This window comes from Indicator indicator, chromosome 2, assembly GCF_027791375.1.
Source record: "Indicator indicator isolate 239-I01 chromosome 2, UM_Iind_1.1, whole genome shotgun sequence".
NCBI lineage: Eukaryota > Metazoa > Chordata > Aves > Piciformes > Indicatoridae > Indicator > Indicator indicator.
The window spans coordinates 50860292-51004470 of NC_072011.1; the positions used below are offsets into that span (position 1 = coordinate 50860292).

At 38.9% G+C, this 144179-nt stretch overlaps 2 protein-coding genes across 3 annotated transcripts; both read left to right on the forward strand.

Annotated features, from left to right (window-relative positions):
- The first annotated feature begins 36688 nt into the window (after positions 1-36688).
- Positions 36689-91887, forward strand: SYT14 (synaptotagmin 14). 2 transcript variants are annotated; one of them, XM_054395953.1, is made up of 7 exons: positions 36689-36848; positions 42730-42948; positions 69041-69309; positions 71237-71686; positions 87830-88019; positions 90360-90416; positions 91574-91887. In XM_054395953.1, exons 1-7 carry the CDS (start codon positions 36737-36739, stop codon positions 91885-91887), a joined length of 1611 nt encoding a protein of 536 aa, XP_054251928.1. In that variant the 5' UTR covers positions 36689-36736. The 2 variants fall into 2 exon arrangements, with proteins under 2 accessions (XP_054251928.1, XP_054251936.1); XM_054395961.1 differs by lacking the exon at positions 90360-90416.
- Positions 91888-119995: 28108 nt separating this feature from the next.
- SERTAD4 (SERTA domain containing 4) lies at positions 119996-124359 on the forward strand. The gene is made up of 3 exons (XM_054399157.1): positions 119996-120164; positions 120704-120819; positions 123610-124359. The coding sequence occupies exons 1-3, from the start codon at positions 119996-119998 to the stop codon at positions 124357-124359; spliced, it is 1035 nt and encodes a 344-aa protein (XP_054255132.1).
- The last annotated feature ends 19820 nt before the right edge of the window (positions 124360-144179 follow it).

Sequence of the window (144179 nt, forward strand, 5' to 3'; positions counted from 1 at the left end):
TGCTTCTTGGCTTTTGAAACAGTATGCACAAAGCCCTGGAATAATTGCAACATGCCTAGTTATTGCTGGGGATATAACAGAGGATGCAGTGGGGTCATCCCACTGAGGAGAGAGATGGAGGTAAGTGGTGAAGAACTATGTCAGCAGAAAACTTGCTTTAGTTATTAGTTTAGCATCTCATGGAAAAACTGGCATGTCCATATGGATTTTGGACTAATTTGGCGCAGACCTTTTTTGGCACAACTTTGTTTTATGATTTCAGTGGTTCGTAGGAGCACATGTACTCACCAATAGGCACATTTCTTTGGAACTGCTGCTTCTTCATGGTACTTTTCCTTTTTGGAACACTGCAAGGCACCACACTGGAATAATATTTAGTTTAGTAACTTGAGCCAGTTAAGGGGTTTATGACTGTACAAATAAGAGTCCTTATCTAATTATACAGCTCTGAAATTTGATGCTACTCATGGCTAAGTGAAGAGCAGTTAGAATAATTAGGTATCCAAATCACATTTTTATTTATACTTACAGGGTTTTTTTCCATATTGAAGGTATTGCCCATAGATTAATTATGTGAAACTGAACAAAATTTTTTGCTTTTTGCCTTAGTTCATAAAAACTTTTCCAATTGTATCCTAGTTAGTAAGCTGACCTTGTGGAGTTCCAGATTTGGCAGAAGGAAAGTGCTTCTGGAAAGACTCTTTCCCAGTTTCTCAATTGTTTATTCATGAATGTGAAGTTACACACTGAGTCATATTTGGCCAAATAATTTCCTTCAAGTGTTGGGCTTATGATCATTTTCCAGCAACTGCAGACTTGAGAATATCTGGTAGATCACTCTTACCAGATGTAGCTATGCAATTTCTGCCAGAGGGCCCAGGCTGCCTTTCCCAGCTTTCAAAAACTATGAGAAGCTCAGTAGGAGTCAGAGATTATTCACTTACTGCCAACAACTTCATAATGCAAACCGTAATATCGAGAGGTCAGGTATTTAATGTTGTAATAAAGAACACTTTGTGGGAGAAACTAATCTGGATGAATGTTAAATTGCAAATCTGATTGGCAGCATTCACAAAATTGCTGCCAAAAATTCTTACGGAAAGTTGTAAACTGATATCTCAAATCAAGTAGGGCACAGCACTTTTATAATTCTCAGCCATCTTTTCATCTGCTGAAGCAATAATGTCTTTGGGAGATACCTCTTGAAGATTTTTCAGAGTTCATGTTTCAACTTCAACATTATGGGTTAGAGCTTTTGAGCTTGTCTGTTTGTTTCAATGTCACCACACCAGATTTTTTTGCATTCTTATAAATAATCCACAGGGGTAGAATACCATGTAACTGTACATAATTCTGCTTCTTGCTAGGAATTTTCTAATCTTCCCAGTTAAAAACAAACAAACAAACAAAAAAACCCCAAACAATTTAATTTTTTGTGGGAGTTTTGATCTATTCCTTCAAAACATGTTTTCAACCACAGAAAAGGCCACACACACAGAGTGAGATGTGGATGTGAGCTCACACACACACTTGGAACTCTGCATTAAGTGAAATTTTGACAAAGCTTTGCATTTTCTAGATGAAAGATCTTTTACTGATAAAATTGAAGTGTTCACTTAAATGTCAATATGATCTTAAAATATAATAAAAAAGCTTGAGATTAAATTTTTTTTCTGAAGTATAAAGACCTTGCACCACATGCTCTTGATTTCACTCCCCAGTGGCATTTCAGCAAAATTATTATGTTTCTGCAAAGTACCTACAGCTGAATGAAATGGCAACATTCCACTGGAAAATTTGAATCCAGCTGTTTGAAGATTTCTTCCACTGTTTGTTTAATAGTGAACTTCCTTTGTTCACATACTGACAATTATAGATATCTATGTGGCATCTAAATTAGAAGATTAATACTCTAGAACTCCAAGTTTTCTGGTTACTGGTAGCCTGTGTTTTCTAAACCTTCAGTTAGTCTTCATTAAGCATAAGCTCTTTAATAATATCCGTTTTAATATTAAGATTATGGCTAAGGTGGAAGAGAAAATCCAAATAGGGTTGTCTTAGATCATGCCTTAAATGAGCAAAGAATCAGTTTATAACCAAGTGGCTTCACATCAGTGTGGTGGGAGAAGTTTCTCCTGTGTAGGTCGTCTGTTTGTGTTGAAAATTCAGGGCTTCCTCAATAAAAATTATCCTGGGTGTGTTAGCTATTTGTACTGCTGTTAGCAAATCTGTTGTGACAACAGGTGACATGCCTTTCCTCTGATAGGAAACTCTTCATAACCTGTGAATCTTTTGTTCATTATGGATTTATCACCATTACTTCTGGTCTCATGCTGAGCTGTAGTCACATTTGTGTGCAGCTGTCCTTTTCTGCAAACAGCAGACTCATAGCATCACATGTAAATGATTTCAGCAGAATGAATTGCCCACTGGGGTTAGTAGAAAGCTTCTGACACATTCAAACTGATCAGCTGTGCTCCTTTTATGCATGGAATGGATGGAGCTATAGCTTATGCTATTGCAATTATATCATGGGAACAAACCAAAAATAGTTGAATTTTGGAAGTTTCTTCAAGATTTGTCCCTCCTGGTAACGCTGAGAAATGAGACACTTATGATGGTGGGCAGGAGTATCTGATGTTTGAATAAAGCTTAGAAATGTTAAACATGTGCATGTGAAACTAAAGCACAAATGGAAGTGATTTGATTCAGCATAGCACTGAAAAGTCATGTTTTGATTCCTCACATATACTTTTCATACCATGTTTCCTCCTTGTGTCCTGAAATTGTTTTTCCAAACTGAGCAAATCACTGCTTTGGTAGAAATTATGTGTTTGGTTTGTGTTTTGAAAATCAAAAGTCTGTACTAAGTGTTCCAATCATAATGTTACTAATTCACAAACATAGTCATTCCTCACCCTCAAAAAGAGTTTGTCCAATGATAGGAACTTCTGCATCCTACTATGCTAATTGCATACATGAATCACAGAAATGTGATGGCATGTGTGGCTCTCCAAAAATTTTAGATGACTTTTAAAACATTTTACAAATTTAATCCCAGATTCTGTATGGGTATATGTCTGTTCCCTAGAACATTTTCCTGACATCAGTGACTGATAGTTCTTTCATATGGGGATCCTGCCAAAGCAGGGTGAGAAATAGGAAGAAATAGAGAAGAATAATGACTGTTAACTATGTACTTGATCCAACAGGAGTCTTCATTCATGCATATGTGCTTAAAAAAATAGCAATATCACCAGAAAGATGGCTATCAAGACAAATTGTACAGAAACCTTCAGGGCTGGAACACTTCTCTGAGAATGAACAGAAAAACGTCGCAGTATCTCAGATAAATGTCAGTGCTGGTACAGAGATATATATTTGCCATTAAAATCTGCTGACATTTTCTCTTTCAAGATTCTTTTTACACTTACTTCTTGTCTGGACAAATGTCTGTCATTTGGGACTTGTGTTTTCCAAGATGGTCATTTTGCTCAAGCTGGCTTTGCTTTTAAACTCCTCACTTTAAAATCGCCTTCTTTTTTTTATAATTAGGTGGAAAATGGAAGTGAGAAAACACAGTGATTTTTTTTCCATATGACAAAACATTTCTGAAGGCTTCTAGGATGAAGCAGATTAATGCTTCCAGGACTTGAAGAGTGCGTTGACATTTGGCAGAAATATTATATTGGTACCAAAGATATTCCTCCTAATGTTCTTGGGAAAATTTTCTTACATTTGGCCATCCCGTATGTGTCTGAAAAACCTGTTTGCATGTACTAACATGTTCTGTTTCCCTATAGATCCAAATGCTAGCTGGATTTTCTTACACAGCAGCAGAGTTTTATGTATATCCTGTTGCCTTTCACAATATAAAATCCATAACACAGCCAACCTGCTTGGTTGTTTTCTCCATTAGTCCTACTACCACATACGGCTCAGACACCCTTCTGTCTCCCAGGATCCCTGTCTTTGTTCACCCTGCTGCTGCTTTTGCATGGAGCTGCTGGGAGGTGAAGAGGAGAGCACAGAAAGAAGGATGCCCTGGGTGGGACAGCTGCAGGCCCGCCGAGTGAGTGGGGCTGCTACAAGTGTGAGGGAACGACGCCCTGGGTGGGACAACAACTGCAGGCCCCCAGGATAAGTGTGGCTGTTCCTAGTGTGAGGAAGTGGAAGAAAAGACATGGAAGGGAAAGGAAGGACCCGTGACAAGTGGGACAGAAAAACAAAGTAGCAACAGAGGCAGGACCTCGTAAGTGGAAAGGAAGAGTGAACAGAGGGTGTAACCACAGGAAAGTGCCTGCCACAGCTGAGTTTCAAGGACAAAAAGCACACACACAACCCCCCCACACCCCCACTGTGTAAAGTACTGTAGATCTCATTTCTTCAAATCCCCTTTAGCATTAAATTCACTCCAAGCATTTGTTGAAGGCTGTTATAAATTCGAAGGTACCAAGCCCTCCTGAAGGCACATAGAGTGCTTCTGCATGTCAGAATGCTCAGTTTTACACCCCCAAAACTGTAGCAAATTGGATGCTGCAGTCACAGAACATCGCAGTTGGAAATGGGAGCCACCAAACCTGAGTTTTATGGTATCTTTATTCACCACGGGATCCTGATTCACTCACAAATGCCATCTGCCTTGTGCACCCAAAGGTATGCCAGGAGGAAAAGTAAAGTATGATTGTGGAGCAACACCATGTCATGATGGTGTCACGAAGGTATTTCTTACCTTCGCTGTGTAGAGAGCGCACAAAGGCTTCATGGATAGTTTTATAGCTGACCTTTCCTATCTGTCAATTGCTTTACTTCGCAGAACTACGACCTTTTTTATTGTTTTCACGGGGGTGTAGAAGCAGCTGTATGAACACAGGGAAACTGAGCACACTGGACTGCAGGTACTGGGCACGCAAAGTTCTGGAGATGTTAGTAGAACCACAGCCTGACTGACACCAGTGCTTCAATAGCTTTGTTTTCCCTTCGATTCAATAGCTATGGGAAGCAAACCCACGAAAAAGAATGATAGAAGCGATGTGCTCCTCCTGCAAGTCCGGAAGGTTCTCAGGGCTCACGCACCGCCAGCCACTGAGGCTGAGGTCGCGCCGGGGCAAGGAGGGGCTGGGAGGGGGTCTCTAGCCCGTGGTGGGCGGGAGCGCGCCCGAATCATGAGCCAAACCCCTCCCGCTCGAGCGCGCGCCCGCGCTCGCAGGGCGTTGGCGGCGGCGGCGGCGGCGGCGGCGGCGGCGGGGAGGAGTCACGCGCCCCAGCACGCTCAGCTGGCCCGGCCCCTCTCCCCCCGCCACGCCACGCCCCGCCCCGCCCCGGCCTCGGCCCCGTGCGGCTCTCCCGTCTGGCAGCCGCGGCGCTTGCCAGCGCCTCTCCTGCGTGCGCTCCACTTGGTACGGCCCACCGCGGGGATCATGGCGATTGATGGTAAGTAGGCCAATAACCGGCTCCTCTCGCCCCGAATCGCTCCCCTCCCCCAGCTCCCTCCTCTCCCTCTCCTCCCCCGGGTACAGGCAGGGGGGCGGTGGCTCCGGGTGGGGAGGGTTCCCACCGCGGCGAAACCGAGCGGCACCCCCGCCCGGCTGTGCCCGGAGCCGGGCTGAGGAAGGCGGCAGCGAGGCGCCTGCTCTCCTCTCTCCCCCCGCTTCCCTCCACCCCCTAGGACGGCCCCGCCGCGGGGTCTGCAACGGAAGGGGTTTCGTTCGTGGGGGAGAGCCGAGTGTCACTGCCCCGTTTCTCCCGTCTCCGTGCCTGGCAGCCGGGCAGGGGTAATTAATCCCTGGAACGGTGGCCGGCATCCTTTCTCTCCTGCCTCCACCTGCTCCAGGGATGCCGGGCGTGCGCCGCGAAGGGGACCAGAGGAGGTCGAAGACAGCCTTTCCGTGCTGTGAGCCGCCCTTGCTCTATCAGGGTGGTGGGGGCGAGCAGCTCCCTCCTGGTCCGGCTTAGGGGCCGGCTTAGGGGCCGGAGCTGTGCCGCCTCTGCCCGCCGCCGGGTCCGAGGCTGCTGGAGCGAAGGGGTGTCTCCTGCTTGTAAATGTCAGTGTGCTCCGATTTATCTGTCCTCCCCGGAGAGACTTTGCTAAGTGCTTTAAAAGTAATTGTCTCTCCTGGCCCCGAAGTCTCCGAGAACCTATTCCCCAGGCGAGGGAGGCTCTCCCTGCCGGTTGCCCAGCTGCTCAGAGCTAACATGCTGTGTAGAAGCTCCTGCCCGCAGATCTTTCTAGTCATCACTTGAAAACAACAACAAAAGAGTGAGGTGTACTAGACACTTGTTGGGAGATGGTCATCATAGAAGGCAAGGCTTCTGAGCTTCGTTTTGAAACCTTCACTCTGTTTTGAGAGTAATTTCACAGCTGGTTAAGAAACCTCTACAGAAATAATAAATAATCCCAGAACTTTATTTCCAGCAAAAGAAGGTTCCAAGGGATGATGCTACCTTGACTGCAGTGTTTCCTTCTGAAAGCATCTGTTGTTATAACTTGAAGAATCTATGAAAACAGTGAGGGAGAGGGAAAACAAACTGTTCCTGGTTGTTTTACATGTGGGATGGTTCAGTGCAGTCAGTTTCCTTGAATTAGTAATTCAGGCCTCTATAAAAGAGAAGTTGCACCGTGCAGACAAAGCTATGTGTTCACCCTATCTTGTAATCTATGCACACTATGAGTCTAAGTTGGCCAGCTTTAAGTTGGATAGGTTCTTTTGTGCTGTTAAGCCTTCTTAATATTATCAAGAAGATAGCAAACATTTCTGATGGATCTAGATTTCTGTGTAACTCAAGTTCAGAAAAAAAATATTTATCATTCCTTCAAAATCTGCCTCTCTTCTCATTTTAGGCTGCATCATCCCAGAAATCTGAAAGAATGTTAGGTCTGAAAATATTCACAAAATGTGAAATTTTTAATAATTTCAGAGAATTTAGAGTCTTACTTCTTAAAAGTTAAAACAAATACTCATGAATGAATAAAGCACTCTAGCCTTTGTGAAAAGCACAACACTTTTCATTAGGGCCAGCTGTCTTGTGGACACTTAGGTGAAATTGCCAAAATGAGCCTGCAGCTCTTGAGAGTATAGCTATGGTTAAATGTGAAGTGGGATAAAAAAGAAAGCCAATCGTGAAAGTGATCTGTCAGGCTTTGGTTCAGTGCTCTTTCTGAAGACAGAAAGTGCAGTGTATTTTTCTGCTGTAGTCTGTAGTAGGGATGCAGGATCCTCTTGGCTTTCAACTGAGTAGCTGATTGCTGTAGCTTTGTTAGAAGGTGTTTAAAATTTTTATTCCTCATCTTGGTGTTCTTGCCCTCCTTTTTGTGCAACAGTACCTCTCCTTTGCTGTTTAGCAGTAATATTTCATGGCCACCAATGTTTAAAAATGCAGTTTTAATTTCAGTGAATACTAAATCTTAAAGTCAGGATCAAAGTACAGGCTTTTTAGTCTGAAGTGTCAAAATACAAGTAATTTTGTAAATGTATTTAAGTAAACAGAGAAAATACTCTGCTTATTTTAAAGACACTGTAATCGTCCTAATTCTTTTTTTGAATGTTTAATTTTTTTTTGTAAAGGCGTGGGAGATAAGCAAGATTAAAAATTTCTGTTTGAAAACAAATCTGAAATAGTTCAAAACTCCATTAAAGCATGACATACATAGTTTTATGTAGAGTGCAAAAATTTAAGAGCTCAAATTAAAATGGGATTTGTTAGTTGCAAAACATTAAGTGCTTTTGGCTGGTGTTAAGAATCTGTAAGTATCGTTTCTAGTGTCACTTCATTGGCATACTACTTTACATAATTTCTAATACTACAACCCAAAGCTTTTGTAAAATTTTTTTTTTGTGTCAAGAGAACCTGGGAGCCATTGGCTATGACTGGTGACTGGTCATTTGGGTCAGTGACAATGCTTTGTTGCTTTTTTGTATTATGATTGCTATTCTTCATGTGACCAAATTCAAAGCCCTATTTAGCTGTTGCAGTAACAATTACATCTTTTTCTTTTGAAAGTTGATTTGTTAAACCACGTTCTTCTTAATTTCTCTATAAGGGCATTGGGTTATAGTTTGCATAGGTCAGGCAATCTCAGATTTGGTAGGAAGCAGCAGAGGGTAATGCAATTGGAAAAATTTTGCCTCAAATGAAATTAAAAGCTCTTATTTACAGTTCTTATTACTGTATTTTTTTCTTCCAAAACAAAGTTAGTAATAAGTAGGAGTATTGTTTTAAAATGCAAAGTTATTTATTGCTTAATAGTTCCACTTTTTCATAGGGAAAAGTTAAATTAATCTACTAGGGAGGGAATGGGGACAATAGCAAATATGTAAGAGAGTTAGCCCAAACTCAAAGCATTAGTAAGACCAGACTGCTAAGCACTCTGAGATTAAGATCCTCTCTCCTGCAGCAGCCTGGGTCTGGGCTTTTGTGACAGTTTGCTGGGACTGGGAGGAAAGAGTTGAAGAGTCACTTCCGAGAATCCTTCAGTATTGCTGTGGTAATAGTCCTCATGGCATCATTAATTTGATTTCTTTATGCTGCTTTTTCCCTTTTGAGCAATAGTATAACTTTGACGTCTGTCAGTTTTCTTGAATTGAGATCTTGCTGAGGAGCTAGCAATGGAAATCACACTGCAGTTGCATAGAGGGAAGAGAAATGTAAAGGTTGCAGCACAATGCTTTGTAACGTAAGGCAGAATTGCGTATCTTGCATGCCCTCATGAATCTACTTATTCTGGTTTTAGGGATGCACCTGAATATGCTATAATGTGGTATAGGCTATACAAAAGTGTGTGTTTCTCAAGGAGGGAAATACATTTAGAGAAGAACCTTTTCAGATTGAGTTTATTTTTTGATTTAAATTCTTTCCTATGAACTCCTGTGAGGAGTTCAGCATTAAGAATTGAGGAGTAGTATTACAGAAAATAATTAGCTATACAGATAAAAGGAATCTAGTAAAGAAGAAAGCATTGATGCTGTTGTGTAATTACTGTTAGAGTAAAAAGACTGATGAACATGACTTCCCACGTGATCCTACCAGTGTAACACTAGCCCTTCCTGATGTAGTGTTATGAGGTCCTTGTCATGTATCTAGGCATTTGAATACCTTTCATTTTGTCTCTGCATCCTCTTGAGTGTCTTTGAAATGTCCCAAGCTCCCTGATGTTTCTGATAAAATTGTCCTCCTTCTTTCCTCACTGACAGCTCTTTGGTTGGTAGCAGGCAGCTGTGTGCTGTGTAGCTATGTATTGGCTGGTTGGCTGTCCCTGGGTTTGATGGGGTTTGTGTTGTGTTTAACTGCTGATTTTTTTGTATGAAACATAGAATCCCAAAAATATTAAGTTCTTAAAGTTTTCTGTCAATTTTGGCTTCAATTAGCTAGTGGATTTGTAAGTGGATGGGGTAGGGAATGAACTGTTTAGTTATATCACACTAATTTCCTTGGGAAACAAAGCAAAAATTACTGAATGAACCTTTTTGTTTACAAATAAGAGAGAGGATTTCAAACATTGCTTTGTAACTGGTTACGTGAGAACTATGTCTGGTTACAAATTTCCAGAATCCAGACTAGGAGACAAAAGAACAATAAGCCATGTACAGTGCTTAGGTAGGGTGGGTGGCTCATAGGTTGAATCTGGCCTAGGGAACAATTTTGTCTTGTCTCCAGGTTACCTGGGATATTCAGGTGTATGCATGTATGCAGCATGTACTAGAAGGATGTAAGATGACATAGACGTCCTCAAGTTAGTGCTGACTTGAATTGACAGTGGTGCTTTTGAATCCAAGTTGGTGCAGCCAGGGCAGGGGTTAAGCAGCAGCAGTATTAAATAAAGCCTAAACATAAGAAGCTGTGTTTTGTACTTAGGCCCACTTTTAAGCACATTTGTTAAATGTGTGGTGGATCAAATGTCAGGGTATCAGATTTGATCACCCACACAGCATCTTTTAACGTTGTCTTATGGTCTGTCGTGGAAATGCTCCAGTGACTGTTACCTGGTATTAATTTCGTTTATTGCCACTGTAAGGGTGGCTGATGACAGTAAAACGTTGTGCCATATGCAAAATTAACAATTTCCTGGTTGGATTTGTGTTACACCGTCATCATGGTAGCGTTCTGGATCTACTGAAATGAAGTTAGATCTTTGTCTTCTTTTAGGTATTAGAGTGAACTACATTTTAAAAAGAAAAAACCCAAAGAAATCTAACCTCTAATGCTCTACAGACTTCTTTTGAACAACCTCCCTGTGGACTGTGATGAAACTATCATTCTTGATATATGAGAAGCTGATGTGTTCAGAGGGAAATTCTTCTTGCATTTTGTTTGTTTTTAATGCTTAGCACTTTTGCAAGTTGAAACTCTTGGTATCCAAGATGGACACGCTGGAAAGCAAACATACAGTTGCTACCTGATTAAAAATGTTGGCTTATGTTACTGTCTCTCAAAATACAGGGGATCTATAAGAGAGGAAGGAGTCTTACTATCTTCCAGAGAACTTTCAGCTACTTTAACCATCAGGTCATATTTTCTCTTCACCTTATTCTCAGCCTCATCCACTTCTGCTTCTTCCATCTTTTATAATGAAAGATGCAAGGAATCCACAGCTGATACTCTCAGGCTTTTTCCTGAATATTGTCAGGTTTTGAATTGCGTGAGGCAAAGGTCTTATGTTATATACAAAACTAAATGTGCATCTGGGGACTGAAGTGAATTTCAAGTCAGCATTTAATCCTTGCACTTACAAGTTTTTGACTATTTAACTCTTGTATATGGGAGGTGTTTTCTGATTTCTATGTAAATCTATCTCTAGAATAAAATGGAGAAACTTTGGGATGGTTTTGAAAGTTAATTGTAAGAGCAAATGAGCATTGAGTGAACTGATAGGTTGCATTCTATAGAGGTGCATAGTCTTCAATTTGAAGAGTAGTAGGTTTAGTGTGATTGATACACATCTACAGGTTTGGGGCTTTTTTTTTTTTTTTTTTTTTTGTGGTCTGAAATAAGTAGTTTTCCTACTAACTGGGATCTTTTGAAATAGAAAGTCTTTGTAATAACTTCCCTTTTATTACAAACTTACCTTTATGTGAAATACGAGAAATCTAGCTGATGATACTATTTCTTTGAGTATGTTTTTTCTCACAGTTTCTTAAGTAAGTATGACAGTTGGGGCTGTTCAGCCTGGAGAAAAGAAAGCTCTGGAGAGACCTTATAGCAACCTCCAGTATCTGGAGAGGGCCTACAAGACGGCCAGGAAGGGACTTTTTACAAGGACTTGTTGTGATAGGGCAAAAGGGAATAGATTGAAGCTTGAGGAGGGTAGATTTAGACTGGATATTAGAAAGCAATTCTTTCAGTAAGGGTGTACTGTAACAGGTTGCCCAGGGAGGTGAGCAACTTAATCTAGTGGAAGGTGTCCCTGCCAGTGCCAGTGGGCTGGAACTAGATGATTTCTAAGGTCCCTTCCACCCAAACCATTCTATAAATCTATGAACTATAATTATTAAAACGTATTCTTTTAAAAATAATTGCACACAAAAGTCTGTAGATCATTAAACATTTTTAAAAAATATTTCTCAGCTTACTTTATGTTGTGAAACTTTGCTCTGGAGTGCTGATTCAGTGGTGTTAGCTAGAAACTGTAGGAATTAGGTAAAAGTCATACTGATTTTTTTCATCGTCCCCCTGCCTTTTTTTTTTTTTTTTTTTTTGCTATCAACTTTTGATCTTCCTTTTTATGTTCAGGGCATTTGATAGCAGCAGTTTTATTTTTTGAGATGGCAGGAGAGAGGGAAGACCAAAACTGAACAAAATATACAAGATGTGGGCACAGAATAAATACATAATATATCAAATCTGATTTTTTTTTTTTAACTTTACTTGCCGTCTCTAATAAATTCAGCCATCATTTGATTTCTAGCTTGCATTCAACTTTAAACATTTCAGGTTTTTTACATATGAAGTATGTATTTGTAGATTAAAATTGTAAAAAGGGTGCTGAAGGAATGGGAAATAAGGAAATGAGGATGTGCCTATGAGTGTATATAACCTTTTTAGGCAAAACACCATACTAATGCCAGCTGTAGAGTTGCTGTTCTGTGAAAGTCTTTTCAGCTTTTTTCGTTTTGTTTTACAGCTTATCTAAAACCAGATTCTACCTTAAATTCAGTTCATGGTATGAAGCAATTTGTCATGGAGTAGATCTGTTGGTATATGTAACCTAGAAAACATTCATTATAGTTGTCTTTTAGAATAAATCTGTAGTATATTCTATGAAGCAGCCTAGCATAAGAATGGGTTTCCTGTGTGTCTTGTATATATAGTGGAAGTGTTATTTCCATATGCTTCAGACAGGTTGACAGTAACTGTGCTAGGCTTTTTCACATGCACCCCATTTTAGGTTTCTTCACTGTAACCCCTCTGTAACGTGGGGTCACAAGGCAGTAGTGAAGGAGCTCTGCTGAAACACACATCTCTTGCCATTGCCATGTGTGGGCAACAGCTACTCTTCTGTAATTTGCAAGGTGGGTTCTCAAGAGCCTGAGCAAATGCCATGCTCCTCAACCTGCCGGGCATTGCCACTTTGCATGGGGATTTTATGAATTTGTCAAGGGGAAGGGATAGTTGTTTATCATTGAATAAAATGTTAAGTGAATATTTGTTGAAAGTAGTCCAGACTTAGGAAAATGCTAATTAGAATTCAATACTCAGCAGTGAAGTAATTTATCACATAAAAAAATGTGTCCCAAAACTCAGACCTGATAGCAAAGACTTCTGTGATATGGTGTAATATTCTGCTTCAGCTACTAACATGGATTTGTTGCTGAAGAATGATGCATTTTATACACACCACAGCATTAAAACTAGAACTAGGACTGTGTGACGTACTTGTTGAAGGGATGGAATGCATCCTTGCTGAGTTTGTGGGTAATGCCAGACGGGGGAGCAGTTCATAAGGGGTGACGCCAGATAGGGCAGCAGATAATGAGCTGTAGGGCTTCTGTCTGGCAAGTGCTCAGCAGGCTGAAAGAGTGGGCTGAAGGGAACTGCAAGAACTTTAGCAAGGACAAATGAGAAGTCCAATCCTGTGCAGCACTGCAAGCTGCAGGCACGCTGGCCAGGAGCACCACTGCACAGAAGAACCTGAGGGTCCTGGTGAACAGCAAGTTAAACATGGACCAGCCGTGTGCTTCTGGCCTCTATCCAGCTGCGTTAACCTGGTGTGAGAGTGACACACAAACTGAGGAGGCTCCAGCAGAGAGCCACGTAGCTGGTGGGGAACTGGAGTGCATGGCACATGAGGAGAGACTTAGAAAGTATGGTTGTGTAATCTGGGGAAATCTGAAGGGGACTTTTCTTGCAGCCTTTCGCTGTATGAGAGGATGTAAGGAATGGAGAGATGTTCTTCAGGGTGCACAGTGAAAGTACATAGGACAATGGGTGTCAGCTACATCGAGGGAAATCCTGACTGGCGATAAGGAAGAAGTGCAAACAGTGGGTAAATTAGCTTAAAACTTTAAATGGTTAAATAGGGGATCATGTTCATAATAAAGATGAAACAGAATTAATAGTAATTTGTATCGGATTCAAACATAAATTTTAATTAGCTATAACAGTATGGTGAGCTATATTAACATCAATTATTTTAAAGTAATATTTAAAAACTATAGCATTTAAGAGGGTCATACCACTGAACCTTTGGGATCTGTGGGCCAGCTGACAGAAACCCATTCTTTTCATAATGAAACAATGTTAGCAGCTGACATCTTGGTGTTGTGCATATTTCATATTTTCAGTTTAGTTTCCTTCCATGACAAGGTTATTCAAAGCTGAGAGACTTCTTGGAAGTTGGTAAGACAGAAAAACTTGTATTCATTTGTTAATCTGTGAGTAAAAAGCAAGGTGTCAGTAGTGTATTAGCCTTACAGTTTTGAAAAGTGCTAATGAAAGGAAGAATCTGCCCAGGTCACTTAAGGATATTAGTTGTGTTCAATATACTGGATAATTTAAAATACAAAAGATACTTCAACTTCATTTTCAAAATGCTGGTGGCTTGATGTATTTTTATTAAAACACTTGATTTCTATCCAAAAGCTGGTTGAAAAAGAGTAGTAGATTAATCATCTATTTAATAAGAAAGCTCATTCAGCATTTTCAGTACAATGAAAAGGAAAAAATTAAAATCCTGAAGGTAAGCCTTGTGGTCAGTAAAAATAACTTGAGGATAAATGTTAAGTCTTTATTTAGGAGAAACCCATCATATTTTAGCATCTAAACAATTTCTAGGTAAATCCTTTAACTGTCTAGCATCTGCTTAATGAATTTTTTTCTGTGATTATTATTCTTTCTTCATTACTGAGTTTTTATTGGAGGAAAAAGGATTTCAATCCCTCTCATAGTTTCTCTTTTGTACCCTGAAGATGATTACAATGACTTTAAAGAAGATTGTTGTCTCCTCCCAAAGTTTGCTTTCAAAAAATGCCTTGTCATAAAACCAGGTTATTTTTTTACTTATTTGTTGTTATGTTTTCCTTCTAACATGTTTTCTGAATGGAAACAAAATTATCCAATGTCTAGAATGCACTGAAATGAGGGACTTATTATATCACTGTTATAGCTGTAGTGATGACTACAAAATCCTTTAGGTCCTCAGACTCATCGATACTTGAATTCCCATTCAAGAGCATCTTTGGGGCTTATATTTTGTATTACTGAATATGAGAAAAAAGTATGTTGACATAAAATGAGGATTCTTTTTAGTTTCATTCAGACATTTAATTCATTTTTAGAAGAATTATGTTTTACTCCATGTGTTTGGTCCCTTTTATCGTTTTTTCCCCTTGTAATACAATATAAATATAACGACAAATATAGTATCTTTTAAAAACGTTTACAATAACATCTCTTAGTGATACCAATTATGATAAATATATTAGTTGATATTATGTCATAATATCCTTTATCATATGGCGTGGTTCCCTTATTATGGAATGAATCAAAGTAACAAGTGCTCTATAATGTATTTCCACATTTATGAGAGAGGAAGGATTTTGCTGTTTAAAGCTTGTTTTAGTGTGTTGTGAAATGTTTGAAGACCAATAACGATAAATGCATATGGAATTGATGTTTGGTGATTTTTCTGGAACTGTTTTGTTCCTTCAAAACATGCAATTATCTTTTATGCTTGGGAAATTTTAGTTGGCTTCAGTTAATTTCCTTGCATTTATATTTTTATCTATATAAATTCTCTGCAAACCTCTTCAAACTGCACCATCATTAACAATATTAAGCCAAGAGTACGTTTGTTTTCTCCCAAAGACATCATGTATAAATTGAAAAATTGCTGTGTCAATCTTTTGCATTTTTATGAAATTTACATGGGTTTACAGCTTTTTCTTTTACATTGTTTATAAGCCTTATTAAGAAGCCAAATACATTTTATTTGTACTATTTTCTAATTATTTTTTTCTACATAGGTGGAGAACGAACTTGCGGTGTACATGAGCTAATCTGCATTAGAAAAGGTAAGCAGTCATTTGTGAAGTGGAACTTCTTAGCTTATGAATAGTATTGGTGAGAAATCTGCTACCTAATGTTACAGTGTGATGTCTAATAGATCTTAGTGTTGCATCTTTATGTGGCAAAATGTTTTGATGCAACACTATTGATGAGGGAAAAAAAAAGAGAAAAAAGGAGTGAAAGAAAAAAAAAGGAAAAAAAAGGAGTGAAGTGAAACACAAGTTCCAAAGTAAAACTACATTTTTCACAAGGAATATTCACTGAGTTACATGGAATTTGTTAATGTTGAGCTGTCACAGGAAACCACACAAAAATTTGGTGTTTGCCTTGTCCAGATATTTGTAGGATAATTTGATTTCTTTTTAGTAGTAATAGCAAGGTGTGAGGATATTTTAAACAACTGATCCAGGTGGGGGTTGGTCTCTTCTCCCAAGCAACCAGTGACAGAGTGAGAGGACACAGTCTTAAGCTGTGCCAGGATGGATGTTAGGAAGAAATTCTTCACAGAAAGAGTGACTGGACATTGGAATGGGCTGCCCAGGGAGGTGGTGGAGTCACTGTCCCTGGAAGTGTTTAAAATAAGACTGGATGAGGAACTTAGTGCCATGGTTTAGTTGATTAGATGGTGTTGGGTGATAGGCTGGGCTTGATGATGTTGAAGGTCTTTTCCAACCTTGTTAATTCTGTGATTCTGTAACTGGCAATGCTGCGTTTTCAGTTGGGATCCTAACAAATCAAACTTCATTGAAAGCAACTGTATCAGTAATGGAACTGGCAATTGAGAAAGCATGAAACAAAGCTGTCTTCAAGAGAGGACTTGTATGGGTTTAAAGCTGAGCTAGTGACTAAAGTTTTAATTTGAACGAACTGCTCGGCTGATACAGTATCTAGATACAGTTCTGTTTTCTGTCCATTTTGCCAGCTCTATGTTCCTTTCCGTGGCATTGTTGTTGAACCTCTGTGTTCTGACCTGAAAGTTAATCTTAATTAAAACAAATGTAAATAGTTTCTTCATGGATTGGTTTCTGGGACTGACTCACAGTTTGGTTAGAGGAGTCTAAGTCACTTTAAAACCAAAAAAATGCGGTGGGAGAGGACAAGAGCTGCAAAACTCTTGACAACAATGAAGTATTAGACTGGATCAACAGAATTGTCAAACCACATTCCTTGGAAGGAATAATTTTTTTTGGCCTCTCACTAGACCTTAGTTTCAGTTCATTCACTTGAAGGTTTTAGTAAATTTTTATAACAAAAACATTTACTTAATATCTTCTAACAACTGGTTATGATGAAAAATATAGTCACAAGCCAGCTTTTCCAAATATCTAATAAAATAATAATACGTGTGATTTGAAAGTATTGTAATAGAAAACAATTTTCTATTTGTAAACTGTGCTTTTTTTTATTACTTCTTTCTCATTTTGGAAGGGAGGTTTCTTTTTCCTCTTTATGCTATGGGGTGCTTTGTTATATTTTGTTATGTTTTATTTTAAAAAAGGTCTTCTTTATTGCTGTTTGTTTTTCCATTGATGAATAAGTTGGTACATGCAGTGCTCTGAATTCCATCTGTAATAGGCTCTGTTTTTCTTTCTGAATTGTGAAACTCATTGGAAATTCAGGAGGCTGCCTGATAAAGTTTCAAATTCTATTAATCTTGCAAATCCCTATCAGATTACTGTCATGATTTTAAGGAAAAAATATTCTGTGCTGTTGGAGGTTATTGCTGGGAAGATAAGTTGAAAAGACGTGCATTCCTTTTTTAAAGTTTTGTTATGTTTGAACATTAGATTTTAAGCCATTTGTCACTGATATGACATTGTAATTTTTTTTTAAAAAAGTAACAGTTGCACAGAACCTGTGTTTTAGCCCTAGTGGTTATAAATCAGCCTAGGGATAAGTGTGGTTAAAAGAGAAGTATCCTCTTACTGTCATTTATACCTGCAAAATGTTTGGTTCTTTTTTTCTTTGTATGAGTTTCCATGTCTGTTCTAACCTTGTGCACCCTTGTGCCCAGCCATGTCACTGACAAATTTCTCCTTGTGTGTGAAGTGGATGCATTCATATCTGTCTTCTCCTCTCTTCCTACTTAAGCTGTACATATAAAGAAGGTGCTTTCTGTCATACTACAATGTATTCTGTGATTCTATTCCAGTCATGATTGTTTGGGTTGCTTTAAGATTTTACATTATCTGATGTGCATTCAAGATGTTTTTTTGTGACCTATGCCCTGTGTCATAAGGATGACTTTATTTGCTAGTTGTCTTGGCCTGTTTGTTTGCCAGGATCAGAGTGCATGCTTAAGATCCATATTGATCTTCTCCAAATGGGAAGGCATTTTCAGACTGAGAATTCCTGTCTGCCAGCAGTCTGGAGCTGGTCACATCAGACCTTCCAGCTCTGTCCTTAATGCTACTGGGTACTCAGGGGAAAAGTTTTGTGGCGTAGAGTTTTTCCTCTTCATCATCTCTTGGCTGTGCTGTGAAAGCCAAGCCTTTTTTGTTCCGTGAGCTCACTGTGGAAGTTTGATGGACAAATTAATTATTCACAATGACACATGGATGATTCTCTGTAGTCTTGTATGGTGCTAGGTAAGTCTGCACTGTTCCTTCTCCTTTTTCACTGATGTCCATGAGACTGTGGTGCCGGGAGCTTACACCCTAGTACTCCTAGAAATCATGCACTTATTTTCATCAAATGCTATCTATGAGGCTTTGAGGAAGTGTTGACAAAATTATTCTGCATTTGCCATTTGTTTGGAAGCTTCTGATGCTTTCTGCCAGGTGACATACTTAGAGGGCCCATGTGAAACCACAGTATACATCTGGTTGGAAGATCATCCATTCCAAACTTCAGCCCAGCACTGAAGGGTCATAATTAAACCATGTCCCAAAGCACCAGGTACACACTGCTTGAACAGCCCCAGAGATGGTGACTCCACCATTCCTGGGCAGACTGTTCCAATGTTTGATAACTCTTTCTGTGGAAAAAAAAAATCCAAATATCCAGCCTAAACCTCCCCTGGTGCAGCTTGTAACCATTTCCTCTAGTCCTATCACTTGTCATCAAGGAGAAGAGGCTGGTCCTCTCCTCTCTCCAACCTCCATTCAGGTAGTTGTAAAGAGCAATTACATCTCCCCTCAGCGTCCTCCTCTCTAGACTGAACTACTCCAGCTCCCTCAGACGCTCCTCTTAGGTCACAGACACTCCTCATAGGTCGTGAAGCCTCTGAAAGAAATATCAGTAGTAGCAGTAGATCCTGGCAGCTTGTCCTAGGATATTGTCATCTGTTATCTATTCCGTTTTCCTGTATCTCTCTTTCTAAGGGAGTGCACAGCCAGTTCTCTCTCTCTCCTCTCTGTCTCGGGATGCACGTGCCGTTTGTGGTTTGTGGGGAGAGGTCTTCTCCTGGCTTTGGCTGGCAGTGAATTTCCAGCTTCACCACTGGGCCTGCTGCAGCCTGCAGTAGGCCTGGGTCTAGTGAGGGCGCAGTTTGGCCTCCTCTCAGGCCTGCTGAGGCTGAGTGGGGTGGAGGTTTTTGGAAGGCTCTGGAAGTTTTTGGCTTGGTAGGCCCAGGTGAAGAACTAAGCCTAATTTGGGAATACATTCCTTCTACCAGAATACGTTTTGTATATATTTCTAAATAGAATTTCCATGTAGACATCCAATCCAGTGTGGAGCATTTTTAGTTTACTCTTTGGGAAGGGGTAAAATATCCTTTCTGTCCTTTTGCCCTGGGCAGCTCATGGCTCAAAACTAGGACAGTTCTGTACTGAATAGGAAAAAAGGGAAAAGCAAGCAGGCAAGCGTGTGTCTTCCATGAATAATGCAAAGGAAAACTTTCCAGTCTCAAATGATGGAGTGTAATTAGAATTTCTATGGGGATTACTCTACTTGAACAGCACCTGTTGCTGATGGTTAATTTTTATTTCTGGCTAGCAAAGTAACACATTCCTAAATGATCTCTTTTTTTACCTGCCCATTCATTTTTGCTAGGAAAATAGGAACCTTGGGGTATTGCATGATGAAATATGGAAAGAGACCAGAAAAGTCTGTAAGGCTATGTGTTCCCACACCATTTCATTGTTTAATGAAAACCTTTTATCTATATACAAATGCAATGAAAATAATAATAATAATTAAATAAAATAATGATAATAATGAAAACCTTTTATCTATATACAAAGGCAAAACTATAAAAAGAAACTCCAAAGCTTAAAAAACAAAATGTCTGCTCTGAGAATATTCGGCTGCTAAAATGAAAATAACTTGTAGCTTCACTTCTTCTTTTAAATTTTGCATTTCTCAAATTACCCAAAACTGTGGAGGTTTTTTTAATGTTATGTTCAATTTTTAAAATACCCTAGACCACAAGTAGTTGCATTTTAATTTGAAACACTTGCATTTTTATTTAAAAGCATCAGTAAAGCACCTTTGGTGTTAACAGTGCTTCCACTGAAACAAATAGAGCTAGTTTAGTTTGTGGATTTAGATTTTAACTTTCTAAATCTCAAAGATTTTCAAGTGTCAATTATAATGCTTGGTGAATATATGAGATTATCTGAATTCTAGTTTAAATATAGTACCAGTACAGTATCAGTACAGAACTCAGGTTGTCTAATCAGAGGAGAAGCAATTGTCTAGCACAGGGCCTACTCCCATATCACATAATGTTTTTACATCTTCATAGTTAGCCAGGATAGACTGTGGTAGGTCCACTTCTAGTCTGCACAAGAATTACAGTACATTTACTGTGTTTGCTTGATCAGTCTATCTTTAGGAGCTTTATACGTTTTAATGAAGAATATGCAAAATGCTGATCAGAAGTAAGAAGATTTCTTGTAAATGCATAAATATAGGGGACATGTGTCTGAAAATGTGCGTGTTTTGTTGCTGTTACATAACATCTAATAGCTGAGAAATGCAGAACAAGCCACTCAGCTGTAGAAGAATGATCAGTTATGATACAAGTTTGGTGGTACAGCACTGAAATTTGTGACTTGGTTTAACATAGCTCAGTGATTGAACTGTTTGTGTGGTTTTGTATAAACATGTTGAATTCTGAAAATCGGAAAAAGGAAAATATATTTTTGGCTTTATTATCAATGAGCTTCTCATTTGCTTCTATTATTTAATGCAAGTTTATTTTATGTACACACACATATGCAAATATTGCTTGTCTGACAATACAAATTGAAGACTTAGAATCAATCATAGAATGATTTTGATTGTAGAAGACCTTTAGGATCACTGAGTCTAACCATTATCTAAGTCTGGTACTAAAATGTGTTCCTTAACACCACATCTAAGCATATCTTTTAAACGCTTCTAGGGAGGGTAATTCAACCACCTCCCTAGGGAGTCTATTCCAGTGTTTGATAACATCTTCAGTGATGAAATTCTACTAATACCCAATCTAAACCTCCCCTGGTGCAACTTGAGGTCGTTTCCTGTTGTCCTATCATCCTAGTTACTAGGGAGAAGACACAAACATGCACCTTGCTCCAACCTCCTTTCAGGTTGTTACAGAGAGTGAGGTCTCATCTCAGCTGCCTTTTCTCTAGACTAAACATCTCCAGCTCACTCAGCCCCTAACCCTTTCTCTCATCCACTAAGTGGGTCACCCTGTCACAGAGAAAATCATGTTCATCAACAGGACCTGCTCTTCATGGACCCATGCTGACTGAGCCTGATCACCTGGTTGTGCTGCACATGCTGGATAGTGTGCTCAAAATTACCTGCTCCATGGCCTTTCCTAGCACTGAGGTCAGACTGAGAGGCCTGTGATTCTCTGGGCTCTTCTTCCAGTCTTCTTGTAGATGGGCATCAGATCTGCCAGTCTCCAGTCAGCTGAGACCTTCCTGGTTAGCTAAGGAAAGAGACCTGCTTAGTTCAGTTAGTGGTTACTGAGTCATTTAATTCAGTCACTTAGCGTTCTTGACATCAGCAAAAGGTGACAAGGTTTTTCTGAAATTACTCCGTTAAAGGTTTGCCTGTTTCCTGGCTCTCTTCAGAACACACAGGTATTTTTAAGAGAGTCATGGGAATTATGTGAAATTGATCCTTTTGATTATTTGCTGTGGACATAAAAGAATTTAGGGAACTTGAGATCAGACTTTAGAAAAATGTTTTTTGGCTGTGTCACTGTGCAGTGTAGCTAGGCTGCTGGTCTAACTTAGAATTAGCTGTTGTTAGATGTACTAATATTGTAATTAAGGCTGTTTCCAGGTTCTGTTTGTACAGATGAGACAGACTTGTGATATGTGTTTATGATACTGAGCTGTAACTGAGGAAAACCTCTAATATATTCTGATATGTATAATATTGACTGTGTGACATGAGAGTGACATTAAAACAGAAAATATATGGTCTGTATCTTTAGATCTCTTCACCTTTTGTTGTTTATTTGTGTATTATTGAAGTAATGCAAAGTGATAACTTCTAAGTCAGCAATGTATTTTGTATTCTGTTAATGGATTTAGTATCTGTGGAACTCAGATCTTACTTGCATTTTTAAAATTAATTTTTAAGTCCTTTTTTTCTTTTGCAAGATGTTCTTTTCTATTGTTGTGGTTTCACAAATAAAGGAAATTGTTAAGCAAAATGCCTTTTTGACTAATAATGGAACAGAAGTGCTCTTTATTATGCAAAAGAAAGAAGGTGCAAAAAGACAGTGTCTTTGGCTGACAATGAAAAATGTCACTTGTAATAATAATTTTGAAAAGGTAAAAAGGTGTGAATTTTTTGTTTTGTCAGAAGTATATTTTAAGTAGAGCCATGTCCTCTTCAATGTTCTGGTCAACTATTTTTATCCATTTGTATCAGAATGTTATATCACCAGCTGCATTTAATTGAAATTAAAAAAATAAATATTTGAGAGTTTCATTTTACAAGTAGAAACATTATTTTATTGAAGATCAAATGCATCTAATATTCAAATTATATTGCAGTTTTCATGATAGTCTGCACTAAGCAAGTGCCTCTGAAAAAGAATCATAATTTCTCCACTTTCTCTGCTGTCATCCAGCTGGTAGAACTTCTTGTTCTTCATCAAGAGAAAGATGATACTATAGGTGGTAGTAAATTTCTTGAAATTAGGTAACCTCACATCATGTGTTGTTTCTTTTAATTTAAGTGTTCAGATGTGGACAGTACAAACTAAGGTGCATTTTCTCTTTTTACAGAGGTAGGACTGAAAAATCTTTATTAAAAAAATACACATAATTAAACCTATTTTTATGATATATGCAAAAAATCATAATTACTCTGTTTGTAACTGTGTGCTACTTAATTTTAAATAGATGAATAATTTCTTTCCCCCAGGTTAGAAGAAATTTTGTGTGCTTTATCCCAGGAATACTAAACCTAATAGATCTGAGAGACACTATAAAAGTAAGGCTACATATTTAAAAACAAACAAAAACCCAAGAAGTAATAACATTAGGATTAACAACACAAGAATATATACTAGGTATATATGAGTAATTTTTGCACTCTGTTGGAAAGCTAATCTGTGTTTACACATTTAGGTCTAGAGAAAATGTAGTATAAAGTAAATACTTTTCTTTCAAATTTTTGATGCTTACATGGCAAAGTTATGTGTTTTTCTGATGTTTGGAAACTTCTGGAATGATGGCAGCTACTGGGGTCGCTTAAGTCCAAATATTGCAGTACTTTGTAGTAAAGTTTTGTGTGTAAAGATTTTGCTATATTCAACCCCTGGCATATTTTCATTTTAAATAGTCATATAATCATTTTTACTGCACATACTTTGCCATGTATCCTATCTGATTGCTGTGCTGTTCAGAAATCTGGATTCTGGATTGTCTCATGCTGTTGTTAATCGTAGCAGCTGATGAGAAAAATGTGGATTTAAAAGACTTTTATGATAGATATTTTTTCCTGCCCACCCCCCCCTACCCCCCCTCCCTTCCCCAGTAATGGAGAGCTACTTCGGAGTAGCTATGAACTTTTTTAAACCACAAGTCTTTAGATCCCTGTAAGTCTTTAATACTTTTGCACTGGGAGGATTATTTAGGAGTGCCATTAAAAATCTATAATCACTGCTTTTCTCTTACCCAGTACATGGAGAATACAGTCATGTAATACTCTATCTAGTTGCAGCAGATTATTGGGATTTGGAGGTAATCAAGATGATTCTGCGAGCTATGTCGGTTCCAAGTAACAATGCAATGCTTCCTTAAATGTTTATTTTCAGAGATTTCTGTTGTATGATGCTGATTAATAGAAGATTAATTCAGTGTTAGAGAGAAAAGGCATTGAAGGACTGGGAAATCAGCAGGGGTGTCAGCCTGACAACTTCTGCAGCCCATAAGGATTTAAGAATTAAAAGATTTCTGTCTAAAGTTTAAATCTCCATCTCAGGCTATGGTTTATGTTACTTTTTAATTCTTTCTTAGATCAGTGACATTTTGAATACTGGGGTCCTTTTTTCCCTGTAATTAAATTTATCTCCAAAAGGCAGTTTTGGCATGATATTTTAAAAGAAAGGGAGAGGAATCCTGGATATGACAATCTGGAGAGGCAATACTAGAGTTGCTACAAGAATTTTTGTGCAGTTAAATATGTGATTAGTTAATTTGCTGAACCAAACTGATTATAACACAAACTGTATTTTTTTTTTAAGTATGTTGAACTCTACTTGATGTAACTATTTAGTCAAGTAATTTAATTACTCGTAATAAAATCAAATAAATTGGATTTTTTAAATTAAAATACATTCTAGACTTTGTGTGGAGTAAGTCCTGGAATCTAGATGTTAGAATGTATTTTGTCTTACTAGTCCTTGTAATTAGATATTAAAAAAATGAGGAGAGAAAAAAGTTCAGCTATATATCTCTGTAGCAGTGCAGATTATCCTTCAGCTAGTGTGAACTGACCTAAATCAAATGATGAAAAAAGTTGCTACTACTTCTGATAACTCTTCACTGAAATAAAAGTGATAGTGGTGTTAGACTAGTGTAGCTGTCATGATACAGTGATTCCATAATTTTTTTCATGTAAACAAGGACATTTTTTTACTTAAAAAATATCATAGATCTAATATTATAAATTAACCACAAATGGCATCATCACCTTATATAATGTAAGTTTTCAGTTTCCTTAGTATGACTTTGACAGGTTTATAAATAGATATCAATATTTATTTAGTACTTTTTTTTAAAGGGCGTGGTTATTTGAAATAGAAAATTGAATAAACAATTTCATCCTAATTTCATTCTCAGTCTTTCAAAACTTCTGAAAAGTTCATGATACTAAAAACTTAATTTCTTATTTAGGGAATACACTCTTCAGGTTTGCATTGAAGGTTTACATTAATTTATAATTGTGTGTCAGTCAGGGTAGTCAAAGATTCACAGAATTGTCAGGGTTGAAAGGGACCTCAAGGATCATCTAGTTCCAACTGCCCTGCCATGTGCAGGGACACTTTCCACTAGATCAGGTTGCCCAGAACCACGTCCAGCCTGGCCTTAAAAACTTCCAGGCATGGGATTTTCAACCTGTTCCAGTGGCTCACCACCCTTAAAGAATCATAGAATTGTTAGGGTTGGAAGAGACCTCAAGGATCATCTGGTTCCAACCCTTCTGCCATGGCAGGGACACCTCACACTAGATCAGGTTGCTCAGAGCCTCATCCAGCCTGGCCTTAAAAGCCTCCAGGGATGGGGCCTCAACCACCTCCCTGGACAACCTGTTCCAGTGTCTCACCACCCTCATGGTGTAAAACTTCTTCCTAACATCCAATCTCAATCTACCCATTTCTATTTTTTTTCCATTCTCCTTAGTCCTATCACTACCTGACACCATACAAAGTCCCTCCCCAGCTTTCTTGTAGGCCCCCTTCAGATACTGGAAGGCCACAATAAGGTCTCCTCGGAGACTTTTCTTCTCCAGACTGAACAACTCCAACTCTCACCCTGTCTTCATAGGAGAGGTGCTCCAGCCCTCTGATCATCCTCGTGGCCCTTCTCTGGACACGTTCCAGCATATCCATGTCTTTCCTGTAGCAGGGGCTCCAGAACTGGATGCAGTACTCCAGGTGGGGTCTCACCAGAGCTGAGTAGAGGGGGAGAATCACCTCCTTTGGCCTGCTGGCTATGCTTCTCTTGATGCAGCCCAGGATGTGATTGGCTTTCTGGGCTGCAAGTGCACACTGACAGCTCATGTTGAGCTTTTCATCCACCAGCAACTTCAGGGCTGCTCTTAGGCCATTCACTGCCCAGCCTATATCATTATTTGGGATTGCCCCACCCCAGATGCAGGCCCTTGCACTTGGTCTTGTTGAACCTCATGAGGTTGTCATGGGCCCACCTCTCCTGCATGTCAAAGTCCCTTTGGATGGCATCCCTTCCCCGCAGTGTGTCTGCTGCACCACACAGCTTGGTATTGTCAGCAAACTTGCTGAGAGTGCACTCAATGCCACTGTCCATGTCACCAACAAAGATGTTGAACAAGACTGGTCCCTATACTGATCCCTGAGGGACTCCACTTGTCACTGGCCTCCCCTTGGACATGGACCCATTGACAGCCACTCTTTGGGTGGCCATGAAGCTAGTGGTCCACCCATCAAACCCATGTGTCACCAGTTTGGAGGCCAGGATGTGGTGTGGGACAGTGTCGAAGGCTTTGCTCAGGTTCAGGTAAATGACATCAGTTGCTCACCCCTCATCTATTAATGTTGTGACCTTGTCATAGAAGGCCACCAGGTTTGTCAGGCAGGATTTGCCCTTGGTGAAGTGAGCCTTGCTGGTTGTACCCAGTCACCTCTTCATTATGCTTCTGCCTCAGCAGTACCTTCAGGAGTATCTGCTCCTTGATCTTACTGGGCACAAAGGTGAGACTGACTGGTCTATAGTTCTGGGTCATCCTTTTTTCCCTTTTTGAAAATGGGAGTTACATTTCCCCTCTTCACCTTGAAGAGGGGAAGAATTTCTTCCTAACATCTAAGTCTACCCTCCTCTAGCTTGGATCCATTCCCTCTAGTCCTATCACTACCCAGCACCCTAAAAAATCCCTCACCAGCTTTCTCATAGGTGCCCTTCAGATAATGGAAGGCCAAAATAAGGTATCCTCAAAGCCTTCTCTTCTCCAAACTGAACAACCCCAATTCTCTCAGCCTGACTTCATAGGAGAGGTGCTCCAGCCCTGTCTTGAAGGGTCAAAGTCCATGCCCTATGAGTTTAGCACCAGTGAATGTGCAAACCTGGACACTTCCTGGGGTCCAGATGGTCCAGATTAACGTGTAACTAACTTTGTAACACACCTATGAACTGTTTGTGCCCCTGGCCATGTTTGGATATGCCCCATCCTATAGGTTCAGTTATTAGGTTTCTCTGTTACCAAAGGGCATTAATTGTCTTGGGACAGTATTTAAACCAGCCGAGAAGGTAGGCAATTTGCCTTGTTCTCACCAAGCAAGCAACAAGAGCCAAATGCTGCCAGCATTGCAGCTGAAGAGCTTGTCCTAACAACAAATTAAACCTGGGCCTCGCACCTGGACCAAGGCAGAAAGGGGAAAAGCTCCAAAAGAGCTGAATCCCAGAAGAGCCGCGGAAAGGCTACAGCCCAGTGACAGAGCACCCGAGAGAGAGAGGCTCCCTAGCCCTCTCTGGGCCAAGAGCCACTTGAATTCCAGTCACAGCATCTGGGAAGATACCAGACAGAGAAGCACGTCGTGAGTACCCGGCTAACCTGATACAGAATCCCACTTGTGGAAAACCACAGATCGTGGCACCTTTATTTCCAATTTAAATTGCTGTATTGGAAAGTCTTAGATTTGTGCTTAAGTCATTTAACAGTCTTCGTAAGTGAAATGTATCACTCACAACCAAATCACAGAACCTGCAGGTATATTTTGTAAATAAGTTATGGCAGTGTTTGAAGATACCACTGCCCAAAATATTAAATAGTAAAATATATAAAAATATATGTTTTATTATAAGCCCTCTGATCATCCTTGTGGCCCTTCTCTGGACACATTCCAGCACTGGATATAGTGTTGAAATATAGGCAGTTTATGTTGCACGTGATTGGAATTTCTACTGGAGAGTGCTTAAACTTGCTGTAACAAAGTGCAAGATGCAGGAGAAACAAATAGGAAGGAACATCATAAAACTGGCAATACAATGCATATTTAACATAATACTCTGATAAATGTAGCCATTAGATTAGGAAGTCTATGCTGCAGAGGAAAGGTAGAATGCAAGTTTGAATTGAAGGGGTCAGTATCTTTATACAGAAAATTTTCAGTTACCTAAATGTAGCTAAATTTTTAAAAACCTGAATAGGTAGAGTTTATTTGCATGTTTTAAGTTGAGCTAAAACACTTTTCGTGGTGTTTGATTTGGGAATATATTAAAAGAAATAGATAAATTTGCAGTTCCCATATTTTATATGAGAGAAGAAATCAGAATATAAAATTAAATAGGAAGTATGGAAATACATTTGGAGTTTTGTCTTTTGACAGGTTTAATGAAATATTTAGAGGGAATTCTGAATTTGTGGACTGCAATGATTTTTAACAGAAACATCGACTAGTCAATTCTTGTGGCAAAATTGCTTCCTTTTTTCTATGGGAATGTATTCTAATAATTACATCAGCTGCCATATAGACTTTATCTTGTTTGTAAACAGTGCAGGTAATCAAGAATTTGATTTTTTTTTAAAGTCTTCTAACGTAACACTGAATGTAGGTGTAACAGTATTTTGTCTTGTTGAACTATTCACTTGCAATTGCTTCTACAACTACTCCAGCAAACAAAGACAGTAATTCTGCTAAATTACTGTGAAACTTTGAGCATTGAGTTCACCTTGTGAAATAGAAACTGTTTAGAAAGAGCACAAAGTTTTGGGTAGCCTTCAAGTTCAGTTACTTTTAGAGGAAACCATCCTATGCAAATAGTCCTAAACAGGAAACAATATTTACATATAAACAGACACATAGTAAGGTAAGTTCTCATTCCTGATGAGTCATCAGTCAGACCAAAGTATTTTACTTCCCAGATGACTCTGTAGTATAGAGGACTTTGTTTTTTCCCATTATGACATGAGTTGTCAGTGAGAAATTGGTATGTGCTCTTTGGAGATACATAATGCAAGCATGGAGAAAAGGTAATGAAGGCATGAATCTTATTTTCTGGGTCAGTAGCCTGTTCAGCTTTCTGAAAATATGTTAATTTCTTTGTGCAAGTCGGAAAGATGGTATGAAGTGACAAGCAGCAATGAATAGCATTTGGATGAAACTATTTCAGAGCTGGACAGAGTAGGTTATTTTCATGTAATTTCCAGATGTAATGGTGTGAAAACTAAGAACAAGAAATAGTTACTGTTCGGGACTAAACATTCTTACAAAAGAGATTAAAAAAGACTTCAAGGCTATGGGGAGATTTCTTGAGGGCTCAGAAGAACAGGAAGTGTTCTCCCCAATTCCTCTATGTAATATGGAGAGGTTTTGAAGGAAAGAGGAAAACCCATGTGATTAACATTTAGCTTAGAAGCTGGTGCCACCCACGGAACTTTGGGTTTTTTGACCACGGGGAAGTTTTCATGGCACTGGGTCTACTTAGCAAGGGATGGAGTTCTTCTGTCCCATAAGGGGAAAAGAATCCCTGCACATGAGTTGGTGGGGGTCATTGACAAGGCTCTGAGCTAGTTTTGAGGGGAGATGGGGATGTAACTGGTCTTGCCTGTGAGAACCCTGGGTGTAGTAGCGCAACATTTGTAGGGCAGTGTGTTGGCATCTTAGATAACCAGAAGGTCTACTGTGCCTCAAGGTTGAAAACTATGTACTCAACTCCCTCCCTGAAATGTTTGCACACCAATGCACACAGCATGGGCAATAAACAGGAGGAGCTGGAGGCCATTGTACAACAGGAGAACTATGATATATCAGTCATCACAGAACCCTGATGGGACAGCTCCCACAACTGGAGTGCTGCAGTTGTTGGATATTAGGGATAGGCAAGGAAGAAGAGGTGGTGGAGAGGTGCCCTCTATGTTAGGGAGACGTATGAAAGCATACAAATTAATGAAGGTGATGATAGGATTGAGTCCTTAAGGGTCAGAATAAGCAGTTGAGAGGTTTCACAATTGCTTCCCCTTGTTCTCATGGAGAACTTCAGCTTCCCAGATGTCTGCTGGAAATGATATACAGCAGAGAGAGAACAGTCCCAGAGGTTCCTGGAGTGTGGAGAATAATTTCCTGACACAACTGGTGAGGGACCCAACCAGGAAAGGTGCCCTCCTGGACCTGCTTCTTGTGAACAGGGAAGAACCTGTGGGGAAAGTAAAGGTTGGAGGCCATCTGGGGCAGAGCGATCATGAGATGATTGAGTTTTCAATTCTTGGGGCAACAAGGAGAGGGGTTCGTAAAATTGCCACTTTGGCCTTCTGAAGGGCAAACTTTGGCCTGTTCAGGAAACTGGTTGACACAGTCCCCTGGGAGGCTGCCCTGAAGGATATAGGATTCCAGGAAGGCAGGAGATGCTTCAGGAGGGAAGTCTTAAAGGCACAGGAGCTGGCTTTGTGTCCCTGTGTGCAGAAAAGCAAGTTGTCTGGGCTGGCTGAATAGGGACCTTTGGCTGCACCTCAAGGACAAAAGGAGAGTCTATGGTCTTTGGAAGAGGGGACAAGTCTCTCATGAGGATTATAAAGATGTAGTGAAACTATGCAGGGGGAAAATTAGAAGAGCCAAAGCGCTGCTAGCTCAACTTATCTACAGCTGTTAAGGATAATAAAAAATGTTTCTGGAAATTCATTAAAAGCAACAGGAGGACTCAGGAAAATCTCCATCCTTCATTTGATGCAGAGGGGAAACGTTGTGACGAAGGATGAGGAAGAAGCTGAGGTGATCAATGCCTACTTTGTCTCAGGCATTAGTAGTGAAACTAGCTGTTCCCTGGACACCCAGCCTCATGAAGTAGGTGACAGGAGAGGGAATCAGAATGAGGTCATCACAACAAAAGAGGAAGTAGTCAGTAACCTGCTACACCACTTAGATGCACACCAGCCTATGGGGCTGATAGGTTACGCCCAAGGGTTCTGAAGGAGTTGGCCAATGTGCTCACCAAGCCACTTTCCATTATTTACCTGAAGTCCTGGCTGACTGTGGAGGTCCCAATGGACTGGAGGGTAGCAAATATAAAAGCCTTCTACAAGAAAGGCAAAAAGGAGGACACGGGAAACTATAGACCTGTCCGTCTGACATCATACCAGGGAAGGTCATGGAGCTGGACATCTCGAGTGCCATTGTACACCATATAATGGACAAATAGGGGATCAGGCCCAGTCAGCATGGGTTTATAAAAGGCAGATCTTGCCTGCAAAACCTGGTCTTCTATGACAAGATGACCCAACTATTGGATGAGGGAAAGGCTGTTGAATATCGTCTAGGTAGACTTTCAAAAAGCCTTTGACACCATTCCCCACAGAATTCTCATGGACAAACTGGCTGCTCGTGGCTTGGGTGAGCACACACTCTGCTGTACAAGCACTGGCTGGATGCACAAGCCCAAAGAATGGTGGTCAATGGAGTTAAATCCAGCTGGTGGCCAGTCACAAGTGGTGTTCCTCAGGGCTCAGTGTTGGGATCACTTCTGTTTAACATCTTTATTGATGATCTTGATGAAGATATAAGAGTGTGTCATCAGTAAGTTCTCAGACGACACCAAGTTAGGTGGGAGTGTTGATCTGCATGAGGGTAGGGAGGCTCTCCAGAGGGATTTGGATAGATTGGATCAATGAGCCAATGTTAACAGGATGAGCTTCAACAAGGCCAAGTGCCAGGTCCTGCACTTAGACCACAACAACCCAAAGCAATGCTACAGGCTTGGGGAAGTGTGTGGATGGATAGTTGTCTATCAGAAAGGGACCTGGGGGTTCTAATTGACAAGTGGCTGAATATGAGCCAGCAGTGTGCCCAGGTGGCAATGAAAGCCAATGGCATCCTGGCTTGTATTAGAAACACTGTGGTCAGCAAGAGTAGGGAGGTGATTGTCCTCTTGTACTCAGCTCTGGTGAGGCCACACCTTGAGCATTTTTTCCTGTTTTGGGCACCTTGATACCAGAGAGATGTGGAGGTGCTGGCATGAGTGCAGAGGAGGGCAATGAAGCTGGTGAAGGGCCTGGAGAATAAACCTTCTGAAGAGCAACTGAAGGAGCTGGGGCTATTTAGTTTGAAGAAGAGGTTAAGGTGAGACCTCATCATTCTCTATAGCTACCTAAAAGGACATTGTAGAGTTTGGTGCTGGCCTCTTCTCACAGGTAATTAGCAATAGAAGAGGCAATGGCCTCAAACTGCAGCACAGTAGACTAGACGTTAGGAAAAAAATTGTCGCAGAAAGAGTGGTCAGGTATTGGAATAGGCTGCCCAGGGACGTGGTTGAGTCACCATCCCTGGATGTGTTTAAAGGTCATATAGGATGTGGTGCTTAGAGATATGGTTTAGGTTAACTTTGTAGACTAGGGTCAATGGTTGGACTTGAGGGGGGCTTTTCCAACCTGACTGATTCTATGATCTTAACAATTCTATGATCTTAAAAAAAATTGATTTTTTTTTTTTTGGATTGTACTCCTAGTTAATTTGTACGTAAAAGAGATAGTATAGCACTCATATATGTATAATTAAACCATCACTAAGATAACTATGTGGCTTTGTACATTACTAAGTGAATAGTATGATGTGGAGTGTAAAAGCTCCATAGATAATTGTTGGAATATTAAATATAGTTAGGGTACTAGATAGATATTAAAAATGTTAAATTATTTAAAATTAAGTATTAAAAGCATTTAATGCTTCAGTATGTCTGAAGATTTTTGTTATTTTGGTGATATTTAAAGATGCTGTTGTTTTCTGACGAGTTTGACACGTCTTTTGGAAAAGAAAAAAATAATGATGAAGTTATTATTTGAGAAAGAGTTGCTAATTTGATGTTTAGATGAAGAGAATGTAAGTTTCTGTGTTCTAATAATTCTAATTGTAGTGATGATAATGACGAAAGTGAAGTGATCCTAATGTAGTACTTCTCTAATGAGTGCAAATTTTAATGTCATTTCCATAGCCAGCAATTCAATTAGTCCTAAAAACTTTGTACTAAGACATTTGTTCCTTTAGTGTTTCTAAAACTGTGTTGTAGTATTATGAATTTGAACATTCATTGTTTTTCTTAAGAACTGAGGATAATTATGAAGTTTATAAAAGTAGGACATTGGAATTTGAAATATGACTGAGAAAGTACTGCCTTTTTACTAGTTTGTGATTGTAGAAGAAACAACTAGGAGCCTCCTAGAGATTTAAAAATGCTTTTATGGTACAATTAATGCCTGAAACAATCAGAATTTAAGGTAATGTGTTTTGAATCAAAATAATTCTGGTGTTGAATGTGGCACAGATTTATTTTATATACCAAAACCCCCATTTTTTTCAGTCTACAAAATATAACTGACACTTCAACTGTGAGAAACTAATTGAAGGGTTAATAGGATGTATAAAATCTTTCTTCATAGATGGGAGTCTGAACACATTTACATGTGGAAAATTAAGTACAATTTTATTTGTTTGGGGTCCCCCCCATCTTTATGATGGCAATACTTTAAAGTTTTTAAAATTGATAGTATACTTAATGTGCATACAAGCAACCTAAGATTCTTTACATGGATGCAAATTGATGCAGAATTAGAAGTTTCAAGTCCTGTGTTCACAGTGAATTACATAAATAATTAATTAGTCTTTCTGTAGCTAAAGTTTCATTCGTTTTGTAAGGTATCAGCCAATGTATTTTTCTCACTCCAGAAATATGTCATCAGATACTAGGTTTCCATAGAGAACTCTATAGTTTGCATACAGTGCCTTTTGGAACTAATTAGTATCCAGGAAGTACTCAAGCAAAAAACAGAAGCGTTGTGTTTTCAAGTTACTTTTATATTGTGGATAATTTCTTCGAGCACGTATTTTGATGGATCAAAACAGGTGTGATTGCTGAACAATATAAACATAAGTTGAAAAAAAATTGAAAGGTAAGTCTATAATTTTAAAGCATCAAATGTGAAATACTTGAGAGTGCACTTTTTTTCTGAAGGTGTACAATTAATCTATGCTATTAAAAGAAAACATTCACTGTCCTTTTATTGTGAATCACAAAATGACTGGAGTTCAACTCAGTCTCCGGTGTTGACAGTGAGTTTAGACAATGTTGCTTAGGACAACCTGATCCAGTGATAAAGCAATTATCCTCATAGGTAAATTTCTGTGCTCCCACTATCTGTCTAGTCTTTCTAATCTGTCTTCTTTTTCTGCCTTCTCTTCATTTTCCAACTTGTTCTGTGTACTCCATCCCCATGTTGGACCTTTTTCTTAACTCATGCTTCCCATTTCCTCACTGGACATCGTTAATTTGTGCCAAATTGCCATCTTCCACTTAATTCTCACTGCTGTTGGTCCTTGTGTTCTGGTGAATTGCAGTTTCTTCTTCCTGCCATTTCTGCCACTGCCTCAGTGTTTGAAAGGTGCTAGAACTGGAAGTTGCTAAAATAAGAAGATTTTCTGCTTTTGGCTCAGTCTCTAGGCGCATTAGGGTCAGGACCAATAATTCAAAGAAAACTGGATGTTGTTCCAGTACCCCAGATGTTTTCATTTATCCATGTGCAGTCTTGGAAGGGGAGAGAGAATGCCTACTGCTAGCAGAACCTTAGGAGATTTCAAGCTGAGACTTTTGTCAAATCTCAGAGCTTTCCCATGTTTGGGAGGATTCCATGAAAATGGTAAATGGATATCTGACAAATAACACCTGCCACATGCCAGATACTCCTTGCTCTTAATTAGGGCATATTAGGGATTTTAAAAAAATAGTAAACCACTATAGTGGTAATTTTTTTTTCTTCAGCTTGTTCTTCATGGCCTAACTATTTTTTTTTTAACTTTATAAAGGGGTTTTGATTTGTTTGTTTTTTTCATGAGTCAGAATTACCATAAACTTTAGCTGCTGGTTGTGATGAGATTTTGAGCAACTCCAAGCATACTCCTGAAGAGTATATCAGATAATCCTAGTAGGATGTGCAACCATGGTATTTTGTGAACAAAATTATCTCTTTTTTTTTTTCTTCTCTAATATTTGGTCATGATAATGTTTTTTTATTTTTTTTTTAAAGTTTTAGTTTCTTTTCCTGCCTGGTACAGAATCAAATAACATTTTGTTGCTCTGATTCAGCAAGATGTCTCATCGTAAGGGATTGAAGAGGAACTCTGTAACCACATGGGTCTTTGTATTTCTGTCTGAAATGAAAAATACCACATGCTTGCTCCTCCCTGTTTGTTTGTTGGGTGTTTTTTATGGCCCTATTAAGCAGTTATACTGTATTCTTTAATTTTTTGGTCTTGCATTTTAGTGAGTTGAAAGGTTAAGGCCAGATTTTTAAGGTTTCCAATTATTTTTGGCTTTGCCTTCAGTTCTTCAGAAAACTGTTCCAAACTTAACTTAGTTGAGAGTTGCTTGTGTTTTTCCTAACTTCTTTGATATGACCTAGGCAATCTGTTCCAGTGATAAATGCCTCTTATTCTGGATTTTTTCCCCCCCTCCTTTCCAACTGAAATTTTCCTTGTTGCTACTTCAGGCTCTTGTCCTTTAGTATTGCATCTCTGAAAATGCAGAGTCTGTTACCAGCTTTTCAATGTTACCACACAATGTTATACTCTTAAAGTAAAGTACCAAGGTCTTGGCTAATGGAATGTGATGAATCTTAATAAATTTTCCATAAATAGAAAAAGTTTGACTTGCGGGAATGGGACACATGGTAGTGAATAGAAGGATACTTAGGTCTAGCAAATAGGTCAGGAAGAAATGAGTGCAGCTGTATTTAATCCTGAAAGATGTGTGTTGAGGCCACAAAAACCGCTCTTAAGTGTTAAGGTGTCTTTAGAATGTAGATTTAAGACATAACTGATATAAAGGGCTATCATTATTAAAAATTGTTCAGCACACTATTAATAAATCAATTAACATATTAACTAATAAACATACCACTATGAATCACTGATAGTTCTCTAGTGCTTTACACCATTCTTAATTACATGCAATTTACTACTGAATTCTTGTTCTGTAACCTTTCGCTGTAACCTCCCATGATACTTGGTAACAAATTCACAATTCTGTCACCCTTGAAGTTCTCACATCAAGTCTTTCTTAAGTCCAACAATCTACCTTCTGTTCTTGAACTGCTTTAGCAACTCATTCATTATTTCTTGTATTTCTAGAATCTCTTTTTTTTGCTGCCCATCTAGATCCCTGCCCAGTCTCCTTTTGAGTAAACAAGATGCTCCTTAAATACTCCATGCCCACTGGTCCAGTTTGCTGCATCCTTCCCCAGATTTCTTATGTCTAAAACCATTTCCTTCACCTTGAGTTTGGTATCACTGATGTTGTTACTTAGGTACTGATCGGCTTGGACGATTCTGCTGCTGCAAAAGATGCCTGGTACTCTCTTTTGGTATCTGCTTAATAGCAGTTATGTATTCTTTATTTTATACACTTTCTAAGACATGTCAATCTACTTCAGCCTTTTTTCCTCCACCTGATTTTGATCATCTCTATTCCACTTAGCCGTTTCTCAGTTTATAAGCAAATGGCACATGTACCAGGGCAAGCCTCATTCTGCTTTTTTGCTCACACGGTATACTGCTTCTTAGGGAGCAGCTGGTCCCTAAGTAAAAGGAGCCAGGACTTCAGCACAAGGCTGGCAGATGCAATGGTCTCACCGGCAAGGGCTTGGTCCCTCCCCACCAGCGCTATCTTGAAGCTGGCCGAGTCCAGGCAGACAAACCTCCAGTCCCTTCCAGGAGGGAGTGATGCTCTTAGCTCACTTCTAATGTTCTCTCAGATATTCCATCAAAAATCATCAGCCTTGTCACCTGCTGATAATCTCATGTTTTAGAGACCCTGTCTTGTCATGAGGTCCAGTACTCAGAACCTCTTGCCTGTCATGTCAGTCCTCTCTTAGATTGTGACGAGATACTTTTCTGTTTTCTGAAAAGATGATTAAATCTTAACTCAAATTTAAATGTTGGAGTTTTGTAGTTATATCTTACATAGATATTTTGAACTTGAGTAGTATTTATTAATGATCAATTTTGGTACAAGACCGTAAAAAATAATGTTTCTTTCTGTTTCTTCTAGTGTCTCCTGAAGCAATTGGATTCCTGTCTGCTGTTGGTGTGTTCATTATTTTAATGTTGCTACTTTTCCTATATATTAATAAGAAGATGTGTTTTGAAAATGTTAGTGGTTTCCCAGATCTCGATTCAGGATACACTACAAGAAAGAATTCACAAGATAAACTTTGTAAGTATCTGAAATACAGTGTACTAAACTTAATTATAAGATCACACATTTTTACTATAATCATTTGACTCAAGTGATGAAAGCATACAGCTTTTCTTGTGACTGTGCAGTATGTGGAAAGGAAGAAACCTTTGTATTCACATGCCACAGAAATTCAGCATCTGTATAACCAGAGTTGACATTTACTTATGGGAAGATATTTTTCTTGCATTATGAACATATTTTAAATGTTCATTAATTAAGCATAATTAAATCTTCTCAAGTAAATTTGTGGATAGGATTATTAGGTTTTTGCTTGGCCACTTAAAGTCAGCCTTTTGGAGAAGGTCTTGCCTGGAAAATAATGCTTTTCTTCCTAAAAAAAGGGAAACCAAAGACATCTTATCTCTGACTATCCAAGGTCTTTCAGGATAATGGGAAATAAAAAAATTAGACCTTGAAGAAGATGCTGGGAGTTGGTAAAATAACCACTTTCTGCTTTTGGATGGTGGAAATTGAATGGGCTTATTAGTTAGCTGACTTAAGAGGAAGAAACAAGCACCAGAGAACAGAATGGGATATTTGAGGTGTTTTTTTCTCTTCTGCCTCTTTAAAAGGTGCAGATAAATACTTATTTTCATTTTCCTTGGAGGCAGAAAAAAGTTTTCCCCTCTGGAAATGAAGTCTCTCATCATAACTTTCTTTTTGCTATAAAACAAGTCCCCATGATCCAAAATATCTTACTTTATGTAAAACACAACAAACATTTTGGGTGAAGAGGGCTCCATGGTGTGTGTTTTTGTGCAGCTCTTACATTAAAATCTTGTTATGGTCTGGCACTGATGGAAGGACATAATTTAAATGTCTCACAACTTCTTCTTTACAGGTTGGAATAAAAAAATCAAACAGTTGTCTTAGTTTTGAAAGTAATGAATTTTATTATGGCTAGTTGATGGTGCAGTTAATAAAAGACTGTGGTTTTGCAGGTTGATTGTGACTTCATTTCAAGATACTTACTTAGCTGCTTTCTTATTATTTTCAATGCATATTGAATGGAAAGAGCAGAGCTGCAACTTCCCTTGGTAAATACGTTGAATTTGAGATAGGAAAAGCGAATAGCTTTGAAATTGAACTTGGAGAGATGGAGGTGATCTGCTTGTGAAACAGAGCATCTTTTGGAATGAAAAGTTGTTGCTGAATAGATTGGACAAATGGCATTTTTCAGAAGCCTCCAGCAAAATCTGAGCCTTCCCTCTGTGTCTTCTCTGGTTGACACACTTAGCAATGCAGTGGATGATCTGACCAGTGTTGTTGGAGAGGTCAGCTACAGTGTAGCTGATTCAGTAACAGAACAAGTAACAAGTATGATAAATGGCCTTCGTGCAGAAGCTGAAAGCTCCAAAATAGAGAATGATAAACCTGTTGAAGGAAGAGGAGAACATACACTAACTCACTGTCAGGAAATTAATATGAAAGCAAACAGAGGTATTGCCGAACATAAAGAGACTCATTCTGATTCACTAGATTTTATTAAAAAAAATACAAGTGAAAGTGGAGTATCTGACCATGTCATGGACAAAAAACAGTGCCAGTTAAAAGGCACAGATAGTGATAATTATTTCAATAATACAGAAATACCTCAGGATTTGAAGACTATGGGAGGACCTTTAAAAAGGGAAGCAGTAGGAGGAAATGATGAGTGTTCTGTAAATTATAAGTTCTTGAAGGATAATAACCTGAAAAGTGATAAATTTGCAATGCAGCAATCTATTGAGGAACAAGATAATTGTGTGCATGTAGTATCAGATAATTCTAAGATTCACTTGCATAGAAAAATCAAACCACGGTCATCTGGAGATGATTTTAAGGATTCTGAAGAAGTGCACGGTATGGATGTTCCCCAGGTTTTGGAAACAAAACTTGTTGAAGTACAGAAGCAAAAATTAGCAGACTCCCGCTTGAAGAAGATGCACAATGACCGTCCCAATTGCATTAATGAAAAAAAAGAAAATAAATCTGAAGCCTTTTTAGACACAAAAGGAAAATCCATATCAAAGGATGAAGACAATGTATTAACTAAAATTGCAAAAGCGGGTAAAAAGAAAAACAGACAGAAATCAGAAAGAGAGCTATGTCATAAGAAGACAGCGGGAAAAGGTGAGGAGTCCATCAGCAAACTGCATTCTTCGATCTTTCCTGAAACTTTTGATGCTTACTACCTTTTTTCACCTAATCTACACATTTATTAGTAGTGTTTCCTATGGATAAAAGTAGGTCTGTGTTGTCAGTGCTTCATTCTTTAATTACATTGGTATTTCTTGGAAGTTAATTCCTTCTTAACGTATTACTTAAAAGAACTGTTTCATAAATGCCTTGTCTATTCTTTCTTTCTTTTCTTTTTCTAAATACAGGGTTTTTTTATCTTCTTTGCACTGCCTTGTGTGGTTTCTGTTGAAAATTGTGAATGAGTTAATACTGGAAATGAACTCTTTATTCTGTGAAAGCAGTTTTTATTTTGTATATTCTAAAAGCATTGCATAAAATGTGTTACCACTATAAAGAAAAAAAATAACTTCTGTTACATTTACATTATAGTAGATCTTCAGAGTGTATTTACTGGGATATGTAAGAATAATTTCAAGACATAAAACTCAATGAGAAGTGGCAGTGAAGTGATTTTAAGCATAGAAAGAAGTAAATGAGGCTTGTCTTGAAGTTGCAGCCTTGCAAAGAAAACCTGGGTACTGTTGATATGGATGCTGCATGTGCCATCTTCAACATCCGTTCTTAAACAATATGACAGTAGAATTGCAGTTGTTTGTGAGGAAGAAGAAAACCTTGCATTTTTACCCAACTCTTTTGAAAACTTTGTAGTGAATTTTTAGAAGGCAACACAGGCTTTTCTGGAGATGCTGTTTCTGTAGAGAAATTAATTATATCATAATATTTTTTTTTTCTTTCTTTCCCCAGTGTGTGTATTTTCCATTATCTGAAAATTTCAGTTACTCATGTTGTTGGGTTTTTGCTGTTTTGTTTCTTTTAAAATTTGATTGAGGAGGTGGTTTCTGTATTTGGACGATAAACAATGATTTCGTTATTTCTTCACGTTACAATATTTGTGAAGTATATTCTCCATCAAAAAAGTATTGTAGGACACATAATAAGCAAATTATTAGCTTTTAATAGGTTAGTAACTATATATGACCTATTATAATATTTGTGAATACATTTCTTCTACTGATACGTGATGCATCTAATACTGGTGTCTGGCACTATGTCTTGGTATGCGCTGCTTTAATTATAGGTGTGAAAATCTGTGTAAGTGTTCTAGATAGGAGGTTTCAACCTGATGATAGCCATAAGTGATAGGAAATTTTACTCTGTGTAACCAGGAAAGGAGGCTTCTTTTTCTGGGCAGTTTCTTGCAGTGAAGCTGTTATCCAGAGTAAGGTATGATATTTTAAATAAATGACCACTGAAATTGAGCTTGCTTTATAGCCATCCATACAATGGGAAGAGACATGTCTGTTAGACTTGAATTTCAATTGATAGCCTAGAGCTGAAAGATCCAGTTGCTCATTAGCAGTCTTTTAAGACACCATAAATACTAAATTATGTACACATTGCATGTAGAACTGATAGCACCGTCTGCAGTTAAGGTCTCCTCATAGTCTTCCCTTTCAAGACCTTATTTTCAGTTTTCTAAAACTGTATGCCAATTTTAAAATACTTAGGATGAAATTTGGCATACTTTCTCTCGGAGATCTTTTGGGATTTTTTGGGGGTTTTTTGTTGGTTTGTTTTTTTTTTTTTTAAAGCTATGTTTTAAAATTTTTAGCTGTTTCCAGGAATACAGAATGGGAAAAACTTGATAGTTATCTGTGCAAAAAATAAGTATATTTCACATCTGCTTCACTAAGGTGCTTTGTCATCTTTGTGTATTAGAATATGCACTTGAAATGTGGGAGAGCACTTTTCCCATATCAGAGATGCCCATGTTCCTCTGTGAAAAAACATCTAAGTTGGACCAACTTGTAAATCTTTGGAAACTTTGCCTTTTGAAAAGTCATAGTAAACACTTCTCATAATTTGCTTGTTATATTCACTGATCATCCCATTTGCACTCATGCTTCGTTGTAGGGGTTGAAGAGGAGTTGTTATTCTGCATTTGACACCTGCAGTTTCTGAAGGACACTGGAAGTTTGAACATAAATAGGACAGTTAGCATGACTTATGTGACAACAAACTTGATGAACAGATGTGACAAGATGGAAGTGGTAAAGTGAGATTTGAAGTAGGATGAGTGACATCTATGGAGAGAACTGATAACATGAAAGTGGAGAGACTAAGAGTGAAAGAGTAAGCTTACATGAGTAGTTGGTTAGGTGCAAGTAAAGAGAAATTGTGATTGAGTAGACAAAGAGACCGAAGAGGAAATCCTCATAAGAGATCAGAAATGGGTGCTTGGAGCAGGAACCTGGAGTATGGGGCCAGGAGACAGCAACAAGATTCAAGTTGTATAAATGTTACTTTGCAAAAGATTTCTTACCTAAACTTGCAGCACAGGCTTTTCTGTATGAGTGCCAAGGAGAAACAGACATCTATGGGAAGTGATTTTACTCATCTACTCTAGAGGCTTACTGAAAACTGGGAATGATGGACCTCTGTAGCAGGAAGACCCCTAGATGGCTGACATAAATTGAGTTACTTTAATTATAAATTACTGTATTTTGAGAAAGATTAATCCCTCCTTTAGTCATAATATCCAGGCAAAGAGGAGTGAGACTAATGGGGGTGGAAACACAGAACTAAAGCTAAAGACAGGGATGGGAGAAGGACATGAAAGCAGGGAGGGGTGAAACAGTTGAGTGCGGCTGAGTAACATGTTAGACAATACTCCCTTGTGGAATTCAGGAGTGAAAAACAGCATTATGGGTATCTCAGAGCTCTGTTGGTAAGGGAAATCCATTGGCAAATCACAGAACTTGCTCACAGAGTAGGGGTAATACTGACCTTTATTGAGTTTACATGAACTCTTTTAATGCCTGTTGAAGTTTGAGATCTACAGAACCCCTCTGCACGGCATGTTAAATTTGGACAGAATCCATATGAGCTTTGGAAAAGGGAGAGGAAGCTTTCCTTTTACAGAAACAAATATGCTGAATCTTTGATTTGTGGGAGGAAGTCATACGTGAGATGTAGTTGGAAAATGTTTGTCACAGGAGTGGGCATTACAGAAAAGCTAGTATAAGAGAATTAGCTAGATAGACTCTTCTGTGGAATTTTTGCTGCTGCCAGATACGTGCAGTGAGAATCTGCATTCAATTGTTGAGTAAGGGGCTGTTTATTTTAATTTAAATGAAATTGTGCATGCAAACATCTTTCACCAGCACTTTCGCGTTTGTTATTCTAAGTTGAATCACTACTGACATCCGTATCCTAAGACTTTTTTTTTTGTAGGCTTCTCTTTGTAAATCGCTTTCGTTTCTGTGTTATACTGCATGCTCACAGCAATAATCAGCTGAGAATAGAAGATCAGGAGCTGCCTTTTTGATATGTTAGGTATCCAGATGTAAGATTCCAGCAGTGTTGGATTTACCTACCTTATTTTAAGCATTTGCTTACTTAATGAAAGGTTTTAAGAAATTCAGTGTTTGCTGCCCTGCATAAATTGATCCATTTTCTGTTGGATAAGTTTTGGAATGTTTTTCTAGAAAATTAAAACAGTTCTCACCAATTACAAAATCACATCATACTTATAATTACAACAACATAATATTTTAAAAATACTACAGAAATTTTAATTTTAATAACTTGAATATATTCAATGATAACCTCTTATGGTTATTTTCTTGTATTCTGTTTTGAGCTGTAGTCGATTTGCTTTATTTTATTCAAACAGACAACTCTTATATGAGTAAAGACCAGCATGGTTCATCATCTGAGAGTGAAGATGAAGCACTGGGTAAATATCATGAGGCCTTGTCTAGAACGCAGAGTTCCAGGCTGCCAGTGGTGGATGGCAGACAGCAAAAAAACTATATATGGGAAACCAGACAAAAATATAGTCCCCTGTCTGCAGAATATGATGGATACAGTAGTGAAGCCTCAATAGATGAAGGTAAGAGTGATTTAAAAGCATTACTTTTATTCCAAATTTCAGAATTATGTTCTGGATAAAGCAAGTCCTTGACAAGGACAGCTTGACTTGCAAATAGTCAGTGTCTGCAAGAAATATCCAGCTCTCTTTCATATTTGTGCATGCTTAAAAAAAAGGCACAGACTTGTGCACATTCTTTTGGAAATACTCCAAATAATATAACTTGTTATATTAACTATCACACAGTTTTATCATCAATCATTTTAATTTTGGGGTGATTTAAACTGTTTTGATTTAGGAAGGGAACATGGCAACTCCTGATGAATTCTGTGGTATTATAAATACAAAGAATACCTGTTATTCCTCTATTGATAAGGTGTCATAACAGCAAAAGAAAGCAAATTGATTATTGGTTATGGTGCATAGTCATTACAGTGTACTATATCTTTTCTTCTCTAGAAATCACAGAAAGAAATTATTACAAAGATAAGATTAAGGCAAGTTTTTCACGACATTAAAAGTTGGATGTAAACAATGGATATTTTGTGGTATATATTTCTTGATTTTTAACTTAGGGTGGTGACCTCACATAGAGGCTGAGAATTCTCTTGTCAGTATTTTGTTAGCATGCTTTTTGTGCTTGAAAATAGCCGTATGTGGAGACTGTATCTGTAGCCGTTTTCTAGCATGAAATGTGATCTTTTCTTCAAGTTATGTAAAAGTAAGATTCTAATGTAAGTGCTGTGTTATAGTAAGTTATTTGCTGCTTTCCCTTTATACAAGGCTTTTCTAGTGATTGGTATTTTCTAATAAAAAATTGATACATGTAAATTAAAATACATCTGTACTTGAATAAATTCAAATTTTCTACTGTGTGGTATAATTCAGTTATACAAGTCTGTTTGACATTAAATTTGAAAGTAGTGCATGCTTATTCATGATTCCAAATTAAGACACAAAGGACATGAAAGGCATGAAGTGAGTTGCAGAGTAAGAGAATTCTATTCTGATCATCAGAAATTTCAATTCTTTACCTTGCTGTTAAATTGTAGGAAGGTTGGGAGTCCAAGTTTCAACAAATAGGGAGGAAAATGCAGAGGAGAAGGCCAACAAGGAAGAAGGATAATGAATGTATCATGTTTGGGGTTCATGTCTACTGAAACCTGTCAACTGTGTTGGGGGAGAAAATGTGAAAGATAAGATAGTAACTTTTTTGTATGGCTTATGTCACTGTTGGTAAAGAATGGTGATATATATTAAGAGGAGATGGAAAGATCAATCATATTTATTGGCAAATAATATCAAATGCAAATTATACTATATTCAGATACCTTGAATAATGTATTTGTCTCTTTTCAAACTGTTGAGGCCAGTTGTTGAAATATTCATAGAATAATTCTTGTGGAAGGAACATAGAATCATAGAATCAAGACAGCTGGAAGAGACCTCAAAGATCATCGAGTCCAACCTGTCACCCTAAACCTCTTTCCGTGTCACAATTATTCAGATTTTTTTTTTAATTCTACTTGATTGATCTTGTCAGTGAAAAGTTCTCAGTTTATCTGAGCTTTTTACTTTGACCCTATAAGATCTAAGCTCCAAAGTCATTGTCCTAGCCTGTATCCAGTTGTTTGGTTTTTTCATTTGTTTGGGTTTGGGGTTTTTATTAATAATTGTCTTCTGAATCATCCTGTCAGTTCATCAAAATTCATAGTCACTGCCTATTATCCTCTGGTCTGGAAATCTATATCATGGTTTGAATCTAAGGCAAAATAACCCTGTTGCCAAGTATTGCATCACAGAAGTTACAGTTGTTTCTACCTTCCTCCTTTCTCATTTTTTTCTGTTTAATATTAAAGATACCTGTCACCAGCTGCTATCCCTTCTCAACGCTCCTTCTGTTCATGAAGCTTGCGGGATGGAAGCTTGATTTGTATGTGCATACGCATACTCACTCTAGAATTGGTATACAAATTTGGTGAGGCCACACTGCAAGTGTTGTGTTCAGTTCTGGGCCCCTCGCTGGAAGAGGGACATTGAGGTTTGGGAGCGTGTTCAGAGAAGGGCAGCGAGGCTTGTGAAGGAGCACATGGCCTGTGAGGAGCATCTGAGGAAGCTGGGGTTGTTCAGGCTGGAGGAGGCTGAGGGGAGACCTCATCACTCTCTACAACTACCTGAAGGAAGGTTGGAACGAGGAGGGGGCCAGCATCTTCTTGGTGTCAAGCTAAAGGAAATGGTTTCCAGCTGTGCCAGGGGAGGTTCAGGCTGGATGCTAGGAAATAGTTTTTCACAGAGAGGACTATCAAACATTGGAATGGTCTGCCCAGGGCAGTGGTGGAGTCGCCATCCCTGGAGGTGTTTAAGCAGTGTGTGGACCTGGCGCTTAGGGACATGGTTTAGCGTTGAACCTTGAGTGCTAGATCTAAAGGTTGGACTGGATGATCTTTGAGGTCGTTTCCAACCAGATGTTTTCTGTGATTTTGTTAATTTATTGTAATGAAAAAACTTTCAAGGTTTGGAAAAAAACTCTTAAAGCAAGAAGTAGCAAAGCATTTTAACTTAGAAAATTTTAAGTTTTTAACCATATACCTCTACTTGCAAAAATGCTTTAATATTGTCAGTATATTGCTTTTGGTGCTGCTTGTGAGAGCATTCTCTCCTCATGTTTTACAAGGAGAGAAAAGTCAGCAGTGTTATTTATTTGGTAGCCTGCAATCATTCTATGGATTTCTGCAAAATGCTTGCAAATTAGTGATGATTTAGTCCCATTTTTGTAATCCAGTAATGTCAATAAAATTACTTCCAATGCTTTTAAAGGAGTTTTGATGGGGCTTTGAGTAACCTGATCTAGTGGAAGGTGTCCCTGCCTATGGGAGAGGGTACAACTAGATGATCTATAAGGTCCTTTTCAACTCAAACCATTCTATGACTATGTGATTCTGTATGATTCTGTGCTATGGCAACAGATGGACAGCTTCAGTGACCTGAAGGTGGCACAATAGAATAATTAATGTTAGTACTTCTTATGTTCTTCCTAAATTATTTCAAACATAAAAAAAAATTGTGCAATGGTAAAAATCTGTTATACGAGAGAAGACAAAGTATGCTGTGTTCTGTTATGATCATTACAGAAAGCAAACTGCCCAACCTAGAACTTTGATAAAAAGAGGAAGTGGAAACCTCATGAAGAAAACCTGCAGTGAAAAATAAATGAGACTGGCTATAACTACCTAACAGTTCATATGTTTTCAGATAAACAGTTCACTGAACAGGTGACGTTAAAAAGCTCTGATTCCAAGTGGAGAGCATCAACATTCTAGATGTTTCAGTGTAATTTTTAATAATTCAAAGCTTTGCTGTTGCTTAAACTTGCAAAATAAATCTCTAGAAGACTTCATGCTGTAGGAATCCTGATTTTTTTTTTCATTAAATACTTGATTTTTATAGCTGTTGAATTCTTTTTGTGAGAAGTGTAAAGCAAATGCTAGAACCATCTCTTGATTATTTGTATTGGACAGAGGAGGAAGCAGAGTGTTCCTATGTACTTTATTTAAATTGGGAAGCAATTGCCTTTATGTGCTTCTGTTGCTTTATATGTACTTTATCATTTCTATTTCTAAGACTGAAACATATCATCTGTTCTTCCAGCTTAAGGCACAAATCAGTCCATGTGTTGAACAGGGCTTAATAGAGTTTCAGTGAAGTGATGAAAGGACAAGAATTTGTTTTCATCTTATCTCAGTTTCTCCCCCCATTCATTACTAGTAAATAAGCCTCTGATGATAACAATAAAATTCCATCAGAGCTAGAATAATGTGAACAATGAAAATGATATTTCAGTTTTGGAAAGTTCTGTCATTTTCTCTTCAGCAGTTAGTCTCTGTCACATGTATCCTGCAACAGTGTACTGTGTGTTTTCAAAGGAGTCAATAAACACCTTTACTAATAGCTGTTTACTCTGCACTTCTGTTTAGATGTGTCTGTACTTAATTTTGCTTACACAAAATCTAATGAGACAGAATCTTTATATACGCTCTGTAAGCTTTGCATGCACTGCTAAAAACATGTAATATTAGTATATCTGCATTACTAAGACCATCAGAATGTCTAATCTTACTATTTTAAGATTAATTTGTCAATTACATAATTCGTTTATTACATCTATTTTCTGGCTACATGCCTCTAAAAATGTTTTATTTTGAAGCCTTGAAAATACACTTGGTATGTTTTCACATCATTCTGTTCTCCTCTAGATGGCCATATTAATCTTTCTTTTCAGCATATGTATGTAGGACTGGCATGGCATTTTGTGTAATGTTCTTCATAGTTACATGAAAAAAAGAAATTTAATTTGTGGATTTATTTGGTATAATTTAATGATGGAGTATTTTAGTAGCACGTTCGTTCATTCTGTTAAATTTAGGGGTTTAAATTTTGGTTCACAAATAGGTGCTTATGATCAGTGTCCGATCCACTTTATATATTATTATAGCATATTTGTGTAGCATATTTGATGCACTTAGATTATGATGAGTTATAATATGTATTTTAAATGAATATATATATTTAAATGAAAAAAAAAATTGCTTAGATGCAGCGTTTTTTGCAGACTCCAAGCTATTGTAGATATATAACTTTTGCATTGAGCTTGGATGGGCTTAATTCCAGAGTGTCTCTAAAGGAAAATCTAATTAGAAAATCAAAAGTAAAATGTTACAGAATATCAAAGTAAAGTGTACAGATGGCAAAGTGAAATGCACAAATGACCCAAAATTTGTTAATCACAGTAAAGAGAAACCTGTGTAACCACAGTAATTCTTGGTATCTCTGTGTGTGTACGGATTTAACCCAGTCTGTGTGCTTAGGCCCAGAGTTTTAGGGTCAGGTCAAAGTTTGAAATAATTTTTTGTGTTCTTTCTCATATTATCCAGTACAGCATGGATACTTCCTGAAGGGACCTTTTATCCTTTTCCCTGATAGATATCCTGATAATGTTTTTTCAATGTATATCCTCCTTCTTGTGTTATTTCAAGTGCTATTATTGTCCCCTTGAATATGGTGTATTGCCTGTATGTGCTCCAATTATGTGTAATATTTTGGAATGAGGGGATTAATATAGGCTGAAGTATTACACATGTGTTTGAGAAAATAGAGAACAAATGTAAAGAGAAAAAAACCTGAAACCAAATTTTAAAAAAAGGAATAAAGCCCCCATCATATTCTGCTAACATGGAGATGATGAAATAGTGATCTAAGTAAGGAAGTGTGCAAACTTTAAAATTAAATTGGCACTATCCTTTGGATTTTGGTAGTTGGAAATATTTTTTAGTATCTATATTGTTGTAATCTTAAATGGATCATGCTTTCCTATTAACTTCAGTTTAAAAAAAACAAAAACAAAAACAAAATAAACAAACAATATGGCCTCTTTTTCTCCAGCAGAGGGTACTTCCTGGACTTCAAAAACTCAAGTATTATACAGGCAACTTACTGTCTTTGTTATCTCTACAAGCTTCATAGGAAAGTGCAATATATTTTCATTAAGGAAGCACTTCCTTAAATTTCTGGAAATGGAAGTTTCTAAACTTAGAAATGTTAGGGTACATATATTGAAAATGCAATTTCGCAGGCAGATGTCAAAAGCTGTAGGTTCTTTGTTTTTGAAATCAAAATTCTCTAAATCACTTGAGATGCAAAAAGTAGAAGAGGAAAAGAAACCAGGCAGGTTTTCATATAGTTAATTTTTTATTTTCCTCAAGCATGTCTTGCCCAAATCATCCCTTTAGCAACTGTGCAAAATTTTATATTAACAAGCAAGCAAGGGGGACTGATTCCGATTCTCAGGCAGTAAGTGATGGAAAAAAATAGTAAGCTCACTTGCTTATGTAGCATACTTTATTTAAGTATAGCTTACCAGCCCAGTAGAACTACAGGTTCCATCTCTGCTCTATTTTAAAGTATTTTTCTAACTTCTCAGCTGATCAAGCCTCATAGCTGAAGACATGTTTGTTCAGAGGCTCTATTTCTGAGATTGGCCCAAATGCCTTACATTTCACAGGGTTTTCTGGAAACATATGGAAGCACTAAAAGACTGCAGTGAGAAAACATAAGTTCTTTTAAATGAGAATCTGCTGCTCTAGCAGGCATATGCTACTGGATTTTATCCATCTTTTCCATATTGTGAAGGTAGAGTATGATGTTATTTTTGTAGTTTATCTTCTCCACTGTTATTCTTCTCTAGGCTTTCAGCACTTCATGTTGATGTGTCTGTTGGACATATGTTTGCCTTGCTCCTCAGTGTCAATCTTTGCACGTGAAGGCGACTGTTCTTCTGGAATCTCCTGGATCCAATTCTTTATGCAGCTTTTTGCCTTGTCTTTCTCCCCTCTTAGCTTCCATGTCTTGCGAAAAGCCTCTTCAATTAACTACTTGAAGTATAAAGGGAGATTTTTCTTTCGGTATCTTCCCAACATGAACACCAAAAGCTCTTTCATAAGCGCTTCAAAACAGGTGCACATAAAGGTGAATCTCCCAAGTTGGTTACAGCAACCTGGGAGAATTTTCTTTGGCAAATACCTTCTGTAAAGCAGGATCCTACTTCTTCAGACTTGTCTGAAGGTGAAAGCCACTGGCCAGGTTGAAAGGGAAGAATGGACAACTCAGTGATTCCTGTGATAACTGTATGTTTTCCAGTTTACTTTCTATCTTTATTCCTTGCATATAAGCAGATATATTTTCAAGCCAAATGTGAATGAAGACTTTCTGGTTTAATGTTATAAAATAAGGACCTCAGAGTGGTTGAATTGTGTTCAGAAAAATAAGGTCACAAATTCTCTCAAAATTAGTCTATCTCTACATTTCAGATGCTACGAGTTAGAGGCAAAGAAGATGGCTTATATGAAATAAGAGCTATAAATTGGTATTCAGAGTGGAAAACTGAAAGTTTAACTGAATACTGGTTCATAACTTGAATAGTTAGTTCTCTTCTTTTCCCCCTAGGTGTATTTTAGAGGAATTGATTAGAAATACAGTGGGAAGAGTACTTATGAAGAAAGTGGCCACCCCTTTTCGTCTGGTGTCTTTATCACATTACCTGTTAAATTTCTCAAGTATAATGCCTGTTGGAAGAAAATACTCTTTTTGCTCTCCAGCTTTGGATAGACCTAAGGCTTCTAATAGTGCTTTCATCAAGATACTTTGAAAAAGTCTGCAATAATGACACTTTAGACAAGTCTTTAATCTTCACAGTAGTATTTCACTAGTGTTTCAGAGTGTATTTTGAAGGCTGAGTCATACTACAGCTATGAGATATTCCCAGTAGTCACACTGTGTATGTTAGCTGATAGTACTTGTGTACTATCAATTAGTATCATTCTTGATGCTCTTTTTAGAGGTTTTAGAGAGAACAAGGAGGTTTTAAATTAAAATATTTCTTTATTCGATCCAGCTTGCATAGGTTTGTTTTCTGTTATGTGGGCATCTACACTGGACACTATTTCAAGAGTAATTAAAAGTCTTCATGTAGTACAGGAGAAAGTACAATGCAATGCTACCAATACAAAGTTCTGATCCTCAATTATATGTATCTGCCTCAAATTTATTGGCAAATTGGAGTGAGTCTGCACTGGTTCTAAACCCTTAAAAATTGGAGAAAGATCATTCCTTGTGATTTTAAGCCTCTGGGAAGTGTGGCAGTTCAATCCATAGCTATGTCAAGGGAAAGTTTTAGGGCTAGTTTGTGTAGTGCATAAGATACTTTTGTAATTTGAGGATTTACAGAATAGTGTCCAGAGCAAACTTGATTTGAGTTTCCTTCTACTTAATTTCTCTGATGCTGTGGTTTAAGTTTTTTTAGAGTTTCAAAGTAGCTTCTCAGTGCATTTTGACAGTCTTCAATTGCTCTTCTATAATAGTGGAAGACAGACAGTTCTCTAAAGTATGTAAAATTATGATGCATATTTCCCCAAAATATAGTGAACTGAACATTGCAGAGACTAAGGTCATCTCAAGGTTAACTTTCACTCTTTTTTTTTCCCTCCTCAGTTCTACAGAATTCAGATCTTTTTTTGCTTCCCAAGAAAGTGTTATCCTTTGTCTTTTGAAGAGTTCCTGATAGCGAGGAACTTTTCGTACAAGTACTTCACATATAAGGCTGTAATCATGCGGTTATGGTTCTTTACAGCATAAATGGCAGACAAGCATAGTGTTCATGAACTCTGGAGACCTAGAGTGGACAGGATTCATAGACAGGGGTAGAAAGTATGTAAGTAATTCAATATTGTTCTTGTAATTTTCTTGAATGTTACGGAGGTGGCAATATGTAAACATGGGATTTAAATGCAAAGGAGATTTGTGTCCAAGTTTAAACGGTTTGGAAGAGAATGGGTTTACATTGAGAACTTTTGACTTTGACATCATCTGTCTAGCCTCTAAAGTTGTGCACAACCTTGTCAACCAAAGGAAGCCCATGAAAGTGCTTTGTAGAATGAATTTGAATAAATCTTAAATCGTGGATTACCCTGTGATTAGCAGCAGAGGTGCTGGGAAAAGATGTTAAAGCATGCATGTCATCTACTCCTTAGAGAAGTACTAGCAACAAGATTCAGAGTCAGTGATGGTAAGATTTTCAACAGAAAAATTCCTTTTCCAGCTAGACCATCTCTTAAAGAGGAGGAACAATTGTTCTCCAACGGAAAAGGGCTTTTTTTGTTGTTGTTGTCGATATGCGCAAATGAGCAAAACCATCACACAAATTAGGTTCCTCTTGCCAGCGTTTTGAAGCCTTTGAAGACATACCCTTTGTGTTGATGTAAAGGCGTTGAATAAAGTCTCCCTCAGCAATGTGATGTCGGCGAACTGATGTAAATCATTCATTAAGATTTACAAGAAAGTTCCCATTTCATCGTAAACATACTGTGTTACTAAATGTGTCATCTGTTGGAACCTGGAATTTATGAAAGGATCAACATCTGTCATTGACTGGGAAAAGTTTGCATGTATATTTGTGGCAAAAATAGTTCCTGGTGGCATTGTATTTGATACAGATGTTCGACGTTAGTAAAATGTGGAACTGATTTGTGGTATAAACACAAGAGGTAGCAGAAAAGATCACTTCCATGATAAACCTAGCACTTTTGTTGCTTCTGAGTTCACAATGAAAACTGGGTATTTCTTGTACTGATATGATCTAAAAGCTATTGGGTATGGGCACTCTTTTTTCTTTATATTGTGGTAATGTCTAGAAATGTAGGGGCAGGGTTTCTTTGACCTTTATGCAGGTATACTACGACACTTCTTATTCTGAAAGACTCCCACAGAATAGGAAAAAGTATGATTTTCATTAATCTTAACCCTGATTACAGAGCTCCCCTGACTCTGTCATGGAATGAGTAATTAAGAAAGAGGATTGAATAGTAGACTAGGTATCTCTATGTAGACATTTATCAGGTGCAATGGAAAAAGAAATTCAGCCCTGCATACACTTATTACTCTACTTACCTACTGATAATGGTTATACTGCTTGGTCAGCAGAATGGATCAGTAAGTCACATAAGGATGAGAATTAAAAACTTCACTACAACTTCACATAAGAATATTACAAAAAAACAGTTTTCTGTTCTTCCTCCATAGCACCTGTAGATAAGTCAGTCATTCTTCTTAAAGGTTAGAATAAAAAACCCAATAAACTCTAGTCTGGGACTGGGTTTTGCCTCCCAGTTGTTTTTTTTTTCCCTAGTTTAAAAAATTATTACTGGTAGCACTTTTATTTATAATCTGATCATATTATGTTTTACTCATTTCATTGGTAGAAGGACAGTGGGTTATTTTTGTAACTGAACTCTTTGTGTGTTACCTGGTCAGTGTAGATTATTTTCCTTACGCATATGTATCAATTTCATATGCTATAACTATATAATAAGTATTCTCTTGGAATTATTTCATTATTATTTTGGGTTTGTACCAGGAGAACAGTGTTGCCATTTTTATTTAATAACTTATTTTATTGTTAGAAATACTGTTTTCATAGCTACTTTAACTATGTATATGATTTATTTGGACTGTATCATATCTGAGTAAACAATACGAAATTGTGTCTGTAGATTCTGTGGAGGAAAAAAACAATTTTTTTCTTGTTAAAATAAGCTCTTTCAGGCTATTTATAACACTATTGTGTTATAAAGTTATCCTAACTTTTAAGATGTACTGTAATACTTTCCTTGTGGGAAAGGGAAAGCATGACATGTTATGTTACACAACTTGAAGTCTTTTTTATTTGTGTTGTGTTGGCTTGATTGGAGATGGGGTAGGGAGTTTTGGGGATGTTTTTGTTTGCAATTACCTTTCCTCCACAAGATGAACATAGATCCTTAGCTAGTGTAATTGCCATACTTCTGGTCACTTCAGTGGGTGAGGGTGATCTGCTGTTATGGAATCGGGGTATCATGAAAGCACATAGGAAAACTCAAAGGGAAAATTATTTTATTATGAAAGTTCTGATTCTGGTCCTTAGAGAGAAGCTAACAGACATGCTTAACTGAGTCTAAGATTTTCTGTGTGGAGTTACCTATGCTCACTTCAATTAAAGCATGATCTTTAAATTTGTAAATAGGATATCCTGATACATTCACCTCCACACTTAGTATTCTTATATATACATACATATTCTTAAATGTACATATTTGTACATTTTACCTAAAAAAAAAAAACCAAAAAATTACCCAGCCCTTTATTTGAAATCTTTGTGCTCAATCTTGTTGAGCTATTCCAAATTTTGTTCTTAAAAATATTTTGTAAGAGTTTTTCAGTTAACACAATTTTCTGTTTCTTTTAATTTTTAAAAAAGATTTATGACATTCCTTTGCAAATATATCAATTTGTCAGATAAAGGTTTAAAATTAGATACATTTTATTCATGTTAAAGTCACACCCAGCTTATTTAAAGGCAGCTTTGACTTAGAGTTGCAAGCCTGAGGATATTGATTTGAATTATGCATGACTGTCTGGTATGCAGTTCCATTAGCCTGCTGGATGGATAATGTAAACATGTTCAGAATTTTAAGTATCCTATATGAGCAGCAGGTTAAAAATAGAGCTGATAAGAGCATGTGTATCTGAAAAATCCAAATCTTGGAGAATGAAACTACAAAAGGTTCATCTCTTCAAGAGACTGACTTCAGGTGTGATTTTCTTTCCTTTGAAAATGCTCAGCCCAAACAAATATTGCTTATGTATATGACTTGAACAGGTGACATAATTGCTGCTGTTTACTGCAGAGTTGACATCTGTAGCAGAAGACACACTCATAACTGAAAGGTCAGGGCCAACTCTGCATCATTTGGCAAAAAAAAAAAGGGGGGGTAGCACCTGTTCTTGTTTAAATTGATCAAGGTTAACTCTTAGATTAATTTCTTAATATCTTCAAGGAATCTTGTTTAGAATGCTACTTGATTTTGCTTGAACTTCCTGTGGCTTCCAGTGTCTCATAGTTCCTGGTTTTGTCATATCAGATCTATTGTTTGGTTATTCCTGCATTTTAGCAGCCTATAGCTTGGTAGCATGTGTAATGAGTTACAAAACTTTTGTTTGTAAATCCTCAGCACTAAAAACACCATGTTAGTAAGATTTAAAAGAGAATATATTTTCAAAAATTTTTCCAAATTGCTGTGAATTTTAATAGAGAAAAACAACTCTAAAATGAAAAGTCCAATGCCATCTATGTTAAATTTAAGTAAGACTCATTGTACTTAGAACTTTCTGCTGCCTATGTAGCATTTGTGGCAATTTGAATAAACATCAGAAAAATCTGTTGCACTTATTTCCAAGATCTGATACAAACCAGAAAAACAGTTTGGTTTTTTGCATTAATTTGTACCTAACTTCTCAAAATTATTTTGCTTGCAATGGCTCAGGCTTGGCTGCGTAAGTCTTGTGCATAATGCCAGAATTGAACAATGGGAGAGAATAATGATGTAATTTGTCTGGACTTTACAATATTGTTTGTTTACATATTAGTATAGAAATAACAACATCAAAATTTGCAAGTAAAGGTATGACTTAGATGCTCCTCTTGAAGATTAAGTTGATTTTACTGCTCTGATATATTTCTTTTATTTTCCTGTCAAATCTTTGACCATTAATTGTATGTCTGTGCAATATTTAACTAGTAGTAGATGTGGTAAAATTTGCAAGGTGTTTTGAGTTGATGGTCATTTTCCCTTGTAAATAAGGAATTAATCTTTTCAAAAACTAGCATCTAATGTTCTCTAGAGAAAATCATCATCCTGTTTGATAATGGCTGTCATCTTTGACTGTTTTCAGAGCAAAATTCTTTTCACTGGTAGTGATAGCCACTGCTCTGAATCATCTGCTGGTGCCATTTGGTTCCTGTTTGTAAAAAGGGGTTTTAAAAAGGAAAAACTTTGGAATTAAAACCAGTAGTCGTCATCAGTGCTAAAAGGCAATCTGTGGGCCTCAGCGGTGTAGGGTACAACAGTAGCAACTGAGATTCTCTGAAGGAAGTACTTTAGAACCCTTATTAGGAAGGATAACAATGGTAGTTAATTCTTTAAAAATATTGGTTTGTACTTTAATTTTACTCAAAGAGGAATAGGTAATCTTTTTTATGGTTTTGGGTACAGTGCATGTAATCCAGGAGAATATTATACAGAGAAGAAGTGCTAGCATGTGTAAAGGCAGGAGCACAGAGCTCCTGTTCCAGATGCTTGGTTTTTTGAGGAGGTTTTCTTGTGAGTGGTTACAAAATTAAACTACAGAACTAGTAATGTTTTGATAATACAGATGATTTACTATAAATACCACATGTAGCACTCAAATTTTAGTTCCCTTTCATTGGTTTCTAGCTTTCAGTTACTTTTAAAAGAAATTTTCAGGAAAAAGAAAAAGCAGTTGAATGTTTGCATTTAAACTGAGACAGAGTATGGGTACATTCACAAGGTAAATTAAATGCATTTTATCGAATTCCTGCAAATGTAACTTTAACCTACAGTGACACTGTTAGAAAAATGAAAATAGTCGATATGATTTTAGTACATATGTACTTGTGTAAAACCTCCCAGAATTAAACAATTATTTCATAGTGTTAATACAAGCAAGGGTAAGAGTCTGGGGTTTATGCTTATTATCTCTGCTTCAGATACGTTCCAAAAATAACAGTATTTTAAAGCAAGGCTGAGCTTCTGGATGTGGATGAGTTGTGTACATTTTTGGCGTGTGCTTTGCTGGAATACTTAGAGCAGTTTAGGTAATAGGAAAAGGGGCAAGAGCAGCATTTGTTACCCATTCTTCTCTGGCTCTCTAGCTCTTTGTTGCCTTCGTGGCATTCATTTGCGTAGCTGATATCTTCTCAGTGATTCAAAGATTGAAAGTTGGGTGATGGTTATGAATGTGAGTCTATACTGAGTTCATATTACAGTAATTGGGATTGTTCCCCTTTACCTCTCGTATGTTAATTCCAATTATGCTAGTTGGTTTTTGAATCCTGTGTAAATTTTGCTTTCTGAATGGGAGAGAGTCTTTTGTTTTTAAGAAGAGGTCAGAATACAGAAACATAATGGGAAAATCAGTTTACTAACTGCCCTCTTCTTCACTGATTAGTACAAATTATTCTCAGCTTGTTGGAATGCAATTTGCATTTGAAAGTGCCCATAATAAATTGGTATAAAGAGGCCTAACAATTTCTGTGTAAGGGAGTTTTATTTACTCAAGTTTATGCATAATCTGAGTTGCATACAGTGTTTCAGCAACTCCTTCTTGAAATGCTTGCTGAAATTTGTTGTCTTATATATCTCTAGTGGATATATTGATTTAGAAACACTTAAATTCTGTCAACTCAAAATAGCAAAATCAAAATGAATATGTATCATTTTGTTTTCGTTTTAACAGTTTCAGGGTTCATCAGATTCGATTGTTTCCTGTCTGCACCTTTTTTCATTTTGTTTTTCTAGAGAAAAAGTACTAGATTTCAGATAGAAAAGAACCTCTTTATTTCATTACAAATTTTAGTATATGGCATACCACAATTTTTTATTTATTTGGGGGGGGAGAGGGGCAGGGGGCAAGTAGGGGCAAGAGCACTTCCAAGGGGTTAGATATTCCACCTGTATAGATGGTTCAGATTCCTACTGTGTCAGTTTTCTGGTGTTTGATAAGGCACATAAGGCAGTTGTGGGAGAAAGCAGCATATCACTTGTATCCATGGTAACTCGAAAGATACTTTGGAACTCAAAAGGATAGAATAAGCCAGAGTAATAGGTCTCATTATAAGGGCAAAATACATAAAAGGTTCAGGCATATGCTTTTAATTAGTTGCCAAAAATAGCTAGAATAGAATAGACGATGCAATGAACAATAATTCTTAGTGTTAGAAATGAGCAACATTTGAAATCTAAAGATGTGCTCAACCAAAAGGCTTTTATCTTACCATCTTCTGGGTATTCGGTCCATGAATACTAATGGATTTTCTATGGTTTCTTAATCATGCTTAGGACATGAGAGTACACACTGATAAAAGCTACTGCAAGTCTCATATGGCTACAAGTTTCAGAAGTTCCATAGTGATGTTAATTCTCAGGGCTGTGATGCAGCTTCTTATGAATAGCATGTACAAAGAACTCTCCTACATTTTGCAAGTGTATTGCTGGAAAAATAAATGTAAAGACTGCTTCTATGTAGGGATAATAAAAAAAGATTGAAAATGCAGATTAGTTTGAGATTGAAAATAGAGTGGTTTTCAGAATAATTCACTTTAATTTTAAAATAGAAAGGTAAGCAATGGGGGAAAGTGTGAGAATGTAATATGAAACGAGTCGATGGACTAGAATCTTGGAAGATGAAAATAGAACCATGTATGAGGTTCAAGATATAGGATATTTGAATAACCATTTAAATAGAAATATTTTAATACGGTGAATAATTTTAAAGTTTTCTATTTGAGCAGCAGTGTTTGTAAGGAACCATCTTGTGTTGCAGTGCAATTCTCCCTGTTATTTCCTCTGTTGCTATAGAAACTAATTCTAGTGCAGCTGTGATCGCTTATCAGAATTCTAATGTTTCAATACCCATTTCTTATTTTGAGTTATTTAAATAACCTTGTCTTACTTTGAAGCAAACTGCACGTTTCATCACTGCTGAACTGTTGACTGGTCAAAATGTTAATGCCAAGTGATAGCAAAGGCTGGTTAATTTTTGTTGTTGTTGTGTTTTGGTGTGGGTTTTTTTTTCCCTGCCATCTAAGCTGTCATATTTAAAGTTTGAGTAGCAATCAAATTAAGGCTTTTTCACCTGATAAATTATAAAGGTCCATATTTGCTGTCTAGCATCAGCATTTTGTAGTGGATATTACTCCCCCAGTGTAATATTAATTAGATTTAATATTTCATAAGCCTTAAGTTGTTCCTGTTACAGAGATATGGCCATGGACTTTATATATGTGTGTTTACATATATGTCTGTCTGTCTATGTGTAAACTATTGTCAGGATGATTTTGAACTTTAAACTCCATGTGTTAGCATGTTCATGTTATCAAAGTAAAAGTTTCAGTGAAGCTACATTATCTAAAACCAGTTTGCTATAAGGTATACTGCAGCAGAATGTCACCAGTTAACAAAGTATTCTGGATATCTGTTGCTCCTTGTGTTATGTCTTTGGGATTGGGTTTTTTTGGTGGTTGCTTTTTGGGGTTTTGGCTGGCTTTTTGTTTGGTTGCTTTTGGTTTGCTTTGTAAGATTTGGGGGGGGTTGGTTGGTTTTTTTTGTTCTTGGTGGTTGTTTTGTGTTTGTTTTCTTGCTTACTATTTTAGTTTCATTTTAATAATGAAAGTACTGTGCAGAGGCACTATACTTGCCTGTGAATTGTTAACTGCATTGTAGGTATTTGAGATCTCTCTATTTGGGATGATCCTCATCCTTGATTATTAACAGTATTGAATTGAGTTTTTTACTGTATGTTACAGAATCAATGAGATCAATCTACTGATTGAATGACAGATAACTTCAAAATTAGACCAAGTGGCTCAGGGCCATAGCCTAAGAGAGCTTTGAAAACCTTCAGGGTTGTTGATTGATTACATAGCCTCTTCCAGTTTACAGCCACACTAGTTTCAAAGTTTTTCCCTTATTTTAGTCAGGATTTCCTTTGTGGCAATGTACACATACACAATTTATATATCAGTTTTATATATTGTTTAATAAAGTGTTTTATTAATAAAGTAGTTTAAACTCATAATGCTGAGATTTGAAAAAAAATAACATTCTGGTTATGAACCATGCTCATCATCATTCTGCTGAGTATGTTTTCAATTGTAATGTTAGTATCTAAAAATTTTGCTGACACCAAATTATGAGAAAGAGTGGGATGGTAACAGGTCTGAAGACGTACGTTGTAGACTTTCTGATGTTGTAACAAAGTTACAAAAATGTTCCAGTAGTACTTCTCAAGATAATCACTGACTTTCTAATGAGTGTATGCTAATTTCACATAGAGTGAAATAAATAATTTTCAATTTTGAAATTTTCATACAAACATTTTGCAGCTGTAGCTGTCAGACTTTAATTACTAATTAACTGCTGTACACCACCTTTAAGTCTCTTATTCAACAAGCAGTATCAAACAGTAATTTCTTATGGTAGCAAAAATTTATGTATCTAATTTGAAAGTTCCATGAGAAACAAATTTTGATGGATATGCATGTTTTTATTGGTCACAACAGCTCGCCATTTCAGTATTGTAAGTATAACACCTAATGTGTTTGTGACAGCGTAATTTTCCAGTTAATGTTTTGGAAAGTTAAATGGGTTGAGAACAATACACTGCACTCTGATCCTTCATTGTTCAGTGCTATTGTTTCTTTGGGTGGATGACATGGAAGACTGGTTCCTCTCTTACTGCTTGTTGAAGGCTGAAGCTTCATTCTGAAGACCACGTGGGCCCTCTGTATGCAATATGCAGCTTGACCACTGTTCTCTCATCCTTATAACTTCTTGCATAGCTCTTACAACTGGTACAATGGCTGAATGAAAATTTCTTCACAAGCCAGACTAATATTCATCTAGTCCTGTCAAAATGCAGAAAATTATCTGTTTTGTGAATTATATGACAATTGTGGAAACAGCAACAACTCCATCATATATTACATAGAAGCCTAGTAAAGCAGTTCGTCGGTGACAGTGGGAGGTCTCGGAAGTACAAGAAATTTAGTTTTGAATAATTGTGTTTCTTTATGCCTGGAGAAACTTGTCTGTTTTGCCTTTCTGTTTCTGGACACTTGGCTGTAAAAGTCTTAACATGATTCTTAAGCAAACTTTCTATAGGCACTAAAAGCTTTGAGAGGAATTTTTGAGCATATATATAGACAATTTTCTTCTGTTGTCGACTTGTTAGGTACTCCTGGAAACTTAGATTGTCCTTGTTTTTTCTGGGTTCTAGCTGCTTTTTGTTTGGTAAAGTCATGAGAGCTGTTTCAAAAGCAAATAAACCTGTGTATTTTCTGATATACTGCAAGAAACACAGTCCATTTTACTAAAGCAAGTGACTGAGCCAGTATGTCAAGGAAAGAAGTGGGGAAAGTGCGTGAATAAAGACATCAAGGTACTTCGGAATCTCAAAATCTGAATAAAAAATTACCACCATCTCCCCATTCAAAAGGAAAATAATAATAAATCTAAAATCTAAATATAATAATAAATGCTTATTCTAAGAAATGTCTTTACTCTCATGGAATGTAACTAGCCGTGTCCTCTAGGCTGCGCAGATTTTCACCTACAAATATGGATATTCCCACCCATCAGACATTACTTATTTCTCTTTTATCTCTTTGTTCTGTTGACATTACTTTTTTCTCAGATCTGAGCCACTTTTTTTGTGTCATGTGTTGTTTTATTTTCCCCATTCCTTCACCTTTCTTCCTCTGTCATTGTTGCTTTGTTATTGTAGCTGTTCGTAATTTTCATTCCTGTTTGCATCTTGTCTGTTCTTTATTTCTCTGCTCTTTTTCTCATTTTCTATAAAGATCTGCTGCACTTCTCTCCCTTTATTTCTTTCCTTTATTCGTTTACCTATCACTTTTTTGGAATCATTGCACCTGCTTTTTCCTTCTTCCTTCACACACACCCCCTCTCCCCCCTTATTCCTTTTACTTTTTGCCCCACCCTAATATTGTATTTTTTGTTTTCTTGTCCTTCCTTTCCACTACAGATCTGATGATAATGGAAAGTTCTGTGGGGGTATATCTCTTAAGAAGCTAGTGGCTTGGGGGTTTCCATGTTGGTGGTAGTGCACAATTTGGGTGAATTTTAGATTAATAATAATTTACAAGGCTTGAAGGAAAAATAAAATAAACCCAGAAGAGAAAGCTAGCGTACTAGTCTTAAAAGACCTGGTTTTAGTTCAGCACTTCATTGGAAGCTTTCTGTGATTATGAGCACTTCTGAGCTATATTCACAGCAATCTTTATTACTTGTTATTTAAACCTGTACTTTAGTTCTCCTTTTGTGAAATGCCAAACATGTTAACTTCTACTGTTACAGTAGTACCATTACCACATATTATATATTTCACATATATTTCAAGTTAGGAGATGCTCAGGTTGAGATCATGTAAATATCTTAGGTAGATGGGCAGAAAATTTCAACTCGTGCCCTACTGCAACGGTCATGCAGAATCATCAAACACAGCACTATTCTGTGTTACTGACTTGCTCCAAGAAAATATTCTTCCCATACAAAATTGCTGTTAAAACAAGGCAAAACAATCAAAGCGAGTTTGTGTTCCTATTCTGGAAACAGTTCTTGATGGAAAATATCTTTCCTGGTTCATTTTTACTAGTTAGAATAGTAAGAAATAGAGAGCTGAAATACAGGAAGTTTATGCAATTTTGGGGAGGGGGGGAAAAATTACAAAATGCAGCTACCAAGGTGAAGCTGGTTTTGAGAAACCATGAATTCAGTGCATTTTAAGTAGCAGAAAGAGTTCTCACTGAAGGAATTAGTTGTTATGTCATTTAAAATAGAATTATGGGAAAAGGGAATGATGGCATTCTGATAGTTAAGGAACACACTTAAATGTAGTATATAGTGCTCAATGGATCTTTTTTATCTCATCAAATTAATAATTATTGAGATCTTGGAGGGGATTTCTGTATCACTTAGAAAACTTTATTTGGTTGGGGGTTTTTTTTGTTGTTTGGTTGGGATTTTTTTGTTTGTGGGTTGTTTTCAAATAAAAAACCGTAATGTGCCTGAAATGAGCTGCAAAAATATTAAAATGTACAAGCAAATGACACACATAACACATTCATCTTGCTTTCTAATCACACTTTCTTTCCTCCTGTGAGACCAAATAGAATGAGAGAAGGAACATTGTGGGAATATTAGCTGTATGTTAAAATACTTCACTGGGAATTGATTTTAGACCACTGTGGGATCCTTTTCACTATTTCAGCACTTTATTGTGCTACTCAACTTTGTGCTTAATACTGCAGCTGTTAGTAATATTAAACTGGACTGGAGTATGAACTGTAATTTAAAGTGAAAATTGTATTCAAATGAAGTACAACCATGACAGGAAAATATTTTCTAAGCCCACATCCAGCTGCTATTGTCTGGAGTGAACAGAGGTGCAAAGGAATATCTGTTTATTTATGAAATTAGCCAACACAGTGATCTGAAGAGTAGTGTAAAGGAAAGAAACCAGCATGTAGATAGATAAGAGTTTTCTCTACCTAAGAGGTTGAACAAACATAGTACAAATGTTTTACCTAAGGAACTATGAATATGGAAGGGAAGGCAAACAATTATACAGTTTCACTTCTTAAAGATCACCACATCCAGAAAGCTTTATAGTCAGATGTAGTCTCAGAAGCATTTTTGAAGTCTCTTTTAAAAAGTTAAAATAAAAATACTGGAAATCTTAGTTTATTGATATTTACATCAATGAGAGATTGCAGTATTGAAACAATAGGCATAAGCAATATTTAGATGTATTTTGGGCAGCTGCAAAGTATAAATACAGAACCAGGTAGCAGAATTCCTTCCTGTTCAAATTAATAGAAATACTGTGTAAGGAATCGGAGAATGATACTTAAATTGAAAGAAAATTAATTCAAGAGATGCTAATGTATAATTTTCACTGAAAGACAACCAAAATATTTGGGAAGGAAACAAAGAATGTCTTTGACAGTTAGTTCACAATAATACTTTAATAATGTATTTGTAGCTTAAATGTTCTAATTTGGGCTCATTTTGGAAAGAGAGAGTCTCGAATTTTTCACCACTGCAGTGCTTTTCTCTATTCCTCTGTAAAAGAGACTGTTAAGTCTTACAAATGAGCAGTGCTCTTATAGGTGCAGAAAATTTTCTTTTGTCAGTAGACAAAAGTAAGCTGTAGTTCTGCAGATTCATCATGCAAACAGACACCCAAAAGAATTTAAGATTTTTTTTTTTTTTTAAATTACTACTTAGACCTTCCTGAGGAAGAAATTGAAGCTTTAAGGGCTGGGCATGAAGAGAATTCGAGAATTATTTCTCAAATTTTGGATTTGTTTTAGTAAAAATTTAAAAAGAACTTTTTATTGTATGGAGACGAGTAGAATTACTCTTACGAGGTGAGGAAAATCCAGTGCTAAAAACTTCATGTGACATCAGATGTAAATGGCAGCAACACTATTTTGATTTCCACAGGTCTGGGTTTAAGCTCTTAGTGTATAGAATTTTGGAAGTATTAGGGGGAAAAGGATAACTATTTTTTACTGAAGAAAACCCCAACAAATAGATATGATTACTTCTCTTGTTTACCAATTAATTGTCTAATGTAGAAGACAGTTCAGCTGTGAGTAAAAGTCTAAAACATTACAAATGAAGAAAGTGGATAAAAGATTTTTCTTTTCTGTGGTCCATAATGACCTCATACAACTCCTATATTTGCCTTTTTTTATTAAGCAAGACTTGTGCCATAACTCTTGTGGAAAAGAAATAGAATAATGCCAAGGTAATTTGTTTTATTTTTTAAATTATATGTTGGCGAGGTTTTTTTCCTTACAAAGAGGCATGTAAGCTTTTCATTTTAAAGGAAGGAGAGCCCTGAGGTTTCTTTCAATATTTAATATTTATATTTTATGCTCCTTGTAATGTGTGGTAATCCAGTCAACATAATATTTTTGGATGGTAGAAAAATTCAAACATGAAAATTCCATTTGGACTGTCTGTGCTGAAGACTGGAAATCTCTAAGGATATTTAATCATTCAGAGTAAGAAAGGTTTCTTTAATTTTTAAACATATATTTCATTTTATGTTTTATTTAAATTGTCTTAACATTTACATAGAACCCCTTGAAGGCTTGAAAATCTGAAATTTATGTTAGATTTAAAAAAATAATTATCAAGCATAGTGTATGTGGAAATAGAGGAAGAAAATATACTGTTTGAGTATGAAGATATTCTGATAATTACAAAATACGACTGGCAGAGATTATTAATTTATATAGTGATTATTTGTTTTAAAGGAACTGAAAACCAGATTCCCAAAGACGTTTTGTGTTAATGCTGCCTCCCACTGTAGTATGAATATTTATATAAGTAATATATATGAGAAACTTCAAGTTGCAAAAGTGTAGTTAATTACTGCTTATGAGACAGGGGGAATTAAGCCACTAGGATAGCTTCTTCTCCCATAGCTTAAGAGATGGATGCTTTTGGAATTACTCAGGAAATACAGGCTAAGGAAAGATAGGTTTATGCTGCTTATAATAACCATGGGAAATTAATGAAGATGACAAAGTCTAAACATTGTAAACATGGAAAGAAATCTCTCCAACTTCACAGTGCAACCTTGTGCAGCATAGCATGCTCTGCAAGGAACCAGGGCAGAAAAGAAATACGAGGAGCACTGGAAGATGAAAGTTCAAATAGTAATGGGAAACGTAAAACCCCCACATTCGTTACAGTGAGCTTGTGTATCTTTACATTGTGATTCCACTCAGAAAAATGACTGAAAAGGTTTGAGTATTTTCTCACAGTTATCTAGTCCAGGAATGCTCATTTTGGCCTAGGTTACTGTGTCAGATTTTACTGACAGCCCCTTGAGATTGATGGCAAGATATGTATCATCTACCCTTTGCTTTCAATCAGTGTCTTCCACGAAGACTTAGTATTGACCCTTACTGTTTAACAATCAGTAATAAAAGAAGGTATTCATTTACTTCTGACTTAAATGTGCTAATGACTATTTACATGCTGTAATTTCTGAGTGTGCCACCATTTCACTTGTAGTTCTGGTTTCTTTGGCTGTTGAGCAAGGACTTTACTATTACCGCTGTATGAGTATTCTCCCAGCCCACTAACAAATGAAAATTACAATTAAAACAGTTAACACTTAAAAGACTGATGGTCAAATCTGCTAACTGACAGCAATACCCTGTCTTCTCAATTTAGAGTTTATGAAACTTTTGTTACTAAACAACTTAGTTTCATTCTTGTTATCAAAATGCAAATTTATTTCTCATCTTTTGGGTGGAAGACTGGATGTGGGATCTTTGTTCTGGCATTTTCTGAACCTCAGGCTAAACTCAGTTTTGTTTCTCTGTGATTATTTATTTCTTCCAGGTTTGGGATATATGTTGGCTTGTTTTCACCCTGTTTAGCCCAAACCAGTATGGAAATTTGATTATTTTAATTGGGTGATTTGGCATGAAAATATTTTCTATCTGGTTTAAGTGCAAAGTTTCTTGGGAAACTTGCATAGAAACAATGCAACAATTAATTTTAGATTTTCACTGTAACCATTTGCTTGTTAAGAGTAGCTCTTTAGGAGATGTTAACTAGCAATGTTCAGTGGTCATTGGACGGTCTTCCTTGGATTTGACACAGTGTACAAGTATGCACAAGTGTAACTGAGTCTAACACCCTAAATGAAAAGTACAAGGTATGTTACAAACAGTGGTTCTACTGTAAATATGCAAACACTTCAGCACAGGCTTTCCTTTCAGATCCAGATATTTCTCTCCAACACAATCAGTGATAGGCTGGCATGCATTAGCAGTGTTTTTATTTATTTATTTAAAGCTTTGATACATATGCAAAATTTCATTGGCAAATCAATTGTTTGAGTTAGTTGTTACTTCTGTGTAATTTTTAAGGAGAATCCCCAGTATCAGATATTCAGTGTTGCTGTATTCACTTTTGTCTGATGATATACTTTCTTTTATATCATCAGTAATCAGAATGTCTTCATGTAATTCAAGTGTGCAGTGTTCTCAGAGAGCCATAACAAGCAATCATCATTTTATTGCATCATTTACTATGAGGAGGGGTAAATTAATATAAAATGAGGCATTTTCACTTTAAAATAATCTGAAAACATCAATATCTTTTTATGTAGAGAAACCTTTTGTTCAGAAATAGCTTTACACCTGTTTAGACAGAGGTGTCCTTAGACTTTGAAATTTGTTGTAAGAATTTACATGCTATTTCTGTTTGATAAACTAAACTTTAAAAACTAAATAGATAATGTCTGTCCAATGTTTCCACTTTTTCTGAGACTGAGTCATAGCTGGTTAATAAGAATTTTCTTTTCTTCACTTCTTCCCTGCCTACATTAAAAGTACCCTCTCTGTCACACAGCCTGTGCAGAGTTTTCCCATAGGGACATATAATGGAGTTCGTCAAAGTGAAGAAAGTGAGTCACACAGTCAGTTATTTACTCATGTAAGACAATAGTGGTGTTGATAGTTACCCAGACACATTTTCATTTTGTTAGATTGTGGAAAAGCTGTGAATTAAAAGGTCTTTACAGACCTGGTTACAAGTGAAAAGAAATCAGGTTGCAGCTACATGGCGATGTTGTCTCATTTAATAGTTTGTTGCCTTTTACCAACAATGAGCAGAAATGTTGTTCTAAATTTCCTGTAATATTTAATTATACAAATTGTGAAAAGGAAGTTCTGTTTTCATGGGATAGAGAGTCAAAGCATGTGTATTATTGATTTATTATTGATAAAATATGAGGTTATATTCTAAAAACATGTTTCAAGTTTCATGGGCACAAATTGCTTAATATTAAAAAAAAAAAAAAGAAAGAAGAAAACAGTGCTTTCCCATATCTCACTATGTTCTGCACATAAAGCTTTCTCACTCTTCCTGCATGGTGATTTCAAGATTCTGTCTGTACTACCTAGCTCAGTTTCATGTGTAAGCTTTTATGTGTGTGTCTGTTGGACTGATGGCTACATTTTGAGTATGGGATTCCCTGCCTGCTCTATTTTCCTTTCAAGCCATGTGGGGCTGGAATTTCAAGAGTTAGTGACATTGGGCTAACTAAGAGCAGAAAACTTTTTGCAAGAGTACTGTAACAGTAATTCAATGGTAGGCTTGCTCTGATCGGTTTATCAGAGAAGAGGGGATTCCTGACAATGGTATCATCAGGTATGAGTGTTTTAATTACTCTTTGCCTTAGCTAATGCTAAGAGGAGTTACATTAGGAGACCAGTGAAATAGAGAAGAGCCCTGCACTGCCATTATCTTTGAGGCCAGTGTTTATCTGTGCAGTAGATATCCTCCACAATGAGCTGTCCTGTTTCTGGTTTTCGGTTGTCCATCTGGGGATCTACAATGCACATTGGCTCCCTTATAGCCAGCATGCCTGGATTCACCTCCCATGGCAGTGTGCACTGGAAACACTGTGGTTTGGGCTTCCAAACGAAAGAAGAACAAAAGGGAGCCTTTTGATAAGACAATTTGTTTCCCAAGAGAGCCACATTACTGTGTTTTTGACCCTGTTCCATAAAGGGTAACTTACACATACTGTCTTTGCTTATGTGGTATGTTGAACAACTGATAATTACCTAAGAAGCAGTTAAAATGTTGAAGTACTTGGTGACAGTTTAGGACACGGGCAGGGCAATCCTGTGCAAAAATTTGGTGATGGAACTAAAATGTACCACCCTTGTCATCTTGGAAAGATCAATTTCTTTCTTAAATTAATCTGAAATCAAATCTAATACTGTTCTAATATTAATACTTCTGTTAACTTCCTTGTTTGGTTCATTTTTCTGTGAGTGAAAACAGTATGTGGGACACCAGTGAGCACTGTAGCTTTGAATTTTTTAGTATTTTTGTAATGTAATTCTATGTGTAAAAGGCATTGGAATCTTCATGAAAACCTCTACAGAAGATACGAACAAAATGTGATTCAGATTTTATCTATCCTTGCTCTTCCTTTCATTCCAGCTACTGCACACCTTGTTGCCTTTTCCCAATTCTAGTCAACTGTGTAATGCTGCTTAGTAAAATAAGAGATCAAAAATTTAGCTTTAATTATTTTCAAGTAACTTCTTGCTGAGGAGATATATGTTTCTACCTCTGTCTAGTGTGAGAAGCAAAGATGATCAGTGCCAAGTGTTCATCCCAAATACAAGATTGCTCGTGATCCTTTTCCCCACACTGTCTAGCGACTGGATCTAATGTCTAACTTCTAGACACCTTATATGTACCCTTTATCTGTCCTTAACAAGTAACAAAGAATTTGTGACACTGCTTCACTTGTTAAACTCACTAGTGAGCAGAGTTCACTGTTGTAAAAAGGCTTGTGTCAGCCTTTCTTAGTACGTTATTTGTCTTCAGAGTTTAATTTAGTATCTCTTAGGGTGGACAACTGCATGGGAGGTAATGAAATGGGAAGTTTGATATTATGGCTTTAGGGAGTGCATTTGTTTCTCTTAATTGGTCTACATTCCACCTGTACAGAATCTGACTTAAGATATCCAAAGGTTTTTTTACAAGGTAAGCATCCCTGAAATTCAAGGCTAGATTTTTTTTCATGTCATATTTGTGCATTGTTTATTTATATATGGTTTACACAGCCCATTGTGACTATATACTTAATACTTTACATTTATCTAAATCTTTCATTTGAGAAATCATTCATTTCCATTTCTCTTAGCAAATAATTTTCAGTAGTATTTATTATCTACTTTGAAATGTAGTGAAAAGAAAAATTACTTACTTTTTAATACTCTGTCCAGATACTTATACTTAACCATTGTCTGCAGAACTGTTTCAACATTAAATAATCAGAAAGTCATTAAAGAATTTTCACTTATTCTCAGTGAACTGCATTCAGAGGATGAGAAGAACACCTCCACTAGATGAACTGCAGCCACCTCCTTACCAGGATGATAGTGGTTCTCCTCATCTTTCATGTACGCCTTCTGAAGTCGGAGACAGCAAATGTGAATTTTCACAGTGTAGCAACAGTCCCAGATGTTCATATAAGTGCCCAAGTGAGGGAAGCACGGGACACGAAATAGAAAGCTTTCATAACAAAGGATATGAAGAGGATGTACCAAGTGATAGCACAGCTGTTCTCAGTCCAGAGGTAAATGAAAACAGTTGAGTTTCTGAGGCATTGTGTGGTGCAAACTTTTGAGGGCTTTTTTGTCTAAAGATTAATGCACAGTTGCACGAACACTAGCATTCTAGCCTTCAGATAGTTTGTCAGGAAATATTACAATAGGATTTCAGATTCTACTTTATAGTTATCTTTATGGCATCTTAACTTTCAATCAGAGTCCTAGGAGTGAATTGTTTTTTAAACCAGTCAAAAAAACTTCATCATACTGTAAGGACTGTAGTCAGAATTCTTTTTCTTCCACACAATTTTTCAATCAACCTGAATTAAAAAACCAAAACACTCCATTAATGCTTTTCAAACTGAACATCGCATAATATAAAACATCTTTCATGAAAAAAAATTACAAATAATTTTTTAAATGGTTGATGGTAATTTAGAGATGTCTTCCATTTAATTTTCCTTTTTTCTGCCATAAAGGAATTATGGCAGAAAATATAACGATAACTATTTATTTTTACTATGAAGAAATCCTTTTTTCTGACACATATTTCCTTGAAATAGCTTTAACAAGGGTTACTGCACTGACATCTATGGATAAGTCTACATTAGTGATGTCATGTGCAGAAGAGGCTTTTTTGTACAAATCTGTCTTTCACCTCTACAGGACGTTTTGAAGTGCAGATGAGGCTCAGTTCTGATGTGCCAGCTGACATTTCTGTCTTATTTTACCTCGTGCTAAGTTGATGTTGCATACCTGGGGTGTTGGTGCAATATCTGGAAGGTTCAGTTGCAAGGTCCTCCAGTCTCTACCTGCCTATGTTTACCTGGAGATCAGCTAGGACTGCAATCTGTATAAACTTCATTACGGCTAAAGACATAGTGTGCACTTACGGCCCTTGAACCCGAACAGATTGCAGCAAACCTAGTCCTGGTGCTAACTGGTTTGTGCTACACGAGTCATTAATGTAAGCACACTCAATAAGAGTGCAGAATACTGCCAACTTGTTTTATAGCCACACAACAACTTAAGGAATGAAGCTTTTGGAGGCATGAATTCCCATAGCTATGTAACAACCAGTTTAAAATAAGAGCATAACGTTTTTTTAGTCCAAAAGGCTTTATTGTGGCATCTATTAATTTACATGAACAAGTGTATCTGTTATAATATGAAAATGCACAGGAAAAAAAGATTTGGTTTTCATACTTGAAATAACTTATTATATGATCAATGGGTTGATCTGTACTTGTAAAAATAAGTTTTGTTTCAGTATTACTATCAAACTGTTGTAACAATACAGGGAATCAATATTCTGTTCAAAATTTTAAGTGACAGTGATCTTAAAATGAAGTTTAAAATATAGTTCTAGGACTGATGCTGTTCACAGAAAGTTCAAAAGATATGTTCAAAACAGATCCATCTTACATAGTTCCGGTAATATTCTGTTAATATCATGGTATTTTTGGGCACATTCATAGAACTCTTGAGGACTGCAACAAGAGCTGCAAGTGCAAGTAGGTGCTATACTCTTTGGTGGTGCATTGCTGTGCTCTCAATCGCTGTCCCACTCTTAAAGCAATGTAATATGTTGTCTTAAAAATGTGTGCATACTCACACTGAAATAAGGTAGTTCTGTCTCATAATAAATGTATGTACAATATAGCATGTGGGGCACAGAAGCAGAGATCATAAATAACAGCGTAATATAATATGAGTTCTATTTGATTGGCTTCTGGCTTTTGGTGGTATTGTCCAGGTAATGTCTTGATTTCTTCTCAGCTGCTAGTCAGACATCTCCTCAGACTTTCATTGTTTAATTGCCTTGTTTATGAAGTGAACAAAAAGATCGTAGTCTTTTCATATTGCTTAGAGAAAGTCATATATTTCTATGGTAGATTTAGTAATAGAATACAATAAATAAATAAATAAATAGCTTTTATTCTTTTTCTTCAGGATATGTCAGCTCAAGGATCATCTTCACAGCTTCCTAAACCTTTTGATCCTGAGCCAGTAGCTAAATATGGCACACTGGATGTGACTTTTGACTATGACTCACAGGAACAGAAACTTTTGGTGACGGTGACAGCTGTCACAGACGTTCCCACATACAGCAGGCCAGGTGGAAGCTCGTGGCAAGTACACCTAGTTCTTCTCCCTATAAAGAAGCAGAGAGCAAAAACCAGCATCCAACGGGGACCATGCCCTGTCTTCACAGAGACATTCAAATTTAATCACGTTGAGTCGGAGATGATTGGGAATTATGCGGTTCGCTTCAGACTGTACAGCGTACGTCGCATGAAAAAAGAAAGGATTGTGGGAGAAAAGATTTTTTACTTAACAAAATTGAATCTTCAGGGGAAGATGTCAGTGCCAGTGATACTGGAACCTTCTTACAGTGTTTCTGTAAGTATTAACTGAAGCAAAATAAGAATGCAGTGATACACGGCACCCCGAATCTTGTAACAAAAGTGCATTATAGAGTCATCACATCCACTTGATTTTTTTTTTTTTTTGCACAGTGATAACACCATATTAACACAATGATAATTTCCTTAGAGATTCTGTAAGTACATTCATTTCCCACCTGGAAAAGCTGCCTATATTTTTCCTTATAATTAATCAGAAATATCCAGTCTATAAATAGGGATATAGTAGTAAATATATGTATACATGGAAATATATATATGTGTTTCATAATACAATCTTTACTCTGCTATCCACAGCATTTCAATAAAAATTAAAAAAAAAAAAAACAAAAGCTGTATTAGCAAGTGCACTCCATCTGTTGCAATTGAAGCTTGGTTGCAATAGATATTTTCCTTTCAGGAAAGAAAGATATGAAAGAGGAATTCTGAGAATGCAAAGCCATTTTTAATAACTTCAGATTAGAACTTCGTAAATAATTGATTTCTGGTTCAGTCTGAAGTGAAAGAGTGTAATATGTAGTTCAAACTGAAAAGGATTTTTATTTTCTGGAAAAAAAACTCTGCCTATCTGCTGAACAATTTTTTTTTCTCCCTAAATAATTTAATATTTTTAATAAAGCAAAGCCACAGTAATTAAAGGTAAGCTTAAGTATCACTATGAAAAACTGCAAGAGATTACTATATGGGTAGTCATCAGCATCACCTTTTTTCTATTCTTGTAAGTATTTAGGCATGTTTTCATCCAGAAAGAGAATGTTCATAATGTTGTAGTCAGGGCTATCTAGACTTGTAGTGCTCAAATGTTCAGTGCTTAAGAGCTCTGTATGTACTGAATAACAGACAAAATAATGGGGAAAGAGAAGGTGACCTAACAAGGGCATCCTTGTTTGGACATTGTGTGTATTTTGGTGGTGATGGTGTTTCTAACTGTTAATAAAAGAATAAGAAAAGGAGAAAGGAAAGAAAGAAAAATATTTTTTCAAGTGAAACAAGGCAGTTAATGTAGTCTGTATTTTCAGAAGGAGTTTGGACTAATTGAAACTATTTCTATTGAACATGAGTATTGGAAATAACTGAAAATACTGAAAATAAAATACCATTGTGTTTAGTAACTAAAAAGATATTGATTAGAATTAGTAAAAGCTAAGACCAAAACTTAAGTCTGATGGAGGATCAGCTGATAGCTCTTTTATGATTCCTTACAAGTACAAATCATCTATTCCAAGGATGAAGTGGTTCATGCATTTAGTGTGAACTTCCCTAGCACAGAGTTTTCTGTTTTCACAGCTAGCAAAAAAGCACTCCATGAAACGAAGCTTTGAGTGTTCTAAATGTACTTTTTAGGGTATTGTGTGTTTTCAGTAGGTTCTGGTATAAAATTTACTCAAGTCAGTAAAAGAAGCCAATGAACAGGGCAGGCTTTTGATTGGTATAACCCATGTGTGCATTGGTTATTCTTCTGTATTGTTTTCTTGAGCTTTTGTGGTAGGGAGAGTAAAATTAATTCAAGAAGGCATCAAAGGTAAGAAGATTTTTGTTTATTTTCTGTGATGGTAAGGGATGCCATGTCTATGTTTTTCTCTCTTTTTTGAGGGGTGGAAGGGACAAGAATAAGGGGTATTAGTAGGAAGTAAAAGCATATTCCAGAATTTTTTGCTTTAACAGGGCTTAGTCAGATTTATCTTAGGCCTACTTTTTGCTGGAAAAGAGCTTTCATAATCTTGATAGCTTGAATGAGAATCTCTGGTTTTCTGGAACTATTCAAATCAAATTTTAGGCCTTTGGAAATGTACATCTATGTTTATAGGTATTTTGCTGTTCCTGTTTGTAGCCTATATCATACTTTTTCAGTCACCAGATTTATTGCAGGATTTAACATGAAATTATTTTGCAAGAGTGTTAATTTATTGTGTTCATAGGATGTATGACTGGAAGTGGGGGGTATCCTGGGTCTCTTGAATTCAAACCTTTTTTAGTGCAATCAGACAGGTCATTGTGATCACGAATGTACAAATTTTTATCTCAAAACAGCAACTTGCTGCATTTCCAACATGAATTTCATTATGACCAGTTCATTACCATTTGTTCTTATACCAGCATAGTTCTTGAGCTCAATTAGTTCTTACCCTTCTCAGGTGTTTCCCTCTGGGTGTATTTATACACTTTTGTCATACTCTTCTCAACTCTTCTTTTGCTACAATGCACCACCAGCAGTCTTTTATGTCTAACTAATCATAAATGCCAGGCAGGAGTTATTTATCAGGAGAAGGTAAGTGTTTCAATTTGGAGAAATCCAGCTGTTCAGGGATATTTGCAATTGTAGAATCACAGAATCGTAGAATGTTAGGGGTTGGAAGGGACCTCAAGAGATCATCCAGTCCACCCCACCTGCCAAAGCAGGATCACCTAGGACTGGCCACACAGGAATACATCCAGGCAGGTTTTGAAAGTCTCAAAAGAAAAAGACACCACAACTTGTCTGGGCACCCATTCCAGTGCTTTGTCACCCTCACAGTAAAGAACTTTTTTTCCCATGTTGAGGAGGAATTTCTAGTGCAACAGCTGGGTATCTCTAGCCAATTCCGTCTTCTCTTGCAAGGGAGGCAGGGACAAGTGTGGGCAGAGATGCAGCCACTGTGGGGTATTTAAATGCCCCAAGACCAAGGTCAGTCAAAGAGCAAGGTGAGTCATCTGGGTGTGTCCAGGAAGCCTGCAGGTCAGTTGCTTATAGAGATCCAGCCATGGTCGCAACCTGGTCCAAGGCTGTTGTTAGAAAAAGTGTGGACACCCAGACAGAGGCCCCACACAGACAGGTAGGCATCCAGCCCCAGGCTGCAGAGAGTGCCAAGCCTGGCACTTGCAATGGAGGGTGGTGGCGACCACTTAAACTGTGTTAGCTGTGAACTGGTGAATCATCCGCTCAGCGTGGTGGCTGAGCTGAAGGAAGAAACTGCAGGGACTATAAAGGAATGTGAAAGAGAGAGAGACTGGTGGAGCCAGGCTCTGCCATCTCTGAGGGAGGGGGGGTAGCAGGTGTGGGCTGCACAAGAAGCAGGGGATACCGTGTCCACTTGCTGCCTGAAAAAAAAGAGGGAAACCTCAGAGATGGGTGGAAATGGAGGCAGGTCCCTCCCCAGGGAGGCAGGCAAGCACCCTCCCCATCTCCCCTGTCTTTCCAGTTGCCTAGGTGCATCAGGTATAGGGCTCTAGAAACATAGTGCTGGGTGAATGAGGATGGAGATGAAAGTCCATCCATGCAGTTTCCCAGGGTGTGTCAGCCAGTCCTGCAATTTAGGACTAGTGCAATCAAGAAAAAAATAAAGGAAATGGTAATAAGGGATTCCCCTTCTCAGGAGGGGATTCCCTTCCCATATGGGAACTGAGGGTCCCATGTGCGGGCCAGACCCATCCCACAGGGAGGTGAGCTGCCTACCTAGGGTATGGGTGAGTGACATTTCTAAGAAAATCCCCAGTCTGGTGTGGCCATCAGACTATTACCCCCTGCTGGTTACATAGATTGGGAGTGGTAAGTTTATGGACAGGAGTACAAAAGTAGTTGAAAAAGACTTCAGGGCTTTGGGGATATTTCTTGAGGACGCAGAAGAACACTTGGTGTTCTCCTCAATCTGTCTAAGTGGTATGGAGAGATTTTGAAGGAAAGAGGAAAACCCATGTGATTAACACATGGCTTAGAGGTTGGTGTCACCAACAGAACTTTGTGGGTTTTTACGACGGGGAAGTTTTCATGGCACTGGGTCTACTTAGCAAGGGATGGAGTTCTTCTGTCCCATAAGGGGAAAAGAATCCCTGCACATGAGTTGGTGGGGGTCATTGACAAGGCTCTGAGCTAGTTTTGAGGGGAGATGGGGATGTAACTGGTCTTGCCTGTGAGAACCCTGGGTGTAGTAGCGCAACATTTGTAGGGCAGTGTGTTGGCATCTTAGATAACCAGAAGGTCTACTGTGCCTCAAGGTTGAAAACTATGTACTCAACTCCCTCCCTGAAATGTTTGCACACCAATGCACACAGCATGGGCAATAAACAGGAGAGGGGTTCGTAAAATTGCCACTTTGGCCTTCTGAAGGGCAAACTTTGGCCTGTTCAGGAGACTGATTGACAAAGTCCCCTGGGAGGCTGCCCTGAAGGATATAGGATTCCAGGAAGGCAGGAGATGCTTCAGGAGGGAAGTCTTAAAGGCACAGGAGCTGGCTTTGTGTCCCTGTGTGCAGAAAAGCAAGTTGTCTGGGCTGGCTGAATAGGGACCTTTGGCTGCACCTCAAGGACAAAAGGAGAGTCTATGGTCTTTGGAAGAGGGGACAAGTCTCTTATGAGGATTGTAAAGATGTAGTGAAACTATGCAGGGGGAAAATTAGAAGAGCCAAAGCGCTGCTAGCTCAACTTATCTACAGCTGTTAAGGATAATAAAAAATGTTTCTGGAAATTCATTAAAAGCAACAGGAGGACTCAGGAAAATCTCCATCCTTCATTTGATGCAGAGGGGAAACGTTGTGACGAAGGATGAGGAAGAAGCTGAGGTGATCAATGCCTACTTTGTCTCAGGCATTAGTAGTGAAACTAGCTGTTCCCTGGACACCCAGCCTCATGAAGTAGGTGACAGGAGAGGGAATCAGAATGAGGTCATCACAACAAAAGAGGAAGTAGTCAGTAACCTGCTACACCACTTAGATGCACACCAGCCTATGGGGCTGATAGGTTACGCCCAAGGGTTCTGAAGGAGTTGGCCAATGTGCTCACCAAGCCACTTTCCATTATTTACCTGAAGTCCTGGCTGACTGTGGAGGTCCCAATGGACTGGAGGGTAGCAAATATAAAAGCCTTCTACAGGAAAGGCAAAAAGGAGGACACGGGAAACTCTAGACCTGTCCGTTTGACGTCATGGAGCAGATCAGCTCGAGTGCCATTATACACCATATAGTGGACAACCAGGGGATCAGGCCCAGTCAGCATGGGTTTGTGAAGGGCAGGTCCTGATCCCTTCTATGACACGATGACCCAACTATTGGGTGAGGGAAAGGCTGTGGATATTGTCTACCTAGACTTTCAAAAAGCCTTTGACACCATTCCCCACAGAATTCTCATGGACAAACTGGCTGCTCGTGGCTTGGGTGAGCACACACTCTGCTGTACAAGCACTGGCTGGATGCACAAGCCCAAAGAATGGTGGTCAATGGAGTTAAATCCAGCTGGTGGCCAGTCACAAGTGGTGTTCCTCAGGGCTCGGTGTTGGGATCACTTCTGTTTAACATCTTTATGGATGATCCTGATAAAGACATAAGAGTTTGTCATCAGTAAGTTCTCAGACGACACCAAGTTAGGTGGGAGTGTTGATCTGCATGAGGGTAGGGAGGCTCTCCAGAGGGATTTGGATAGATTGGATCAATGAGCCAATGTTAACAGGATGAGCTTCAACAAGGCCAAGTGCCAGGTCCTGCGCTTAGACCACAACAACCCAAAGCAATGCTACAGGCTTGGGGAAGTGTGTGGATGGATAGTTGTCTATCAGAAAGGGACCTGGGGGTTCTAATTGACAAGTGGCTGAATATGAGCCAGCAGTGTGCCCAGGTGGCAATGAAAGCCAATGGCATCCTGGCTTGTAGTAGGAATGTCCTGTCCAGCAGGAGTAGGGAGGTGATTGTCCTCTTGTACTCAGCTCTGGTGAGGCCACACCTTGAGTATTGTTTTCCATTTTGGGCAACTCAGTACAAGAGAGCTATGGAGGTGCTGGAGCAAGTGAAGAGGAGGGCAACAAAGCTGGTGAAGGGCCTGGAGAACAAATCTTACGAAGAGCAACTGAAGGAGCTGGGGCTGTTTAGTTTGAAGAGGAGGAGGCTAAGAGGAGACCTCATCACATTGTAAATTCTGAATTGAATTTGCCTTGTTCGGTTGCAGAGCTTTTTGTTACTGAGAAGTGTTCTTACCTGACAACTTTTTATAAAGATATTTCTTGAGCATATGACAGTTTTCCTGTTTTTTTCTAATTCTGCTTATTGTATAGATTTTATGTATTCAATATACTTTCTGTCACTGAATCTTCCTAATCCATTGAAACAGCTATGCTAATCTCTTCTGCAGAAACTTATTTGATTTGCTTCTGTCTGTGCCTGATATTAATGTGTTTTATTAGCTCATCATCTGCCTTCTGGTTGTATAAGACCAGTTTGTATCCTGTGAAGTTTAGTATTTTTTAAGTTATGCCTAAGGCTATTCACCAGGGAATATGGTTAAAGTTAGACCAGAATGTTCAGTGCCCTTAAACATAATGTCATACTTACATGGGTGGAGCCTGCAATACTCTGGCTGTTGAAATGGGGACAAGTGCACATCATGGTGAGTGCATGAAACTAGTATGTTACTTAAATAGGTTTCAGAGCTACACATAGCTTCAAATTTGCAAATATATTCATAAAGCGTCTTTCTCACCCAAGATTCACCCTGTTCTTCACCTTCTTACACTGTGTAGAATATCTTGCATTAGCAGCTACTATCCCCAGCCTGTTGCCATTTGTCCTTAACAGTCCTGCCTTGCTCTCCCACATTCCCTCCCATGAAGAAGAATTCCTCCACAGCCTCCTTGTTTATCACATGCTTCTTTCGAAGCTCAGTGTATTTTTGAGTGTGGAGGAAGTGACAGGACTAATATGGGCTAACCAGAGTGCACTTGTCACATCACCTATCTGTCCTGTTCAGATTTGATAGAAATTGGTCATTGCATCAAAAGTTAATAGCAAGAATGTACAATTGTGGTTTTATCAGAGTAGAGTTTGCTTAGGAAGGTCTTTTAGAGAAATTTTCCTTTTAGTAAAATGGTAGACAGGTTTTTTGATCCACCATCTTGGACTTCAGAATCTATTACAATGTTGTTTATTTTTCTTCAGGAAATCCATGTGGACTTTTTTGTAGTTGTTCTTCATTCTTCTCACCCAGTCAATTGCCTCAGTCAAATGACAGGCTGTGAATGATTGCTCTAGATTAAATCAATCCTCTTGAGCAATACAGTCCATCAGTGACAAACATTCTGTCTAGTATTGTATGTCTAGTTTTGATCATCTTCAAAAAGTAAAATGGGAAAAGCTCATCAGTACATAAAGCTAGAAAAATGAGAATTTCATCAGTTATCTGTGAGATTCTCTGAATGTCATCCTCTGTGGCATAAGTATTATCTCCCAACCTGGACTGCAGTTTCAAAGAGCTGTAAAGGCAAGAATTATACTGTAAAAACATACTGTAAATTTCCCAGAAGCAGTTTTGTAGGAGTTACAACTAAAGATTATCGAGGTTGTCATTAGCATGAAATTTCCACTTTTGAAGACTACAAGCTGCTGCTTAAATCTTCCTCAAGCAGCTCCTTCAGTTGGAGATAGATTCTTTAATTTATGAATCTAAGGGAATTTTCTGTTTCCCTTAGAGATACTGAGTTTCCTAACTGTTTACTTTCTTGCAATTTGAATTCTTTCTTGTTTTCTTGTGTGTTTGTACACAAACTCTTACATTACTGTCTTTCAAGCAAACAAGAACAAGGAAAATCACAGAAACAGTTGTGTTTGTAAGCTTGAGGCACCCTTTAGCAAAAGCACATGCACTGTTTTCCTGCAGTTTATTTCCACTGAGTGAAATCCTAATCAGAGATATTGCAGAAACAGGTGAAATTACCTGGTCTGCACATTTATAACTTACACTTTTGCAAAACTTTAAGGTTTTGATTTACTTACTGGGTGATTCTTCTCTTGGGCTTTGCAGTATAAGCGTTCGTTGTTAGCATTCTTTGCTTCAGATCTGACCTCCAGGCAATCAGTTCTTTTGTATATTGAAGGAGTGTATTTAGTATCAGATAAGTAGTTCATAGAGTGCTTTTAGCAAGGGATCCTTTTAATCTCAGGGTGTTAACCTCTTGCCAGCTTTGGCCCTCCAATTTTCTGACCTTGAACTGCATCTTTCACAGCTCCTGTCTTTCTGTTGGGCTTAATCAACAGTCAGCTGGCCCCTGGAGAATCCAGTTTATTTTCACCTCTTGCCCTTCTTTGCAGTGTGCATGATAGCTCTAAGAACTGAAGCAGATTCCTTCCATCTACAAACACCTGGTGTTCCTCCAATCATGAGAATAAACATGACTCAAATTAAAAGGGATACCACTAGCAGATTAAATTAGAGCTGGGTGAACTTCTAATCGCAGATAATTTAACTGATAAATACATTACAATACATTACAATACATAATTTAACTGATAAATACATTCATAATTTTAACATTATGAATTTGTTCACTCTGAAAAATAATTGCATGAATGTCTGCTTAAGCAAATGCTAGTCCATGGTTTGACTACACATAAACTATACTTAATGTTCCATCACTGAATCTTCTTCACTTTTCTCAGTTTGAGTGTAATCAAGAGGGAAAAGTGAAAAATGAAATTATTTGCCATTGATCTCCCCTGTGAGCAGAGAATAACTCTGGACAGAGCACTGTCATTTAAAGAAGTCTGTGGTCATGGAAGCTGTCCCACAGTAACATCCCTCTAGTCATTTGACAGGAGTAAAGAGAGGGGGAGGCGTAAGTGAGCGTGGGTAGGAGCTGTTAGCATAGCTTCATCAGGAGTGCAGGTAAAATGTCTGCATTTTGTGTCAGATGTTCTTAACTAAATTGCTAGCACAAACATCTAACAGCTTTTAGTGTTTGAATGTTTCTTTATGCTACATGTCTTATCTCAGAAAACAGAATTCAGTAATAAAAGGCTTCTTGCCTCTTTTCCTCCCCTTGCCTGTGGCTGTATGGAAAGCTGGTAGATTTTAGCAACACTTCTGTAAATGCTGTAACTTCCATTGTACATCCATTGCCAATTGCCTCCACTGCTGCTAGGGTTTGCTGTGCAAATTTGAAGCCCATCAAAACTATGGAACAACAAAGTGACCTTTTGTCATATGGCAAGAAAGAAAAAGGTGTAATTTAAATGCAGATGAATAGAAGTTACAGAAAACTGCAGATGCTTCTTTTTGTGTCTTGTTCTGCAGAGTTGGTCATTTAAAAAACTTACAGACACGAAGTATTAATAGCAAATTCTCATGAACCACAAACAGCAACACAGAAATATTACTAGGACTTTGTTCCAAATGGAGTGTTGTTTTGCCGTTATTAAGAATATATACATTTATTTTGTCATTTTCATTTTATGATTAAATTATGCTATCCTAAAGTTTTAAGTCAAACTTTATATTAATAATACTGTATTCTTATTTAGAAAACCCACAATGCTTTTAAATTTTGTTAAATAAATTTAAATTACTTTAAAATTGAAACTTGTGTAGTATCATTATGTATCTAAGTTTTATAGCTCTGTATATTATAATATCTGTGGTAAATTAAAGCTGTGCATAGAATTTTTAAGCTTTTAGTCCCTTGAATTTAGTGAATTAAAGAATTGTTATTTTTAAATCAATCTCCATTTTATAGGGTTTGTCTGTGAAAAAAATAATGTGTTTTCAAAATTCTGTGTCCAGAAGTTGTTTTGTCTTGAGAGTAAAAAACACAAGGTAGAGCAGAAGCTTCTGATGAAAAATGTGAATTTTACCACTTCAGATAAATCTGATTTTCAGATACATTAATAGGAGTTTAATAATGAAAACAATTCCATATTTTAAAAGATCAACATTGATGCTGAATTTATTTATTTGGCAGATATTTTCAAATTGGAATTTGAAAATAGGAAATCCTGGCTTTTTTTAAAGCATGCCATTCTACCCAAAATAAATAGGTATTGTTTCCTGAAAGGAATTTGTATGATGGAAATGTGATTAGAATATTTACTTTCATGTTTGTGATTCAAGCTGACTTAGATGGTCATACAGTGAAGTGTTAAACACATTAATAAGAACGCACATTATACTTAACAGGAGCATGTTTCAAGGAAGCGAGTAAGCAAAAATCCTAAACAATTACCTCACATAAATCCTAAATATGAATCTTTGTGAGATGCTTAAAACTATATATTTCAGTGTTTGCAAGTTCAGGTTATAAGTTTAAAACAAAGTACAAAATTATATGTTCCCTTAATTTTACTATACAGGACAGCCTGCTACAATAGGAATTGGAATTTGATCCCTCACATGTTGTGAGGATAAGTTGCTTTGTACAATTTCTAAAGTATCATTTTTCTTTAAACAAACAAACAAACACATACACCACCACCAGCCCTGAACATCCATTCTAGCACAGGTGTTTTTTTAGATTGGAAAGACTCAAAGTGACAATGGTATATGCTACAGAAAAAAACATATTTAAGACCTTTTTTTGCACTTCCTTCATTTACTTAGTATTATGAAACATCTTTGCTAAATTTTATCCATCGTATTACTAAAAAATGTATTATTTCAAACATTTAATATTGTTTTGAGCATTATGTAACACTCGAGTTCTACATTCAGAAACAAAAAGTTGATACTTCCTGCAAGTATTAGTATACAGCTAGAGTATCAATTATTTAAAGAACTGTTTTGTTATGGTTACTGTATTTTTGAGGTCTTCCTTTTTTTGTGTCGGTCCTCATAGCTCTACCGTGAGTTAGGGCAAACAGAAGCAGAAGTGATGAGGAGCTGTGACAAATCTCTCTGCAAAAGTATCAAAATGTCCATTATGCCACAGAAGAGGAATTAGGTGATAGAATTTAAATATATGAACCTTAATTCCTAATTATTTGAGATCCTGTTTTCAGGGTCGAGTTCTTCAGGTGGCTTCTCTTTCACAGGAGTGATCTCAATGTTTTTTCGCAAGTATTTTAGCTTTGGAATGTGTTTTTATGAAGTATCTAATGCTTAAGCCACTAATGAGGGACATGAAGCCTTTTGGTTCAGGTTTCTCCTCCTTTCTAGTTCTCAAGAGCAGAAGCAGAGGACAGCCTCCAGGCTAAGAGCTTGTCTGGAGCCTGTTTGATGCCTGGGTGCTCCCATCACCTCAGCAAGCTTTTGCCTCAAAGTGGAACAGTGGCTTCAGGGTCCAGCACTGGGCTAGTGATTAAGAGAGATTAATACCTTCATATAAAACATTGGAGACCTGGATTCAGTTCCATTTTTGCCTGGAAGGATTCAAGTTTCCTTCCCTAACCTCTCAGTTGTATTGATACAGACATAGAACAAAGTTATTTGTAAAAAATTTCTTGAGGAGATTAGCGGTATAACATTAACGTTTAAAATTTGAGAGAGACATTTTGACAAGTAACATGCTGTGAATCAGATTTTTGTTGCTGAAGGATTGTCAGCAAGGTTTCTTTTTTCCTGTGTATATTTTGAAAAGCCAAGAGAATCAGATGTTCTTGTTTCATAAGCCTACAGAAGCATGATTTTAACCTGTGCATGGAAGGAGGTGAACTTTTAGCTGCCCTCAGAGCATGCCCACTTTATTCCCTGTGATTAACTCCAGGTGGTGTAAGAACAGAATTCATGATTGGTACTTCAGGGTGTAGAAAAATAACAGTAGGATATGAATATGTAAGTAAAAAAATACCCTGTTTCCATGGAATTATGGTGAAGAATGACAAATAAATACATTTCACATAGATTAGCATTCTTGCAAATAGAGTATGCTCTGTTGTAAGAGAATAGAGAAAAAATATTGAAAATACTTCATAGGTGTTCAGGGCTGACATCATGAATTGTGTGTGTTCCCTTGCATTGGCTTGAGGGAAAAAGAGTTCTTTTTCTTTGATTGCCAGCTTTTGTACAGTAGAAACGTGAAATACATCTTAATGAGAATGTTTTTATTATGTATTTATTAAAAAGTGATGTTTCGTCCCTAGATAATATATGTAAAATGTCATCAAGGACTATACTTTGGAGAATTAGTAATTAAGCTTTTGTAGAATGTAACAGACATTACTCTTGTAGTCCAGTGAAAAGCAGCAATTCTTGTAAGTGCTGATCAAATAAAATCCACCTTACTTTGTAATAAAGTACTATCCAATGTTGTATATGGGAAAGGTTTAGATCCTTTGAACAAAGCTCTGTGTTAGAAAATTAAAAAGCTGAAAATTTCTATCTTACTTTAATGAGACAGGCCTTTGAAACAAATATTTCAAATAGACTTTACCTAATTCTGCGTTGTTTGGGGGTTTTTTGCCTGTACTTAATAATGTATTTTTGCTGTGGTTAAATTGAACAGGGGAAAAAAGAGGTTTAGCACTTATATCCTGGAGATAACCTTAAGAGACACCTTGTACTGTGCTGAGAACATCAATACCTTGATAGTTCATCTCAGTCCTTAAAAGTCTGCATTTAAATTTTACAACAGTTCCAGCTAGGCTGTTCTGGTGCTTCACTGACCATGAAATGCTCTTGCTATGGTGGAACCTCAGTCCCTTTTTTCATCTGCTTATTAAAATTCTTTGTTTGCAGAGGAAGACAGGTAAAAGTTATAAAAATAAAGTTACATAGACATTGTTTCAAAGAAATAGAAACTTTTGGTCTAAATATTACATTTCCTGCAGTGAAGCTCCAGTATCAAAGTGGCCTCCAGATAGATTTACAGATATATTGAATGGAAATCTGTGGAGATGAAAAGCACCTGTTAGCATTGTATTGTTGTCGTGAGGTGAAAGCTTTGTTGTAGCTAAGGTTATGTTCATCTTGTACCAATTAGCAATGTCAGTGTTACTATTTTACAATGTGGCATGTGATGATGAAGCTTGTACTTTGAGCAGGTAAAAATGTAACTTCTTGTTTTTTGCTTTTTTGCTTTTTTCTTAGCACTCTTCTTGAATTTTGTAAATATTATGTAAACTGAAAAAAAACTCTAAGCAGAGACTCAGAAAATTATTTTCAGTTCTAGTCCACCTTAGAGACTTAACACAAAGGTTACTTACCAACAGATATGGTCGTCTCAAAATACCTTAGTTAAAACACTTAAGGGATTTCAACAATGTGAATAATAAGCCCTGTGCTAGAGAAAATATTTTTGAGAAGACACTGTAATACTGAGTACTCCTGATATTTTCCTTCGTCTTGTAATGAAAAGTCTTTCTTCAATTGTTGATCTGAGGCCTGTTGATCTCAGCTGTCTCTTTTATCTTCCCCAATTCCTGTTTCTTCTCTTCCTCATAGGATCTTTGTTTTCTTTCTTTCAGAAGAAAACTGACAAAATACAACCACACTTTCCTTTTTCTTGTCTTTTACCTGCTTGCCCCCAAATTCTCTGTTTTCTCCCTTATAGACACAGAAATTATACTTTGATTTATGTCATTTAATCCTGTTTTTACCCAGTAATATCAGGCTGTTTCCAATCTGCTTCACAGCTCCCTGCTTAATTTTTCTTAATGTCTTGCTTTCTTTTATGTTAGAATTTTCCAGTTCATAATTGAAAAGCAGAGTCTATTTTAAAATATGTTGGGCCAGCATGAAGCAAAATGTGCTGGAGTCTTTTTTTAAAATGTGAAATGGAAAGCAAAATATTGTTCAGATTGTTTCATCAGTGAACTCGGTTGCTTTAAATTGGTTGGTCTTTAAATCTGTGAAGCGTTTTGTAGAAAGGTTTGTAAGGATTAAACTACGTGCTTTTATTTCAAACCTGCCATCTCTCTCAAAAAGAAAATATTTTGGTTTAGAAAATTCTGTAGGAAAGCATTCAAGTTAGACACAGATTTTCATCAAGTCTACACTTACTTGATTCTTTCTGTGCCACAGTTCTCTGCGGTACAGCAACTTAATTGACTTTCCATCCACTCACAGATCTGAAGCATCACCTAGGTCCTGTCATGCTACTGTTCAGTTGATGAGATCCTTTTCTCTGGCACTGACAAATTGCAGTCTTGTCCTTCTAACATCCACTCAAGATTCTATTGTAAATGAATTATATTTCTAGCCCGTCTTTATGTTAATTTGGAATATCATACTTGTTTTGTTTTTTCCAGATATTTTACCCCTTTTCTATTATATCACACAAGCCTCTTGTCTTCCCTTTCAAGGTACTTCAAGTCTCATTCCCATTCAGTCATTACTCATGCACTATTTATGATTTCTAGCATTCTAAATGTTATTGTGATACCCATTGTATCACTTTAACTCTGTCATAAACTGATTTAAACTGAGTCCATATTAGAACATCAGTAAATTATCCAAATAAGTCACAATTAGGAAAAAGTACTAGCATCACATTCTTTCAGTACAGATGTCAAAGTCCTTTGAAGGTTTAGTGGGGTTTGTTACCCAGCTGCTCCCTTTGTGTTTCATCTTTTTTGTGGACTTGCGGCATGATCACAATCAAATTTGAGACCTAAGCTTTGAACAGTATCAGGCTGACTGTGATTGAATTCCTGGCCCAACAAAACAGTAAGTTGAATAAGCACTATAAGGGATAATGTGTTACAATTTTAAAAGTCCAGAAAACTTAAGTAATAGCTGCAGTTGTGACAGGCTGAGTCTTTCAGATGTTCGGTGTATACTGTGACTACTGAATCAAGTTGTCTTTCTTTTAAACTTTCTGGTTTGTATTCTTCTGTCAAAGTTGGAATCAAAATTTTTCATGTTTTGTCAGTTCCAAGAATCATTGAATGAATGTATACTTAAAATGCATTTTCAGCGGTTTACCATTTGCAACCCATTTGGAATTTATCCTTGCAGTTGAAGAAAGAACTTTTGGAAGAATAACCAAAAGAGTTAAAATTCAGAATTTTCAGCTTAGGGGATGGAAGTTGGGGAATTTTGCTGAAGGCCTTCTTTAGTAGTAAGAATACATTTTCTAATAACAGTGAATGCTTATTAATGAGGAACTGGACTGCTACTTGAAACTTCTGCCAGGCTTCTTGGAAACATTCTATTGAGAAAAACTAGTTAAAAAGTCAGTATGTAGGATCTTAATATAGCTTCGTAATTTCTTCTTGGTAGGTATCATGTCTTCTATAATTTGAGATCGTTTGGGCTTTGTATGTCACATGAAGTTACTTGCTTTTGCAGTTAACTTTTAGCTTGATGAGGATTTGTGCTATTTAGGTTTTAAGACTGATCTTGTGCCCATGTCAGCTGTTGCTGGAAATGATAGAGACATTTGGAATCTGGAAGAATTAGCTTCACAAAATCATTATGCCTTCTTAAAAGGGTGCTACCAGATTCCTAAGTGAGTCAAGCCATATTTGAAAAAATCTGTGAATCCAATTTACATTTTTTATGAGAATCATAAAGGAATGTACTGATAATACTCAGCTACGAAGCAAATTGCCATGCCAGTGGTTAGATTATGTCCATTTTTTTGTTTTCACTCTATCTGATAGCACATGATGGCAAGAAAGTAGGAACAAATGTGGTATAATTATCATGTCAGTGTAAAGAAAGTTTGTTGTGTTGTTTTGGTTTGGTTTGGTTTTTTCCAAGGCCTGTAGTGAGGCATTTGAATGACAGAGACTAATACTGGTAGCTTCTGTCAGAGACGTGATGTGATGAGAATGCATGAGAGATCGGATTTTTTTGGAAGCTGTCAAGGTGGAAATTAAAGCATCACTTGCTGAGCTTTACAATGGTATCTCTTCCTTTCCCACCCAAGGGAAGGCTCTATTGCAATCAGCTGATCCTGGATCAATGAAATTCCTTGCATCCTAATTTATTCTAGACAGAATGCATTTTTGTATTTGCATTTGTCTGTTATTTTGCTACTCATAAATTCTCAGTTTAGAGAATAACCTTTACAAAGCATGAATAATAATTTCCTGCATTTTATTATCTTGAAAATTCCACTAATGATTTCCACTTCCAGAAAGTAAAACATCCAAAATTTAATGTTCTCCAGGATGCAGACAAATTATGTGGCAGGTCTTATCTTAGCAATTGAAGTAAACAAAGGCCATGAAGGCTGCTCTTCATCTTCGGCTATTATTTCTCCTGAATTATGAAGCAACAGAAACACAAAATTAAGAATTAGTTGATTCCAGCCTGCTTTAGTCTTTTTTAACCACTTAAGATGTGTGAATTGAGTATATATTAAGGATGTATATTTCTTATTGGTTGATTGAACGGAACTTCTGTTACTGACAGTAAGTTGCTTTCCTAATTTTCTATGCATTATTCTAAAAATGGGCTTCCCAGTAACATGGTTCCATAAAATACATAGAACTTTCAATCTGTTTTATAGGGTTGTGACTCTCAAATGAGTATGTCAGAAGTGTCCTGCAGTGAAAGTACCTCCTCTTGTCACTCTCTGGTACATGGCTCAGCTCCAGAAATCCTCATTGGCCTCCTTTATAATGCTACCACTGGAAGATTATCAGCAGAAGTGATAAAAGGCAGCCACTTCAAAAACTTGGCAGCGAACAGACCACCCAGTGAGTGAAAATCTTTTTTATCCTAATGCTTCTGTACTGGTGGGGCTCTCGGTAGCAAGGACTTCAATCCTATCATTTAGTCTTATCCAATCAAAATGAAACAGAGCAATCATCAACTAATCTGTTTCATGTTTTATATTTCTAGTCAGTTGGGAAATAGCAAAATCTAAAATTCAAAATATTAATTGTAAGCTGACAAGACTGTTTTAATTTTTCACGATGACTGACTAATAAATTACCTTTATCATTATGATAAATTGCTAAATTACTAATGCCTCACATCACAGGCCAAGAATGAAAAGTTAGTGTTTAAAGAGAAAGTACATGCCAGCTAATATTAATATAAACACTCTGAACAGTTATTGCTGTTCCTAGAGGGGTTGATACTGTAGTCTTTAATTGCTTATGTGCCCGTGTATATGTGGTAATAATATATGTAACTTGGGAATGTCAGTGAAGACAACAGAGAAACTAAATGAGACCTTTAGTGTATTTACTATGTTCACCATCAGAAAGGATTTGAACTGTGTGTTCAAGCATTTGTTCAAAAATACATTTGTCTAAAATACCTGTGAACTTTATATACTTCTAAACTGGAGCCAGGTGGAATGTCACACACACAAAATGTTTTTGCTGCCTTTAATTGTTTGATATAGCTTGAAACAGTAATTTTTTTTTTTAAGATAATGAGTCTGATTTACATAAATTTTAGCTGGACATACCTATCTGTTCCTCTTGATTTTGTCTGGAGGCTCAGGTTTTAGACCTTCTTTCTGTTTCTTAATCCCCAGATGTGTATGACATTAGCAGATTATCTGGTACTACTAGATTAGGTAGCAGGCTGCCAATTTGTGCATCTCACTTTGTCTTCAGAATGTAGGAAGAAAGCAAAAAAACTCAAGACTGATGCTCTCCTTTCTTGGCCCATGTTTTATTGTATCCATTAATAACATTTGGCTCTGCTTTGCTTTCTCTATACTTTTTGCATTAATGGAGCCAGACTTTATTAGCATGGCCAGAGAAGGAAGGCGAAAGGAGAATCTTCATATTTTTATATAATTAGGTAGCTAGCCCCAGAGCCACCTATTTGGAAATAAAACATAGAAATAAATGGGAAAAGCCAAGAAGTCTGAAGAACACTGTTATGGGAGAGAGAATGAACAGGAGAAAAGACTTGGAGGGAAGGGGCCGTGTCTTATCTTAAAGCAAAATCAGTAGTTAGTTTAAGCTTACCTTCTGTCATCTCTAGCGAAAGCCAAGCTTTTCTTAATATTTAGAATATGCAAGTTAGATGGGGGTTTAGTACTTGTTTTGAAGACAGATACATTGATTCCCTGGTATGTTCATTCCCAAAATATGCTCTCTAGGCTCATACAGTTCAGCTAACAGTTGTGTGTGTCACTGGGGTCAAAAATCTGTTTCAAATTGCAAGAAAGCAGCATAGAACATGGCACATAGCTCTGTAATACTATGTTGTATCTTGCCTTTTTGGCAGGAAGATCCTGTGTGTTCTCTGTGAAGGTTAGGGAAGTTTTGATATTCATAATAGCAATAGTCCAGTTATGTTTAGGCAAATCTGGGTTTGGAGTTTGTTTTTTCTAGGAAGCTGGAAGTTAATGCACTTTCTGGGTCTGGTAATACCCTGCACAGTATACTATGGAATCCCAGTTTCTTTTGTGGACCGTTTTGTGCCATCTCCCTCACCTCTGGCACACTTTTAAATAGAGTCCCATAGCTGAATTCCACATTGTAAGCATCCCTCAGCTATTTTTGGAGCTAAAATCAAAGTCATTCTCATGCTCAAGTCCATCACTATTCAAGAACTACAGTTCAATTATCTGTAAATATAAAAGCTAAGGGCAAAGCCAGCTTAGTTTTCAGTTCAGTGATTTTTTCATTTTATTGCCTTTAATATATGAAGTGTAATTACTGTGTGCAGTTTTTCCAAATATGCTGGAGTTTGCATGAAAAAGCATAAGATTTGATAAAGAGAATACAGTGATTTTTACTCAGTCTTCTATAACCCAATCATTCGCACGATTCTTTCTGTCAGATGTGCTTTAGAACCCGGTAGCTATTAGTGCTGAGATACCCCATTATGTATGCAGTGTAATTTTTGTTAAAAGATTACACAAAAGCTGCACAAAATTTTCATTTCATTAAATTTTACCCAACAATCCTTTTGTTCAATCCTTTTTCTGATCTATGCTTCTAAGGTTTTCTGTTCTTCCACTCCAGTGAAAAGTGTTTCCTCTTAAGCTTTAACCTTTGATCCTCTCTCACCCAACTATTGACATCTGGTCATTATTTCTTTTACTGCTTTCCACCCCCTGTTGTCAGACGGACTGTTCTGTTGTCTAAAACACTTGATAGGTGGACAGGTTTATATAATCCGAGGTGAGTTCCTGTAGAAACTAATTGGATGTTGTCTTTTTCATGCAAAAGAAAACTTGCCAGCAGTAAAGCAATCCACAGCTGCCTACCATATTGGTTTATAAAAGTGAATCTTTATTATTTGTGGCATTCTGTAATGCAGAAGTTGCATTTATCTCTGATTATGGATGTTGGGATTTCAGTGTACTTGCAGAGTGAAAATAGTCAATGTGTTTATTTTTACATAAAGACCAATCTTCTAATAATGTTAATCATTAACATGAATATGTCAGGAATAAAGAGTGAAACACCAGATTGTTTTATACAGTTTTACATTTCTTAAAATCAGTCAACTTGACAAAATGTGCATCTTTCTGCAGGAGCATGTCTTGGTGCTTCTAACCAATGAAAACAGAACTTTAAAAATAAGGGTTTATACCCAAATACTAACACCCAACATGAGTTGACTACATAATCTTGCATCAGCTTCTTAAAAGTACTTCTTAAGAGCACTGTACGAGCCATGTTTTAAAAAACCATCTTGAGTTAAACAAAAACTTAATTCTTTTTAAAGGTATATTAAATGTATTCTTTCTTTAATCTAGGATTTTTTTTTTTAAACTTCCACCTTTGAATGCACTTTGCTACATTTTAGTCTTTAAAATAAATAAAACTGAAAAGCCCAAAGTGAGAACCACATCCATGCAGAGATTATTCTAAGCATTTCATTCTGGCTGTTTTGATATCATCACTGCGTATCAACATGTTTGATTGTTTTGTTGTTTTTTTTTTTTCCTCTCTCTCTGTTAGTTGCCTTCATTCCACTTTGTTTTATTCTTTTTTTCTGAAAATTCAATAGTATGCTTTACAGTGCTGTGGCTAGTTGGAGCTTGCTAAGTGTTAATGCAGTTTTAAGTCTGTTTAGAACAAATAAAGTGGGGTTTATGGGAAGAGGATTACAAGGTGTACCTTTAAGTTAATACATTTATGAAGTACTAAAGCTAGTTAATTTGTTAGTATGTTTGTAATATTTGGCTTATTTGTCATGTTTCCATGTGTCTAAACTAAGCTGTGTTCAGTAAGCCTGTTATACACCATATCTTTGTATCTTGCAAATATCTCGTTCTTGAAAACTTTTGGTTTAAGGCATCTGACATTCAAAAATATGATTTGTTTTGTAGATACGTATGTTAAGTTAACACTGCTGAACTCGATGGGGCAAGAGATGTCCAAATGCAAAACTTCAATCCGCCGAGGACAGCCAAATCCAGTGTACAAAGAAACCTTCGTTTTCCAAGTGGCACTGTTTCAGCTTTCAGATGTGACACTTATACTGTCTGTGTATAATAAGCGCAGCATGAAACGAAAAGAGATGATAGGGTGGATTTCCTTAGGTCTCAACAGTTCAGGAGAAGATGAACTCAATCACTGGACTGAAATGAAAGAATCTAAAGGACAGCAAGTATGTAGATGGCATACTTTACTTGAATCGTAATGGACAGTACAGAGTGCAGTCATGGGTTTAAGGGAGTTTGGTCTCTCAAGAAGACGATCATCCCCAGTCACAAGCAACAGATCTATTGTGGAAGTAAAAAACAAAAATTGAGGTCAACATTCCATCGTAAAGAATGCACAATGTGCAAAAATGGTGGGATTTACTATATAATCTTCACGTAGTGTCAGACACTGCCTTGGTGTCAGAGAAGCCTTGCTGTACACAGACACGTTAGTGGTCCCTCCTCCATCCACCTGATGCTGTATTTGTTTGGGTTTGTTTTGTGGTTTACAATTCATAAACATTTTATGTAAGTTTCTCTAAATTAATGTAAGCTCCTTCTTGTGTACTTTTTGTATTGCTCTAATAATAATGTAGCTTCTGACCTGCCTGCATACAGATTAAAGGTCAATAATTTGCACTTGGAGAAAAATTTAATGATCTGTAGAGCAAAAGAAGAAAACAAAAATCACCAGTGGAGAACTTGGTAACATAGTAAATAATAATACACTGTTGTTTTACACTGAATTTCTTTCCAGGAGCTTAGTACAAGTAAGTTTTGGGTTTTTTTTTTTTGTATGCAGTTGGTTTGAAAAATACTAGCATTTGGGTATCAGGTGATCTTTAACATCAAACTAATGTTTCTTCAACCTGTGACAGGAACAAGCGCTATATATGGCATAAATTGGGTTTCTCCCTCTTGCCTGTACTTCTGCCTAATACAAAGAGACCAGATCATTAGTTTGGTCCCTTCCAAATTTCCTTGGACAGGTTGTACTGTAAAACTATGTAACTTTCTGTTGAAAGCACTTCCTGTATTCCTGTATTCCAATGTAAGGAAGCTCATTGAGCACGACTTTACTAAAATACATTTTCGTTAATCAAATTGATACAGATTTCTTTAAAAGGTCATCAGTTGGAAGCTAGGTTGAAAGACTGTGAAGGAAGTGGCAACAGTGGAACTACTTTGAATGAATGCAAAGTACTATGGCTTTAGTATCTGTCTGAACCTCTTCCGAGCTGTTTTAGGGATTACTATGTGCTGTTGGAAGCAGAGAACAGACCTTTCTTCTTGGAGAAGAGAACATCAGTAAGTTATTTTTCTAGTGATATGCCAGCAATTGAATGAATGTTCATGCCCAAAGTAGAAGTTTGCTTTGCTTATGTTCAGATTGGGAGATGCAGCTTTCTCACGATGCAGCTGAGAAGCTGCAGCAGCAGAAGAAAGTTTGCTGTCAGGTAAACACCCATGGCCGAAATAAGGGAAATATCAGTGCTTCTGAGATTCCTATTTGTCCCAAATACTTTAATTGAAATCACACTGATTTACTGACTGCTGTATCTGATCCAAATTGCTTAAATTGTGGACTATGGAGTAAATATTTTTTAAAAGCTTCCCAATACAAATATTCTTTTTGCCTGCCATTATAAGGTTCTTTTACTTATTGCTGTATGGAAAGAAAGTGATTTTTTTTCTTCTTCTAACAAATAATGGTGATGTCTTGATAATACAGGACCTCACTGACTGTTTTTAACACTTACTGGGTAGAAGAGTGATTTTGTTGAGATAATTAGTGGCAACCTTAAGCATTCTTACTAGAACAAACTTTTTTTCTTGAATTTCTTTATAATACCTTTGAACAGTCCTGGCTTTAGGGCATGCAGACAGCCAAGTACAGTGAGATTTGAGAGAGTGAATATGCTATAATAAAAATATTTCACATCGTTTTCAACATCTCACAATACTTAACAATTTCATTAAGTTCTTTTAAAAGGAAATTGTAATTCCACTTTTTGGGTTACTTGGTGCCTTTTGAGGGGCTTATTTGCAGAATCAGGCTTTCAGGTTTTACAGATTTAGAGACTTAAAACATTATTACAGGCCTTTTTTTTTTTGTGGTGGTATTGAGCTGCTGCTTCACATACAGGAGCTTTATTTACTAAATACAAATAATGCAAAAACTTTCTTTAAACAGTAACTGTCTTGCAGTAATACAAGTTATCTCTTTCAGTCCTTTTTGTTCCTCAGTTTGTGAAGTGTAATGTTGAGTGCAGAATTTAAGAAATGAACATTAATCTTATATGCATATAGAAAATGCTCAGATTTCCCAATCCTTTCAACTTTCCATGTAAGAGAAACACTGATTTAGAAGCTGTTCAAGAACAATTCTTCAATGGTCACAGAAGTGTTTTTTCTCATTCTGCTTGTGGATATTTGGATACTCTTCCCTAAACCTGAAAGTTGTCTCTTGATGGTTGTCTCTTCATACAGGTTTTGCTTTATAAAATAATGCATAGTATTTAATATAAGCAAGAACTAATCAAATTAATTCCAATGGAGAAATAAACTTAACATCACCATTGGAAAAAACTGGGTCAGTTTGGGAGGTTCAGCAAATAACCTCTTACATAATCAGACTAAACTAAACTCTGTCATGACTTGTATGTCTGTTTGTGGGTTGCATTGCTTCAGTTTTATATCTAACTATTAAGATTTCTAAGCCACTGAAGTCTTTATTTAGACACAGCAGAGATTTAAACTAGTCTGTGTTGGGCACATTTGAGGAGAGGAATTTGTCTAGATCACGTCACTTTTCCCAAGGTATCCAGATCCGGTTTGTGCTTCACAGGAGGCTTGGCTTACTTGGATTTATGCTGTACAAAGGCTGGGAAGTGAATGTATAATGAAAGGAAATGAATGTTTAACTTTGAGGCAGTAGAATATGAATTGGCCGTGCAAAACCAGTCATACAAATAACAGGATTCACCCTCTCATGTTGTTTTTTCTTCCTAGATCTCATAATTTGCTTGTGATTTTGCTTTTCTTACTGCTTTATGCACATCTGTAATTTTGTATTTGAAATCTGCCTTTGGATATTGGGGGTTTAAACCCTGCATAAGGGCTTATATATATGGTGTGGTTTTTGCATTCAATTAGGTTTTAAGCATGGAACAGAATTTCTGAAGAGCAAAGTATCAGAAACAAATTACAGGCATTTATGTTTTCTTCAGAGTTGTCTTTGCCTTTTTTTCATAGCTTTGTGTTGTTTACCTTTGTTCAAAAGTACAGTAATACTTGGAATAGTTTTTCTTTTGTGTGCCAATACACCATGTAGAGATGACTGGTTTAGAATTTAATGTTTCCTGTCAGCGTAGCCTTAAATAATTATCAAACAGTGCATTCCTACAGATTCCATTCTTTAAAATATTGTGTCCTTTCTGCATCAGATCTGTTTGGTTTAATGTTTAGACCTTTTCACATAGGTCCTCTTAAAGTATTATAAATATTAAGAAGTTGTTGCCTTTCTGTAAGGGCAAGATTGTGAAGGGCAGTACAGGCAAGCATGAAATCACTGCACAGAAGGAGGAGGTATTGTACAACATCTGCAGGACATCACTGTCTCCCACATACATGGAGGCAAGGAGTCAGCAGAGCTGTGCTTCTGCTCACCATTCATCAAGGTGGCATGGGGGAGGAGGATAGTGCTGCTAAGACTCAAAGCTGGGTCTCTCTGGTGCTGCCACACGCTCAGGACTTAAGACATCCACAGTGTAGCCACACTGTGAGATCAGAAGTTAGGCAAGATGTAAGCAAAGTGTTCTGCTAATGGAGAAATACAGCATAATATCTAAATCAAAATAAAATCCTCCAACCTCATTAATAATTAGATTTTGATATATGGTGAATGAATGTATGTACTGTTACTCGAGCTGAACATCATGTATCAGTTATGAGAATACTTGAGCTGAAAACAGATTTTATGGCATTTACCGCAGGACATCATAGAATAGAATCATGGAATGGTCTGGGTTGGAAGGGATCTCCAAAGGTCATCTAGTCCAACCCCCTCTGCAGTAAGCAGGGGCATCCTCAACTAGATCAGCTTGCTCAGAGCCCTGTCAAGCCTCACTTGGAATATCTCCAGGGATCTTGGATATCTCCAACCATCTCCCTGGGCAACTTGTTCCAGTGTTCCACTACCCTCATGTACATTTTTGCAACCGTTCCTGATGGCAAATGCAGTGCCAGCGTCAGTACCTTCCAATTTTTCACACCTTTGGAGCAATTTTTGTCTGGAATGTGGGTGTGTTACTGATTCATTCACTTTTCTCCCTAATGACTTGCTCTTGCAAACTCCCCAGCAACCTGAGAAGCTTGTTTGTAGCAATCACTAGAGCTTAGAAGACAAGGGCAGTCTGCACCTCTTACAGCAACGTAGTGGTACAAAACTTCTGTTCAAGTCCCTAAAATTTCTAAAATGTAAACAAACCATCAGTTTTAATATAAAATAGAAGCAGAAGAAAACTTTTTTTTTTCTTTTAAGGAAACATTTTTTGTAGAAATTGATTACAGACACATACAAATTTTAACAAAAAGTCTGAAGTAAAATCAGAGGATGAGGTCCAAGGGGAAGCTTTTTGGCCTGAGCTGTTCCAACTTTGAAACTAACAGTCTTTTCATTTAACTGAGAGTTGTATCGAGCCCTTTACTTATTCATCACACTTTTCTGAAGGAAAAAAAAAAAAACCTGTCCTGTTTAAAGCAGTCTTTAAAATTATGGCTTGTCACTTGTAAGGCAGAATGACTTCCTCCTCAAGCTGAATTCTAAGTAACAGCTAAACATCCATTTAATTCTTCCACTGATGTGCGTGCCTGCCTGCCTGCCTGCCTGCCTGCCTGCCATTAATGTTAATGAGAGGAGCCCATGGGCATCAACGGGAGAGTAGACTGTGCAATAGGAACAACAGACCAGTGGTACTGCATGGCACCTATCACACAATCAAATGTGATTTCAATCATGAATTGAAGTAAAACAAAAACCACAAATATCCGGATAACTGTCACAAACTTATTATTTAATCAGCTCTTATTTTTGTTTCTTCTTTTCCTCAGCTTCTGAAATATTTTTTAAAACTTTAAAATATTAAAGCAGTCCCTGAACATCTTGATCGCTTTAAGTGAAATATTCAGCAAAGTTTATTGTTAGAATGAGCCATAAACATTGTTCTGAAATTTTGGTCTCTGTAACTCAACTGCCAGATTTTGTAGTGTATCATGGCTGAATTTCAGACTATTTTGTTCTGAAGATAGTTTTACAGGGGAAATTCACAGGAACTTGTCAGTGATTCAACGCCTGATGAAGAGATGTCACCTGAGAGAGAGATTAAAATAAGAGATGGCTTCATACGGTGGCAGGGACAGTGACTCAAATGCCACTCTTGGAGTGTTGTGGCCCTCAGAGGGCCCTACTCAGAGAAACTGTGACATGTCACTTGTGAGAGTTTGTACATTCAAAGCAGTGTGGGCCCTCCATGGCTTCTGTCCTAGTGTATTTTACAGATGTAAGCACATAAATGGTGTTTCTTTGCTTACAGTGAATAGGGCAGATACCAACTGGCCTAGTGACATGGATTAGTTTAGCCTTAAGAATTTATCACTGCCCCTCCTTAAGTTCAAGCAGAGTTTCTTCCTTTTTGCAGACTAGAAATCTTATGCACCCAACATACCTGTTTATATTATGCCTACCTGAATATGGGACAATTATTAATGCTAGCAAGCTTAGTTCATACATAACATAGTGTGACTGAATTAATAGATTGGTCTGATACATGCTGGATCAGGTTTTGCTGTGCAGGCTTATGCTGGTGTAATAGAGAAATAAGATCCTTATGCAGAGGAACATGCCAGGAGTCAAGGAAACAGCTATGCCTGAAAGGGACAAGGCAAGCCTAATAGCAAGAATTCATTCACTTCCTTGGAAACATCTGCTGGTCAAGCTGACCTAAAGCCTTCAAAAGCTGCCTCACTCTGAGGACCATACCCAGGAGAGCAAAAGCAGTAATACCATACCACTGAAGGAATACCTCATGGACATTCAGGGATGTAATTAATGTCATCCTCTTTTCTCTTATATCTGAGGACAGGAGTCTTGCCCATTGTATCAATTTTTCTTTGCAAATCCTGTGGAGATTCAGTGTAGTCTGAGGGCCTAAATTGGACTGCTTTATAATTTTTGGTTCATTTCCAAATCATGAGTTTGAATGAATTTAGAGAATTAACCTGAGGCATTATCATAGCTTTGAGGTGTAATCCCTGGGACACAGTGCAGGCAAGGGGCAGGGCTTTGAACAAGTTTTGATAGTAAGTTTTTCAAACGGCTTATTTTAAGGACATTTCTAAGCAGTTGAATGTATTAGGGAGTATTTAGGAAAAAGAAGATAGAGCAATGATTTTTTTCTACTATACAGCTAGTTTCCTGTCCTTTCCAGAAAACCACACGGTTTGTTAGTGCTCAGTATTGTTTCATCTATGATAACTGTTTTTAATGTGGGTTTCGTGACAAAGTGTAATTAGTGAAACCTTTTATTCAATTTTTCCCTTTCTTTGCTTTTCTTAAGGAGAGATTTCTCCTTCTGTAGTATATATACTTTCTTACAGAGCTTTCTTACCTATTTTTGTATAAGAGGATTTAACAACAAAATTAAATGCTCTATGAGTAAGCTGTATCACTGTTACACAATCTGAAGTGCTAATACAATGTTTAAGGGCCTGAACCTACTGCCTTCTACTCAGGTCCTGGTTTAACTGATGCATCTTTCATGTTGTCTAGTACCTTTGCCTGTAAGCAGTTCCACCTATTTTTCTGGGATGACTCCAGAGAAAGGCACTGTTTAACATGGATAACACCAGTAAAACTGAGCCTCCTCTCCATTCTTAACAGGGACACCTGTCGTGAGTAAAGGCTGCTGGCTCTGTCCCAAAAGTGATAGATTAGTGCCCTTGATCTGCAGTAATTTTGAGCTTGTTTTCTGGTGACTATGAGCTAATAACTGATCGTAATGAATTCCAATAAATAATCACGCTGTTATCAGCAAGATTATTAAAACGTATTTCACGTTCTTTCATTGGGATGTAAAGAATTTGATTTGTGAAGCATTATATTGTGTAGAGATAGCACACATCCACTGCATTTTTTAAAAAGTATGAAATATACAATATGTAGCACTTTCTTGCATACTTTCATACTGTCTGTATGCCACCGATGCACTCGGTGCCTTCTTTCTTTTGTATAAAATTAATACTTAGAGGAACTAATGTTATGGTGTGTAGGCAGTGCCACTGCAACTGAAGAGATGTCTTAACCTGATTATTCCTAATACAAATGGCAGTTCTGTTTAACACAATGCATTTCTTTGAATCTAAAAGTTTTCCCCATTCCTTTCTCGCCCCTCATTCCAAGAAACCTTCTCATATGACTGTTTATTCCTAATGGATTCCTGTGTATAATATAAGTCACATGGTGTTAACCAAAGAACCAAGTCTGTTTCTAATTCTTTGGACAAATAATGTTTGGACTTATAACTACTTAAAGACAGAAATGATAAAATGGATCTCTTTGAACAAATATAAAATAGGCTTCTGTAAATGTGACTCAGCTTTGAATTCGAGATACCTCTTTTCTGACTGGTTGTGCAGTATTGTATCAGTAGCAAAGCATTTGAGTTGTATTTCTTTGTGCATTTTAATCAAAATCACATTACAAGCAAAAATAGAAGGCAGTTAGTGCTGTCCAATTAGCTTGGTTTACCTACTTTATATTTATACCCAAAGTGTGCAACTTGGAGAACAGATTCAGCTTTTCTGTCTGGAGTCCTGATACTCTATAATAACTGTCTAGTGTATGCTGGTCTTACAGAAACAGACTCATGCTGCATTGTATGTACATTTCTTACTAGTATCCTTTCAGTGTATAATTTGTGTAATATAACACAGTACTCAGCTAATGTTTCAACTTGAAATTCCTTAAATTTCAGTGCATGTATAGCCTTAAATATTTAAGACACCAAGCACAGTTTTAATGGGAATAGGTTATATTTGCAAATCCTATTTGGCACAGAAGTCAGAGAATTATTTTTATATACGACTCAAATATTGTAGAAAGTTGATATACTGCAGTCATGTTGGCAACCATGCTTCTAATTATATGCATCAAAAAAATTTGGTTTGCAAAGGATTTTAGATGTGAAATATCAGTGTTCATTTCCTTTCTTGAATTTGCTTGGGTTTTTTTTTGTTTTGCTTTATTTGTTTGTTCATGCTTTCATTTCTGTGCTGAACCTTGGAGCCCCTCACTAATGTCTGTAACTGAATTCACACATATTTTTAGAAATCCTTGAGCATCTTTTCTACTACATTTTTAAGTTGACTAAGCAGTAATTAAAATTCTCTATTTTTTCTTTTACGTTTTGACAATAAGACAATTAGAGCAAATGACTGTTTGCAACTGTTTATGCAGCTTATTAAAGTCTTAGGACTTTGTTTGGAACTGTCGCTATAATCCAGATAAAGACAGACATACGTTTCATGGCATTTTGGTCCACAGCAGGTGAAAACAGGAGTTCTGGCAGTGAATGTGCAGATCTGCATATTGGGTGCCAGATTGTAAATCCCCAGAGGGATTTATAATTAGGTGTCACATTGCATCTACAGTATCTCCAGTTATCTGTTGTCAGATACTTTTCTTTATTGTAACCTAGCAAAAAAAATTACTTTTATCATTTTTGTGCTATTGCATATTAATCTTGAGTGTGCAAGATTAGTTTAATTTCAGTTCTCTTTATTAAAAAAAGCTGGACTTCCAGCACATGCATCCCATTACTACTCTGATTTTGGGGACAGACAGAATGCCACCAGTGGGTTCAGTTACATTTACCTGTACAGCACAGGTAACTTTCATCCCATGTTAGTTTGATTAAAACATGCTAGAGTTTATTTTCAAATAATGGATCTGTCACAACATTAAAATAGTAATTTTGCATACCTGGAGCTTTGCAGCTGTGGATTTGTATTTTGTTTGCTCTATTTGTAATGATTACTCTGTGAAATATTTTTATCAGTTTGAGGACTGGAATGGGTATCTTTTGGTTATTTCTAAGTATTTTCTTATGTGGAATCAGCTTTTTGCATGTGAACTTAGTTGCTGGAAAGAAAAAAAAGGGAAAAAATCACTTTGAAAACTCGTTGTTGTCACTTTCCTTTGGAATTCATTAGATCGTAAATAAATGTAACAACAGACATCACTGTTCAGAAGGTAGTAACGCTTGGTCAACTTTTTCAGCTGCTATGTTGCATTAAAGAGATTTTTTTTTTTTTTTAAACAAGCAAACTATTGTAGTCCTTACACACTTCTAGGCTCCATTTCCAAGTTTCCCCAATTCCTTTTCTGTTCCTCACAGTCTTTGTTGATGTCATGAGTATTCTACTTAGAAAATTTTAAATTAACCAGTGTGATTATGTTCTGACAAATGTGGTGTGTATACTGGCAAATAAAGACACACTCAGGTGATCATTCTGTTTGATTTCACAGTGTTCTTCTGGGGTTGTCTGTGATTGTCTCTGCTTCGTTGTCCCATATATGTTTCTCAGAAAAGCTCTCACCTAATATATTTATGCTTAGTTTGCATTTTCTAAGAAATAAGTAGGCTGAAATAACTGAGATTTGATTTAAACATGCAAGAACATTTTCCATAAGTAACAATTACAATTTTACAGTGACCCAGCTGAGATCTTCTGTGCTATCCTCTAATGATTTTTGTGCTACATATTAGAAAAAAAGCATTCAGGGCTTTCATGGCAGCTCTGCTTTAGGATGTGCATTTCTCCATTTGGAGACTGGTACATATTTGGAACTTGAGAAACTTCAGGAGGAACACTTATGTTTTGTCCATGTTCTTTAGAAGATTTTTCTATTAGAATAAAAAAAAAGAAAAAAAAAAACCACAAAGAAAAAGAAAGAATCAACCAACACAAATGTTTTTCTCCAGATTATATGATTAAGGTGATAATACAAAAATTAAAAGCTGATAATATTATTAGATATTTGTTTAAAAAGTGAAAATTTATGAAAATGAGAAAACATGGCAGAATAAGTGAAATAGATATATTGTCTTTATGGTGATAGTTGTTCACCATTTATGAACAGCCATTTTCTATTCATCACAGAAAAAAGAGTCAATCAGAGAATCAAACTCATCTTTGAGCTGCATGTTTGGTACCTTTCAGTCACCTGCATTTCATGCACATAGCTGAGCCAAATGGATGCTCATAGTTTTTACATAGTTTGTTTTGCAACAGTAATTGCTTCAGACAGTTAGAGCCAAGTTACATCAATTCTACACAGATACACCTTTACCTGCCAGAGATTTTCTCTGAATCCTTGCCTTCATATGATAAATTTCACTTTAGGTAGTACTTAGAATTGCCTTGCAGTCACCAAAAAATCCTATGGGTAAGGGCTATTTAGCCTTTTTCCTGATGAAATTTGCAGTATGCATTTTCTTTTTTCTAGTATTTTTAGTTGTACACTCCAGTGCTGCAGTCCTAGTTTAGTGTTTGATTCATATTAGACATTCTGTTGTAGTCATAAATACTTCCACAAATTAATAAGACCATTACTAAGACTTCTTTTTACCTGCTAGTCATTTTGAGTAGTTGTTATATTTCAGCGTAGGGATTTGGAAAAACAAATTTGCTGTTGTATCAGCATTAAGAATAGTAAGGATAGAAAGAAGAAAAAATGCAGAAATGAAATGAACTCTCATCAAGTAAGATCATGCAACAAACCATCTGGGCTTTAAATGAATGATTTATTATTAAATTCAAAACCTAATAGGTCTGTGTGTTCTCAGTGTAGTTTACACTGGTTTGTTTTCCACTTAATTAGATGCCTTACATTTCATCTTGTTAATAATGAAAATCCTCTTGTCAAATTGTGTAAGATCGTGTAGAATTAATATGTATATTTTAGAGGCAGAATAAAATCACCCCGGTAGCCTTTCATATTATTTCATTGCATTATGCAAAAATTACATTCTGCTTTTAATTTTGCTAGAGTGAAATAAGAAAATTTCAAATTCTCATTCATTGCTGGTTGAGAAAGTACTGTTTCAAGAACTGCAATGAAGGTAGTTCAACCCTGTAGCCCACTTTCTACAATTAGAGGTTAACCATAAACAGAGATTCAGAATACCAGGCCAACTCAGCTTTGTAAATGTAACAAGAGTGTAAAAGATAATAGTCAGTTAGCAAAGCTTCAGTTATATCCTGTCATATCAGCTCTTGTTGTAGTAATTCAACAGGTAAGAAAGGGAGCAGGTTCAAACATGCCAAAGACCGGATTTGTGCCCCGTTTGTTTATTACAGTACACATCTTCCATCATATTCCAGCATTTTCATCTGCCTATGCACAGGCCTAAAGTCCCAATATACTAAAATGTCAGTCACACAAGTCTTTGCTAATTAATGCCTTCTCTATAAAATGGCATTCTTAAGAAATCAAGCAGATATGGAACAGAGAAATCATTTGGGGCAGTGGGGTGGTTTTTGTTTGGTGGTTTTTTGGTTTTTGGTTGGTGGGTGTTGTTTTGGTTTTGGTGTTGGGTGTTGTTTTGTTTTGTTTTTTTTTTTTTTTTTTTTTTTTTTTTTTTGGTGGGGCGGAGATTGTTGCTTTGTTGGGGGGGTTTTAAACAAGAAAAATAAAAGTAATTTAATCAGCTATTTTAGAAAGCTCCAAATCAGTCAGCTAGGTTAAAGGACATGAAAATGTAGCTAGACCTAAGCCTCAATGGCGAATCATCTCACAAGCTTGTTGCAGTTTTCTGAGACAGTATGAAACATTTTGGCACACACAAGCCAGGCCAACAGGCTAAGTAATAGCATTAACCATTCAGCCTTCACCATCTGTTACACATACAGTCAAGCTGACAGTTGGGATGAAGTTGTTCTGTATGTTTCCTTATTTTTAAGCACATGGATTTTTTTAACTGAACTTCTTCACAGAAGGCTTGCCAGCAAATAGAAGCTACTGTCATCGACAGCACTGCTGTACGTTGTAAAGGAGCAGCATTGATTGGCAAATGGCAATCAGTCTGTTTCCAGACTCTTCAGCATACCTGTTAATAAAGCAGGGTAAGGGTCTGCTGGTCTAAGTGTGGGACTGGGCATCACGAGTACCCTTCAACTCCACGTTTGACGCAGACTGGCTTTGTGGCCTGAGCTGAATTACTAGGCCCTTGTTGCCAAATTTCCATTTTCTTCCATATCGTTGATAAATCCAGGCACTAAGTCATACTATTAAATTAATCAGTAAATCTGATGCATATCTTTTTTTCAATTGACATAATATGAAATATTCTCCCTAAAGCATTACTATACAGAAGTTGCTCTGTGTGGTATCATATTCAGAAAAATGTTTTTCTTAAACATGCCTAATATACGCTGAACACCTTAGTTATGCAAGGGGGGGAGGGTGGATGTCATTCTTTATCAACAAGAATCACTGGAGGATCAGGATAAAGCCTAATAAGAGTTTTTTTTAAGTTTTCAGTGGGATCAGTTCCACAATGTGACAAATTAAAGCCCAAATGAGTGCCAGTGCCAGCACAAGGATGGGAATGAAGGTGTATAGCTGCATATGAGTTGTCCTTTCCCTAGCAAGCCACTCTTAGTTCAGCTACATACAATGCTGAAACCAGTGCCTGAGAAAACTGTCATGAATAAAGAGGCATTTTACGTTGATGACTGTTGCAGCAGTGAGGAATCTATCCAACCACTTCTCATCTAGTTTTGAAAAAGCTTGTAAAAATTCTTAGAAGTGAAATTCATAGGGGAAGTGTTGTGGTCAAGGGGAGGCTTATTTATTAATTACCCTCACAACAATAATTAATAAAACAATATGGCAAGCGGGTATTAATAAAACAGTAAACCTTTATTATGAAATATGCCAAAACTCGTTGAAAGGATCGTTTGTACGGTTGGAAGATACATTTTCAAAGGATTATGCAGTCTCAGGGCAAAATACAAACTATTCTATGCAAATTAGGAGGCAACAACTTGGGAAGCGAAGGTCTCCGAGAGCAGTTAGCGGTCAGTTACGGCAGGGAGGAGGCTCGATAAGAACCGCTAAACCCAAAGGGCAGGGAATTAGTTACTCACAGCTATTTTCACCCATATAAGGGATGCTGCTGCTGCATTGGCTTTGGGGCGCTCTCCTAAGCGCAGCACAGCAGATTGCCGGCAAGGAAGGTTTGCCGCGCGGTCCCAGGCTGGTCTGGCTTCAGCGGACAGCGGGCAGTGGGCAGTTAAGGGCGCTCTTGGCGACGGGCGCTTGCGTGGTTCCTGGGTAAACTGAGGCATTGCACGGTTCTGGGGACAAGGGGAAGCAAGCTCAGTGACTCTGGCTTCTAGGCAACTCTGGCTTCTCTGGCTTGCGTGTGTATGGCTCGTGGCTTTATCCTAGGCTCTGGACCAGACACTCGAGGCAGGGCAGGGCAACCCAAGGCGACAAGGCTTGAAGCAAGGCTTGGAGCAAGGTTTCAGCAGACTTGAGCAAGGCAAGGCTAGGCTACCTAGACACTTGTATATATACAAAATGCCAGAGGTCAGTTGGTCCAATGGGACATTAAAACTAACGTGTACCGGCCCAGTGGAAAGCCTTCTGCCAGGCTATGACCATAAAAGGCAGAAGCAAGGACCTTGTATCTGCGGGAGCTTACATGCTCTCACCTCAGATAAACATCTTGTTTACCAGACAGGCAGGGGGCCTGTCCCCTTTGTTTCTTTTCCCGCGTTGCCCTGTTCTCCCTGCAGGAAGGAGGGGAGAGAAAGGGACCTGTATAGACATCTTAAGGTCTGTCTGGATTTGTATTGGGCTGTGAGATGGCCTTACCACCACAGGCAGGCAGAAATTAATCTAAATACTTTAGAAGCACCATAGGAGAGCCATTTTGGTGGGACAGAAATTGCTACTTGGTTCCAGTATAAAACATCTTTTTTAAAAATAAGCAAGAAAATGGATAGCAAATTCTGTAACTTTTAATACAGTTGATAGTTTGGGGGGGAGGGGTGTGTCTCCTACACCTCCTACAACAATTCCTTTTTTTTTTTCCTCCTTGAACTGCCAGAACACTTGTCCCACAGCAGGGCCTGCTTCAAGGACATAGGTTGCCCTTGTTACCTGAGACGAGAGTCACTGTAGAAGGATTGCCATTATTGGTGCTTGAATATTAGGGAGCCCTTTGAGAGGAAAGCTGATGATTTCTGACAGATGTGGGAGCTCCTGGCCTTCTAGAAGCTGAAAGAGAGCAGTTGCTTAAGGTAATTTGAAAGCATGTGTTTCCAGACAAACTGTAAAAATCTAAGGATGCTGGTACTGAAGCAACCACACATCTTGCATGCAGATTTTCTCCTCCACTTTCTTTTTGGCTTTTCCATTTCACTGCCAGAAACATTTCAAGAAATGTTTCTTCTCTTAGTGCATACCCTACCCTCTCTAATTATAAATAATATTTCACTGAAAGCTTTCTCAAAAGGTCCGTGTGTGGCATAAGAACTATTACACCAATGGCCTGAAATGCAGAATACACTTAAACTGTCATTCTGGGCAATCTAAATTAAGCATCCCCCAGCAAATGCTGCAATCAAAAGAACAAAAGCTGTAAACCATTCAGCAAATTCATAGTCCATGTCACCACTGGATGACAAACATTTCTGCCTTGTACAAAAAGTAGATAGGTTGTAATTTATATGTGAGGAGGATCTGCAAATAGTTGTTACCGTGTCATTGTGGTCTGCAGTTAGATCTTCAGCCTTCACTTGTATTCACCAACTTGATTTGTCTGTGGGTTTCTCAGCAAGTTATTGCACATGGTCTTACCTGGTTTGTTTTCTGGACACAATGTGGAGCTATGCTTTTCACTTTAATATTTCCTCTAATATTTTTCTTCCTTATTGAAACATTTAATAAGTACAAATTACAGTATATAGTCCACTGTCAGGTGAGCGTCTTCTTAACGTACCACTGAAATGAGCTAGTTGGAAGATGAAGCTAGAAAGCAGTTTAAGCCACTGCTGCTCACCAATTTAAGGGAGGAGACAAATGCATCAATCCTAATTTAATGGGAGAATTTTCAGGTAGACAGTAATTGAGTTGGAATTTGGCCAAACCCTTGAGGTTAAAGAATGTACTCTTATGGAACGTTTAGAGAGTGGAGAGTGTTAATGAATGCTAACATTGAGATCACATTTTCATCTCTTATGCATGGGATAGCAGAAAATTATCATTTCCCTACAGAAATACTATGCTAGGCTGGGACACTGAAAAAAATACACCGTCTTCTGAAACACCAGAATGATTTTCTAATCAGCAAAGATCTCGATGTGTTGACCTGTAGGAGGAGTAGCTGGCTCACGTATTTTAGTAATAACCACACCATTACATGCCTAACCTGAGAAATGGCCACTAAGCATGTAAAGAAATTCTGAACTAGATCTACATGGAATTCGACTAAGTTGGGATTGATTTTTTTTTTTTTTTAATGTCACAAAAGTCCTGCTGATTTGCAGAACAGTTTGAAAAGGCTTATGAAGCTCTTCAGATAGCCTGGACAAGAGGAAGGTCTCCTTGCCACTTTCCATAGATAGATATCTCCATATCCATCACTTATTTCTGATTTCCTATATTTTTATTTCTGGATATAGCTAATGGTTAGGGGGAAAAAATAAGAATGACTGAGAGAGTCTTCTACAGCATAAAAACGAAGGAAAATTGATGCCTTACAGATACTAGAATTGCTTTCCTTGGAAGCTCCTCAGGTGAAAAGAATTGTGTCAGCGTGCTGAACCCCAAAATGTAAGATTGTGTATGTACAGAGGGAATTGTATTTTATTTTAAACTGCCTTTAGTGCATGGTACTTTACTAGCTGCAATAGAAGTCCCTTTAAAAGCAGCAGCCTTTAAAGTATTTACTTTAGAGATTTAAAAAAAATAGGCAAGTCAAACTTCATATGAATGCTTAAATCTTTCAGTATGATATTTGAAACATGCCTTGCACCAGGACAGTCCCAGAGCAGCAATGCTAGGTCACTAGCTTGATTGGTTTCATTAATGAGAATGAGGAAAGAGGTTTGTTTGTTCCTTCCTTAGCTATGCATGTAGTTTTGCTTTTAACCTCATAGTGGGTGTGTAGTTCCTAGCACTAGTTAGAAGAGCCTGACATATGGAGTATGGTTAAGAACTCTGGAATCATTAAAAGCCCTGACATGTACACCCATGTGTGGAATTGCTAAAGCAGTACCAAATGAATCAGACTTGGGCTGACAAGTGCCCTGCTGCAGAGTATAGTGGCCCTGAAAGCGAACCCCAACTCTAAAGTCTGCATTTAAATGTATATATTTAACTTTGGGGTTTTATTAAAGTGGTCACTTCTTTTGTACAAGTATACATTGAAACATAATATCTGGTTTGTATTACCTGGATCAGATGTGGGGAGGCAAAATCAAATCTATTTAAAAATATACACAGTATATAAACTGAATAATAAACTTAATTTTAGTACCCTGACCGAGGTTCCCTGCACCCTCCCCTCCCCCACACCCCCCCCCGCGCCCCCCCCCCCCCCCTCGGCCCGTGCTCTTCTCTGTAGCCTACGAACTTAGAAACAAATAGAGAGTAAAACCTGGGTGAGTGGTTAATTCCTTCAAGATGACATGGACTTGGAATCCAACTAAATAATACTGTTGCTTTTATATTTAATTTTTGGGTTGGATTATTCAAGGATATTTATCCTTCTGGAATAATTTTGCTTTTGGAATAATTTCAGACAACAAACACAGTCTATGGTTTAACTTACTGTGACTCACTCTGGCTCCCAGAATAATTTCTCCTATGAATTTATTTCTCAGTCATTGGCACTTTTTTAACTCCTTTTGTGCCCTCAGATTAGGAATTGCTGCCAAGACATTTTTCTTGAGGACCTTTTATTTCTGATTTACTGTGCTTATCTAAGTAAAGTAATTGCTCTCATTGCTGTAAAGTAGTAGGAATCTGGTAATGCAGAACCGCACACAGGAGGCTCATATAATTTACTTTGAATGGTATATTTCTCAGCATACAGATTTTTAGCTGTTGGGATTACATTTTTAAGATGATGTATCCTTCAGAGGTTGCAATGTACAACTATTAAAGACAACTGGGGTGTATTTCCCTAGCTCATAATAATAAATTGCTCAAGCAGATTATTGCCAGTGAATTGCCCTTTCAGTTCTGTGTAATCCTCCAGTAACCTTGTGCAAACATTTCCCAGGCTCTAGCACCTTACTTCTGGCTGTCCTCAGGTTGGGGTGGTGCCTCTCAGAGCTGTATCCTGCGACGTTGCTGCCAGCTTCTTTTTGTCTTTGGGCTGATTGGAGCTTTCTTCCAAGGGCCAGGTTCTGCCAGCTCTATTCAGACACTCAGCAAAGCTATTCATGGATTGAGGTGAACTTTAGGAACTGTTCAATGGAAGCTGGGCTGGCACCATCTGATCCTTGGAAGTGGGGAGAGAAAAGTCCTTTCCTCCTTTTGTGAAAATCAGGGAGCATGTTTTAACTGTGTCAGGCAGAAGTAGACATGGGAAGGAAATGAATCCTTAATTCAGTATCATGGAAGAGCAACTAAGTTGGAGCTAAAAAATACTCCAGAGATTTAACAAGAGATCTAAATTTTATCTTAGAGCTCATATTGCAATTTGATTACAATGACAAAAATTAATCAGCTGGATAATTGAACAGAAACTCATCATTATTCAGCTTTTTGGGTGGATAAATTGATAGTGAAGTTAAAAAATCTTTCTTCCCTTAGCAAAAGAAAAATCACTCCTCAGCTCCAGAGTGCATGCTTGATGGGATATCTGAACATGACAACAGCACCTTTGCTATTGCTGTGAGAGGTGAAGGTGAAAGTGGATATGGGCATTGGAGTGAGTATCAACATACTATGCACAACATGAAAATATAAAGGAATACCTAATTACTTATTCATATTCTCCTCCTTCTGTTTTCTGAAATTTGGGAAATAGTGTATTCCATCGAAAGCATAAGGATTGATGCAAAGGTTTGTTTAAACTAAAGCAATTGCATGTCCCCAGCCATTACTCATCCCAATTAAAAAACTTTGTAGGATTTAGCTTGTGTATCTGCTCAGTCCCTGGAGTTTAGATGTAGACTAGGACACACCATGTGGATGAACAAGGGAGTTGACACAGCTATGCAGTAGCTGCAAGGAGGTTTTGGAGCAAGGAAGCAGGAATGACTTTGAGTAACTGCCATTGCATCAGGACCTGCTCTTAAAATGTCATCCCTCCCACACATCAACATTGTCTTCCATTCTGGCCATCAGAGACTACCCAAGTCTGTGACAGAGGAAAGAAGGAAGAGGAAATCTTCATCAGTGCTGGGGCCAGCATTTAGTCCCTTTTGCCTGAAGCTACCTCTGTGTAGAGGGGGTTATTTCCTCCAAATTGTTGGGTTGCTTTAGTTTGAACACACATCTGTTGGCCCTTATTCCCCATCTTTATCTGATCCTTCTGCATGGGAGACTCCACAAGGACACAGGGTCTTTCCTGGTCCCTGGGAACACTATCCATGTTGGACTGTTCTGTCTTTATAAATAGTCCCTGTTCATGGCAGTCAAAGTACTCCTGACAAATGCAGTGCTAAAACCAGCTTCCAGTACTGGAAGAAGAACCACTTGTGTGGATCACAGAGGTCCAAGTCCCAGCCTTGATGAGGACTTATGTCTCAAAACAGTTCTCTAAATGAAAATTAATTCTCAGAATAACTTCAAGGTTTTTGTGCTATTGCTCAAGAAAAAGGAACAATCGCTTTCTGTTGCATCAGCTAAACAATTGAACGCAGATTTTAGCAGAATATTATTGGTCCACATCTCTGCTCTTACAATGGAAAACTATGCAAAGAAGTGCTTTACTTATGAATGTCTGTGACCTGCTTCTATTACCCCTCTCGTGACCTCAGCTGCTTTTGTCACCTCAGTTTTGTCTGTGCTGGATTTCCTTTTTTCCCCTCACTTTCCTTGGTTGCATAATTATTTTATATCAGTATTTTATGTTACTTTTCCCTGGTTCTAAGAGATGACTTTTCCCTTAGCTGTTAAATCAGTAAGTTGGACTAAAATGTTTTCTTTTTAAAAAAACATAGTCTTTCTGGGTCTGCACTGTAAATTGAAACATAAATAGAGCCTTTTCTGTTTTGATAAAATCGATCCCTTTTTATTTTTATTGATTTTATTTGTTTGCTTTCTTTTATAGATGATAAATGTTGACATCTGAAAACAGGGACACAGACAAGGAGACTGAGAAATGAATAGACAGTCATGTTACTAAGAGTCAATCTGAATGCCACAAGGTCTCAAGAGAAAAAAAGGTTCAAATAAGAAGTTCTGCATAAAAATAACATTTTTATTTTAAATAAAAATAAAATTTTATCTTAACACTGTAATTTTTGATGCTACCCTAGAAATCCTGATTTGGGGAAGATGTCTGCAGTGCACAGAAGTGAATCTATTCTGTCCAAAAGTGCCTCTTAGGTCATTTGTGCTGCCCAGTTTCCTCATGATCTATATTGCACATAAAAAAATAGATGTTCAACTGCACTGGTATCATAATTTTATAATATTTTTATTATTTAGACCTTTTTTTTTCCCCAACATATTTTATTACATTGCAAGTATTTATTATGGAACAAAACCATTTTAAAATATGCTTTTAAATCAACCCCCTATGTTCCACAATAAAGTGGGCTTGTCTCCTCCTGGGAAACCCTTCTCAGCTTCTCACCATGTTGTGTGCCTGGGAGACCTTTATCTTGTATCTTGTGACTTGTAACCTCATTTCTCCTCACCTTTACAAAATATATGGGAGTGATTCCCAGTATCTCTCCCTTGGAAGGTGCTTCCTGTGGGTGCCTCAGGCAGCAAGTCAGTGCTATTTCCCCTTGCTCAGTCTTTGCAGAGCAGCCAAGGGGAAGGAGCAGCAGTGCCCAGGTGGGATCAGATCCTGCCTGGTCTTGTATGGCTGCAGCTGCTCTGGCTGCTTTGGGGTGCGTCCCAGAAAATGGGAAAAGCTGATCACCAAAAGAGGCAGGCAACAGCTGTAGGCCAATGGATCACTGTAGGTTTTGACTTGTGGATAACAACAGGTTTTCTGTCATATGCTAGAATAATGAATTTATCCTTGTGATGGGTCATTTCTTCTCTTTTATGAAGTCCATGGATTACAGGATGAAACACCTAAGGAGTAACAATACTCTGCTACCTTTTGCCTTTCTTTCCTCTTTCCTTGTTTCTCCCCCTCCTTGGTTTGGTTGGTGTTCACCCCTCATTGGTCACAAAAATGACCAGTCATGCAATTATGAATCTTAAAAGTCACTCATTAGCACCGCACTGAGCTGGGATCCGAGGAGCTTCTGCCTCCCAGCTTGCTGTGCCAGCAGATTCGGGAAGGGAACACCACACTGGTTTATCCTGGTTTTATTCCCAACCCTGACAGCTGGTTATAACTGGTTGAGTGATGGCTGGAGTTCAGCACAATTCAGATGTCTCAGACAGTCTATATAAACATTGTTCCTACTTAGAGGTGCTGTTGGAAGAAGTGTCTGTTGGGCATTTGCTGAATTACAGGCTTTAGAAACTATCTGGCAATGCTGGAGACCTTGAACCAGACACAAAACTTCCACTAATGCAACCTTTAGCATCTTAAGTAGGTACTTGGCTGAAAATCAGTTTTAGGCATGCTGTAAAGCAACTTTCTAATAAAAAACCTGAATCTAGACCAGCACCCCCATTTGTTTTATCTCGATTTGGAATGGTTAAATAGGAATTTGCAAAGGAAAATGAAAAGGGAACAGCTTCTTTCATTTAAAAGGCTTGTCTAAGTAGAGCCAAGTGGCAAAGGAATGCAGTGTAAGGTTTGCAGTTTTTGTCACTCTAGTCTAACCAGATTTACATTATCAAAAACAAAACAAACAAACAACACCCCCCAAAACAACATGAGAGAGCATGAGCATTTTAGAATGTGTGCATTACAAGTGATACAGAATATGCATTCATGATTCAAAATTTTAAACAGCTGAGAAATAAATATGCAAAGTAGATTGTTCTGTTTGCAGATGGTAATCCTGCTACACTGATTTTTCTCAGCTGTCTGATTTTTCAGTGTCTGCATTCCTGGTTCCTGGGGTTCCTGATTAAGAAATAAAATATGAGTCACAGTTGCACAGTTACTTCTGCACATCTGAAAGGGTAACTCAGTGACTGAAAACAGATTATTAGAGGTTCATCTTGCCCTGACGAATTCAATGCAATGTCAAGGGACTGGGGAAAAAATCTCTTTCCTGCTCTGCCCCTCATTTTTACAGCTGTAGGATAAAGGTTTTTGCCAGCTGTTGTAGATTGGCTTGTAGTAAATTGTCTGCCTGGCCCAGCTCTCCCGGGGGTCTCTGTGGGCGGGGACGGCCGGCAGGCAGCACGCTGCTCAGCAAGGTGAGGCACATCTCTTTCCCTCCCTCTCCTGGGGATGACTCAGTCAGTTATTACAGATTTCCAGCTTCCAGCTAAAAATGGCATCAGAAGCGGTGCCCTGGAGGGAAGAGGGGGAGACAGAAGAACTGGGTTCTGTTCCTGTCTCTGCTTCCTAACACACTTACATACACATGCGCAAGTACACACACACAGAACTGATGTGCAGCTCGTCTGGGAAAAGTTCATTTTCCAGTAAGAAGGGTTAGTATTCTGCTAAAGGCTATTGCAAAGACTGGATCCAATTTTCAGAGCCTGTTGCCAATATTTGTGAGTCATTTCCTCGGAATCCTACCTTTGGTGTTTACTTCCCTTAGAAGGAAACTAGTAAAAGAATAATAATAGCTCCCATTCTTCGGAGAAAGTAGCACACAGCAAAGTGGGAGACAACTCAACTCTTTGTTCCAAGACACTTTTGTTGGTTTGTTTGTTTTGTTTACTTTCTTCAGCAGACAAAAAGTGAAGAAGGCAACATAATTAACTCCAGAAACCATCTAATTTACGGTGCCCTTGACATGCATGCATTGCGGCACCAGAGTGAAAGTTAAGTGGGGAAGCAGTTTTAATTGGTGCCTCTTTTAAAGAACAAGTGTCGAGACCTGCCTTGTGATTTGGAAAGTCTCCTAACGTAACAAAAGGGCTTTCTTTTTCTTAGCACTGTCTGGCTGCTGGGACCCCTTTTTCTCTCTGAATTTAGTCCCCATAACAACTACCACCTATTCAGTGTCAGAACCCGTTACAAAGGTTAACTAATCAGAAACACTGTCAGCTATGTTTTGTAGCAATAGGAGTAGCTTTTACCCTCAAGGATACTGAAGTGTTTTGCAAACTGAGCTGAGTGGATCTTAAGGCAGAGCTTTACGTGTCTAGCAGGGCCACGCAATCACCAGTGGGGTGGAGGCAGAGACCATATGAGGCATTTTCACTAAGAACGCTGGAAAAAATATTTATGCTTACTGAAATAAATACCATGGGTCTTTATTGTTCTCCCAGAGCAGGCAGGCGAAGCAGCCTTCACGAGACGGCTGCAGTAAACTTACTGTCACCTTCTTGCATATCTGCCAGAGCCCTGTGGCAAGAAAAAAAAAAAGGGGGGGGGGGGGGGGTGGGAATTTGCTTGTATTTTCATATATTTGCATAAATTCCAGAGCAAACTCTGTTAGAACACTATTTCAGAGTTCACTGCATATAGGCTAACAAGAGTGACTTATACCTACAAATAATAAATAAATAAATAAAAACACAAAACCCCAACTTCTTTTTTGTCAGTATAGAAACCTCCTTTAGTTCTGCTTCATAGAAACCAGAAACGAGGGAAAGCACAATTGTTAACAACTAATAAAAACAAATCAAAACAAAACCCACACATACACACAAAAAACAAAACAACAAAACAATTTTTTTTCTCTGAAAAAAAAATTTGCTTAGAAAATTAGTGGAGCCTACGAACTGGGACAAAGTAGCTCAAAAAAGCCTTTCTGGGAAGAATTCAAGTGAAAAGTATGAAAAGTATGGAATTAGAAAAGTTAGAGAAATATTTGCTTGGAATCCTGTCTTAAGAAAGAGACACTCAAGCATCTGTAGTTGCATAATCTAAATTAGGACAGAAGTTCAGTGAAGATAACACTTTGAAACACTTTCATTTAAGGATTGTATCCTGACACAAAAATCAGTTTCTGATTTCAAGTTAATTCCTTTTCCACCAAATACTAATTCCAGCTTTAGAAAAAGAAGGGGAAGGAATAAAAAAACAAACAAACAAACAAACAAAACCCCCAAAAAACGGAAAGCAAAAAGAAAAAAAAATCAAACAGTGGATTCCTTGAAATTCCCTGAAGCAAGGGCCAAGAAATACAGGGGAAAACACTAGACTTGGCAGGTCTATGGTTTATCCGTACCTCTGAAGGATGAAGAGTTGAATTGACCCTGCTGGCACACAGAACTGTTGTTTCACCAGTCTAGTTATTTCAGGCAGACTTAACCCTTTCGTTGTGCCCTTGTATCCTGCATATGCTAGATGATGTTACATGTGTTTCTGATATGAGGTGCAGCTGAAGGAACACAAAATCATCATTGCCCAGGGCCTGCACTGTCTCACTGCCAGCTGTCCTCACTCCTGACTTCCCTCTGATTCCTCCCTGCAGTCTCCAGTTGTGGTTCAGCACCTCCCTCACTACAGACCAGATACCACTCTGCACTGGCATGATGTGATACTGCAGTTCTTCTCAGGTATTTTTTAGCAGCAAGAGAAGGGGGAGATATCTCTGTCTGCTCCTAGCTCATGGCTTGTCTCTTGGAAGTCAGATTTTCAGTTTAAATCCCACATAGCAAATTCTAGATGTTTTTCCACTTCTTGTAGTCCTGCTGCTCACCCTGCCTCCAGAGTCCTGAGTGCAGGAATTGTCTTTGACTCTGCTTTCATTTACTGTGATTGGGCTGCCCCAGTGTGCTCTGATTCAGTGTCCCCAGTGTTTAGACTGCTTCATTCACAACATTACTACAACTCTGTGCATATCTACCCAGACAATAAACGTTTTTATCAAGGCCCCTGTTATCTGCCATCTCTGTAACTTCCTCCTCCTTGAACTTCTGGTATATCAGCCAGTTCGATCTATTTAAACACAAGCTCCAAACATCCTCTTTTCTTTTCACTGCAGTGGTCAAAGCCAATCCACTTCCTGCCTCCACTCATTTGCCTGCATCTAGTCTTTTATTTTCACGTGCTAGGTTGTCACAGCTCCACCTCAGCTGTCGTCACTTCACCACTGTCTTTACTGTATGGCTTTTCTGTCTTTGACAGTGATGCTGGTGCCCTCATGCATTTATCTGCTGCTCCCAGGGGAGCCTTTTTGCCCTCTTCCGTGATGCTGTTGCCCACAGGATGCCCTGCCATCCTCAGCTAGCTGGTGATGCCAAACTTTGTTGCAGCAGCTGCAGAGAGTAGATAGCTTACAATGGACGCGTGATATAGCTGGGGTTTGTTGTTACTAATGTATGTTCACCAGTCTGGGTATGTGATTGTGCCTTTCCAGCTGTCGCTTGCTTTCTTACACTGTGGATCTGCACAGCCTGCAAACAGTGGTTGCACAGTGGCATTTCTGATTTTATCTGCAGTGTAAATTTTTTAGAATGCCAGAAAGGTAACAGGTACCAAAATGATGCCAATTCTGTTTTCTAAGCACTGCAATCCAGATGTTAACGATGGTATCATACAATTAAGAAACGCTCTTCTTTCCTCAAGTCTTGTTATGCAATGAAAATGCTCCAGTACATACGACAAAGTCTGAAACTGCTGTAGTACTTGGGTACAAACCCATGAGTTAAGAAAGGAATAGCCATCTTAAGTCTATTTACATGTCTTCATTGATCTTGGTGAGACCTGCAGCATTATTGTCACAGGCATTTTATATTTAAGTTTGGGTTTTCAGAGGCATTCTGGAATTGTATAAAGAGCCCTTTTCACTGACATAGCATCAGGCTTGTTATAATGTGAATGGCATCATTACAGTTCTCTCATTAACATCATAATGGCTCTGGAGGAATAGTGAGTGAAAACCTCAGCAAATGGAGTAGCAGCAATGTATAGTAGTCTTAATGTGCAAAACTGCATATGGAAAGTTTGACATTTTAACCTTCAGGCTGCTGTAGATGCCTCGGGGTGTCCTCACACTGCATGCATTTGGCTGACAAAACGGAAAAATTGTGGTAGCCTAAGGATGGAAGGCTGGGTTCAATAAAGAACTGTGCCTGGCTTCTATGCCACTGAAGCCCACACAAGGCTCCCAAATGGATTTTTCAAAATTAGATCCAGCCCTAAGTGTCAACCTTTTGCTGTAATTTTGTATAGTAAATGCATTGTATGCTCAAATGTACATCTTTTGTCCTTTATTTCCAGTGGTGTTAATGGAAATGTAAGAATGTGTGTGCTGTTCTGCAAAGTCTCATTGAAACAAACAAGATTTTGGATTAAATCCCTCCATTGCATAAGATAATGTAATATAAATGGGTCGGGCTTACGGCTGGAGGATGATGAGATCTGGTTCTATTTCTGGCTCTGACAATGATTTGCTGCGTGACTTCTGGCAAGATACTCAGAAGTGGATTTTGCCACTCTTAACAAGGAAAAACAGTAGGTTGGCTCTTCAGGTGTGTGCCAGAGGTCTTGCTTATGGAGCTATGTCTTGTAGCAATTCTTCAGCAAATACTACCTTGTACTTCAGGCTTTCGGTCTTGCCATGTCCAACTTTACCTTCAAGAAGGCCAGCTTTTCCCATGTGCTGAGTACTCACAGCTCCCTTCCCACTCATTTGCAGCAGCTGGAAATCAGTGCTTCTGAAAATCAAAGGGGAACAAATAGCAAGCCCAGAGTCATATGGCCTTTTAAAAGCCTGGTTCTCAGCTTCTGTGTGCTGAAGCAATTCCTTGCTTACAAAATGAGGCTCCTTTCATAGCTGAGTGCCACCTATACAGCTTTGTAACACATGCTGAGACCTTCAAGCTTGTTTTGGAGCTTTGGTTTTCTGGTTGATTTGTGTTTTCCTTTCCTAGGGAAGCTCTGTTCTTTATGCCCTGTTTTTGTACAGTTTGGAAACATGGAAAATGTGCATGGACAGTAGCTATTTATAGAAGCTGTTAACTGGCCTGCCTCTATTAATTTTGCATGTTGTAAATAGCAAGAAGCAGTTCATTTACTTTACTGGCTGTCCAGAGAATTCAGTTTTTCCAGATAAACCAGCAGCACTGTGCAGAAAGTGTCCCAAAACTTCCTTTCTTTCACTTTCCTTTACTTTTCTTCCCTTCTTTCCTTCTTCTGCTTAAGCATAGGAAGACCTATTTGTGATGAAAGATGGTTTTTAAAAAATCGCATGGTCAAAATCTCCAATTCTCATTAAAAAAATGATACAAATAGATGTTGAATTCATTATGAGCAAAGAAATCCTGACTTTCCCAAAGCAGCAGTGAATTTCTTCCAACCCTTATTCTCTAAGGACAAATACTGGGTGTTGACATCATGCCAACTTGAGAAGACTGATGTCTCCCTGGGAGTGACTCCTCAGTGTAGAATATTGTGAAGTATGCATGAGTACTTTCTAATGATGGTGTAATCTTTTCAGCCACAAAATCCACGACATTTTTAGGTGGTTCTTGGGCCTCTTTTTGGCCTTGCTCAGCAAACTGACCCATGTGTTGTTTGACCGGTCCTTCCATATGTCAGTATTCTGATGGTAAAAAAAAAAAAAAAAGATATGGGGAATAAATAATATATCATTGTCTGTGTCAGGAATAACTTTCAATGGGCCAACCTAGTGGCTTGTCATTCGCTATGTCATTGTTTCTTTGCCCAGGAAAAGCAAGATGACATTAATAGGGTACTGGAGGAAAACAGCTGAGGGCCATATGAAGTCTGTGAGGAAGTGGGTTAGGCACCCTTGAGGATGACTTCAGCAAGGTCTGGTGGGCAAACTGCCCATCAGGCAAACTGCTTGGGGATTTCTCCTGACTTCACCTCCCATTTTCTGCCCCAGTGAGGAAGAAAGTAATCTAGGAAACAGAAAGTTAGTGCATGCTGGAAGCCCGTTTCTTAATAAAGTAGCAGCCTTGTGCATTCTTCCAGGATTTCAGAAAACTGGCAGATGCTACAGTTTATTTTTTCCTCTTGTTGGACAGCGTTCAGCTGCTAACACAAACAATTGCTGAAATTCCACCTGCCCACCTGCGGCCTCTCCCTCCTGCTGCTTGTCCGGGCCCTCTTCTTCCTTCGGGAGAGCTGCACCGAGGGGGATCTACATCGCGCTTTCTTAGAGAGAGGAGGAGGAAGGAGAGGGAGGGGCCGGGCTGAGTCTAGGAGCATTGTTCCACGCTCCTCTGCCAAGAAGTGGGTGACTATGAACTCATCCCTTGCCCCTCGTAGAAAGTTTGCTTCCTCCCTTTCCGCCTGCTGCCGCGGCAGGAGGCAGCCCGTAGCCTGGCGCTGGCCCTGGAGTCCCCACTCCTGCTTAATATTCCGCCTGCTCCGCCGATGTTGTGCTTGGCTCCGGTGGGACTGCAACTCACGGCTTGAAACCGGAGCCAATTTTCTGTCTTAGTCTCGCAGTGTTTTGACTGGAGGCAGATCCAGTTCAGTCCGATCGGGGCTAGTGGAAACAACTACCCAAGTCTCTGCTGTCTGCGTCGTTCGGGAGGGAAGAAGAAAGAAACGCGTTTCCTGACTGCTGGGCGCGCTCCCTCGCACACACACACACACACCCCCGCACACCCCACTGCACACACACACGCACCGCAGCAGGCAAACGCCAGACCCGTCGGTGCCGGGCGCGCCGTGCCATCGCCACGGGGAAAGAATGGGAAGCGTGTGAGCAGATCTGTGCCGGTGTGTGAGCAGCGCCAGGGGCCGGGTCCAGGGCGGCGGCGGCGGGAGCAGGGCCAGGAGGCGGCACTGGGGGAGCGCGTACAAACTCCCGGTGCCGGAGACCCCTCGCCCTTTGTGGGAGAGAGCTGCGGTATTTCGCCTGCCCTAAGAAGGGGGAAAAATAGTCTGTGTGTACCTGCGTAGGCGATATGTGCGTGTGTTTTGTATCCGTGTGTACAGGGGTATGACTGGCAGGGGGCGGGCCGCGGCGGCTGGTGGGGGGATCAGGTGAAGGGGCTGCCGCTGGGCGCTCACCGCGCTGCTTCACTTCCAGGTGCTGGCGCCCGCGATGACCCTGGTGCTGCCCATGCAGCGGCTGGGCCGCCCCATCGCCGGCGAGGGAGCCGCTGACCTCGCCGCCTACCGCGCCCTCTGGGAGCCGCCCTGCTGCGGCCGCCCCAGCCCCGCCGCCCCGCCGCCCCCTGCCCCACCGGCCGCCGCCGGGCCCCCCGCCGCAGGTAGGCACCGCGCCGGTCCGCCGCGAGAAGCGCCCGGGCGGCCACCTGGCCCCGCGGCGGGCGGGCGTGGGGGGAACGGAGATTTGTCCGCAGAGGCAGAGGCGCGGCGGCCTCGCCGAACCTGACATGGGGCGGCGGCGCGGGCTGGAGGCGGGGGCTCACCCACGGGGCCGCAGGTGCGCGGGGTGCCGCGGGCGCCGCAGCCGCTGCTCCGGAGCGATGGATGCGCCGGCAGCTGCTGTCTGCCCGCCCGGCCGCCGGCGGGAGGCAGGGAAAGTTTTCTCGGAGGCGAGCGCGCCGGCCACGGTAGTGGCTCCTCGGACTGTTGCTGCCTCTTAAACCGGCTCTCGGCTGCCCGGGCCTGCGCGTCCGACGGGCGCGGTGTCATTCAGGTGAGGGTTCCGTTCTGATCGCTGCAGATACACGTGAAAATATGCGGCGGAGTTCTCCTGCAGCGCGGAGGGAAATGAAAAGTATTTTGTTTGAAGAACCTCCGGCAAACCGCATGTCATTTGTCATATCTGATTTATTACCCACAGGATCGCATTACAGGGGAATTTCAAATCCTGCAACAACATCCAAGAGCACATACTTTAAAAGGAAATATGTGGAAGAAGAGGATTTTCATCCACCACTCAGCAGCTGTACACATAAAGTATGTTTTCTGGTAGTCATTATTTTTACTCTTGAGTTTCAGACGCTTAGTAACACTCGATTGCTCCATTTCCAGAAGGCTGAAACACTCCACTAAAATTAGGAGAATGATCCAGCTGTTTGCTCAGAAACAAATAGCTGTCACATTTATTATTTTATTGTCATCAAATTGCTTAGGAAGCAAAGGCATTTCTTCATTTATAACAACTGCAAATGGAAATGCTGAGAATAACTTTTTTTTCCAGATTATTTTGTTCTTAACTAGTTTATATCATGCTTATAGAAACAGCTCTGGAACAGCACCTGAAGAGCAAAACAGAAGGACGTAAATAAAAAGGGCCCACAGTTCCCCAATCATTCAAAACTTTTTTCCAGGGGAGAAAATAGTAATAGGTTCTATGTACCTCAGATGGGTTGCAGATCTTCTACAAAGCCAGAATGACTTGGAAAGCAAGTAGAAGGTCCTTCAGTATTTAATTCTGTTTATTAAAAAGGTTATTACTCGAAAAGAACAGATTAGTAAATGAAATAATATTAATTTTTTTTTTTTTGCAAAAGCTCTCATGGGAGAGATTAGAAGAAACACTCTATGGCAGTAGATACTTAACTTGAAATCTTTGTTTTTTAATGAGAGGTTTTATGCTCTCATTCATTAAGGGTCTTCAGGCAGCATCCTTACCTTGCTGGATTGTTCCTGACCCATGGCAGTCAAGTGCTGCAATTGAGAGGACATAGGATAATCTGATTAAAGGGGAATGGCTTATGGGAGAGACTAAAAGCTAAACCAGATCAAGAGGTGGAGTGAGTTTATACATTACCTCTACCTGCTCCACAGTTGCAGCCTTATGAGATGTGAGAAGGCTGGGGAGGTCTGCCCATTAGGTTCTTGTTTCCCTGGAGGGATTTCCCTGGAGAGAAGTGAGCAATAACGCCAAGCTTGCTTCTCAAGGACTTTAGAGTAGCCAAAGGAGTTTTTAGCCACAAATAGTATTGGTTGGAAGTAAATACGTGACCAGGAAGGTGAAAAACTGCCCTGCCATTAATTCCAGAAGGTGCCTGGTCTGTTGCCAAAGCAGTGAATAAATAGCACTGAGGGTGCTGAAAAAAGTGTTCTGGTTAGTGAGTCTGTCTCCTGCATCACTCACTGATTTCAGCCATTGTTTCGTGGCTAGATTGTTGTATGATTTTCCTCACAAAGAGGAGTAACAGCTCCAGGGAGGAAAGCCTGGGTCACCAGATTTCGGCACAAAGCTTTGGGGAAGGGAGGATGCCCACCAGGTTTCTTTGAATTTCTCACACATTTTTATACCTCTGCTGCCCAGTAAAGAAAGAGTAATGGTCTGAGATTCCTTTCCCCATAGAGGGTATTACGGTAGGGTCTAAAGCATCTCTCCAGAGGGCTCTTGGGAGGTATCTCCAGGAGGATCACAGTTCAAGACTTACTCATTTGCTCCAGACTTTTGTGGCTTCACAGGCCATTGCTGTAGCAGGTATAAAGGATGCAAATTTTAACTCATAGGCTTAATATGATTTATAATGAGTTGTTTATTGTTGTTTATCTTCAGCTGTGAACTCACATTAGAACATGGCTGGTTTGTTTTTTTTTTTTCACAAGGCACTGTGTTGCTTCTAAGCCCTGCAGACAGGACCAGGCTGTGGAAAGAGCTAGAGGGCTGAGGAGAGCTGAATGGATGTGAAAAGCAGCTGTGCTTTAAGCTCTTTCAGTCCTCATAGATACAACTTCCACTCAGCAAAAATGCTGTAACCATGTGGGAAAGGGAAGAATGATCAAGCCACAAATGGGGGGGGGGAATTTAGAGCAGTCTCTCTTTGTGCTGTGCTGCTCTCCTCCTACACAAACCAAATTCTTACTAAAAATGAAAATGAGTTAATAGTGCTTACAGTAGCATGTGTTGCCCCCTCTCTTATTTTGATTCCCAGGATAGCAATTACAGCCCAGAATCCAGGACCTCTCAGGGGTAGTAACCTGCTCAGACTGTTAGTGCTGAGAAGGGGAATCCTGGAAGGACCATAGAAGGGAGAACAAATCCTTGGGCGTGAAGCCAGGATTTCTGCAAATCTCTACTCTCTTAATTTCCTGACCTTGTCCCTGCCTATCTGCATTCCTACTGGCCCTATATGGTGGTGGGTGTAGTACACAGGCCAACAGCTGCTCTCCAGATGCCATGGTGCTCTGGGATTGGTGTCTTTCTCGTTTGCAAGAGCAGTATAAAGGAGCTTGGCAAATGGAGACCTCCTTGCTGGAGGGCCTCTTCCACTGGCAGTGGATAAAATGCTCCAACACTTGCTGCATGAGGCAATGTATGCTGGCTGCATCTTGCAAACCTTGAGGCTGCAAAAAGGAATCTACTTGGCTTCAGAGCTTTGTAGAAGCCCCAGAGAGGATGATAGAATTGGGTCTATTTACATCAAAAAGCCCCCAGCCATCACTGTCTTGTGCAAAACTGCACAACAATTTTATATTTGAACCCCAAATGCAAGTAAAGAGCCAGATCTGTGCATCTGGATTTCACTCTCCCATCCTGGATTCATGCCTTGCAATTGCCTCTGTGGTGTCATGCTCGGCTGCTTCCCCCTCAAACCTGGTTAAATGCTGTGGCCGAGAAAAAGCAGCTCCATGCATGTGCAAAATTAAAAGCCAGTGTTAGGCACCTCAGAAAGACAATGAGAAAGGTAATGCCACAGGGGGAATACTTCACTTGATTTTCTTCTTGCCTATAACAAAACCAGCTGCCTTCAGTTCCATATTTTCTGTCTTTTGCATTTTCAGATGATCTCTGTGTTTGAGGAGCGGGCCCATATTCTTTACATGTCTTTGGAAAAGCTGAAATTCATTGATGATCCAGAAGTCTACTTGCGGAGATCTGTACTCATCAACAATCTAATGAAGAGAATCCATGGAGAAATCATCATGCAGAACAGTTGGTGCTTCTCCACCTGCTCCTTCAGTGGCACCTCCCCACAGGAGTGGTTTGTGCCTCAGGACTGTCCATACAGAAAACGCCTTCGGATGGCAAAGGAGGAGTATGAGAAGCTCCACGCATGCTGCTTCTATCAAGAGTGTGGCAGTCACTATTTAAATCTACCCTACTCTGTTAATGCTAATACAGAAAATACTTCTTCCTCTTCTTCCTCCTCTTCCTCCTCCCTCCCCATTTCTTTGCCAAGCTGTTCCCAGCAGGTGGATTATGACATTGGCAGTGCCCCTTCTTACAGGAGTGATGACCAGATACCTGCTAATGAAATATTCATCACTAATGCCAGGCCTCACAGTAATCAGGAAAAGGCAAAATTTAATGATGAGAAAGGAGGTAATGAACCTGAGCGAGAGAGCGTCACCCTAAACTGTGAACCTGTAAAAGGCACCCATGCTCTTGAATGTAAAGGCAAATTTTATGACTATTTTGAGACTGGATGCAATGACAAGAGCAACATAAGTGAATCTTGGAAAAAATCCTTAAGGAAAAAGGAATCTTTACCAAGTAATAAAATGTGCTGCAGCAAAGGAAGTAAAATATGAGGCATCTTGCTCTGTTGAAGCATGCACAGCATGTTCATTTATCTATCAAATTTTTATTTGGAAGGGGTTTTTTATAGTTTTCTACAAAGGATAACGTTCATGCCACAAACATCACATGTAGTTATAAGTGACTGGAGAGCAGATTGCTTAAAGTGTCTCCATGATCTGCATCAGTGGGCTATTTATAAATATGGAGACTTCATAAAGAGCACAGTTGTGTTACTGCTTAGCACAATAGTCTGTACAGATATGGTGTAGCTTTCCTTACTGAAAATACCAATCAGCCAGATGGGGAAAACATATTGTTTTATAGATCCCCGCCCCCAAGAAGTCTGCCATTAATTAAGAAGAACCTCCATTATGTTTACCAAGGAATTAGAAGTCTGGTAAACAAATTGATGCTACCAGCAAGGGTGATAGGCTCCTTGGAGCTAAGTATTTGTTCTGACAAAGGATTGTCTTCATGGACTCGGAATAAACCATCCTTACATTTTGTATTGCTACTCTTGAATTCCTGGATTCGGCATCTCTTTCAACTGACAAAATAGGACATAGCATAAAGAAATAACCTGTTTGTGGGATGTTATCAGAAACACAACATGCAGCTCAAGTACTTGCATGGTTTCACCTCAGATGTAATAACTCATGAGGCTTATTGTTACAGAGGGCAGGTTTTTTTTTTTGTGTGCCTTACATTTTGTCTTAATTTTTGCCAGTGTGAAAATTAAGTATAAATCAGCGATGCAGCAGGGATTTAACCTAAACAGAGAGAAAAAAAAAAGGCAACCCACAGGGTGGATCAATATTATTAGAAACCTTTAACCTTTGAAGTACTGTGTTCAACTTCCTATTCAAACATCTCTGTTCTTCCTTTTTGATGCTCAATTGCTTTTTGATTTGCCATCCTTAGGAAGGGATTTAAGAAACAATAGAGAGATGTCTCTTGTAAACAAGCATTAGATGCTTGCGTGTTTCTATGGCAACTGTCTGTTGCTGGGGCTCCTTTTTTTCTTTCTTCGTATAATGAAGTTCATGAACCGGTGGCATGTTTTATACTTTATTCTGTTTTGCATAATTTCTCTCTTTTAGATTGCAAAAGCATGCGGGAGTTTTCTATGACTTTTGCTGTTGATTTAAAAAAAGACAAGAAAACAAAAGCACAATGTTAATCAGTGTGGTGATAAACATGATTTTATCTGAATGAATGTAAGGGGTTTAATTTTAAAAAAGAACATTTTGGAGAAATGAGCTGAGATTTCAGTAGGAAGGGATGACATTTAGTTAGACCGTAAGTGGACCTTTGGCAAAAATGTGCTGTTTAAAATGCACAGAAGATGTTGGCTGGGGTTGGACTGAGAATATTATCTTGGATCCACCACATTAATTAGCTCCTACAGTCCCCATAACAACTGGCAGGATGTGCTTGGCAAAATAGCCACATGCAGGCCACAGCTGACTCATAATAGCTGCCTGCTCCTGTAGTGTCATGCACTCAAGTGACATCTTCTCTGCTTGGTTCATGTCCAGAGAATAAAATTCACCTCTGTGCTGGGGAGGCAGCCAGCTTGACACAGGGCATGAGGGTCCCTGGGCTGCCCCTGGTTTAGTGTTGAAGTCAGCCAGGTCTCTGTGTCAGAGACCTCCTGCTCTGGGTTTCATAGGTTCAGCCTGAGTCCTCCTGGGCCATGGTTATTTTGGGTAGTTTGTGCACCGCACAGTCACATTTGCAGACTGACCATTTTTTGTGACTAAGCCCTGTGGTCATAGGGAAAATCTCTCTCCCAGCTAAAGTGAACACAAACAGTAGGATGTAAATCAATGATAACCTTTATGTGGTCAGGTGAGTTGGAACTCATAACTTTGTAAGGGTTATCATTGTGAAGAGCAAAAAAGAAAGTGAAAGTCCCACCTGATTTCTCCAAGACAGAAGCTTTTTTTATTAATAAGAATAATATTAAATATAGATCTCATTCATACAGTGTATGAGTAGGATCATCATTTAGACATTTGTCCACAAGGACCAATTTTTTTTTTTAAATGCTTTTTCTTGTGTTACACCCAGATAGTCTAGTAATGTCTGCTCTTTTCAATATTTGATAAACACTTGATGTTTTAAGCTTAAATATTAGATTCTTGTATACTAATGTGTTGTTGTAGTAAAGTGAAATTTCCTTGATATATATTTATTAAAATGACAAAAATTCATTTTAATTTTATATCTCCAATGCCTACTGGGTCCTCCCCCCCATGCTTCCCACCCACACCTAAGGAAATGCCATGTGATCAAACTGCTTCCTGCTGGAGAGGTTACACTGCGGGTGACTGTTCACCTCAAGCTGAGTCCATGATGGAGCTCAGCCTTATTGGGGTTTTCAGGAGCCTTTGGGACAGTCTGAAGGTGCACTAAGAAGCAATAGATTTCTCTGTAGACTTGCATGTGCAGCCAAGGAAAACATTTGGCCAAACGCTGCCCAAACCACAAATCAGCTAACACTTTGGGGGAGGCCGAAAGCTTTTTGACCATAAGGGGATCCTTGGACTGCAAGAAGAAGCCTGCACACATAAACCATTGCAGAGTCTTCTGAATTGAATTTGTGCCAGCTGAAGTGATGGCCTGGCAGAACTCTGTCAGCTCTGACCTCTAAAAACTTTTTTAGTTCCAGAGACATGCAGAAATTAATCTCTTGCCACTTCTGACAATCTACTGAGTGTCAGCAGGGTCTGCCATATAATAAGGGTTGGCCTTAGATAAGTGATCTTTTGTGCTTTCCTTTGGACCCTGCCTCACTAAATAATAGCAAATACTGAAAGTAGATGCATTTGACTTGGGAGTCCACTGAGTTTTCCTGTTTGCTTTGGAAGAATCAGAGGTATTTCATGTTAGAAAAGGGAGTTGGAAACACCCCTGTTGAATTGCCAGAAATACAATAGACCTTAATAGGATTTCCAACTTGGGCTTGGTTGAATGGATTTCCTGGTTTAAATTTGGTTTGATTTATGGCATGTGAAGACTATAAACCTGATAGGACTTTTCCCCATTGCACACCCCAGTATTAAGGACATTTTGCTAGTATCACAAATTTTCAAGAAACAGTGATTTTCCAAGATTATAGTAATACCTTTCATCCATATGTCCTATGTATAACTGCTAAATGAATTCTCCTCATGTTCCTGGCCTACCTGCCTGGAAGAGCTGGACAGAAGAGCTTCTGTCTAGGGAGATTTCTTTTCTTCTCTATCGTAAGACACTTTGTTCCCAGAGTGTAAGACTATGAAGTACTGCACCTTTTGGCAAGCTAATAATTGAACAAATAATACATGGAAAACAGCAACAGAAAAAGATGTTTCTGTTGTCAGGTCTATTTTACTGTTGCTAAGAACAGAAGTGTCATTTTATCTTCAGGATTGCTTTCCATCAGGTAATACATTTCCCTTGGAAATGCATAGTTCATCTGAGTTGAAAAAATTATGTTCTTTTTTCAAAACACATGGCATAAGACCATTGTCCTTCATAAATACTTAATACATTTGGTAAAATTTTACTGTTTTTACTGGATTAGCTAATCTGTTGCAACAGACTAATATGAGCATCCCCAGCACTCAAATGGCCTCAGCTGGCACTGGTCTGCAATGCCAGCGTAGCAGCTGGCTCCACAAAGAAAACAAATGCTGGCTGAGCCACAGAGATGAAGTGTTTCTTTCAGTCCTGAAGGTGTTACACCCCAAAGTAAAGTTGTGGCAAGGAGATTTTTTTTTTTCACATTTCATTTTCACGTCCTCCATCCTCCTTTTATGCCTCTCATCTACCAACCATCCTTTTACTGAAGACCAGGACAGTACACTGGGTGCCACCAACCTTCAGGTTTGTGCACGGGAAGGCAGGACTAGTGGAGAGGTGCAGCATGATCTCAAGGGGAATTTAATCAAACTAATTGGGGTACAGTGCGTCTCAGCTGCTTTGTGGCCTCCCTGGAGGCCCAAGGCAATTGCAGCCCTTCCCAGTTAAATGGCCTTTCCAGCTGCCAGTAGCTCAAATTGCCACTAGGGTAGTGATCTAGTGATTAATAGAATATGGCTGAAGTAGAGATGTGAAGGTGATTTCTAGTCTGTGTTTGACTTGTGCCCTTTCATTGCCTTCTTGAGATAAAGGCTACAGACAGAGTTGTAGCAAATGCAATTGCTACTTACTCATGACAGGAATCTTGATAAAAGAAGTTTATTTAGTTTATCACAAAGAGAGCCAGTCAGTCACATCAGAGGAAGGCATAAACTGCTGTGGGCTAAAGGATTTTGTCTGGTATTTTACTCAGTTCTAACAAAAAAAAAGTTTCACATGGAAGCCTCCCAAAGGGACCTAAACTTTTTAACTGCCTGTCCCTTGCTTTGTAACCTTGAAGAAAGGGGCTGCCCTGTCTTTCTGGAGGTAACCTTTTGGGGTCCTCGGTATTGGGGTGAGGTTTTCTGCAGCTGCTTGAAGCATCCCAGGGGCTTTTCCTGGCAGGGTGTGCAGAGCCTGCTAAAGATCACAGCCAGGGAAGCGCTGCAAAGGGTCTTGCTGGAAATGTTAGGAGATGTGAATCTTCCACAAGGCATCTCATGTAACAGCCAAGCCGCTCAGTCACGACTACTTGGAATACACAGTAATTTCCTGTGTTTTCTCAATCTCACTTTAACTTCTCTGACAGATGGGGAAAGATGACTAAACTGAGGGAGTTTACAAAAGTTTGTCTTGTGGTGTTTGCAAACTGTTTCTGTGAGGTCCGTTTTCTCTAATGTAAACATAGCCATGGCAGAGTGCTGAGTGCCTTTACAGCAGCTAGGCCTAAGGCTGCTCATGTGAGGTGTACCCAGCCAGCCAGGGCTGCACTGGGGACTGAGCACGAACCAGTCCTGGGGCTGAGGGGTGTTAGGATGAGACCTTCACTCCTCTTGGCTCTCCACAGAGAACATGAAGCAAAGCAGCTGTGGCTGTAAAACCATTTGGGGTCAGTGGCTTTCCGTGTCAGGGGACCTGGGGTAGATATGGAAGGTTAAGTTACACTCCAATGGAGTAATCCTATGAAAGCAGTTACATTTGGGGATGTAGTTGGCCTGTTGTTGCTCTCCCTAGTCTTTAAGTCATAGCAGGGAAGTGAATGTGGTGTTTCAGTTCTGCGGCTTTGCAGAAGTGGTGCAGACTGCAAGGTATGCAGAGCTTTCTCAACAGATCCAGCTGAAAGGACAGATGCCAGAACCCTGGAACAGGCTGACCAGAGAGGCTGTGGAATCTCCTTTTCCAAAGACATTCAAAAGCTGCCTGAATGCATTCCTATGTGACCTACTCTAGGTAATTCTGCTCTGGCAGGGGGATTGGATCAGAAGATCTTTTAAGGTCCCCTCCAACCCCCACCATTCTGTGATTCTGTGATTCTATAAGCAAGTACATTAACTTCTTTTAATCTCTGTATTTGAGTTTCCACTCTGAGGAGTGCAGGGAGTGCAAGGAAAAGTCACAGATGTAGACTGTGTACACTCAGAAGTATGCACACTGAATGGAAAAAAAACAAAACCCCCAAAAGAGGCAGATGCTGAATTTGAAAAATAACTTCTCTTCCATGGCTAGTAATTTTTCTTAATTAATACAGCATCATTCTCCAATTTACTGCAGATAGCATCTAATCTGTCATACCAGGACTGCAGGAAGGAGATAAATGGTCTGCCTGCTCAAGTTCAGTCCATTTAGTGCTACCTCCTGCAGTGGTACTTTCCCTATGGAATACCCTGCCAGGCTCATCTGTCTGTGCTGCAGGCTGTGTTTGCCTGCAGCAACTAAGCCCCTGGCTGCTGCAAAGGAGGATGAAGGGTTGGTGGCCATGCCTCCTTCATGAGAAACTGGCCCAGTCGCAGCTGCACATCTCTGGGAAGTCACAACATTGCTGCCACTATTCCCTCACTGCCTCATATTATTAATATAGCTTTTTCACTTGTGAGTTGTGCCTGATGTTAAATGCTCTCTGGAAGTTTGCTGACTGATGCTTTGGAGTCTTTTTGTAGCCTATGAGCTGGCATGAGGTGATACTGTGTTGTTGATTTTTGGAGAGTTTTGCCTGGTAGTATCAGCTGACTACCACCACCTTTGGTTATTGTTGGTTTTGTTTTCTCCCTCCCACCTCATTGTCTTAATCAGCACAAGTTTCAAAGGGCAATCCCCCTCCTCCACCTCATATAATGTGGGATCAGTTCCTCTCTATTTACCCTTTTAGTTAGGGAAAGCCTTCTGCCAGTGGGAGTTGGAGTTGAGCAGCAGATTATCTTCAAATCCAGTTTTATTCCCTGACTCCAAAATAATTTCTGTCTCTCTGTATACATGTAAAATCTTTGCTCTGTTCCTTCATCAACCCTAAAAACCCTTGTAATTTTTTTTTTGGCCTCCATCCATTACTCTCTCAGGATGAAATCCTCTGCACTTATTTCTATACTTATTTTGTAACAGCCACATCTTCTTAGCCATATGACTGCTGTGGGGCTGTTTATTCACTTGAATAAAGTCGTGTGTCTTTGGCTCAAAATGGAATTACTCTTTGTATTACAAATCATCAGACAGTGCACATACAATAAACGTTGCTGCCCTGTAAGTGCAATGTACTTTCAATATTTTATTTTCCTCAAATTAATTTTCTGTGAGTCTCAACAAGTATGACCAAAGCAACCCATGAGATGTATGTTGCTTAATTACGTCTATTAATAATTATAACTATTATTATCCTTAAAATACAAATTGACTAATGTTTAAATCTTCAGGAGCCTACATTGTACCTGCAGAGTCTGAATATATATTATTCCATCTTTGACCCCTTCCTCTGTGTGACAGATTGGATTCTGGTTTACCAGCAGGCTAATTAGTGTAATTGTGGCAAATTTAATTTTGTGTTTGTGATGAGAAGTAAGGTGTGCAGTGTTAACACAATCCTGAAACCTACCTTCATTGTAGAATTGCTCCGATACTGAAACATTAAAATAATCTGTGAAGTCATCACAGCCAGGAATAAAAATATTAAAATGTGAGTAGGGCATAAGTTACTGTCAGATCATTTTCCTTATTCTGCACGCAGGCTGAGACAAGGATTTTTATTGTATGAATTATCCACCCGTTGAAGCGCCTGTTTCTAATTCTGAGGCTTAAGGATGATAGTGTTATGTCAGCTTTTGAGGTATTTTGCTACTGACCATTATAAATAAGACATGCAGCTAACAAGCTTGCCCCACATTCCCAGTGGTCTTCTGAGCCTCTCAGGATGCTGGTGGCCCCCAGCTAGTCTCTTTCCAGCTGCCAAAGATCTTTTTTTCCCCTTTGAATATTTCCATGTCCTATCAATAAAATATCTTTCTAGGCTCTAGAAACACAGGGACAAGACAAACTCTATTTTAATTGAATATCAACATAAATAATAGAAAGGCAACATGGGCAATAATTTTATTATTTTAATTTTGAATGTAAGAAATATTTTTAAATTGTTATCTGGAAACTTAATTTTAATTTAAATAATGCAACCACAGCATTTTCTGCTGTCATGAATCTGACACCTGCATGCTAAAAATCCTTCAAGATCAGAAAGCACAACCCTGGCGGGTGCCAAAATCAGAACCTCAGCAGAGTCTCTGAGGTTTGACTGGATGTTTTCCCGCACTGCCTCATTTTTTCCCTTTGCTCAAAAGTGGTGAGAAGATGCATGTGGAGGAGGAGGGGACCTGGGATCAAAATGTAAATCATGGCTGTCAAGAGGGTGTCACTTTTTAATTCCTAGCTTACGTTCCCAGTGGCGGTGGAGCTGCAATATTAAATTGTTTTGTTTTACCTTTCAGCTTTGGTTTATAGGTGCCGGGAGAGACACAGCCCCCGTCTCGAGCACAGAGGTAAGGGACCTTGCAGCAGAAAGCTTACCTAGAGGTTTTGTTCCCCTTTGATAGGTCGGGCTGGCGCTCATTGCTGGAGCAGATGGAAAGAAATAATTAGCATAACAAAGAGCTATATTATAGTATTGGAATTGTGCATTTTGAGCCTTCAGATACCTTGACACATTCCATTGCATGTTGCCTAAATCTGAATCATAGGCAGAACCAGAAAAACACAAAATAAAATGAAAATAAATAGATCCTTCCACCTTTAAAGTGAAAAATAATTCGAATACAAGTAAGTTGCAAATATAGGAATCCTCAATGTTTTTAAGTGTAGCCATGCTGCAACCCTCATCTAAAACCAGGTGCCAGTGGTTGTTGGGGTGGCTGCCCAGCATGCATTGCAAAGGAGTGCAGTTCTCTCTGGCTGGGTCTGAGGGGGATGCAGGGCAAATCTTCCTGGTGTACAGGAGTTGAGGGACTGGAGTGCATGGGGCACATGGCCCCAGCCTCTCCATTAGCCTCTTTCTGCTCTCTTCTCCCAGCATTGGAAGGTCTATGGGCAGTGAGTTACCAAGGAGAAGGGTGTGGGTGCAAGCACTTCATGTTTCGCTCCATTTTCATCTCTAGCTAATGGCAAAGCTGCACTGTGGGATTGTTGGCCAGTTGTACTGGTTTAGTTGCCCAAGAGGTTAAAAACCCTGTGGAAATCTTCTCTCCTTGCCCATGTGCCTTCCCCATGGCAGCTGAAGCTATGGGGAGCTCCTCTCCACCTTGCTTACAGCAAAGCTGCTCCATGGGGCCACTCCTGCCCCACAGCACAAGCTGGACGGAGCCTGCTGCAAAATGTGTGCTGCCTTCCCCAGCTTGTGGGAAACAAGCTACTTTGTGCCACTTACATGCATTCTCCCCACCAGTGATCTGTCTGTCCACTCACTGCAGTGTATCTCCTCCTTTCTTCCCCTCCTTTTGTCTGGTGTTTGGCTAGGGAAAATAATCCACCCCAGGAGCTAGAAGAAAAGCAGACAATGAAGTAAAAACGGGGAAAAATATCCTGGGTAAGGTTTTTCAAAGCTGATCCTCCCCTGGGTCCAACGTCTGTCAGATGCACTTGCAGCATGGAGCTACATCATACTGTCAGAAAAAGCAATTTAAAATCTAACCCACATATGCAACTCGTTCTCTTGCTCCCTTGGATTGAGAGTCCCTGGGAGGGCAGAACAGTAAATCCCAGTTCAGAAGGGTGGCTCCGTTAGCCCTGCAGGCAGTCTGTATAACAGTGGGGAGTTGCAGGGTGGTGGTGGTGAGGATTTCTGCAAAACCTGAATGTACTTTACCCAGATATTTGTATTCAGAGAAGGCTCATAAAACAGGGAGATGCAAGTTGAGCAAAAATCATGGAAGATCCTACTACTCTGTCCTGGTTGTGCATGGGATAGGAAGGCTGCTGAACATCTAACAGAAATAATATAGGGGAAGAGATTGAAGCAGGATTTAAAGGAGGGATGAAACCAGTGCATTACAACAACCCATTATCGTCCTTAAATGATTGTGGTAGTTTTAGGAAGTCATTGCTTTAAAACAGCTGAAAACACAATGTTGTTTAGGATTTAAGCCTCTGATAGTTATAATAACATTTATCAAACATATTTGTCAAAACTAATGAGACTTTTTACATTTAAAACACTGTCATTGTGTTGCGCTTTCCTTCACAAGTAACATCTAAAATAAGAGTTGTAGTTGAAAGAGATTCGTGAGGAAAAATTGCACAGATCTATTCTTTTGTTTACTTTGTGCACTTGACAACCCCTGAACACAGTCAGGTTTTCTGCTTTGCCTGTACAGTCTGTCAGTCAGCTTTCTGACATTCGTTTGAGCCTTTTCTATAGCAGCAGAGAAGACAGAACTGGTTTTTGTAAGGAAAACATGTCCACAAAAATACAAACATGTCCATGAAAACACAAAGAGTGCTGATGGACTCAGCAGTAGGGAATGTCATTGGGTGATACTCTAATTTCATGAGAAAAAAAAATGTGCTAAAAATACATATTTAAACAGACTAATTTTTGTTTTTTACAATAGAGAATGCTTTTTCTGCAGCATGAGAGCATAAAGCACTACACAAGAGCACTGACTAAATTTTTTAAAATCAAGAACTGAAAGAATAAGAATCTCAGGTAACCTCCCTGTAGGTTCAGGGGCATGAGGCAGTGCCAGCCCACAGTGCTTTAATACTGTCCCCACACTGCACAACCACAGGCCCTGAAACAGTCTCTGTCCATAATAAATGCAGTGCACCCCACATGTGTAAAACCCTTTTCCTAGAATCTGCTGTGGTGTTTACTGGTGGAAGCATCATCAGGTCTCTTCTCTCTGAGACTTCTACCATAGCTTCAGAAAAGAGATTGTTCTTTTCTTGTACAGCCATATAGCTTCATCAAGCACATCCATTGCCCGTGTCCATTTTCAACAGGTCACACTACTTACAGGGAAAACCAGGCTCATCCTCATTTCACTCTTTTGTAAGAAGTGTGGTCAATTTAACCAAAGCATGTCAGACTTAGCAGAGGACATGCCTAATTGCTCCAGTACATCTCCAGGGAGATCAGTAACCTGGCACGGGGCAGATCCCCAGGCAAGGCTTCACAGAGGAGATCTGCTGGGTCACATACCATAGCAGGACACTCATCAAGTCATTATTACCCCCTCCTCACAGATGTGGACTGAGGAAACAGAAATCAAGCAGGACTGAGACATTTTGGGGTCAGTAAGAGCTGCTGGCTGCAGTGCTTTAAACCCTTCATGCTTGTCAGAGTCATTGTACTTCCTTCAGGCCTGAAGTACATTGCAGAGGTTTGTAAGACATAACCTTCCCTGAAAAGCATGAGAAAGCTAGAAAGATCAGAGTGCTTGGTATGGACTTTCTGTAAGTGTATCTCTAGGCAACTTCTGACACCTACAAGGAATGGCAAGTGTTTGGAACTATTTTGTGACAGCCAAATCTTCACAGTGTGAAGGACCTCCATGCCCCATCTCTCTGTGGCTAAGTGGTCTTCTCCAGCTGTCCATTCGACCCTGCATTTTTCTTGGGTCCTGACATACCCAGGACATACAGATTCTGCTTGAAAGATTTGCTGATGTTTGAGTGAGACTTACTGGGAAGAAACAGCTGCTTATGGCTCTCATATGGTTGTCTGGAGAATAGCTGCAGTCTGACTGAGGCTTCCAGAAATGTGACTACACAGCACCCAAAGGTGCTCTAGGAAGATGCATCTTGGGAGCAGCACACTAGAGGTTGCTCCATGGGTGTGCCCTTCTGCCCCTGCTCTGTTGCTCCTAAAATCTCTATAATGTTTAGAAGGTGTTGAAGGGATATGAGCACCTCAACTCTTGAGCCTTTGAAACTGAAAAAAGTGGAGGTGATTTGGTTGTGTTTGAACTTCATTCTTAACTCTTTTTCTTTTTTGTTTCACAGTAACACTGCTTTGACTCACATTCTTTCAAACTGCACATTGCAACAAGAACTGCTGCCAGACCTTCTGCTTTGAAGTAGAAAAGCAACACCTCCATAATTTCCCTAGCCAGTGCCAGAATATGGAGGAAGTCTGCCACAGTGCCTGCCCTGATCCTGCTTTGGGGGATCACTTAGAGCTGTTCCTGTTTTGACAGAGCTCATTTACCTCTCCCTAACTGCTGTAATCTCTTAAGAGTGCAATTCAGGTTGTTAATAAGAGTATCTTCATAAAGAATTTCCATATGCAAATTCCTAGTCTGAATTTTGCTACAACAAAGTCTGTGTTGCTGGAATATATTTCTCTTCACCCCACCATCATCTGTTTTTTTATCCTCTGTGCACCATACCCTCCATTACCTGCTCCAAGCTGCTTTCTTGAAGCTGGAAGTTCAGTGTGAGTCTAATTTCACCCTTCAGTAAGCAGGGAATTCAGAAAATCTAGAAGTGCTGGGATCAACACCAGGCACTTGGGTTTGTCATAGCTCTGGGAGTGAAAGCTGTGTGTGTAGCCATGTAGTTGCTATGCTGTCATTTTCTCTGAAGGGGAACCTGAAACCTCTCTGAAGTCAGCTGCCTCCAGGCAGCAGTAGGCTCTGCTTGGTGTGCCAGGAAGTTGGGTGTATGGTGGAGGACATGCACATGTGTGCACACACTTGCTGCACTGTTTCCCGGAACCCTGTCCTTGTTCTGTCTTGTCTCCCTGCTCTTTAAAGCAAGGGTCATTATGACTCTTCACTCTGGGTGTTTGTTTATCCCACATCCTTCTCTGTATTAAGTAACGTCTACCTTACAATGTTTGATCCTGATCCAGTAGAAAATACGCCATTAATGTGACTTGAATAGGGGAATATCTTTTTCCTGGTCTCAGTCTGTGAAGTTAGTTGTAGCGTGTTGCTTTCTATGTTACAACCAAACTAAACTTCCTTCCACTGGCACCATCTGCAGTGCTTTACACCTAAACCCAGCATGCAGAGATAAAAAACTATGGATTCAGGTCAGAGCAGGAACTAACCTGAAGCTATCCATGAGGCCTCAGGCTGAGTCTGCATCTATCTCCTGTTGTACTCAGCTGTCACTAACATTTATCTGGAGAAAGCTTTTCTTTTATTTACATCTCATTAATCGTCAGGTCCTGCTCTGTGATGCTGGCACCACATGGAGAGTCAAAAGCTGGAGCAGGAAATGACGTGATGAGTCAAACCACAGAAATTCAGTGTCCTCTGTCCAAAGAAAGCCTACACTGGTTTAACAGAGCTTGGTGAAGACATAGCATACATGAAATTATGCCATTTATTCTCTCCTTGTTTCGATCGCTGGAAATGACAGCAAGCAAAAAACAAACAAAACAAAATTAAACAAAACAAAACAAAAAAAGAGAGTGAATTTATGAAGTAACATAAGGACAGAAAACAGCAACACAAAGACACCAGTAGGGCAAAGGACTATTTAAGATGGCTCTTCGCTACACAATGGTGCAAGGTGAAATGAAATATGAAGTAAATGCCAGCAAGACCTGCTTGAGTGTGGAACAGCCTCCAGAAGGAAACTGGGAGGGAGCTTTACTTTGAGCCACTCAAAACTACCCTGAGCAAGGCATGAGGAGAGATAGAATACAGAAAACAACTCTGCAGCTGCAGTCATGTAATTTTTCATTCCCACCTTTAATCTCTGTGATCCTGAAGTTAGTTATCACATATGCATGGTGAAATCTCTGCTCAGATCATTTGTTAAGCCTCTGTCAAATGTGAAATTTTACATTCTCTAGAAGAGGACAAACCTAGGAGTATTAATCCCAAATTATGGCAGCCGGTGGTCTTCGAACCATGATATTGCAGGCAGAAATTTGGATCCAGGTCCAAACTTTGTATTTCTACAGTGGGCAGATCTGAAATACAGCTTCTTGTTTCTGACTTGTGCTATTGTATAAGCAGCTGTCAAGAGATACAGTGAATCAGAAACAGATTCCTTTCTAGAGCAGTGACAGTGACTAGCAACTACAAATAGCTCTGGATTTCTTGAATGTAAGGGTGGTTTTGACTTGTACTATTTTTCCCTTGCGTCTTCCCACACCATTTCTTTACAAGTGCAGAGGCTGGGACTTGACCATAATGAAGACAGATGTGGCTAGAAATGACTCCAAACCATTTGCATGACAAAGCTGCCTTCCTTGAGCTGTAGGAAATGCTTCCTCTGGTTTGTGGACTGTGAAGTATTGAAGTGGCAGGGACAGCTGCAATTCAGAAACTGGGTTTTGTCACTCTGAAAGATTATTAGCAACGGTTAGAAACCCATCGGCACTATACAGATTCGCACAGCAGTTCTGCAATTACTCCTACACCACTCTACTGGTTGTAAACTTAAAGAATATCCCAGAAATAATGGTGAGGTTTGGGTTGATGCATTCCGAAGCAATGAACTTAACGATGATGAACATGAAGATGAGCTGGGGCCTGTTGCTCTTTCTCGGTTTTTGAGCAGATGCAAAGGAAAGCAAATAGCTCTGGTGTATCCTTCCCCTGCCAGTTGAAGGTTTGTTGCTGGATGCTGTCTGTAAATTGGAGAATGTGGTGATGACAAAAGGCCCACCAAAAGAAAACTGGAAGGACTCAGACAGAGAAGTGTGCAATAACCAGGTCATGAATTGAAACACATTTCTCTGAGATTTGTTTCCTCCCTCGTCTGATTCATGTCACAGACAAGTACCTTTGCATTAGTTTCTATTTCCCTCCTTTATTTCACCATCAGTTTCACATTACTCTTCCTTTGGTTTTCTTTAAGGTGGTCTTCTCCCTGATAGTGCTTTTCCATATGTATGGGCTAGTCCTTATGTAGCCACAGAAGCACAACTTTCTGAACATTTTTATTAATAATTCCCTTTTCCTGTGCTACATTGCCAGAGGGTCCTCACAAACAAATTGGGTAACTCTGACTTCCCTTGCAAACTTAGCATTTCAAGCTCACTACATGCAGCACTGATAAAAAAGTCAGCTTTTTGCATAGAAGTCCATACTTTTTTTCTGTGCTTCCCACAATGAAAATAACAGGATATGGTTCAAGAATGCTCTAATGTCTTGATGATTTTTTGCATCCAGATTATGCACATTAGTAACATGAGCAGTTCCTGGGTATAAATAAATGAGCTTCTCATGAGATTTTATGCTGTGTGAAGCATGGGAAGCAGGTGAAGCTGGAGGAACTGGAAGGAAGCAGTTATACTTACAAAGACTGTCATTGTGAGTTTCAATGATTTTTTTTCACCCAGAAATTTCTTCATGACCTGAAGCTTGCAAGTGGGCTTTGTATTCCATTCATTTTCTTCTAAGTGTTGCTTCTGGGGTGCAAAGATGAGGCATAGAGGAGCTGAGGCAATTGGGTCTTGGCAGACAGTACAATACAGGTAATACTGTTTATCCTCCCCAGGCCCTGACTCACTGCTGGTAGTTCCAAGAGGAAGATAAAGCAGTTTGCTATCCAAGAACCACTTTAGGAGGAACTGCATATCTTTCGGCAGCTTCTGCAGATCAGCTGATAAAGGGGTAGAAAGAAGCTCTGGGGGGAAAAAAAAAAGAGAGGGAGAGAAAAAAAAGAGCTTTGTCTTAGCCTTCGTTAATGATGACCCAGAACATGTACTGGGAAAACCAGACAACCCATAAAAAAAATCCCACAATTCATTTATGCCTGTGAATAGAGTAAACTGAGATCAGCAATAAAGCAGCTTTTATACAAGTTGGGAGGATGCTGTAACATGCCAGAGTATTTTGTTAGTCGTGCCTTTCAGGGCTGTGTTATGGCAAGTCACATTTTGCATGGGCTATGTCCAGAGATGATCTTCATTTTGCATTTGTTCTTTTTCTCTTAATAACTTTTCTGCTGCATTCAGCTGCAGTGTGAAGGTGGTTGTGGTGGTTTTAGGCTATGCCTAGAAAATTTTCCACAGATCTTGAACAGAAAGTGATAGAATGTAAATAAATTACCATTGGATCTAAAAGAGAAATAATGATGAGGTCTAAATAATCCCATCGGTCTGACTACTAACATAAAGATAGTTTGTATAAACTAACTTTCTCTCTTTGACTTCTTTTGCTCTGGCAGATACTAACTGGTGCTTCTGCTGGCTTGCTGGCCTCGGCTGTGGTCTTTGTTGTGGTTAAGTACTAACAACAACGCTCTGCTCTTCTCTCTCTTTTACCTTGTACAGAGGGGAAGGGAGTGGGGGTGGAACGAAGCTGTTGGTAACCTCCCCTGGTTTTGTCCGGGGGGGCGTGTTCTTGTATTGTTTATAAATTGTAAATACATGTAAATATTGTATACTTTGTACATATTCGTTGCATTCCATAATTCTAGATTGTAATTCTGCTTGTAAATATAGCTTCATTTGCTTTCAACTGAGCTGGTCTGGCAATTTTATGTTGGGGGAAATTTCAACCCACCACATTCATATTAACTGGAGGGTGGATTTGGAGCTGGATCGGAAGGATCCTTTTCCACAGTAGCAACCAGGTTTACAGACACCGGTGCTGCTTGGAAATACACAGCTGGTTCGGCAGAAGCGGTTGGCATAGAAACGGCGTTACCGGGCGCTCTTTGGGACCCTGCCGCCACCGCTGGACTCGCTTCCGTTTCAGCAGCTGCGAGCAGAAGCCTCTCTGCCTCGGTAATGGTCGCTGCCTGCGACATTACTGCCGCCGCCGCCGTTGCCGCTTGAGCGGGATCTGCCGGCACCCTTATACAGTGTACACTGTCCGAAACGCATTTAATACAGCGCAGTTCTTCCACCATGTCCCTACGAGCTATTTTACTGTAGGCATCACTGCTCACAGCAGCACTCGCCGCTGCCGTTTCTTGCTGGGTAGGGGCTGCCGGCGAAACTTCCGTCACCGCCGCCTTTACAGGCGAAGCCGGGCTTGCCGACCGCCGCTTGCTCTGCGGCTGCAGACACAGCCGCCGCTTGTGCGGGGCTTGCCGGCACAGCCGGGCTTGCCACCGCCACCGCTGCAGGTTCAGCCACCGCTTGAGCCGGGCTTGCCGGCACTGGAGTTGCCGCCGTCTGCACAGGGGCTGCAAGCGCAGCCGCGCTTGCCACCGCTGCCGCGTGAGCTAGAGGCTGCCCCCCCACTGGCTTTTTGCCGTCGCTGCTGCGGCTTGCCCCTGCCAGTACTGCCGGGGGTTTGTTTTGCTATCTTGTATCAGGCACTAGAGGTACCCACACTGCCTGGTGACTGCAGACCTCTGGGGGGGGTGGGGGGGTGGGGGGTGGGGAAACGGGGGATTTGGACATTTTATTTCTATTTCTAACGGCATTGTAGCCATGCGTTTCTTAGCACGGTGCTTCTGTCGTCTTCCTCCCCCCCAACTATGATCTGAAACGGCTTCATTGTTAAGTCTTAGCTACCTACCACTGCCTGCAGAAAAGGTAAACACTTGCCTAGTTTTACGTTTTTCTCTCCACAAAGCTATAGCCAACCCTAATACAGCAATAAAAAAAACAGCAAATTCAGGCACAGGAGACAAACCACTGTAGGATTCAAATCGCTTAAATAACTCACATTTACGGGGACTGTAAATTCCAGACACGCAGGTGGAATATGTACTGAAAAGTTACAGTATCTCCCATAATTGACAAAACCAAGGCAAAAATCACCAACACCCCCAAACATTGCTTTCATCGAGTTCCACTGCTTCATTTTGGCTTCCTTAATCTGAGCACTAATTAATCAATCAATGGAGCAATGCCCCATGCTGGATGCCAATTAATATGAATGTGGTGGGTTGAAATTTCCCCCAACATAAAATTGCCAGACCAGCTCAGTTGAAAGCAAATGAAGCATATTTACAAGAATTACAATCTAGAATTATGGAATGCAACGAATATGTACAAAATATACAATATTTACATGTATTTACAATTTATAAACAATACAAGAACACCACCCCCCCCACACACACCCCCCTCCGGGACAAAACCAGGAGGTTACCAACAGCTTCGTTCCACCCCCACTCCCTTCCCCTCTGTACAAGGTAAAAGAGAGAGAAGAGCAGAGTGTTGTTGTTAGTACTTAACCACAACAAAGACCACAGCCGAGGCCAGCAAGCCAGCAGAAGCACCAGTTAGTATCTGCCAGAGCAAAAGAAGTCAAAGAGAGAAAGTTAGTTTATACAAACTATCTTTATGTTAGTAGTCAGACCGATGGGATTATTTAGACCTCATCATTATTTCTCTTTTCCATCCAATGGTAATTTATTTACATTCTATCACTTTCTGTTCAAGATCTGTGGAAAATTTTCTAGGCATAGCCTAAAAGTACAACAGTGGTTTAAGTCATTTCCTAGCGTTCTTAAGATGTGGAATTGGAAATCAGGCAAAAGGAGTCCTAGGTAGTAAAGGCAGAGGAGCACTTCATCTGTCAACAAATACACTCGTTAGAAAACTTTTGAGCTAAAACCCACTCCAATATTTTGTACTATATTTCTTAGCAGCCCCAAAATGGATTCTTTTCACCCTTTTCCCAGTTATGCTGCAGATTACTGATTTCTTTCATAATCCCGTCCTTTAGTAGACATTTTTTTAGACTGCTTCAGCAAAGATCCTGTTCTATTCAAGAATGCGGTCCGTAGGCAGGAGTCAGGGATAGCCTTCCCCTTGCACATAACTAACTTCCAAATCCACAAATTCAATCTCACGATGAGCGCATGTTGAAGTGGGGCTTTGTATCCAAAGCCATCCTCATATAATGGCCAAATTCATGAGCACAAGGTCTGGACCACAGAGTCAGGGTAACTCTGCTCTATTCTCGTTCTTGTCTCTCTTTTTTGTCTTCCGTGGTTGGTCTAATTTATGATTGCTGTGGGTTGACCATGGCCAAATGTCCACCTAGTTGTGCTCTTTCTCCCCTTCTTCAGCAGGTCAGGAGGAGAAAATAACATGAAGAAAATCTCATGGGTCAGGACAAAGACAGGGAGATCACTTACCAATTACTGTTACTGGAAAAGCAGAGTTGATTTGGAGAAAATCAATTTATAATTAAAATAGAATGGATAGTGAGAAAAAAGACAAAGCAGCACCTTCCCTCCATCTTTTTTTTTTTCCAGGCACAACTTCACTCCCAACTCCTCTATCTCTTTCCCACTGACCAGTGCAGAGGATGGGAAATGGGGCATCGTGATCACTCCATCACAGTTTCACTCTGCCAATTTGTCCTCCTCACAATGTTCACCTGCTTGCAGCATAGGTTCTCTCTATGCACTGTAATCCTTCATGATGTTCTCCGTCATGGTTTCTTCGTAGACTGCAGGGGAACACCCTGCTCCACCACCATCTTCTCTGGGGGAATGTCTGCTTTGGTGCCTGCAGCACCTCCTTCTCTGACCCTGGAGTGCTACCATCTTGGCTGCAGGTCTCATCTGTGCCCTGTGATGGGTGTGCTGAACTGTCTGGCATAAGGCAGCCCCAGCCACTCCTCTCCAGCATCCTGCCATGGACACCCAGTACAATGGCTTTTACTCTGTCAGCAAATCCTTTCAGAGGGGCCGAAGTCAAGTTTTGGCTTTCCGTAACCAAGCGGTGATGTGGTGTCTGGGTAGTCTGCTGCTACCTCCAGCAGGTGCTCCTTAGACAGACGTGGTCAGAGACACTAAACATGGCACAGGGCACACTGAGATGAGCATGCATGAGAGCACAGTGTGCGCTACACCATGACAAAGTAATCAACTTGACTTTCTGCTTCAACAAAAAGTTGCTTCAATCCTGGCGGGTTTTTTTTTTTCTGTTTTTTTTTTTTTTCTCTTAAAGGCTACAGACTGAGGACCTTTGTCACTTCTGTGCATTGCCAGGGTCACAACTTGCCACAAAATAAGTCCCTCTCTGCCACTTGCTGTTAGTTAAGTGTTGCTCATGCTGTTGCATCCGAGGGAAGTGTAATGCTTAGCGGTCTTAGACCTGAGAGGAAGGTGAGGGTGTTGTTTTTTTTTTTCCCCTCTGATCTGGAAAGATAGCAGCAAGTGAGAAGCCTTGAAAAGGAGAGGTATTTCAGGGATAGGCAGGGAGGAGGCATGTGCATCTGGAGGAAGACTGAGGCTGAGACTTTTTGGATTTCCTGAAGCTGTGGGATGTGGGAAGGACTGTGGTTGAGACTTGAATGGAGGTGAGGTGAGGAAACAGGCCAACGTGTGGTGGGCACCAGCCCTGGAGGAGTGTTGGCCACCCTTCTGCAGGAAGTGGTCCTCTCCTGTGCTGGGCAGTCACAAGTGAGGTGAGTTTCAGCTACTAGCTCCAGCAAAGCCAGCATCAAGCTCTGGCAGCTTTTTAGGGACAGTCTCATCACTCCTTCACAACAGGGGCCTGGAAATCTCTCATCCCCCAATTGCAGCCCAGTACAGCCTGTCCTGCAGAGCTGGGGCCTCCCAGCCTTCTGCTGGGGCAGCCTGGGCTGGC

What these genes read in the sequence shown, in the direction of transcription:
- SYT14 (XM_054395953.1), top strand. Translation starts at nt 36,737, where the DNA reads ATGTTGCTACTTTTCCTATATATTAATAAGAAGATGTGTTTTGAAAAT. An exon ending in GAATTCACAAGATAAACTTT is followed by an intron (nt 36,849 to 42,729) that starts GTAAGTATCTGA and finishes TTATTCAAACAG; the next exon opens with ACAACTCTTATATGAGTAAA. An exon ending in GGCAGCGAACAGACCACCCA is followed by an intron (nt 88,020 to 90,359) that starts GTGAGTGAAAAT and finishes CCCTGTTGTCAG; the next exon opens with ACGGACTGTTCTGTTGTCTA.
- SERTAD4 (XM_054399157.1), top strand. Translation starts at nt 119,996, where the DNA reads ATGACCCTGGTGCTGCCCATGCAGCGGCTGGGCCGCCCCATCGCCGGC. An exon ending in CGCCGGGCCCCCCGCCGCAG is followed by an intron (nt 120,165 to 120,703) that starts GTAGGCACCGCG and finishes TATTACCCACAG; the next exon opens with GATCGCATTACAGGGGAATT. An exon ending in TCAGCAGCTGTACACATAAA is followed by an intron (nt 120,820 to 123,609) that starts GTATGTTTTCTG and finishes TTGCATTTTCAG; the next exon opens with ATGATCTCTGTGTTTGAGGA.